The sequence below is a fragment of the Gamsiella multidivaricata genome (assembly GCF_025024155.1).
Source record: "Gamsiella multidivaricata strain RSA 2152 chromosome Unknown BC939scaffold_13, whole genome shotgun sequence".
NCBI lineage: Eukaryota > Fungi > Mortierellomycota > Mortierellomycetes > Mortierellales > Mortierellaceae > Gamsiella > Gamsiella multidivaricata.
Window position 1 is genome coordinate 1 of NW_026251721.1, and position 127598 is coordinate 127598.

A 127598-nucleotide genomic window follows, 5' to 3' on the forward strand; every position below is an offset into this window, starting at 1 on the left:
TCGAAACATCTCATAGATGTCATGCCCCATATCCTTACACTCTCCTGGAAGTCCATGAACGACAAGGACTTTTCCAGCACCAAAGGTACCAGCAACGATAGCGACCAAGGCGATGGCGCCATTTCCCACAGGCCCGACAAGATCCATCTCGAAACCAGAGCTCGCCTTGAGCGCTACAAAGCAATAGCTCAACAATGTCATGCCCTTCAAATTAAGGATCTGTTTGTCGGACATCATGCGGGGGATCAGGTTGAAACGGTCATCTTTCGTTTCTCCAGAGCGAGCGGAATTGATGGGTTAGCGGGTATCCAGGATATGACGTTACTGGGCGTCGTACATGTCGCAGAAGCCCTAGATATCAGAGTTATCCGGCCATTGCTCAATGTGTCAAAGGTATACAGCACCTTCTTTTTATGTCGTGTGTATCGATATGGGTTAATTGAGGGTGAGGGCGCAATGGTCTAATACATTGTCCACAAACATTTGATCATCAAGGAGCGATTACGGGCAACGTGCAAAGATGCGGGCATACAATGGGTCGAGGATCCTTCGAACCGATCGTTAGACTATCAGCGCAACGTGATCCGCCATTACCAACACGAACTTGATGCACAGGTCGCGCAGGATCCTCAGTCGCGATTGCGCCCGTTATCAACCAGTGCATTGTTGGCATTTCGGGAACGAATGGATCAGCATCGTCGATTTGTCTGGGATCAAGGTACTCAGCAGAACATGGCTACGTTCCGATACAGTGGTGTATGGAACTCATGACACCAAAATACGACTCCTCTTTCTACCTAGTGAAGCCATGGCTACGGGACATTTGGTTTGACTCTGATAACGGCGTCTGTCATATCAAATTGCAAACAGCGCCTGTGCCGAACAACATTGCAGCATCGACTAATATGGGGTGGCTGCAGGAATCTGAGACCCATGTTGCAACACGGATACTTTCCTTCTTGGTGCGCTGGGTGAATTGCAAGGATCATTCACCCCGTCTAGAGGACATCCAAACACTGCTCAACCATCTGAGACAGCCACCTGTGGAGTCATCATCTTCGATTCCTGGACCCCCTGTGCCTGCGATCGAGCATGAAGATGATGCTAGCTCTACGGTTTACAGGCGGAAGAAAACACGGGCGTCTAAGCATCGACTGGGCATGCGGCAGACAGCTCAATCCCAGGATCCTGGATACGTTATGAACGATCAGAGAGCGGAACTGTCCACGACATTGTTGACACGGCAGCCTGTTAATATTGCGGGCGTCTTGTTCACTCCACCTCGCAAGACCAAAGGTGTCCTCGATCACTGGACGCTCTCACGTCAGCCCATGTCCTCTGCAGAACAATTGGCGGCCTCGGTGTGTGCGGATCTGGACACGCAAGTGGACCTGGTTTGGGATCAACGTTTTTTTATCAGAATTGAACCTAGTCCTGGTTTACCAGGATCAGCCATGTCCCTGCGACAGAGCCATCTTCGTGTCCGACCATTGGCCGCAAGCGACGTCCCAACCATTCAGCGACTGCTTGAGACGGACCCGCAGCATGGAGAGGACTCGAACAAATTGAAGACCTGGATGTTCATTGTCTCAGGAAAGGTCAGGTTCACCATCCCTGTGATCTGTTACATGGAAGAGCACAGCCTCAGGACGGATGAATTGAATCCTAGCACGAATACAAAGTTCGGACGCAGAGGTTCGTTGTCGGAGAGGGTAGTTTCTCTGCCGACTCTGGGCATCAACATGTTTCCATCCGGACTCGTAACCAAGAGCTGGTTCAAATCCAATGCTCCTGCAGACGCTCGCGATATTCGCGATTACTTGTTATGCGAGACAAGAAAAGGGCAGTAAAATGCTTTATTAGATAATGGATTAATGGATTAAATGAATTTGTTTATGCTACTACGCAGTTGGGTATCGTGACTTTGAGATTTCCATCCTTGTCAAAGAGGCCCCAGTTAGGTTCAACAGGTACCGAAGGGTCGGTCTTCCAGGGCTCGTCCTTGAACTCAAACCAGTAATCTGTATGAACAAAACAGAAACAAACAAACAAAAAAAAAAAGGTTAATTGGCGATCTGATGAATAGTCCGGAACAGGGTGTGTGCATCGAACATTTGCGGCTACATATAACTTACATGGGATGCCCTGAGTGTTGGCCTGGCAGATAAAATCATTGATCATGATCTGGAGGTTATCGACACCGGGGACGGCCGAGGGCGAATCAATAGCAGTGGCAGGAGCGGATGGCCAGCCGACTTCGGAGATTGCGCCCTTGATGCCGGACTTGGTGGGGTTTCCGATGATCGTATAGTTGTACTGTGCAAAGGTCCAGTTGGCGCCCTCGGCGGCGGCGACCCCCGCAAAGTACGGATGCAAGTTACCGCTGAGCTCATCCGAGACCTCGGCCAGGGCCGAATTCAAATTGTTCCCGATCTCGGATGTGAAGACGGGGATGGACTTGTTGTAGCGGGTACGGATGTTCGTCCGGACCGTGGACATGAGACTCCCCAGAGCTGCGAGGGTCATATCCTTGCGGAAGAGGACCTCGTTACCGACACTGATGCCCTGGACCATATCTGTGCCGTAGGTGTCCAGGACCTTGAACAAGGTATCGTACTGACGCTGGACGGTCGTCTGGTTCGTGTCGACCCAGAGCGTCAGGACGACCTTCATGGTATTGTTGAGTTTGAGGGCTTGGATCGCCTGGAAGGTCAGTTCGGCCTGGTTGCAGTCCATGCCGTAGAGGCGGATGCGGTTCGTGAGCTGGGACATGATGATAACATCGTCGACGACGTTCTGGAGCGTGGCGCCGCACCAGGGCATGAGGGCATTGGCGGGGTTGTAGTCGAGTCCGTAGAAGGATTTGTGCAGGTTCGGGTTCGGTGTGAACTGCGTGATCAACGGAGTGTCCTTGGGCGGCGCGTCCGGGTTTCTATATCCAGGAAGTGGGGGGAGGAATGGAATGGAATGGATGCATGAAATTATGAAGGGTTAGACAATCGAAAATAGACTGGCACAGCATCGCAGCATTTTTAGAGACACAAAAAAAAATATTCAGGATTCAGGATTCAAAAAAGGAACGTACGGTAGTGGAGCAAGACCATCGATCTTGCCCTTGCGCGTGACAAAGCCCAAGACAATGCCGGCGATGACCCCCACCAGGGCAAGGATACCGACGACGCAGCAGATCCCGCGCCACTTGCGGCTCGTCCTGCTTTTGCGCTTCAACCATTCGCTCTTCTCCATGAGGATGCGACCGCCGAAATCCGAGTCGGAGGAATTATAGTTCTCCTTCTGATCCTTGGTCACCATCGCGGCCGAGACGAGCTCCATCCTCTTCGAGCCCTTGATCGACCCCTCCCTGTTGACCTTGGCCTGTACCGGCCGTGGCAGCGACGCCGCCAGGAGTCGTTCTCCCTTCGCGTTCAGCTCAATCCCACCACCCCCAGCACTCGACGAAGAATAGCTCGAGTTCGGACGCGACGATTTCGAAGATCGATGACCAGAGGAGATGAAACCCGGCCGGGGCTTCCCTAGACCCTCACTGTCACTGCCAAACACGTCGTCATCGTCGTCATCCCTGTTCAAGATGTCGTACAGATCCTCTTTGCTGGTGATGGATTCCGAGTTCTGCAAAACCGCGAGATGTGTTGTGACGGGCGCCAGACTAGAGGCTGGTGAGTTGGCATTGGACGAAATACTGTGTGTGGCTCCTAGGACCGCAGACCGTGGCCGTGGTGGGCGGGGAGAGGATGAAGAGGGCTGGGCAGCCAAGGCTCGCTGGCGTGAGGATTCTTTTAACCTGGCATCGACAGCTGCAAGGACATTTGGGGCCATCAATGGCGAGCTGTCGGGGAAGGAGCATACAGAGTCCGGCCGGAGGGCTGCGGGCGTTGCTGAGGGCCGGGTATAAGGAAGGTGTGTGCCGCCATTGGCCTGGTGATCCAGAGAAATATCCGATTCGGGCGTTGGATGTGACATTGCGAACCCTTGAGTGGTTGTCGAAGGGTTGGGCGAAGGCGAGCGTGATGGGAATCCTTGAGAATGGACAATGGACGCACGATTCGAGGGCATGGGAGAAGAATGGTGGATTGCTGGGATATGAATAGGTGTCGATCGAATCTGGCGTGGCAGACTTCCTGAATGATTCTGTTCCGCAGAGTTTTCTGGATCGGAACTGCTCCGGTCGATCGCCGGCACCTCAGGCAAGGGTGCGCTCCTGAGGGCATTCGTTGGGTCTGACCGTGTCGAAGGTTGGTGAGAAGCAAACAAAAGACCGCGATCGAAAACCATTTCCTCTCCAGGTGTCATTGGCAAATGTGCGGGGTTAAAATGATCATGCGCCAGCCGGGTGCTGAACTGTGGATAACCTGCGGTTTCGCCAGAGTTGAGAGAGTGCGCAAAAGGTGATACATGTGTCGGCCGGTCAGTCCCCCGTGAGCTGGATGCGGATGAGGTCGGTACGCTCGCTGAGGTGGATGCTACCGAAGCTGGAGGTGTGTTATCGACGCTGGCTGTGAGTCCATGGTGTGTAGGTACTGGCATGGCGAATGCGGACGCATGGTTGGGAACAAGGCCTGACGATGGCCGTGTCTTTGTTCCTGGTGTTGCTGTCGAGCTGTTTCCTGTGGTGTGTGATGATTCCATGCTGTGCAGTGAAGGTTCGCTGCAGAAAAAAAAAAATAAGGGTAGAAAAAAATCGCGCTACGTGCGAGTGTTGAAGAGATGCAAAGTGGAGAGCGCGAAATTACTCGACAGACGGGGCAAAAATGAAGAGAGGCGATAGAAAACACTGCAGGAAGAGTTGGGCGTTAGGAATGATGGGAGGACAGCGATGGGCGCTAGAGAAGAAGGCGAGGAACGAAAGGAATAAATAATTGGCAAAAAAAAAAAATGTGTAAAGAATAAGAGTGGGAACGATGACGGACGGGCGCTGTGAGGCGCTGGAAACGGGATTATTATATTCAGGCAAGCAGATAACAATTTAACGTTTTTGATTTTTGCTGCTCTCGTTCTCATGAATTTGGCACTCAGAACGGCTGCCAGGGGGCATATCATAGGGAAGACAGACCCAATAGAGTGAGATAACAAAGCGGGCGTGTAAGCTGTATCTCCATTTGCAGCCGCACTTCATCGGTCATCGTTTAAGCCCTTGTCTATGACGCCAATGGCGGGTGAAGAGGAGGTTCGTCGTTGACCCTGCTGGCGGTACCTGCTACAACGGACAGAGAAAATCGGTTTACGGACCGTCTGCAGGTACAGGACCTGTGTGCGGACGTTACAATGATCCAGTAGGATGATGTGATGTCCATGATAAGGGTTTCCAGGCACATCGCGGTTTAATCGTCCATCGATCCACTTCTGCTCTCATTTATTGTCCCCTTCAACGACATCCTTCTCATAGTCCTCTTTGTGGATTCCTCTTCATTTCGTAATTTCGTCATAGTTCTTCCTCTTGTTGCTGTGGGTAGTGCAAAACAAAATATATATATTTCGATTATGACATCCGAACATTGACCCTGGCGCAGGGTCGTCGTGTTACGGCGATGACATGTTGATTCGCGTGGATCCAGCTTGTTTGTCACAACGCGTAATTTTGAGAAGAGCTTCAAGGACGTGCTTGGTCTGTGTGAATGTGCTGTATATAGAGCTTGTTTATTGTTGGTTTTTTTTTTTTTGTTTATGAAATTTTTACATCGTTTGGATTCCTCACCTCTGCGCACAACAAAAGGCACACAAATAGTAGTGGGGAACTCAAACAGCAAACAATGCGGTAATGATGATATTGTCTATTGAAGGAAGCAAAGAAGAAATAAAGCTTCTCTAACATCAATGGGGCTCCTTTCTTGATTCCATGAGGAAGACGAGAGGTCTCTATTTCTCAACATCATGCTCCACCTGCGCGTGCGCCAAGGTATATATAAAAAAAAGTCTCTCGAGAGAGCAAACATAACGCTCAAGGATTTTTATCCGCAATGGCTGCCTTCCTATAGGCGCTGTCATCTAGATAAACCGTAGACTGGGCCCCATGTGCGCCTCAGGCATATGGATACAGATTCCTGTGCAACCATGGAAGATTGCTCGTAGAAAAAAGAAAAGAAAATATAAGATGAGAGCTTTCTCTCTTGAGCCAGAAGGATTACAAGAAAAAAGAACACCTTGCACTTTGCAATGCGCGCGTATACGCCATGGCCGTTGGCATAGCGGTGGATTATATACATGAATCGTAGACTTCTTGTCTTGCAAGCGAAAAGCTGTTGAGGGGAAGGAGAGAGAGGAAGACTGATCTTCACCTTTATTCCTAGTTGGATTTTCTCATCGTGTTATCTTGCATACGCCGAAGTGTCTCGCGGATACCACTCATGCATGCACGTTTTACTTTAATTTCTTGTGCTAAACCATGTAGAACACAAGTGCTGACTGGTGGGATGGAAGCATCAAAATAGCATGCAGACTAGGAGGCCCACACGACTCCCCTAGTCTACAAGCGATAAGGCCAGTCATCGAATGCGCACCTATCAAATCTTTGCGGCACCTCAAGCGCTATGCTTGGCTAAAAGACGCTTGCTTAGCTCGGGCCAGCTTCTCAGCACTCCTACTACTTATTAAATCAGTTGGGGGCGTCCTTAACTCTGTCATACATTAACTTTCATTTTTCAGATATCAAGGTATCATTGTGGAGTTGCTCACTCTCTCTTTAGAGACACAAAACGACAGCCAGAAAGCTCTCACAAGGTGATCGAATGGCGTCGAGTAGGCTTGATTAACGCCACGCCCCAATTGCTCTCCTTCACGAGTACCGGGATCAACTTGCACACTGAATATTACTATTTCTTTGTTGCCACATGAAATCTGTATGAGCATGAACCCGTTCAGTCCCCCGTTATTTGAGCATGATTTTCTAAGAAATGCCTTGTTCCCAGGGGTTGATTCCAAAAGACCCGATTATTGGCGGGTGAATGAAACATGCTCCACTAATTCAGTAGCGTGCCTGATTCAAACTCATTCTCGAGGGAAGAGAGAGGGGAATGAGGAGGTTTCGAGGGAACACACTCAACACAGCAATTTAGTTATGTAGCTAAAAGAGATTGAAAGGAACAGAAAACGCTTTTCTTTTCTTGGTTTATTCCATTCGATTCAAAGATCGATCTATCTTGGTTGGAATGCGAGGAGAGGAGCGGACCCTCTTCCAAGGACGGAGGAGGTATGGTGAAGGAAGGACGCAAGGATGCTTCTTTTACTTGCCGATTTGGATATCCTATATTCGACGCAAAGAGTAGATAACGCGTGTTTAGTGCATGGCCATATTTTGTACCAGGGATTTGCAGATAGAATGAGAGCAGAGACAGATATAAAGATACTTACAGCGCAGGAAGTGTACCACTCGCCCTTGTTCAACATCCATCTCCACTGGAGCAGGTAGACACCGGAGGCACGGGTAGGAACCTTGAAGCAGCCTCCGCAGGCGCGGCGGTCCTCGTTGCTTCCCTTCATGCAGTTCTTGTAGGGCAACTTGGCGATGGTGTTCTTGAGCAAATCAGCCTGGCTGATATCCTTGCCGTTGCGGACCTTCGACAAGTTGATCTGAACGGTGGTCTTGCTCTCGCCGCTCTTGCCGTGGTTCTTGGCGGGCCAGCGGACGCAAAGGGTATCACCAACGGAGGTGACGGTCATGCGACCAAACTTGCCACCATAAGCAGCAGAGACAGGGTTGGCGCGGGTCTCATCAGCACCCTTCTCCGCGCCGTGCTTGCGGTCAGAGCAGGCGACTGCATGGTTAGGGTCGGGGTTCTTGTGGGTCTGCTGGTAGTGGCGGGAAGGCCAGTCAGAGTCCAAGGAGCCGAAGGCCTTGCCGAGAGGGAAGCGACGGGCATAACCCTGGCACTTGCCTCCCTTGTCGGACCAGTCCTGGACCTTGGAGTTTTTGAACTTCCAGTCAACGCAGTCCATCCAGGAGTGAGCCTCAACCTGGGGGGTGTAGGTGGAGAGGACGGCCAAGGAGGCGACCACGAGAGCGGTGAAGGAGGTCTTGAAAAGCATGGTGATAGGGCTTCGGAGGTAGGGGTTGAGGTGAGAGCGGAAAGCGGGAAGGTTGAAGTGTGGGTAGGGGAGAGGGGGTTGCTAGGTAGTGTAGCGTGAAGGGCGTGTGGGTAACCGGATGGAAGGGGGAATTGACAAGGAGCAAGAAAAAAAAACCTCAGCAGGGGTCTTGGGCCCTTGGTATTTATACAACGCTAGCAGGGAAGTCCTGGAGAGGACGCAGATGCTCGAAGGTTGATGAAAGGCTGGCCCGTCAGCAATGGAATGTGGCCCGGTGCAGGGCTGAGGGTACTTACTGATTAGCTATGTAATTGAGTTCCATGGTATATTTACATCTCTCGCCAAGGCTCTGCTAGTATCGAAAAAAAAAAATAGCACTACTTCAAACCAAAAATGAGCAGAAATAATCCACAGACGGACCCGCACGACTCGATCGAGATAAAGGCTAGTGTAGATTTCATGCCCCATGCCTTCCAAAGTACACATTTGGGAGTGGGACCGATGAGCACTGGAGCCTTGGCTGACAAGGTACAGTACAGCGCAACCGTTGGAGTGGACTTTATTTTTACTTTATTGGTTGGTTCCCCCTCGACCCATGCGTCGAATTAAAAAAGAACCGCGTATCTTCATATTAGCAGAGCTTCTCGAACGACGACATACGAAAACCTACTCGGCGCATTATCTTACGCCCTCCACCACATTGTGTTCCCCTCTATGCAAGGCGGAAATGAAATCCGTCCTCTTCTAGCCTTGTCTACGCCCTTTCCCTCATTAGTGGCTCTTTGAACGTACGCACCGAACAATTCCCGGCTTTGCCAATTATTTATTTTTTCCTCCCCGGATTTTGAGGCAGACCAAATTATTTATTTTTTTTCTCCCCGGATTTTGAGGTATTGAGGTAGACCGACTCCCTGGCATTCAGAGAAATTTTTTGTGATACAAAAACAAAAGCACAAAAACATGAGCACTCTTTGGCGATAAGCTCAAACGAGAACTTGTTGGTCAGCCTCGTTGTCTCATCTCCTTGTCTTCTCTTCTGAGCGTCCACCGGCCCAGCACGCTGTTCATTTCATCTAGTCTACCTCGAAGAAGGACCACCTTCTAGTCCGTTCTTTCATGAAAAATACCCACACTTTGAGGCTCACGTAAAGAACTTTCCATCATCAGCCGCTGCTAGACTCCATTGCCACAATATGTCTGCATTCCGCCGGAGAGATTGAAGTGAAAGTGGGTGATAAATATAGAAAAATAAAATAAAATAAAAAAAACCGGGCCTAGCCATAGAAAAATCCTCGGTGGTCGAGTAACAATAACAGCAGTACCTGCTCAATTGGCTCTCACTTTCACTTTTGCTCACTACACATTTGGCATTTGGTCGGAAAGTGAGCATCATGATCTCCCCCCTCCTCCAATTTTCTTTTATAAGGTTCGTAATACTATACAGACAAATAGGCAAAAAAAAACATGGAGCGCGCACCTTTCGATTCTCTACTTCAGTAACCTGTACGCAACCGTCTGGGCAAGGGGGGGGGGCGCGTATATCCGTATTCAGCGGATGGAGAAAAATAAAGACAGTATGTCTCCGTTATTGAAGAAAGATAAAGGCGTCTGCGTTACACTGGCTTATGATGAGAAAAAAAAAAAAAGGAAACCTACCACTCCGTTGGAGCGACCTGACTGGCTATGCGCCGGGGTCTAAAAATAAAATCAGGCAATTTCCCGGTTCATTTCTTAAGCATTGGAGCTGCCGTTGCTCTCCACACATTGGATCTGCTTCCATGTCTTCGTAAATGAACGCCCGGATCTAGAACATCCAGGATGCAGACGCTCCGTCCCCCCCCCTCTCTCTCTCTCTCCCCACGCGACGCTCAGTTCCCAACAACACGTCCTTCATGTTTCTCATGGGTACGCGTAACGCGTTAGTGTGTTTTTTAATCGTGGTTAATCTAGAAAGGATGAGCTTCTACGGCTAAATGCAAAATCACAAGCCTCCAGTATATGTAATAACAAGCAGAAACAGTATAGTTAATTAGATAGATGGACGAACTGGAAAAAAAGAGGGTTTCGTCGGTTACTCGTGTTCTGCTACAGGGGTCAGAATAACCGGGCGATTCTTTAGTGACGACGAGCGGCAACGTTGTGCACGCCGACTGCGACGCCAGAATCTCCACCAATTTGAATATCCTAGTCACAAGGGAGCAAGATTACCCGTATTTAGTACTCTACGACCTTTTTTTTTTTTTTTTGGTATCTTTTCCAGGGCAAGAAGACAAAATATAGAAATGAAGGGAAAACTTACGGCGCAAGAGGTGTACCACTCGCCGGGGTTCAGCTGCAGATAACGGACAAAAAAAAAAAAAGAAAAGAAAATTGTATGTTAGCCCCATTCGTTTCTACTCCCCCTCATTTTCACCTTGCATCCTCCCGTTTTTTCCGCAACGCTACAATAGAACGTACCATCCACCTCCACTGCAACAGGTAGATACCACTAGCACGGACAGGAACTTTGAAGCATCCACCGCAGGGACGTTTATCGGGCGTAGAGGCAGATCCACAGTTCTTGTAGGGCAACCTAGCGATCGTGTTCTGGAGCAATTGCTGCTGGGTCGGATCCGCGCCGTTCTTGTTCTTGGACAGGTTAATCTGCACAACCGTGTTATCCTCGTTGTGCTCCGCATGGTTCTTGGCAGGCCAGCGAACGCACAGCGTGTCGCCGACCGAGGTCATGGTCATACGGCCCCACTTGCCGCCATAGGCTGCGCTAGGAATGCGGGCCAGTGTCTCGTCCGAGCCCACGTCCTTGCCGTGCTTGTGATCGGAGCAAGGCAGTGCTGTGTTCGGGTTACCCGCCTGTTGGTAATGACGCGAGGGATCTGCGCTGTCCAGGGAGGCGAAGGGCTTTCCGATTGGATAGCGGCGCGCGTAGCCCACGCACTTGCCTCCCTTGTCGGACCAGTCGGGCTTGGAGGGGTTGTTGAATTTCCAGTCGACGCAGTCCATCCAGGAGTGAGCCTCTGCCTGAGGGGTGTAGGAGGAGAACACGGCCAGGGCTGAGACCAGGATGGCGGTGTAGGTGGTAGTAGAGAAGATCATGGTCTGTGTGATGCCGAGGGGATACGCGTGAGGGATGTTGTCTGGGGGAGAAAGTCGATTGTATGATGCACAATAGAGGGTAAGTTTTACGTGTCAAGGGCTGTGGAGAACAAGAGAGCAGGAAGAGGAGGAGGGATGGGATGTTGGATGGATAGCCAGCTTTTATATATACACGTAGATGCACTGCTTTGGTACCACAGTTAACGAGGGGTAAAACGAACAAGGGGAATGGGGGAGGGGGGGACCTGACAGTTGGGGTTATTCGCTTGATTAGAACTCGACACTAGGATGAGTCTTGGCGAGTTCTTTATGAAGAGTGGTAGGCGGTCGCTGCAGCTGCTTGAAGCGAGAAAGTGTTGATCGAAAGGGCCGTAAAAAAAGAGTAACAGTGAGCGGATGCGGGATGCTTGCGAGCACTTTGTACTATGAGCCATTTGTGCATTTTTTTTAAAGATGTAAGGGGCAGGCAGGATTTGCTAGGCTGTTGATGAGCGATTCGACTACGATGCCAACACAGGTGGACCACACCCGCCCGAAGATCGCGTTTTAACTTTGTTTAATGAGCGAGGAAGGCGAATAGGCAGATAAAAATAAAGGGGATCAAGGAGTGAGGATTTTATTGAAAGGAGGGCCCGTCGCGTTCCCCAAGGTTCGTTACAAAGACGTGAAGCGCATTAATTAGGAGCACGCATGGACACCAAGGGGAAGGGGGGTCAGGAGAAATCGAGGGAGTGACAGAGACTCCCACCAGCTCTCCACTGGCGCCATCGTAATCACAGAGCGGGAGGAGCTCGTATCTCCTATTTCCTATTTTTTGGAATTCATTGCTCTGTTAAGCAGCATCTCCCGAGCATCCTTAGATTGCACCGCGTGCTTTCGATTCTTGGGGACGGAGACAGAGTCTCCTGGAGGCCGATAACAACTTACTGGAGCTGAGCACGTCTGAGCACGTCTGGGTCCAGACAGAATATCGCCGCAACCTGCATGCATACATGCTAAGATAATAAGCACCGGTGTGGATCCATGAGATCGGGAGTCACACCAGTAAATGTTTATGAAGGACGTCGAGAAAGAGATATGAAATGTGGTAGCTGTGCTATTGACGCCGGTGTAACAAACAATGACATGAGCGCACGGACATTTGGTCGCTACCACTGCATTCGTTTGTGCAACCAACCCTATGAATGCTGGTAGAACTAGGCACGACTCTATATGTGGCCATGACGGCTCTCGTGAAGAGAAACAGCAGTTTACGCGTGGTATAAGGTAGAATGCTCTGGCTCTATCTTGCTATATTACGCGCAAAAGGAAATTATCAGAGGGGGCAAGAAAGTGCATAAATGAATTAAACGGTGTCTGTACCTGCTGCTCTCCCTCTCTTTCAAGGCATTGCGCAAGCGCTGCGAAATATGCTGTTAAGGCAGTCTTTGCAAAAAAAAAAAAAAAAAAAAAAAAAACCGTTATCCAGGGTCAAAAGGTGATGCAAACATATCGTGCATGTAGTAAGAGCAGCTTTTTTCCTTTATTCTGGTATATTTATAAAAAACGCTCTAATAAATTAAAAGATAGCACTGAGTACGCGGCGGAAGATGTTGGGCTTGCGTTTGTTTTGGTTCATCTCAGATTCGTTGTCCATCACAGGCATGGCAGAGTGCATGAAGCTCCGTCCCGTGTCCAAATCCACATCGACCAACTTGAGGATCTTGGTCTTGCTCCAGTACTTCTTTCCAAAGTAAAGGAGGACGATGAATGGCAGCGTGATGTAGGCCGACAGGAAGGACTTGATGTCGAAGGGTGAAAAGGCTGTGTAGCCCTGGCCGATCAAGATGACCAAGCAGACCAGAATAGTGTAGATGGGTCCGAACGGGTACAGACGCGAGACGAAAGGAAGTTCGCTCAAAGACCGGCCCTGGGCCTTGTAAGCCATGCGGAAGCGGATGTGAGAGACCGCGATACCCAACCACGCAATAAAGCCAGTCGTGGAGGACAAAGACAGCAGCCAGTTGTAGGCTTCACCCTGACCGACCTGAGGGAGCGATACAATAAATGCCAAGCAGCCGACCAATGTCGTGGCAAGGACACAGTACACGGGCACACCCCAGCGATTGACGTAGCCAAGGAACTTGGGCGCGTTACCCTCCTTCGACAAAGTGTGAAGTGCACGCGAGGAGGCATACAGACCAGAGTTACCAGCGGAAAGAATGGCGACGAGGATGACGGCGTTCATGACATCGCCGCCGACCTTGATCCCAGCCTGGACAAACACACGGGTAAAGGGCGAAGCCTTGACGTCACCGTCAGGGTTGGCAAGCTCTCGGTCGTCGTAAGGGATGGTCATGCCGATGATCAAGATAGTGAGGACGTAGAACATCAGAATGCGCCAGAAAACCTGACGGATAGCGCGGGGAACGTTCTTGCGGGGGTTCTTTGTTTCACCAGCAGCGATTCCAACCAACTCTGCTCCCTGGAAGGAGAACCCAGCGTTCAAGAAGATGGAGAAGAGACCAATAAAACCACCATGGAAAGGGTCCATGTCAAAGACCTCGCGTCCGGGCTTGGGTGCTCCTTCGATGGGTGTGCCAATAGCGCCTCCAATGTAGAGGAAACCGACGATGATGAAGACTATGACTGCAAGGACCTTGGTCAAACTGAGCCAGTATTCGGTCTCACCATACGCCTTGACGGTCGTCAGGTTGAGCCCAGTGAGGATGACGATGAAGACCAAAGCCCAAACCCATCCTGGACAAGCTTCGGTCGAAATCCAATACGAGATGATGAGCGAGGATGCAACGAGTTCGGTAGCGAGGGTGATGGACCATGAGAACCAGTAGACCCAACCTGAGAGATTTTTAGCAGATGCGATATGAGAAAGTAGATGTGATTAACTTTTGAGTCTTAGAAGCCAAGCGGAGAAGAAAAAGCTGCATGGTCACATGCCCCAGATGAGGACCAAGACGGGACCCAGGGGATTGGGTCAAAAGTTCGGCCCTGGCCAGCCACCCAACAGATTTCATCCAGCTGGTAAAAAATATTTCCAAGGAGTACTTACCCAACATGAATCCAAGAGCAGGATCGAAGAAGCGGGTACCGTAGGCGTTGATCGATCCTGTGATGGGTAGGTAGGTGGCCATCTCACCGAGCGAAGACATGAAGCAGAAGACCATCGTTCCCACAAGGGTGTATGCGATCTGCGAATAACCTGGACCGCCTGTAGCAATGGACGATCCCGAGGCCAGGAAAAGACCTGTGCCAATGGTTCCTCCTGTGAAGCATGCACAGAAAAAGTTGTTTGTGAGTTATGCGAGTTATGTGAGTTATGTGAGCTATGTGAGATGAGATCATGGCTGTCCCTACAACAGCCGTGGGCGACTGGTCAAGTGTTTAAGGTTACAGCCGGTGAAGTGGTCTACTTTTTTGGCCGTTTTGAATTTTTGAGGCATTGGATTTTGTCGCCGGTCGAGAAATTCGATAAGGCCGTGCATGCGAAGACAAACAAACAAACGGCTGATCGCAACACGATTATGAGAGCAAACATAAAGCATACGCAACGATGATCCAAAGCAAGGATTCATACGACCAGTATGCTCCATTGCTTATGTACCAGACTGAAGATCGATGGCTGAATGCAGGCAACAAAGGACAGAGCTGCCGAAGGGAAGAAATGGGATTTGCTATGCCATGAAAAGGAGGGGACTAGATAAAGGTAGACTGTGTCTGATTATGCTTACCAAGAGAGATCATAGTCAAGTGTCGGGCTGCAAGGTTGCGCTGGAGTCCCTGGCCGACATCGCCTGTGGTGGGGTTGCTCAGATCGGTGTCATCGTGGAGCGAGACATCTGCCTTCTCGTCATAATGGTCGATGGGGGCTCCCTGGGAATAGGATTGCACCTCCATCTTATCCCCTGAACCGTGGGTGCCGATGTGATCCCCGTTCATGGTCAATGAGTTATGAGCAGATGAAGTGTATGTGGCTACGTAGAAGGGAGGAAAGGGGATTGATTTGTGGGAGATAGTTTCGGCGGTAATGTACAGGTGCGTGAAAGAAGGAAGGGGGAGGGGTATAGGGAGTCAAGCGTGCGAAGAAAGACTGAGAAGGGAAAAGCAAGAGGAGAAGAGGAACCGGGACACGGGGGCATAGTAAGTACCCTTTTATGAAGATCGAGAGCAGCAGTACTTGTTTGCATGGCACTCTTCGGGCTTGTACAATTCACTCGTATCCGTAGATGCCGTTTGTGCACACTTCATGTGTCTTTAGTCTAGACTTGGTCATTCCCGATTAGCGTTTCGGGCACAAAAAGAAGGGTAAAAGTGAAAAAACGGCAGCCCGCTTGCTACTGGAGTGAGTGGCCACTCACTGCCTTGGTTAAGTTTCCGCTCCACTCACTCAGACCAGACTGTTTCTTGTCGTGGCCGCTGGTTCCTTGCTGCTCGAGCGATTGATCAGGCCGGATTCATATCGCCCAACCCTAATTCGGGCCTGTTGGCGATAAGAAAACAATGGCAAGGAAAGAGGGGACAAGTCGCTCGTCTGTTCACGCATTGCATTTAGAGATCGCCCGTGTTTACTAGATGGAGAATAACTTACTAAGGTTAGGCATCATCAACAACAAAACAAACAAAAAGGACAATTTACCCAAACCAGAGCATGGTACACTGTCTATTGCTCCTACTGTCGATCCATTAGGTCGAGCAGGAAGATAGCAATACAGTCCTCTTCTTTTGTGCGGTGTGATGCTTCGCTGTCCCTCTGGTCGCCTCATCTCACATCATCATCTACCCCGCTTTCACACACTCCACCGCCATGAATCCCCGCTCCGCTTCTGTCTCAACCACAGTCAGTGCTCATTGCAACCCACAAATACTCCCGTCCCTACGGCCCTCATGTCACATGTATGCCCAGGCGTGGTGCCCAATCATAGTGGTTGCTATCCCTCAGTCCCCAAAGTCCGATCCATGGGCCAGTTCTTCCCACACAATAAAATGTCTACTTTAGGTTATCGATGTGCACTTATGAAATCTCCGCAATGGTATGTAGTCTACTAGTCTATATAAGTGCTCTCAACAAGTCCTTCGTAAAAAAAAAAATTGCAGAAAACTTTATTAAAGATGTCCCTCAGAGGACCAGAGTAAGGTCCACAACGGCTATATGGCAAACATATATAGGGTTCATCACTCGCTCTCACTCCTTCAAGAAATCTCACAAATTAGTGTAAGACCCTATTTGCCCTTTTGGCCACCTACGCCCTCTGACTTTGCATGCCGTCATGGTCTATAACTGTACGCCATAAAAGATATACGCCCAAAACCTCGACCCTCCTTGACGCGTATAGTCTACGGACCTAGGCGTCCTCCTTTAGCTTGCCAAAACAACATCGACACATCGACATCGAACATCTTCACCAGTAACAGCAACAAAGACAACTGAATGCTTCTTTTTTTCCCCCTCATTCTCGCATAAACGATCTTTGGACACCACGCGTTTGGTTATCTGCATGGATTTTCTAGTTACCCCATAAAAAATTCCTAGAACGGAGGACCTTTGCGCGTGTAACGTAAATCCAAGCATGGTTTAAACGCTCGCCTGCCCAAAAGCTTATGATTCCTTCACATCCAACTCTTTTTGTTCCCTGCACGTTGTTGTTTCGGTATAATAGCGCAGGACCAAGTTGTTGTTTGGTTGCCGTTTGTCGTTTGTCGTTTGTCGAGTGAATTGTTGACCATAAAGTACAAATATCACCCATCGTTCCTACATTCTCACCTGGTGGTAGCGTTCTTAAACCATCCTATTTATACATCTCTAACCCGTCATTCACTTTGTTTAGAGTGGGATAGAATCCGGAGGTCTAATGCAGTCAATTGCAACCAAAGAAAAGAAGGAAGCGTTTCTAACCATCACGCTCCTGTAGGACACGCAATGCACTATGGCGCATAGCGGTCTAACTACACATCGAGGTGCACAGCCGACGAGCGCGTTAATTGAATTCAAGGAACCCGTAGCAAGCTCCAGACAGATCATTCCAGCATAGCCTGCCAACTGAAATTTTTATTATCTTTATTAGATACGAGGGCCTGTTCTACTCGATCTTAAAGGACCATCATTCCAATGCCTCCTGCTAAAGCAGCAGCTCCAAGGGTCATCTTACTCAAATGTTTCCAGTCAGACGAAGCTCCGTTTCCGCTTCCAGAACCCGATCCAGATCCAGATCCAGATCCAGTACCGGTTCCGGCAATGGAAGCAGCAGTAGGTTGTTGGTTGTTCCATTTGACGTTGTTGAGCTCCGCGACGGTTTGCAACAAGTTGCCCTTTTCATAAAAGTCGACGGCAACAAAATTGGGGAGCTGGTTGAAAGTTTTCTGACAGTCCTTCGCATGGTTGGTCAGTTCCGCTCCATTGGTAACATTCGCTGCGCCTGGTTGGGGCATGTCCACTGTTAGACCTTGGAGTGGGAACTGTCCCGAAATAAAATGATTCAAGACATACATCTGTCGAAAAAAGATAAAAAAAAAAATAGACCATAATGAGAATTGGAATGCGCAATGTATGCAACACCAAAAGTTCGAACCAGAGCATGATATCGCGCATCATACCTGCTTGCGCTGGTTCTTGGGACGGTCCACCGTGCAAGGGTATGCGGAACCCTTTGGAATTTGCCAGGGTGTTTCGAACACGAACGAGTATTCGGCCATGAGCCATGGCACAGTAGCATCCGCACCGCCGTCAATAAAGTTAACCATCCGTTTTCCGCTCGAGATCATCTGAGCGAGTGTGGGCCATGTTTTAGCACTAGCTGTCTGCGTGTACGCGTACTTATCGAGCCCAGCAGCCGCATACGCCGCCTATCAATGAGGTTTGTTAGTTGTTAGTTGATTTTTTTTAAACCCCCTCCCCCTTTGGAGTTGGCGGTCAATGTGACACATGGCAGCATGGCTGAAAGCACTTTACCTGGAATTGCGCGGGCTTGAGGTTTCCGGCGTTCTCCCATAAAATCGTAATAATCTACAAACGAGGTCAGTGAGGGTTAAAAATACATTCGTACAAGATGGTGAGCTGTAGCACATTAATGCATGTTAAGAAAAAAAAATACATTATTGAAAGGGGTGATAGAAAACATACCTCGTTGGGGTTGGCATCCATGAAGGTCTTGATCTGTTGAAGAACCTTGGATAACGGGCCAGCATCGAGCAAAGTACCTTATGGAGGATTAGAGGGAGAGAGTCATTGACGGAATAAGTGCCAACGAAATGTAATTTGAGGAGGGTGTGTCCAAAGAGAATAGTTTACACCCTTACACATGCTGTGACACAGCTCAATGTCTTTTGCATTGCCCGATGGTGTGGGATAGGCATCGAGCATAAACGCCCTGATGCCGTCCTTCAATTGAGTCGGGATGTCGTTATTTTGGTTGGTGGCCAGCCCGCCAGGAGGAGTGTAGGCATAGGCATTATGGGTGGTGGCATACGACACCTTGTCGAACGTCTTGGAGCACAGCTCCGCATAGCCGTTGCACACTTGCTGGGCGTCAGAGTGCGCCGCCAAAGAGGAGAGCAGGATAGCGCCCACGGAAAGGATGAGTGAGGCGCGCATGAGGGATGAGTAGGTATGTGGGGTTGCGAAGGTGTGTAGGGATGTCTGACAAGACTTGGAAGGGGTTGATGTTAGGGACAAGGAAAGGATGCTGATGGTAGAGCAATGGAGGGATCGCTAGGCTGACATGGCACCAGGAACGCGCGATAATAATAGCGACATCACGTGTAGAGACCACAGGGCCTTTTCAAACCCGGGGACAATCTCATAGGACAGGGCCTGCGGACTGTGGAGGCACGCGTTCAGCCGTACAGGGGTAAAGTAATACGGTTGATACCCTCAAGTAGCACTCCCGGTAATCATCATGGCTGCGCCGAGGCAAATCGAACCTTTAATATTCTAGGAGAGAAGAATAAGACACATACTCGTTCTCTCTCTTTTGAGCGGGTGTCCATGGAAAACAATATGAAAGCACAGGGGGACCGGTTGGAAGCCAGCATCCATTATTAAGGAGATCTATTCAAATAATAATAATAAAAAGCTTTTCTGCAAACAATTAAATGCTCTCGCTGCATGGACTACGTTTAGTTCTAACCGTATTGTTCATTTGTATATACATGTACATGTACCAAAAGCTGATTAAGAGAATGAGAGCCAATCGCTCAATGGAAGCAAGTGGGGGAGCATGGGCTTTGAAGAGGAGTTAGTTTGCTGCAAGCTCTCATTTTAATAATGCTCCCTGCGTCTGGCTAACCTATCCTGCACATGTACTCCTGATCGATCCATGGGAACAGGACGGAACGGCGGTTGCTTGTAACGAACTATATCTACCCCTCTAATTCTTCTCCCCACTCCTTTGTTCACTCCTCCTGTCTCATCGTTACAACGCCGAACGAAGGAATGTTAAGAAGCAGGAAAATCACCTAGGACCACAAGGGGTGAGTCCGATTATTGCAGAAAAGTCGGTGATAGAAGGTCATATCACATTGGTGTGTGTCAGGTATGTAGAGTGACTAAACTGCATCCTGTGCTACCATTTGCCGAATGTCACTTGCCACTCAGAGGGATGCCAAGAGGAAAAATAGACGAGGGGGCAAGAAGTGATGATTTATTTTTTACTCTCAGTGTAGGATTGTCATTTGAGGATTAGTGCTGTGTAGGGGTTGTTAGCTTGCGATGGTGTAAGGTGCATAGGCAGTGCAATCGGTGGGACAAATGGACATCACCGCAACATCATAAGAAGGGCTGTAACCATAAAAATAAAGAAAGTTTAGGCTTTTGGTAATAGACTTGTGCTATGCAATCAAGGCATTCAGGCCCAAGGATCGCTAGCTGCACTATAAAAGGGTTCCTGTTCCGGTATTTTTACACCGCCTTCTTCCCCTTTCCCTCTAATACTTTAACTGCTTCGCTGCTTCGCTTCGATCACTTTAATTTCTTCTTTTTATTCTGGCTTACGGTAACTTGTGGCACCTCCATGGAATAGCCATTCTCTTTCGGCTTCGTCTTCCTAGCCCTTCTCGATTCTAACAAGACCGACTTTCTTTTTATTTTAGACTCTACTCTTCTCTTCTCGCTCCTTCTTCCTCAATTCCTCAATTTCTCAATCCATCACTCTCTATCTCTCATCTCCACATTGTACCAAGCAACGAAAATGTCATCAATATCACAACAAAGGAGTGCTTCCCCAATGATGCACTCCTCAATATCTTCACAGCACCTCAATCCGCATTCCCATTCACACTCCCATGCCGCCTGCACTTCCTACGCCTCCTCTATCTCACCCTCGCCCTGCTCAAGGCCATCTTCACCGGCCTCCATGATCGGCTCCACCTACACTGTCCCGACCCCGCCTCAATCGCCAACCTCCTTCCACCTAAAGAGCTTTGCATCTACGCCAGGGTCGCCTACAGCACCAAACAGCAACAGCGGTAGCACTAGCACAGTCATCACACTCGGTTCTCAACCTGTCGGATCTGCACCTTCGTCTGATCCCTCCAGCAACCCTTCCAGTGTCTTTAATCTCTCTGTTGGATCGCTTCTTTCTCAGCCTGTCACTCGCTTTGTCGTTCTGTTGACATTACTGCAGAGTCTTGTTGCACTGGGAGGCCATTTTCCTGATCATTGTACAGCACCATCGCATGTTCTGTATGCAGGACAGTATGCCGCCATGATTGCATCGCCCTTTGTGGTGCCATTGACGCCAGCCCTCTTGGTCTCCGCTCAACAAACTCTTGGAACCTCGCTCTTGCTCGCCATATCCAACATTATCTCGTTGGCACTCTTTGAGGAGCGACTGACGACTATCTTCAATGGCAACGGCTCGCGGATCTTCCGCAACCTGTTTCTGACGATTGTGGCTCTGGTCTTGGCGTCTCGCCAGCTCCTGGGCTTCATTTTTTCCAGATCACTGGGATGGCAGTTTCCTGCGCTGTTCTTCAGCGACTCGATGCATGAGTGCAATCTAGGTAAGGAAAAAGATTACGGTTATTTTTCAAACCAAAGGACTCGATCTGTATGCACAAAAATACACACATACACACACAAAAAAGGATCCGCTTTTCGTCTCTCATGGGGATGGCTCTCGCTCCTTTCATTCTTTGCGACAGAGTCGATTTGAATCGTTTCTGATTCGGTTTCAGGATCTCTCCTTTGAACGAATGCTCAACCATCCCAGCTTGCCAGTCGAGTTTGACATGCGTGATGCCAGCTTGGACGAACCTCGTGAAAGTGGACTTTCAGTCTTGTCAATGGCAATCAGGGCGCAGCCTGCATGATCAAACAGGCGATGCAAAAAACACAGAAAAAAAAACTTCTCCAGGGACATAGCGCCAATGGGGTGATGAAAGTGCTGGCGTTGGTGGTTTTCAATGAGAAATAGGTTGCCCGAATCGCCCACTCTCGCTCCTTCCAATGACATGTTTGTCGCTGGCACAGCCCTGTCCGTTTTTCCCATATGTTTTTACCACGCGGGTTATCTTTTCGCTATCAGCTGTCAGAATGAGATAATCTTATTTCCAGGCACAATCGTCAATGCAGTTTAAAACCTTAACTGGCGCGTCAAGGAATGACATCTGCTTACAACCACTATTTTCTATTATGTCATTGTCTTCACAGGCCTGGGTCCCTTTCTCTTCGCCTTGTTGGTCGTGCAGGCACTCTTCCCGGAGTCAACCCTGTCATCATCATCATCACCGAGTGACAACAACAGCAGCAGCAGCAGCAAGCCATGGACATCCTTCTGGATCTTCCGCAGGATCCATATTCAGATCATCCTCTGCCTGTTTAACGTCATCCCGAAAGCAATTGTCTGGTGGACTGGTACAGGTCTGGCTGTCGGTTTTTTCGTCGCGCTTGTTGTCTCATATCAGCGCAGGATGGGTCGCTGGGGTGGCAAGGTTAAAACGTCCGTATTTGAACGACAGCAGTGGGAGGATGCGGACCTATTTGTTTACGCCAGCGAGGAGGAGCAATTGGTGGCTGTTTCAAAGGAACTGGATAGCGAACACTTGGAGTCCTTGGCATCATCTCCAAAGTCGACACCAACGGCGCACTACCCGGACATCACCCTCACAGGATCAGCTTCAATCCGCGAAAGAAAGCTGTCGTTTACGCTCTGGAAGGCCATGACATACATCCTGCCTATGATCCTTGTGCTCCTCTTGGTACTCATCGGATGCAATCAGCTCCACACCTACAGGCCCAATATCTCCAACGATGTTCTCAACGAAGCCATTGAGCCACAAGCACCATTCTTGCTCACCCTCGTCTTGATGACTGCGCCCAGAAGGAACGGAGTTGCCTACATCAAACAGACGCTGACATCGTACCTAGACAACTTTCCGGACGAGACTGCCGATCCATTGTACTCACGTATCCAGATTGTTGTGTATACTCATTTCACGGACTTTGACGCGTTTGACGAGGCAAAGGCCTACTTCAGCACCATCCCCAAGGCCCGCAAGCACGTCAAGTGGGTCAGAGAGGAGGGGTCGGAAAAGAACCAGCGCAAGCACCTCATTAGTGCGATCCGCAAAGTTGGAACAGTAGAGGATACGGTCTACCTCGGCATCATGGAGGATGATTTCCCTTTCTGTGCAGGAGGATGGCAGGAAACGTTGAACACGATCTACGAGGCCAATCGACAGGTGCCTGACCATTGCGGCGTGTTTGTTGCGACTGGCGGCAGCGGATTGATTTTCAAGCGATCTGTGGCCTTGACTGCGACGTTCGTGCTCGAAAACGACGTCCTTGCCCATGAGCGCGGAGAGGTCGCGTCTCCACCCGACATTAGTCTCCAGAACTGCATGTTGGGCAAGCACGATTACTGCTCCAGCTGCGCAGGCACGATGGTCATCAGCAAGACACTTCTCCAGGGCCATCTCGGCTATAATACCTCGACAAGTGGCGATGGCTACCACCGGAGCCAGTTCCAGTGCGGCTGGAGACACCCCTTCGTAAGTGCTGTTTCTTGCTGACATGGCTGCCCCTAGCTTTCAATTCAGCTTACATTTGTTGCGGTGCACGGACTAACGTTTTTGTTATTGTTCGTTGAAATAGAATGGATCTCCTGCGGTGCACATTGCTTAATTCAAGGATTCAAGGCGTCCTTCCTGCGTTCGTCCGTCCATCATTATATATATATATTCCCATACTTCGCTAATTCTTCTCTTTTCCATCCTGTACTTTTACGCTTGTATATATTTTTTCTATCTCTATCATCATTGCTCGTTTTCTGCCTTTCAGCAGGGACATCAATGACAAACATCTAGATCGCCCTGTTACCATACCCTCGTTAGTTTTTTTTTTTAGACAGATAAGCCCTCTAGGGATCTTGAATCATGTAATATTATCATGCACATAAACTGAGCGGCGTGCCAACTGCTGCTTCTTTTCAAGAAGGCGCGATAGTAGACTAGATACATCTTCAATGCCGTTCCTTTCATACTGATCCTGGTCCAGTCTATGAAAATTCGGGCCGCACAGTCACTTTTTTTTTTTTTTTTGTGTGGTTCTCCACAGCGCACTCCACTACTTCACTTTCCCCTCCTTTCTTCTTTTTGAATACCTCCACACATTCCTCCATCTGTTCGTAAGTGGATCCCTCTCGCATGCTTGTCCACTCTCATAACGCTCCTTGCCATCAAGACAACTTCACTCCACCATTGCGTTCTTGAAATCAACTTTTGGGGAAAGTTTACCAGAGATTACAAAAGATTACCAGGGATTACCAGGGATTACCAAACGCAGGTGAACGGACCCATCGCGAAACACCACCAGCACCACCAGCACCACCAATTCCATCAAATTCCCTCAACTTGGGCAACCATTTTATTGATCAGTAAACCCCATCAGTGCTATGTCTGTATGTGTGGTGCTGCCCTTGTCTGATGGTATCTCTATTTTGACTTTGCATAGGAGAACAAAACAACAACGACAACAACACACTACAGCCATGTCAGTAGCAGCAGGATCCTCCCAACAACATATCCACACCCTGACGATGCCGACCTCATCGTCCGTACCGATCTTGCAGGCGACACCCGGCAAGCGCATCGCTTTGCCCGTCCGCGTGGAGCCCAAGGTCTTCTTCGCGAACGAACGCACGTTCCTCTCCTGGCTCAACTTCACAGTCCTCCTGGGATCCCTTGCCATTGGCCTGCTGAACTTTGGCGACCGTGTCGGGCGGATCTCTGCTGGCGTCTTCACGTTCGTGGCCATGGTCGTCATGATCTACGCCCTCGTCACCTTTCACTGGAGAGCAGATCGGATTCGGAAGAGACAGCCTGGCCCTTATGATGATCGTTTTGGTCCGACGGTGCTGTGTGTCTTCATCTTGGCGGCCATTATGATCAATTTCGGACTGAAGTTTACGGATAACGGCATCTAGTCGTGCGGAGGATATAATACAAGAGAGGATCGAAGAATTTGTTGCACTATAACTCGTTTCTTTTTTTGCAGATTTTCAAACTTCAGTAAATTATAATGCGTCGTCAGATGGCACCATTTGAAGAGTTCAAGATAAACGGCATTGAATATAACTATGAATGAAATGCGTTTTATTCTATGCAGAGTGTGATGAAAAGCGTGTTCCCTAGTCGTGCCCTTCCTTTCTTCCTTCCTTCGACAACTATACATCCATGGCCTCAAGGCCACTCAGCAGCTGCGTCAAGTTCGGCACGCAAACCATCCTCTTCTGCACAGATCCCATCACGAACGCCTGCTTGTTGTTCGAGTCCACGACAACCACGTCTTGCAAGAATGAGCATTCAGATCCAGAAGACACGTCCATGACAATGTCGCCAATCTGCATCTTGACTTTGCCAGACTTGTATACCAGTAGCCGTCCAATCTTGCCCTCCTGCTGCAGATGACTCTCCTCAGTCTCCTCCTTTTCCGCACCCTTGTTGTTAGTCGCATTCGCTCCTGCTGTTGCTGGGGCCTTGGGTTTCGCGCGCTGACCGACCGGCGCAGAGCTACCGGATCCAGCACCGTCCATCGCGGCGATTCCCAGTTTGACATCGTGCTGTTCTGCCTTGACCTGCGCTAAATTCCGGTCATGGTCTGGAATCAAAATCGGTCGATCCACATCAATGGGCTCGGATTTGACTGCCAACAATCCATCTTCAGAGTCTTCCGTCTTTTCTGTGCCGTCGGGTGTGCTGTAAAGGGAATTGTATGCTGGAGACGAAGATGAGGAGGAGATAACGGAGGACATGGGGATATCGGTGACAGGTCTGGGCTTGAACGAGGGCATGACACTAGGGAATTGGAAGAAGAACATTTGATCCTCAGCCCACTAATTGGCCATCATCAAAAAAGGACAAAGAGTGAGGTTATGGATCTAGCTTGTAGCAAATTGCGGACAAAATAAAAGAGCGGGCTGTATAATGCGACTTGATAAAAAAAAAAAAAAAAAAAAAAAAAAAAAACCTACAGAGGGCATCAGATCCTGCGCCGGTCCTTCCAGCTTTAGCTTGATATCTTCGTCGTCTCCCTCTGTACACATTCACAATAAAATAGCCATGAAGTGTCGGGTCGTTAGTTCGCTTGCCAATGCTCACTTGACAATCGACAGCCGATGGTCCATTTGAAACATACCATTTTCGTCCACTGTTGTGCCTTCGAATGATTTGATACCGTAATCCTTGATCTTTGGACCGCTACCAACAGCGACGTCTTCCATATCCTGCTCCTTCATCTTTTCAGTCTTAATCGAAGATCCAGCCCCGGGAGTTCCATTCTTGATATCGTCAGTTGGACCCTCGATTCCAGTAGGTACAGAGGCATCTGTGGCGACCGATCCAAACTTCATGTCAACAGCCAAGGCCCCATAGTAATCCCGATCCTCGCCTGACAAGCCCTCGCCGCCCTCGACCTTGATTGTCTCAATGCCCGTGTAGCTCGAATGTGCTCCACTAGCGCCTCCACCTGTCGCGACTTGCCTCGAGCGAGCTATATAAAGAAATAAAAATAAAATCGTAGCCTGGTCAGACCAAAGCACCATGAAAATAAAAATTAAAAAATAACCAACAGCAAAAAACCATGGCAATCATAGATAGTATAGCTGCATACCGAATGCTGCAGGTCCAAGTGAGAAGGGTCCAGAAGCTGTGGCCATGACTTCATCGGGACGACCCCTTCCCCGACCACGTCCCCTTGCGCCTCCACGCTCGCCACGTCCACGGTTCTATCCAGGAGATAAAAAAAAAGACGTTGTTGACAACGAGCGCAACTGTGAGTCATTCTGGTTCAAATTTGCTGGTGGCAAGCATGAGGGTGGTGAAAGCTTTCCCAGCGATAAAAGCAAATAAGGCCCTCCCCACTTTTCTTTACCAAACCGCGTCCAAAATCTGATCCAGCGCCAGCTCTAGCCTCTTCCAGTAGAGAGGGTGCACTATTGTTGAACACGCAAAAGAAAAAAAAAAGACACATCAGTTCAATCTCTCCAATACACATCCTGTAGTTTACTGCAGCTAGCCATAGCTATTGAGGGTACTTACGCATCCTTCTTGTTACGTTTACTTGGCACTGTTGGGGTGAATTTCATCTATTATAGCAGCAGCCAACAAAAAATAAAATAAAAATAACACCCATGGGTACTGTCAGCTCCACCGCAGTTGCTCTCGAAGCGCAATTTGTCCCTGAATGAAATCATACCTTGGAGGCACCACCGCGATTCGAAGCCAGGGCCGCACCTGCACCTCCACGTCCCCCACGGAGGGAGGTTAGCCGTCCTGCGGGCGTGCCAGTTGGGGTATGAAGAGAGCCAATGCTTCCTGATGCACTTCCTGTAGATGAACCTGTAGCAGCAGGCGTACCTGTGCGAGGGTTGGTGCTCGAGCTTCCTGCGTCCTCTGACATTGTCGATGATATTATATGAAGTAGGTGAGGGGACGCAAACTAGAGGGTCCCGTGGTGGTGGTGGTAGTCCTGAAAGGCGAAGAGGCACTGGTTCGAGGTAGGTTGAGGGTTTGAAGGTTGAACACCTTTTTTTTGTCAAGTTGCTGGTTTAGGTAAACAAAGTGACTGTGTATTACTATGCACTTTGGTCACAATTCAAGAAGACACGACGCGACCTAGTTCGTTCAGAACGCGTAGAAAAAGAAGCACAGCAATTGACCGATTAAACCCATCAAGCAGTTTGACAGGTAAGTGTTTCAAAAGAATACGACGAGCCCTTTGAAGAGTGATCCTTCCTAGTGAACATGGTTATTGTGTCGGCAGCACAGCATCGATAGACCGTGGGTACCAGTTGCAGCAGCTTTGTCCAATTTGGAGTCGTCTGCCTGGCAAAGTGCAAGAGCGCAGGAGGCCATTAAAAGTAAAGGCGTCTAAGAAGACTGCACGCCCCAAGCAGAAGACCTTTGCCCAACCATCTGACCGTTTCGTTGCACGCGGATAGGGGGGAAGATATGAAAATTAGGGGCCATTGAATAATTCGAATTGCGCCCACCCAACATGGGCTGCACTTTCTTCATTCTTTTATCTTCCCTCCTCCAGCCTTTTTCACGATGCTGCATCCTCTTCCACCAGTACTTGAAATACTCGCTTCATTATCGCTACCGAGGCCACCACAACCAGAAGAGTGTACATCAAGGCGTAACAGTTATGAGCTGACACTCTCGATATTGGTGCTCATAGGCATCATAGTCTCTTACTTGCCTCAGGTACATACTGTCATTATGAAATGACATTCAAGTCGTACAGCTGATGAATAACACCCAAAGCCGGATACTCGTAGCATTTCCGAATCATCCACAAGGGCAGCAGTGACGGCCTCAGTCCTTGGTTCCTACTCCTTGGATGCCTCTCAACAAGTTGGTCGTTTTTTAATATCCTCATCCTACAATGGAGGTCCATCCGATGTTGTGCAATCACAGTAAGTAGTTGTATATGATACAAATAGCATCTTTTAACAAAGAAGACTGAATTGACGATCGTTAAAAAATGATACTCACCCGTAACATGACCTTTGATTTCCACGGTAATAGAGCGCAGGACGCTGTCTAGAGAGCACACTGTCGATCGCACAGCTCTTTGTTCAGTCTGTGCTATTTACTTTAATGTAAGTTGCGCCTTGGGCACATGGATTTTCCGAATGGACCACATCCATTCAAACTCACCCCCTATTTCCACCTTTAGATTCGCCTTGTACCTGATCTACTTTCCACCCCACAAGAAGATCAACCCGCTTGTGCGGAAATGCCGCCTGTTCTGCTTGCCATCTCGCTCGTTCACCTGGGCAATCTCTCTCCTCTTCGCAAAGATCATTGCCGGAAACGTGGTCGTCTCGACCGTCATCACGACCATCCTCCTAGCGTCGGTCCATAACAGTATTGAGCGTCATAGTGCATGGACACTGGTTTGGGCCGGGTTCTTGGGGATCGCCAGTGTGCTCTTGACCATGATCCAGTATATTCCTCAGATCCTTGAAACGCGCTTTCGAAAGGTAAGGAGAGAAACCGTATCAGTACGTTTTGAAGGGCGGAATATTATTGCTTTGATATTTTTTGCCTTTTTAACAAGCGCTTTTTTTATTTTTTTGCTAGTCCGTAGGTGCGCTGAGTATTCCAATGATGTTGATGCAGACACCAGGAGCGATTATGCTGACAGTTTCGTTGGCGCTGAGCCCCGGGGCCAATTGGTCTACATGGCTTCCGTATGCTTTTGCGGCAGTCCTTCAGGCTGTGCTCTTGGGAATGTGCCTGTATTATCATTTCAGGACAAGGCGACTGGGCCTCACTTCATTCCATACTGCAGAAACGACACCATTACTGACAGTTCATGGGAAGCAGATGCATGACAGTGTGGGGAGAGACGAGGAGAGGCAAGAGCGAGTGAAGCCTGAAGGCAGGATTGGCAGTCCTTTGGTGGCGCATGTCGCGGTGCCAAACACAGGAATGGGATCAGGGTCTTAGGAAATAAAGTTACAAAAAGTCGCGTCTTGATGCGTTACTATGCGAAGTAGATGGAGCATCTCGTAAGTTTTATCAAGTCGAGATTGAATGTGCCCGACTCCTTGCTGGCCCCTTTATGGCGACCTAGGCTGACAAACCATCCGTCGGTCTGGTTTCATGAGCTGCACCGAGGAGAGGGATAGTCCTCCCTTCGTCCATCTATTCGGTTTGCACTACTTCCTCCAATTTAAATATCTCTTTGGGAATGTGCCAATGATACAGAGCTGTTCTTGGCTTACTTTTTCCTCTTGGTGAACAAAGAAAGGGACGAAGGAAGAAATAACCACTAAAATTTTTCGTGCATGCATGCAGGGGTGGATACATCCGATGTTGGTTATATTTTTGGTCAGGCACACTTCTTATCCATGCCTTTGGGAAAGACCATGATGAGCAGCGTGGTGGGTTCTACTTTTTTTCTTCATTTCTTTGTCTTTCACCCTTCCACTGCATTATTATACCCCTCGTTTTATCTTTATCCACCTCCCTTTTTCGCCCTTTTGTTCATATTCACTTGCTCTTTTGTCTTACGAAGCATCTATTGCCTCATCTTTGGCTGCACCCCTTGTTGCCCGTCCCTTCCTCTTACTCCTGCTCCTCTTTTTTTTTTTTTTTTTTTTTTTTTTGCACCACTATCCCTTGCTGCCCTTGTCTACCCCCTCTTGACTGGATATACTTTGCATCTTGACCTATTGGGCTGATGAGCCACGGGCCAGGATGAAGTGACTAGACAACTCCATACCACAATACATGTGGGAATCTCGACCAACTGTGTCTCCGATAGTGTTGCGTGTTGGAGGGGAAAGGGCGCGTTTGGCTACGTTAGTAAGGACGCGCTCGGTCGACCCGATCATGGTTAAACGATATGTCGCCCGGCGATTTTTTTTTTCGTTCCTGATTGTTGAGTGAGACTGGAAACTGGAGAGGAAGAGCTAAAGGATGTGGATCAACAAGACAGGAGCTAGAGATGAAGGTGAAGAACGGCTATCCGGAGCAGCAATATAACACAGGTTACATTGAGAAGGATCGATCGTGGAGAGAAAGAAACGGACGAGAGCAGGAAGACGGTAGGACGCGTGAAGGTTAAGATGATGAGAGGAGGGCCTTGTCACCTCCTCTTTCTACTCTGCTATAAAAAGTATACGTGGTTTCTACCTACTTCCCTCTTCTTCTTCTCTTTCTTTTGCTTCTTCGACTCTCTTCTGTTCAATTCATCCTTCCAATATCTTCTCTGTCCCTACAAGCACTAATCAATTGGAGATATTTAACCGCAGCAAGGATACCCCAACAGCGACAACAACGTTCACATCCGTCGCAGCACGACACTCAAACAAAGAGGGACCAGAGCCAGAACAAAACGCCAATAGTGTGCGGTCCTATCGTCATAAACGACCAAATGCTGGCGCTCCAACAGCCGGTCAATGGCTCAGCGGTCGTGCCCCGTCAGTCGCAGCAGACAGAGCTCCACTCCAACCACACGGCCCCTCGGCAAGACTTTTTAAAAGCGACTCAACCACAACCACCGCAACAGCAACCGCAACAACCAACGCCCGTTATACAGATTCAGTCGTTGAATGAGTCGTTGCATGGCTCATTCCAAATGCATTTGCAGGAACAGCAACAACTCCAGACTCAGCTTCAACTTCAGCAGCAGCTTCAACAGCAACAGCAGCAACAACAGCAACGGTCAATTGCTTCCCGTGACAAGGCTGGAAACCCCTGGGTGGTCAATGAATACTCACCGTTGCCGAGGTAAGGAGAGGGAAGAACAACAGAGGCCAACAAGGCGACAATGTTTGCCACGAACAGAGTGTCATTGGCTCTTTTGTGTGATGGTGGCTATGAGACTCCTGAATGAAAATGGGCGACACAGAAAAGAAAAAAAGAGGGTCCGGAGAGCCGTCTGCGGGGGTCACGGTCCATGCATGGGACTATCGAACACAATGAGCGAGCAGTCCATTCTCCACTCCACTTCCCACTGCATTCCTGCGCTTCCGCTCCGAGTTTACTCCCTTGCCTACATTGCTCGCCCAGAGAGAAGACAATGTATTCATAAAGAGCACTTCCAGGAAGGAAGGAAGCGAACAGGGCGCAACGAGTACTCAATCCGGACTGGGAGTACGCAATTAAAGGATTGGACAGCAAAGACGCCAACTATCCTATTCTATCCTGTCCTGTTTCCGCCTTGCATCCGCTCCTTCTTCTTGCCTGCTTACTCTACAAGGAGAGATGCTACTTTATTTTTTCTTTTATTTCATTTTTGCGTCCTCGACAAAGGAGCAGAGGATGCAGATAGCACATTGTTCTCTACTCTGACAGGACAGGATAGGACAGGACGTAAGATGCTGCCGGACAGACCAACCTGGAATCGCAATCTGCAAAAGTCGCTTGGTTCTTTCATTATATTTTATTATACTCTTCTTATTGTGTTGCCGGGCGTATCCTGTCTTCACTGTCCTCTTCCCCCTTTTTCTCACTTTGCATTATATATCATTTTATGTTTGATCGCCCCTGAAGAGTCGAGGCTAGAAGCCTATTGCAGGAGTGCGAACTGACACTAAAAAGAGCCATAGATGGGAACCACAAAGCAGCTGGTCCGACATGGATAACGAAAAATACCACATACTACATTGCCAATGCTAACCAACAAACATCCTCTGCATCATTTGATTGTTCAAGCAGTAGGTCTGGCCACTCTGTACTCAACCAGGGGCTGGTATCTCAGTCGTACGGATCTATCCATCCTCTGCAGCAACAACAAATCCCCAGGCCAGCGTCCGCTTCCAGCGCCTTTCAGCAACAGCAACAGCAACAGCAACAGCCGGCGCAGCAACAGCATCTCAACATGCAGAGTCAGATCCATTTTATGCAGCAGCAGCAGCAGCAGCAACAGCACCAGCTCTCTCATTTCCAAGGACTAGAAGCCGGACAAGTGATAGATTCACACATGAACTCACCAATGACTCCCTCGCTTTTGGATTCGCCCGCCAACACACACGCGCAACATTATCAGGGGTTGAATCAAGACTCCCCACTGAACTTCGATCCCAGCCGCTGGAACGATCCCACAAAAGGCCCACAAATCGACATGTTCCATATTGCTTCACCGCCCCTCACACCCTCGGGAGCCATGGCCCGTTCTCCCAGCAACTATAATAGCTTCGGAATGGGCCTCAACGTCAAGCGACCTCCTTTGTGGCCCATGGATCGGGCGCCTGTCATGCCCTTCCCCAGACAAACACCCACGCCTTCTCAGTCTTCGAAAGGTACAATCTCCGTTCGTCTTGTGAGCCAAGGGCCTTATTGGAGGCGAGCACAGGCCGTCATTTATGCAACTTATAGCTAACCATGTCCTTCTCGGTCCAATAACAGCGTCTAATCTCCAACACATCCCTTGCAAATTCTTCAAAAGCGGCGCGTGCACTGCCGGCAAGAACTGTCTTTTCTCGCACAGTAGAGATCCACCATCAGAAAACTTCGTCTGCAAATACTTTTTGAAGGGCAACTGCAAGTTTGGCGCGAAGTGTTCTTTGTCTCACTCGTTCCTGGGACCAGATCGCAAGACTTCTGCATTCTTACCTGGTGGCAACCTAGGCCGCACAAGGTTGGAGAGGCGGGCGTCCAGTGGTGCTATTCTTAGCAACAATATGTGGCCCTCAGAACCCTTGTCACCTCCTTATGGATCGACCTTGCCACAGCAGCAGACGTTGCATTTGAATAACAACAATGTTGAGTTTTCTATGGGCCAATCGGCAAGTCAGCAGGGATACTTGAGGCCGGTACTGAACAGGGCAACCTCAGAGAATCTAAGAAATGCGCTATACATGAACTCTTCAATGGACATTGGCGAACGCCGCTCACCATTCTCAGATGACGAGCCTGCAGGCACAGATCCCGGTCGCGCATCGCCTGCTCCATTGGGTTTACTGGATTACCGATCGCGTCAGCATTTGGCTGCCCCCTTGCCGATCCGGCAGCGGTCTTTGCCAGACATCTTTCGATTGACGCCTTTATCACATGAAGGAGGCGCTCTGCCTACATCGCCCTTTCACCAACCAGGCAACAAGGCCCTATTCCTGTCAGTTTCTTGTGAGGCCGACACCAACTCATCTTCACCTTTAAGGCTGCACTCGATCCCGGAGCTACACGACTTGTACAATAGTCAAAGTGGTGGTGGCGAGACTGTGCGTCGACGAAGTAGCTTTGCTGGGTACGATAATGGAATGCAGGAGAACGAACTTTCAGACTCAGACGACGACAGTAGCCTGGATCAAGGGTTCCTCCCCGCCTCTCTCAACGATCTTTTGACAGCCCACGAGCGACAGAGACGACAGAGCAAACAGGAAGACGCTGAATTCCGGCCCATCTTGCTTCCCTCGCCCGCCTCAGGATCTATGCGCGATGACAAAGATGAGGACGAGATCCTGCTCAGCATAAGCGGCTCTTGTACTGATCTGGCTGGTGAGTGCCTGGGTCGTTCTTGAAGGAATACTATATGCGGAATGTGCCATGACACTAATAGCAACGTTGCACCTTAACCATGTACAAGTAGGGACAGTGCAGGCGAACAGCAGATCTCAATTCCAGCGTTCGCTCACAGAGCTGGACCATGCGGACGGATCCATCTCGACGTTAGCCCTGGCTATTCCAGGCGGACAAATTTTGTCGTATACACAGCAGGATCGATCATTATTTGAGGACGAGAGCCAACACCATATGTCGCATAAAGAGGGATCGCATTACAAAGAGAGAAGCACAACACTCGATCCGTTCTGTCCGTTTCCACATAATGCAGAAGAAGTCCAGTTTGCTATGGATGACGATCTAGCGACTGGAGACGTATCAGCAGAAATGGCGCTGTCGCACAGGGCCAACAATAGTGACCGTCAGGGATACTCTGTGGATAGCTCGAAAGCAAACACTACAGTTGCAACGATCACCAAGGAGTTGAATCGCGCCGTCGGATCAAACTCCAGATTAGAGACGCAGCGGCAGCAGCACCTGTTGAAGCAGCATGGGACCATGACACCCATCAGTCTTTTCGCGTTGGATGAGGAGGGCGAAGGTCTAACCTCGTTGAACGGGATCGATTTTTCGTCACTGTCGATTGTAGATGTGGGAATGTTCAGCAACATCAGCAGCACTCGTCAGGAGGTTGGGGGATCCGCTCTGGCTGATCATATCAGCCGTAGTAATAGTCCTCTGAGCTATGCGGGGATTACCAAGACCCGCACAGGTGTCTCTGAAATGTAAACACCCAAGTAATAGCCCGGTCCACAGACAACCATCATGACACACATGTATACCGCAAAAACCACTTATAATCATCAAAAGTAACAAAAACGATGCCAAACAACCAAACAAAAGCTAAATTGATTACAAGCAGTAGTAAAAGTACCGAGTTCATTTCAATAAAAAAACCCCCGTTCTAAAAGAGTACATTCGTGCTTCGACTCAAAAGGCGGTTTGTCTTTGGGACTTTTTTGTTGTGGTTGTTGTTGAAGCGTTTATTGAAGTTCCTAATTCCTTGCGTCCTTTCCCTTGTCCGTGACGGAAATCCATGACCAGAATCGCTTCTCCCAAGTCGAGTCTTGACCGATCGATATAAGATTGTCGCCAAAAGAAAGAAAGAAACGAGACCAGCTCAAACCGCCAAGACATTTGTCCAGAATGTAAAAGAACGAAGATACAACACGAGTGCAATAACAGCAGGGGGGGCCAGCTGTATTCGATGTTGCATATCCTTTCTTTTACAAACGACGACCACGACGACCACCCTTCTTGCGGGTAGAGTCGGTGGGGGTGGGGGTGACATCCTCTATAAATTGAGAATTTATAGAGGAAGGAGGTGCATAAGTATTTTATTGCTCTTTCAAGAACGCTCGTGTCTCTCCAGCACACCTTCCTTAAGGTGGCAGAAGAAACAGGATTGCTCCGAAAAACACAACAAAACCACGAATGGACGTCCGACATGATTTGTAACACTTACCAATACGTCCGATCTTCATGCCGGCACGAGCCAAGGCACGGAGGGCAGACTGGGCACCGGGACCGGGAGTCTTGGAGCGGTTACCACCGGTGGCACGGAGCTTGATGTGGAGGGCAGTGACACCGACTTCCTTGCACTTGGCAGCGACATCCTGAGCAGCCAACATAGCAGCGTAGGGGGAGGCCTCATCACGATCGGCCTTGACCTTCATACCTCCGGTGACACGGGAGATGGTCTCACGGCCGGTCAAATCGGTAACGTGGACGAAGGTATCGTTGAAGGAGGCGAAGATGTGGGCAACACCAAAGACCTCCTCGTCACCGCGGACCTGGGGGCCGAGCGAGATGTTCTCCTGAACCTTAGGGGTGGACTTGACCTTCTTGGACTGTTGTGGATATAAAATGTGTCGATAATTTGTTGCAAGTGGTTAATTGAGGTTCATAGTTGGAAATGTGTGTGTGTGTATATGTGGGAGGAGGAGGGGGGGGAACGAGTGGTTGTCGGCTGGATTAACATATTGCGGTTGATAGGCGATATAGATCCTGTCCTGAACACGGCAGTGCCATCATGCGTTCCGCTTCTACAAGGTGCACCATAGCCGCCGTTGTATTGAGTTATGCAGCTTTGCTCCCAAGATTCTGTCTTCATCCTGTCTGCCTGAAGGTCTCCCACCAGGTCTCATCTCTTCTGCCTGCCTGAGAGGGCCGTCGAAGATCAATAAGATGTTGGAGTTGAAATGGTTCGATTGATGGATGTCGTTGGTCCTGTAGAGCAATTGGATGGATGCGTTTGGTGTATGATCGGTCGATGGATATCAGTCAACGCAGAATATTTTACCATTTTGGTGAGCTATAGGGAAAGAGGAGTTGCAACTGGCCACTCAGGCGCCAATTGCTTTATCCCCTTTATCCTCCCAAAAAAAAGTGACGACACATCTGCACGTGATGACCTTTTCACTTCTCTACTCCACGCTTAACAAAAGGAAACCTCTCTAGTCGGTTGTTTCGAGCCGTGAACTTTACCCCACTCCAGCTCTTCCCTTGTTTCCGCTTCAAAAAAGGACCATTGCCTTCCTCTCGCTCGTATGCGACGCATTCTGTCGCCTGCGCACCCATTCAGTCAACCTCAAAGCAATACCCACAACAGCAGCAATACTAAGTCCAGCACTCATTCCACGCCGCACCAGCACCAGCACCAGCAGCAACAGCAGCAGGCAATGCCGTCCAACCATGGCTCCTCTCAGAACCTTCACCAGCTGCAGCAGAGCGTTATAGGAAGTAGCAGTAGCAGTGCATACAACTTTCAGCCCCATACTGGAAGTATCAACACATCGATCGTCCCCCGACCCACTCAAGGCGACCGCATGACATGCATCGTTAATGCCTCTATCACCTGCATAAGCTCTGGTCCTAGCGTAGCTAGCTCCCGCCAGGACAGCTTCACCGCCAAGCGAGGGCTTCAGGAATCATTTTACGGTATCAGTAATGGCAGCAGCACCTCAGCTTCAGGACCTTCTTCCAAATTCAGAGCAGGCCGTCGGGAAGATACAGAGCGAGATAAGGGCCAGGACCGCCTGTGGCTTTATGTTTTCGGAGGGTTCCATCAATATACAGACGCGGTCAACAATGATCTCTACCGGCTCGATGTCGATACAATGGCCTGGGAAAAACTGATCTACACCAAGGGCGAACCGCCCTCGAAACGTAACGACCACTCGGCCAGTCTTTGGGGCGACGATCGCGTAGTCATCTTTGGCGGAAGCGACGAGCGGAACCAGTACTGCAACGATGTTCATGTCCTTCATGTGCGGACCCTGACCTGGGAGACGCCCGATGTGAGTGGTATCATTCCGACAGGGAGGGTGAAGCATGCAGCCACGATTGTAGACGACAAATTGTACGTTTCTGGTGGCTGCCTTGAGCAGGAGGCTGTCTCGCAGGAGCTGCTCTGCCTGAACTTGATAACCTGGGAGTGGGAGGAATCTATTGAATTCGTGCCCCGGTACACGCACACGCTGTTTATATATCGCGACAAGCTGTTTGCCTACGGCGGCTATAACGAGGAGATGGATCGTACAGGGGTGATCGCCTACATGGACATGGACTCATACCAAGTCACAAAAATCAATGTGTCGAACGATATTGCGCCCAACGTCGCTGCACAGCAATTCTCACAGGTCTGTGGACATCACCTTGTCGTGGTCATTTCCCAAGGTGTCCGCTACGAGCTGCAAAAGTTTACGGGTGGTATCTGGACCCTCGACCTAGATTGTTTCCAGTGGATAAAGCACGACGACTGGAAGGTCCTGGGCGAAGACTGCACATGGCACTATTTTTCTATGGAGAGGGACGGTGAACAATTCCATTTGATCGGTGACGTCCACGAGTCGGACGAGTACTTCAAACAGCTGCTCACGATCGACTTACGAGAGTACGGGACCTTCCAGGAGCCACCCGTGACGATAGGATATGAGCTTGGAAGATTGCTGCAGGATCAGATGTCGCTGGCCGATTTTCAAATTCTGTGCACAGGAGTGGACGCTCAGGCTACTTCATTGCAGGGGATGGCACCTTTCAGCGGATATTATGCGCCTTCGGACAGTAGTGGTGATCACGATATGATGATCGACAGTCATCCGATGATCATGAGCCGGAGGATCCGATCACAGCGACAGACACCGTCCTCCAGCCGCGCTCACAGTCCTCAACAAGATCCTATCTTGTGTCACAAGTTGATCCTAATGGCGCGGTGGCCACATTTCGCCAACATGGTTCAGTCTGGAATGCTCGAAGCCCAAACGAACACCCTTACGGTGCCCGAGTCATACGAGACCGTCAAGGCGTTTGTCGATTACTTGTACACGGACACAATTGAGGGGATGTTAACGGATACAATTGCAGATCTGCTTGTCATGGGTAGCATGTATGTGATGCAGAGACTGGTCCAGCTCTGCAGCTCGGTGCTCCACCAGCAGATCGATATTGAAACTGTCGCAAGGATTTACCATAGCGCAGGGCTGAGTGGACAAACTGGCCTGCGCCACAGGGCGCTCAAGTTCATGTTCAGGAATTATGGTCCGGTCAGCAAGACTGTAGGTTTCCGATCACTGCCCAAGGAAGCACTCTTTGATTTCTGGGACTCGACGCCTGAAGGTGCCGTCATCAATATCGCGGTCTGATTTTGATTTTGCTTTCGCTACACGATTTTTGTTCTATAATCTCTTTTTGCTGATCGCGCAAAACTGTTCATATTTAAAGTTTTTTTTTTTTTTTTTTTTTTTTTTTGGCACTCAAGCAACTTGCGGTAGTATTATATCGAAACAGCAGCACAACAATAATAAAGTAACAATTGAGGAATGGCAAGTCCTCTATGCATTATGCGATGTATGAATGTCCCGAACTGGTCCTTGTGCAGCAATGGCTTTTCTGCCGTGTGTGTGTGTGTGTGCAGCCAAGGAAATAGTCATGGAAGGGCATGGAAAAAAAATACACGCGCACTGCGGGAAGGCACAGCCGAGTGTCGAAACCTAATTGGGGTGCAAAATGCCGTCGCCACCGATCCGTTTTGTGCGGAGTTCACAGAACCGAACAAAAGGAAAGCAAGCAGTTTTGTCTCTCTTTTTCTCATCTCTCGCACTCTCTTCGCTCCTTCATCGCCATCCAATCTTCGCCATCACTTCCATCAACATAAAAAGGTAAGAGTAATGCATCGCCGCGAGCTTTCTTTCGTACTTGTTTTTAAAGACGACAGACTCCTCACTGACAAACCAACTAAAACCACACACTTTTTTTTCCCACCAGAAGGAATCCCACACACACATACACACACATACACACACACATTCGACGCGATATCCACAGAATGACGAGTGTCCAAGACTTGTTCGCGCAGGGCAGCCACTCCTTTGCAGATGAGGACTATGAAGAGGCCCTGAGCTATTATTCCAAAGCCATTGAGATCAACGCGACTCATGCGGAGATCTTCTTGAAGCGGTAAGCCAGCCAGCTGGTTTGTGATGGGGGGAACACTCACTGTCCAAGTCGTTGAACGTTTATGCTGAACTGAGATAGCATAACACTCAAAACTGAGAAACTTACCCTGTTTCCTTCATATTCATAGCTCTGCCACGTATCAAAAACTTGGAAAGGACAAGGAGGCCTACGAGGATGCTGTTCGGGCTTTGTCACTTATCAAGGAAAAGCCTGGTGTGGATGTTGAAGTTGAGGCCAAGGCCCAGCTTCGTAAGGGGTGAGGACAAACAAACAAAAAAACGCTGTTTTGTTGATAATCCACTTCGTTTTGGCTACTCTCTCCCCCGCCCCTCTCATATCAAGTATTTTTCATTGCCACTAAAACGTTTGAAAAAAAAATCCTCCCTTGCTTGATATTTAGAGTGGCGGCATTCCATCTCCAAGACTATCAGACAGCCAAGCTCGCATTGGAGGCATGTCAGGTTTTGAGCCCTGAACAGCGCACGTTGGCGAGCTGGATCCGTAAGAACGAGCAGGAGTTGGCGAAGCTACCCAAGCCTGCACCTGCAGCAGCTCCAGCTTCAGAGGCTACCCCAGTTGCATCGCCGACCGTGTCTCTTTCACCCGCCACGACTCCAGTCCCTGCTCCCCTGACTCCTGCGGCCCACCGTGTCAGGTACGGGGTTAACTCTTGCTGGTCTTTCGCTTCTGAAACGTGACACGTAATGACCAGATAGAGAAGGAGGGAGAGAGAGGATCTTACTAACATAATTCCGGTTGCTCGGACTACTAGACACGAGTGGTATCAGAACGACACTTTCGTCACCATCAGCGTGTTTATCAAGAACACGAAGAAGGAAGCTGTCGACATCAACATTACTGAAAAGGCTCTATCGGTGTCTGTGAAGATGCCGACCGGATCAGACTACAATCTGGAGCTAGACCCACTAAGCCACGAGGTGATCCCCTCGGAGAGCAAATACGAGGTCCTTTCCACCAAGATCGAGATTCAGCTCAAGAAGCAGGTCTTTGGTATCAAGTGGGGCGCTCTCGAGGGCAACGATGCTAATGCAGGCTCCATGGCCACTGTTTCAGGTGGGTCTTTTATCCGTGCGCCCATTTCCCTTTTTTTTTATATATTTTTTATAATGGGCTGAATATGCATTACGCTAAGAGAGAAGTTGCAATCTTTATTAACGTATTGTGATACTATTTCGTTATTCCTTATTTGTTTTTCTCTCTTGTCTGCTTGACTTGACGATGAACAAACAATAGCGAGTGCTACGCCAGCATACCCGACATCCTCTAAGAAGGCCAAGAATTGGGACGCTTTGGAGAAGGAGGTAGCGAAGGATGAGGAGAAGGCAGACGGGGACAAGGCACTGAACCAGTTGTTCGCACAGATCTACAAGGATGCTGATGATAATGCGAAGCGGGCTATGATGAAGAGCTTTACGGAGAGCAATGGCACATGCTTGTCGACTAACTGGGATGAGGTCGGCAAGGGAACTGTTGAGACGCGTCCTCCAGAGGGAATGATCGCCAAGAAGTATAACCCGTAAAGAGATCATGGCAAATGCTATCCATTCACACACACCACATACACACGATCAAGGAATTGATTATTTCCTATATACAAATGCAAAGGAAGAGGGAGGGAAAAAACAATGCTATTTGTATACAGCATAGCACACAAATATGTCAATGCTAGTCGCCCACCAAATAATAAAACCAAAGCTGTTTGGCGGCAATTGTTCGTGCACTTTGAGGGCTGTTCACTTGTTCACTGATATTTGGAGAGCCTGACTCTGAAGTGGAGAAAAACGCCAGTGCTCCAAAAAAAAAAAGGGAGCCTTTGCAAGTAATATACATCCCAGCTGGACAGTGAAACCAATCGAGGTATGAAGGGCACTATGGATCTATTGGCACGCTAGATATCGGCACGCTGCATGTGGCATTGCTGTAGTGCCTACATGGACTAGTATGTGGGCTAGAGAAACACTTTTAAGCCTCCGTGATCTGGACCATCATGGTCGCATTGGTCGTTGCTGCGTCTTTTGATTATGAAGTTGATTGCTCTTTTCTTTTTTTCTTTTTCTTGAGAGCAAACAAACAGAAATACGAGTCGGGTACAAACAGTCGAACATGATTTGTCCATCCCCTTCTTCGTAACAGCCTTTATTTGTCGTAGCGGATAAATAGCATTGAGTTGCGAAGACAGGGTGACAGGGATGTGTATAAAGTATATAGTGAGGCTGGACGAGCTTGCATGGCTGAGCTGAGGAATGGCAGGTGGAGCATATGAGCTTTGTCCCAGCTCCCAGGATCTTCACGCAGCAAGGGCTGCACAGCTGTGCTATGGATCCAACCTGGATGGAGTGTGCTTTCGGACATGCCAGGACATGCCAGCAAAGTGCCATCGTCGTCTCCTTCGCCCTTGCCTCCGTCGCCGGCTTACAAGGAATGTGTATCGATCGATGAGGAGGAAGAGATGCTGACGATACCGATGCCCGATATTGAAACTGATACCCAGCCATAGTCTTTTTCCCCTTCTCCTACAGCCTGCTCTCTTGTTTCTCTTCTTCTCTCTTTACTCTTCGAGCCCTCTTCCTCCTCTTGCCAGTCCATCCCCTCCTTCTCGCCTCCTCTCCCCCTGCCTTCTTCCCATCCCCTGCCCTTCCGCCTCCAGCCCGGCACCCTCTGACGATCACCCCCTTCGCCCAAGTCCTCCATCGCCTCGAACTTCCTTCATCCCACCTCATCTCGCAAGACCCCTCCTGTCTCATCCCTTCCTCTCATCCTTCTTCACCCTCCTCCCTGCTTTGCCCGCCCTTCCAAGAGAAACCCCTAACATGAAGCTATCAAGGGCCACCCAGTTTCTGGCCTTGTGTGCAGCCTCGCTGCTGGTCACCCTCCCGTCTCTTACCCACGCACAGGGCCTCACTCATGGCCCTCTACTACCCGGTGCGACCGAACACGCGACCGAAACCGCGACCGAACCCGCGACCGGGGCGCCTCATCCTTCAGCTGCAACACCTACTCCCACCACGACTACGACCACCACGACCGCGGCCGCCCCTCCAGTTGCCACGACCACTGCACCTGCTGTAACAACAACAGCAAGTGTCACCACGACCGCTGTCCATACCTTGACCACCTCGAGGACCACCGTAGCCGTGGTCACTACACTCACAGGCACAATAGCTCCAACAACAACCGCCCCTGTGCTTCCGACCGATGGCTCATGTCTGAACTCCTTGACCTGCACAGGAGGGCAGATCTGTGGTCTCGCTGGCAACTCTACCACTGGCATGTGTATGAAGGTCGCCAATGTCTGTGCTGCCCAGCCGCTTCAACCCTGTGTCACCAGCGCAGACTGTCTTAACGTTGCGTTCTCGTATTGCGCTGTATTCAATGGTTCAAATGTCTGCACCGGAACTGGAATCCCTGGAACGGACAACGAGTGCCAACAACCGGCTGACAACAGCTCCGTCATGTCCACGCTCAAGTTTGCCGGTATTGCTGTTGGATCTGTCGCAGCGCTGGGTGTCGCCTTTGCTCTCGTTCGCTGGCAACGTCGTCGTCAGCGCTCAAAGATGCCCGCGGAGATGTTCGGAGAGATGGACTATGGTGCACCCAAGGCTGTCGAGAGCTATCCGTTCTCGAGCCGTCCCAATGCTCATGGAAACGACCATGCTCCCTCACCACCCGGTTTCAACGACGGATACGACAACCACAACCAGTACTACGAAGAACCTGTTGGGTATACTAACAACATGCACGCGGGCAAGATGCACCAGGATCAGTACCATGGCCATGACCAATACGACAACAACCAGTACTATGGCAATGGCCAGAAGGACGATGGTTATGGCTACAGTCAGCATGGCGGCCAAACTAACGATGGCTACTATGACAACACTGGATACGATGAGTATCCCCAGCATCCGATTGCGTCTCCTGCAGCTGCCAGGGCTGCGTCACCGCGCCATCAGAACTTCAATGCCATGGATGGCTATGGTGCCGAGCCTTCAGAGCTGGACTTTGGTGGGCATGGGCATGGTCAAGTTGCCGGACACGGTGGATATGGCGGTGGTCGCTATTAAAACACAGGTAGAAAGGCAGTTGTTTTGTCTTCTGTCCTCCCATCTCCTCATGTACTTTTCTCACTTTTGTTTATCTTGGTATTGAAATAAACGGAAAACGAAGCATATTCTCTTCCAATTGCTCCTGTTGTTCTCAAGGCTTCATGGCCCTAAATTGCGGAATTGGGAGTTTGGATTTTTTTTATGGTCACGTGCATGATCTGAGACTTGAGACTTGCAAAAACGAGTAAGCTTAGGGCGTTGGCATCGGCTTCCCATTGCTTCACATTGACCACCGACCTTTTTTTATTTTTGCAATGACGATCCTTCCTCTGAACTCGACGCCAGGGAGGAGCACACCGAACCAGAGCTCAAATGCATCCTACTTTCCTGCACAGGGCGGGCTGACCATCGGTCTTCCCAGCGACGGATTCGGTCGGAGGAAATCAGATGGCGGCAGTAGACGAGTTCATGGAAACCTGCATGGGTCCAGCGGCGGGATAACAAGCTTTATGCCCTTGTTTCTGAGGCGACTATTCAGGTTCCCCCACATGGATTTCCAGGTACGCGGAATGGAGGAGAATTCCTTGCAACCAAAAAAGAGAATATATATATTTATATATCGATGAATGCTGCTGTGGAGAGAGCAAAGCAACGTGCACGACAGGATTCAGTGCGAAATTGACAGGATGTGGACTTTCCTACTTTGCCTTCCTTGCTTAACCCTGGATGACAACCACTTTACCGACTTTTAGTTTGCATTATGGCAGATGGCTTATCTCTGCATATCGCCAAGGATAGTGTAAGTCGATCGTAGACAGAAACTGTTTGAAGTACACTTTTGGTTTGCGATTTGTTATGGTCAGAGCTAATTGATACTTTGAAAAAAAATATAAAAAAAAAATGCTTCGTTGCTGTCTAATAGATATCGGAACATTCATTACCACAAACGTAAGGGAGGATTGCAGTCGACAGGGATCATGGGAGTGTTCCTTTTCCAGCATATGGAAACGATTTGGACATCAATGGCATCAGGACTGACTGACTAACTGAATGTATCGCACGTTCGTCATTACAGAGACCAAGAATCAATGGGCACGAGACGATCCAGCATTCATGGTGATTCTATCAGGGATTTTGAGTTGTAAGTACAATGACGCGACTTTGGTTCTTGTACCTATGACAGTGGCAAGGGATCTCATATACGATTATTTTTTTTTTTACGTTGCGATAGGCTCGGCGATCGCTTGGGGATTGGTATATGGACATGGAATGACGGGCATCCTTCGGATGATGCTATATATGGTCTTTGTCGACTTCGTGGTTATTGGAGTGATTGTTGCGACGGTCTGCTGGTAAGAGCGCGAAGTCTTGACTTGCGGTTGAGGGCGCTTTTTTTTGTGTGTGTGTGTGTGTGTGTCAAAAAGCAACGACCATGGTTCTCATAAGTTTTTTTTTGCCGACCCATCTCGATCAGGACTATCGCAAACAGATTTCTTGCAAGGGCAAGCGTCTACTCAACAGATCAGTCGGTCGAATGGCAGTACGCATTCGACATCCATTGCAACGCGTTCATGCCGGTGATCGCGCTGCTGTATATCATCCAGATGGTGTTTATGAAGATCCTGGCCAAGGACTTTTGGATTTGCGCGATGCTCGGTAACACGTTGTACATGACTGCGATCGTTTATTACTGCTACATCACCTTCTTGGGGTACAATGGTAAGTCCAAAGTGCAACACTGGAACTGTTGGTGTTCTAGTTAACGATCTTATTTGTGGTTGATGCAAGATATAAAAATATTGACCCCTTCGAATCTTTTTTTTTTCTCGCATCGTTCTTTTAGCATTGCCATTCCTGAGGCATCCAGAGATGTTCTTATATCCGATTACGATCTTTGTTATCCTCTATGTTCTGGCTTTGATCTTTGGAGTGAACATCAGCTCCAAGGTTCTTGCATTGTATTTTGGATGAGATCAATTGAAAAAGAAGGAAAAAAATAGGACAGCTGGTAGACGTCCCTTGTCGGCTTTCTTCGATAGGCAGGACACGCTTGAAGATCCATGAGAAGACAAAATAAAGCTGTAACATTAATTGAGAAAAATATAAAGAGCTTAGACTCATAACTATGCAAGTTGATCGGCTGAGACGTAAACCACATTGGTGCTGCTGCCGATATTGGATTCCTATAGTTGATACTTGTCGTCTATCTGCGCGTCATCATGCGGACCGAGTTGCTTTACGGACCCTTTGAGACGCGAAGATCGGGCCCAAGGGAATCGATGTTGTCTACCTGCGATTGGGTATCATCAACCGATCCTTCCGCAAGGAGTGAGGTAGAAATCGTCGCAAGATAAACCGTCAGTCTTTGACGCGTCGCAGTCCACACATTTCGATTTTTTTATAAGACGCTGGGCCGCGTTGGACCTGATCAGCACACTGGATCCGGTTAAGGTTATGAAGAATGTTCTCAAGCCTGCAATGTACGTTAGAGGTATAAGGGTTGGGAAGGGCTGGTTGAGCCGTATCTTAGTTTGCAGCGGATTGGTGTATTAGGAATAACCCGTGAAAATTCACTCGATGCCTTTGATTACAATGGTTTGGTCGAGCGTACTAATTCTGCTGGCGCGATACTACGCGAGGAGTAAGTAATAAGGAGGTCAGGAGAGAGACGGATCAGGTACGAATACCTTGGATTCGGGACCACACGACAGGTTGTGAAAGGCAATTGGGCGGTGATACTACTATACCCCTAGCAATGACCTGAAGGCTAAATTTGGATCGACCCTTTCAGTAGGAACTTTCATCATATCTACCTCCTACCGCAGGTAAAAAAAAAAAACCTGGTCGTATCACTCCCTTGAACGACCTCTGCTTTTTCCCGCAATTGATAAAGCAAGCACCGTCAACAACGTATGCTAAGTACGTCGCTCAGAGAGAACTGTAAGGAGAGTTTACATGGAGCCAAGGGGCCACGCGCTACACAATGATTTACTCCATTCCCAGAGTTAGGAGGTTATCAAGGGGGTATTCGGTACCGCGGTTCTCCCCTGATTATTAAGATGCCTGTTGTCCTCTGGAGGTCGATATGTTGGCGAAAGGACATCTGAACATCCAAAAGGTATTAGAAGTGACCAAAAGCCGGAGGCGAGGTATAAACAGGTTGAAAGCTCTTTTCCCTTCGCTTCGCACATTTGTAACGCAACAGTGTTACATTAGCACCTCAACATTCCCACAATGGACAATTCAGCTGCGAACTGTGAGCAAAAGTCTTTGGCAGGCTTATCACCCACTGATCCCGGTCTCTTTGCCTCTGGGATTGCCTTGCAGGTGAGTAACTTGACTGTATCACTCGCGTCTCGACCAGGCCCAATGCGGCGACTATGGAATCGAGCTCTTGAGCAGTATAGTGCAAGGCGCAATACGACATCTGACGACAAGAGCACAGATTCATCAATCCTGCGGAACGTCAGCTTTACTGTTGGTCCTGGCCAAGGTACATAGGACCGTTACATCGGGGGCCTTCATTTCAAAATGCATGCGACAGTTTGCAATCTTCTTACAACCAATACTAATGTCAATGATAGTGTGCCTCATTTTGGGAGAGTCTGGCTCCGGGAAATCGACGCTGTTGAATATGATTGCAGGAAGGGTGAATAAAAGACAGATCAAGATCTCTGGAGACATTCTTTTTAATGGTGGAAGCCCAAAAACGCACAGGAAGTTTGGTCAGGTCGGGTACCTCCAACAGGAAGACCATCTATTGCCTTTCATCACGTATGTCTAGTATTATTTCTGCCTTAAAGGCGGTGTGGAGACGAGTTCATCTTTAACTGTTATTAATATTCTCTTGTCTTTGTGACATTTCTTCAGGGTACGAGAGACACTGCGATTTGCAGCAGACCTGAGGATACTCTCCATGTCGAAAGAAGAGAGAGCGCAGCTAGTTGAGTCGATCATTACTGAACTCGGATTGAACAAGTGCGCTGATACCAGAGTAGGGGATGCGCAGGGGTACGAGGAGGGTCAAGGAGGGACGCGAGGTATCAGTGGGGGAGAGCGGCGACGCGTCTCGACTGCGATTCAGTTGCTGACCCGTCCAAGCATGCTCATCTGCGATGAGGTCACCTCAGGTGCGTTATGATCGCGTTGCGCACCTGCTTCATGTAACAGAGCAACTATGGACTGACACTAATTATTTCCCCCCTCCCCCCTCCCCCATATGCGTAGGGCTGGACGCGTTCACGGCACTCGAGATTGTCAAGACGCTTGACTCGTACGCCAAATCCTCCAACAAGACAATCCTTCTTTCGATCCATCAGCCGCGCTCCGAGATCTTTCATTTGCTTTCGGCATCAGGATGTCAACTCTTGCTACTCTCGCACGGCAATGTAGTGTACGCAGGCCCTATCAATCGGCTCCTGTCGTGGTTTGTGTCGGCTGGGGTCGAGCCCTGTCCAGAGTATATGAATCCACTAGATTATGCATTGGATATTTGCAGCTCGATATCATCAGGGATATCGCCAAGTTTCGACCGTATGGACGATCCAGATTGTTGTAGATTACCTTTTGATACAGAGAATCCGGCCTCGAACTCAATGTTCTCGGTTTTAGATCCACCGAACCTTGCTACAACCACTCAATCGCAAATCTCAACCGCTAATTGTGGGACGACGCAGGATCAGACATATGGACCACAAAACACGGATCTGGGACGACAAATTCTGGTCCTCTGCAAACGGAACTGGCTAAACACACGAAGGGACGCGCTCATGTACTGGGGTTCGCTTGCAGTTCACATATTGCTCGCTTTTTCGGTCGCGGCTGTATTTTGGAGGCTGGATGGAGATCAAGCAGGGATTCGGGCGCGTGGGAGCGTGTGTTATCTGTTGTGTGCGTTTCAGCCATATCTCAGTATGATCTTGGCGATATACAAGGGGGTTGCGGACATGAGGGTATTTGAGAGGGAGAGGAGGGAGCGGTTGTATGGTCCGACGGCTTTCATAGTGAGCCATATGATTTGTAGCTTGCCGGTGGTTGTCGTTTATACTTCAGGTAACGGACGTAGTAATACGACATATATTTTTTTGTAGGAAAGGATAGGTTGTTGTTGCTCGAGACTGACACGAATGTTGCTGTGCTTTGTGCAGTGTATTCTCTGATCATATATATGACAGTAGGGTTTCGGACAGATGCGAGCGCGTACTTGCAATGGTATATGCTGGTCAACATTCTCTTCCAATTGATTATGTAAAGTACTAGAACGGATGCTTGACTTTTCAAGGTACAACATTTGTGTTCTTCATTAAACCCTCTTCCTCCCTCTCCTCCCGACCGTTAGATCCGCGTTGGCATTGCTATGTACAGCTCTGGAACGTAACTTTGACCGAGCGACACTTATCGGAAGCGCGTTCTTTTTACCATTTGGTAATAACTTGAATAGTGAATTGTCCTTATGGTAGTTGTTGACACGAACTCTTGTTTAACGCGCTTTAATTCTCTTGCTTCAAGCCCTATCAGCAGGATTCATTGTTTCTTCAAGTCAAATCCCACTATTACTCCGTTGGTTCAAGTACATATCCTTCCATCGTCTCACATACCAAATCCTTATCAGTCTGGAATTCTCGGACCGTAGTTTCGATTGCCCCTACAAGGTATTGGCAGCCAATGGTCTTGATGAGCTACCGGACCCATCAAAATGTGCTTCATGGAACGGAAATACGATTCTGCAGAGCGAATTTGAAGGTCTTGTTCGTTTCTTCCCAGGCCCGATCGCGTTACTTTTGATCCACTTCTGTGTCTATACTGTGGCGGCGTGGGCGGTTTTGTTGGCGAGACCTGTGGATCAAGTGTATGAGGCGGCTAATGGGTCTCCGATCGAGCATGCGTTCCGAGTTCTGATGAGTTTAATTTACAGCGAGAGGCGCCATATAACCAAAGCGAGTCTTAGTAACAAGCGCACTCTTGACGAGAGTAAACTGCCCGCTGGGGAAGCGCATTACGCAATGACAGAGCTGGATGAGTTGCGATTTGACGCGCTTGATGATAACAAGCATCAGGGGCAAACGCCGTCGGTGGCTATTCGAGTCGAGAATTTATCATTATCTCTGGTGCGATCAAACTGGGCAGGATACATCAGTGGGTGGTGGCCGGAGACGCGGCGATCTCAGGCTATGCAGAAGCCCCTGCTGCAGGACATCAGCCTCGAAATCCCACCAGCACAGCTCACTGCTATCTTAGGAGGAAGCGGCTCAGGAAAGGTGAGTGTTTTTTTTTTATGGTTGCACGCCCGCATACATGCCAACGCCACCAATTTCTGCTGACCTCTTGTTCCCGCTCCAGACGACACTGCTCAACACCCTCCTCAATAGAAACTATTCCAACATGCATGTGTCTGGCAACTTGTATTTTAACGGAATCAAGAATCCGACCATGGCCCAGACCAACGCTATGTGCGGCTATGTCCGACAAGACAATGGATTTTTGATGCCACATCTCACTGTCAGAGAGACCCTTCGGTATGCTGCAGAACTTGGAATGAGCCGCTCATTGTCGAAAGCTGAAAAGTGGGTCAAGGTTGAGGAGATCGTTGACGTGCTTGGACTACGAGGATGCGCCGATGTGATGATCGGAGGATACGGCACTATGGGATGTTCTGGAGGTCAGAAACGACGCGTGTCTATTGGTATGCAGATGGTCACAGATCCTGCATGCTTGTTCCTGGACGAACCCACCAGCGGTCTGGATGCGTTGACCGGTAAGCGATGAACAGTGGAGCATAGGATTCCAATTGGATATGATGTCGTGATGCCAGACTATTGGCGTACAAAAACAACTCACCAATTTTTTTACTGATAGCACTTTCTTTGGTACAGCTGCTGAAGCGGATAGCAGCAAGTGGAAGAACTATTGTGTGTACAATTCACCAACCGCGAGGGGATATCTGGGATGAGTTCGATAATGTCATTTTGCTGATGGAAGGCGGAAGACCAGCTTTTGCAGGAAAAGCAACCGAGGCAGTGAATTTCTTTGAGCGAGCAGGGCATGTCATGCCCAAACACACGAATCCTCCAGGTACGACTTTTCTCAGTGTGATCTGTATCGCGTCCGATGCACCTCGAATTGCGCCCCTCGCTTCAACTCACTCCTACCTGCACTGTCTTATTTTCGCTAGATTTTATAGTTGACACAATATCTGTCAACTCGCGTTCTGCAGAGCTTTATGCATCATCCAGAGCGACAACGGACGCGCTCTTTGCCTTGTATCGCGAGGAGAGCGAGAAGGAAATACAACAAACGATGGATGGCGCCAGCTTTCTGATTTCCCAGAATCAGATCCAAACGCCCGGTCGTGCTCGCGCTAGCCTTTCCAGTTCAATCAGCATCTTGACACGTCGTTCGTTCAAGAACGCGATCAGGCAACCGGGCTCCTATCTGAACCGGATTTTACAGCCCGTTCTCATTGTGCTCCTGACGGTGATCTTCTTCTGGAGGTTGGAATCGACCTCCGTGGGCCTGCTCAACCGCTTGGGACTTTTTCACCAATTGATGGGAGCCACACTGGCGGGGCTCATGGTTCACATCGAGGTGTTTCCGAGAGAAGTATGTTCATTGTCAGCTTGCAACTTTTCAACTGTACGAGGAAATATTGTCCCTAACATTCAGGCGTGAATTTTTTTTTCTTTGAAATCTTAGAGAGACATTGCTTTTCGCGAGGTCTCTGACGGACGATATGACGCTACTGCATTCTTAGTTTCGTACATGATCAACGAGTTGCCGTTGTCCCTACTCAGCGCGTGCCTCTCCGCAGGGATTATCTTTCAAGTCACAGGGCTCCAGACGAACGTCAAAAGTGTTTCTTCCATGGTGTTGGTCATGTTTGCATACATCACCACCGGAGAAAGCCTCGGTATTGCTTATTCATCCTGGTTCGTATCGAATGGAGGCCTTGGTGTGGCGTTTATGAACTCAACGGTACGAATCATCATCCCTGAAAAGATACAGCAAGAATGAGCGTGGCTGCCTCGAGAACTCCGAACAAAAAAAGCAGCATTGTGACACAGGGATGGAAGGAGGATGTTCCGCGGCACTCCCGCCTTCTTTTCGTCTTGGACTATGTGCCTACATCCCGCTGAAACGAGGTAGTCTAACATCTCCAACTAACTGCTAATGTCTTTTTATTTCGCATCTAATAGGTGCTGTGGATGTCCTTTATGGCAGGATTTCTGACACCGAAACTGCCATGGATCCTTTGTCAGATGAACTTCGCCTCCATCTTTCGGTATTCTGCGCGAGTACTGTCTTTAAACGAGTTTCGAGGCCTGGCTATGATGACGGTATCGACATCGGCATCAGCATCGGCATCGATCGTTCCTTCAGATATAGGTTTAATATCGAACGCATCTTTGACACAGACACCACCATCGTCGACCCCTTTTCAGAAGGGTGAGGCTGTGTTAGAATTTTTAGATTTTGCGGACCAGAGTTTGGAGCGCTGTATTGGAATAGTCTTTGGGCTGATGATGCTGTACAGGGTGATGGCCTGGGGTACCCTTGTTGCCAGGGCAAGGTCCTTGTGCTCGAGGTGATATACGAACAGGTGTTATTGCTATAAAGGCGAAGCACATGATACTGATGATCATGGCGATCCCGGGAATCAAAGATGCTTACTGCTTGAGGATAATAATGGGAAAGGGGGCATTGCTCGAGTGCATCTTCTCACGAGGGAAGGTCGCAATGGACCTCAGCACCTCAGCCCACATGGCACAAGGTCCGAATCCAAATAAAGAATGCAAAAATACCTTGCCAAGTCTGTGGTCAGTACATCCATCCATCCCTCTGAAACGCTTAAAGGAACACCTCTCCCCCTCACCTCTTCTCTTGACTTTCTTCACTCTTCCTTCTTCATCCTTCCCCCCTGGCTTATTCTTCATTCATTCCTCTCTGCAGAAATCCCAGAGCTCTTAAAGGTTCGTGTTTTTTTTTTTTTTTTTTTTTTTTTTTCAAAGGGCTCAATTGGTCGCCTGTACAACCCGTGTTAGGATTGCACCAGCCGGGAGTGGGCAGGAAAAACAACGTTTCAAAAAAAGTCAGTTAAAAGATTCATAAAGCAGCAAAATGATATTCACTCATCTTTTCTTTTTGTTTTTTTGTTCATCAGGCACCATCCCTCATCTTTCGAACTTGAACAACCTGTCCTTTTCACGAATCTGATTCAACAGCAAACTCGGTCGACCTTTATAACTTTTTTTATATTTTTTTCGGTATAAACACAAAGGTGAGCTCAGCAAGGAATTAAGTGAGACCGAGAAGGTCTCCTTCGAGGAAACTTTTCAAGCTCTGGCAAGGAGAATGGCCTAAACCTCGCGAATTCTTCGTGCTTGCTGGCAACCCACCTCAACATCACGCCTTTTGAATAGCTCAACTAAACGTCGCCCGGTTTTTCTTGCATTTCATAGGCATCCTGAATCAACTGCCTTACGCCAGTCAAACGCAGCACTCGACACCTTTTTTTTTTTTTCCCTTTTTCTTTCACTCAACACACATTTCTTCAAGATGATGAAAATCCTGGACAAGATCAAGAACCATGCCCACATCGGTCACGATCACGACGATGAACGCGCAGCAGAGGAAGCCGCACAGCAGGAGGCGAAGCTTGCCGCAGCCGCAGCGGCCGCAGAAAAAAAGAGGGAGAAGGAGCATGGACCGAAGGTCCATCCGGAACTGCTGGAGCTCTATACTGTCACAGACCATGTCCTCGGTGTGGGCACGTTTGCGACCGTCAAGGAGATTATCCTCAAATCGACTGGTACGTTCGAATGTCATGGGATTATCAGTCTGCGCGTGAACAAAGAAACAAAGAAAGAACGCAGCATGCAAAATGGGAGTTTTCTATTTGAGGATGGTCTGAGCGCCTTTTTTTTTGAGGTACAGATATGCATGGTGTACTAAATGTCCCACTACACGCATCTGATGAATGATAGGCAAGTCGTACGCACTCAAGATCATTCTCAAAAAAACCCTCCAAGGAAAAGGCACTATGCTCGACACTGAGATCTCAATCCTGTCCAAAGTCCGTCACCCGAACTGCGTATCATTGCTGGAGATGTTCGAGACCGAGGATGCCGTCTATCTGATCACGGACCTCGCCAAGGGCGGAGAGCTTTTTGATCAACTCCTGAACAAAGGTTTCTACACTGAGGGGGATGCCGCTCGTTTGGTCCACGAGATCCTGTTGGGTGTCGAATACCTCCACAGCATGGGCATCGTCCACCGCGACTTGAAGCCGGAGAATCTGTTGTTTGAGGACAAGTCTGAGAACTCACGGCTGATGATCACGGACTTTGGGCTGAGCAAGGTCCTTACGGGCGGAAACGATGTGCTCATGACCGCCTGCGGTACCCCTGGATATGTCGCGCCCGAAGTCCTGGAGCAGATTGGACACGGCAAGCCTGTGGATATGTGGAGCGTCGGAGTCATCGCTTACACCCTTCTTTGCGGATACACGCCATTCTGGGGCGAAGGTAAGCAAAAAAATGAAGACGTCTTTGCCACACTGCTTTTTGAATATGGTGTGGAACTGTGGACCTTATTACTTACAACGGACTATTATTATTATTATTATTATTATTATTATTATTATTTGTTGTTATTGTTGTATCTCTCTGCATATAGACCAACCTTCGTTGTTCGAGAGCATCATCTCGGGAGAATACGAGTATGAGGAAGAGTACTGGAAGGATATCTCTCAGCTCGCCAAATCATTCATCGACTCACTTCTTCGTCCTGCCAATCAAAGACCCACTGCTACCCAAGCTCTGGCCCACCCCTGGTTCCGTGCCATGTTGGAGCAAGACATGGTCACACCTGTTTCTCCCGCCGACAGCGTCAACTTGTTGCCTGGGATGCGCAAGAACTTCAATGCTCGCCAGGCCTTCAAGAAGGCCGTCCGCGCAGTCGGTCTTATCAAGAAGATGCAGGCCAACTCATCAGGATCGTCCTTTGGGTCTGGAGAAGAGAATGACGAGGTCGTTGGGGGCGGCAAGGGCCGTCCAACAAGCACGCTCAGCTTCCATGATATCGTCAGTGCTGCTCTCATAAGCAAGAAGGGCCTCAACCTGAGCGGTACCGAGGAGACTCACGAGGAAGATGTGGAAAAGGTCAACACTGCCTTGGACGAGTTGGCCATTAAGGACGTCTAGATAGGGCAGCAACAGAAAGCGATTTGGTCCGCAGAGGAATATACCCCCCCCCCCGTATATGGTCGACAGAGCTCGAGTATTTGGATACCATTGGCAAATTGGACGTGTCTAGGCAGAAGAGATGACGGATGAAAGATGTTTTGAATATTTCCAGTTTAATGAATAAAAAAAACCTATGTGGTCCTAATGGTCTCTAGTCTCCATCTCTCCATCTCTCCATCTTTCTTTCTGTTCCCGTCTCTTTCAAACACACAGCACATTTCCCCCCACCTCTTGACCTCCTGATTGCGTGCTTGCATGAAAATATACATGGACTCCAGCCTGCTTGTTCTCTCTTCCGGGAAAGAGAGAGAGGGATCGCCCTCTTATTGCGCGGTGATGAGCGCCTTTTGAGAGAAGAAGCGGACATCGTTGTCAGAGTCCTCACTCAGCTTGACAAGGGCTGGTCTAAGCTGCTGCTCAATGAGTGGTTTCGTGTCTGGGTTCTGCGACAGCACAGGGATCAGGGCTTCTATCGACTTGGCAACATTGAAGCGGATATTGGGGATCGGGTCTGAGACTAGGTTCGTGACAGTCGGCAGGATGTAGTCGCGGATCACTTCTGGTGTCACCGCTGATGCCATCGCCTATGAATACAAAGAACAGAAGAGTATGATTAGTGAGTTAGTGAGTTAGTGACATGAAAGTGTAAAAATTGAACATCAAATTCCCCAACGACAATAGCGACATCAGGGTCCGTACCGTGATTGCAAAAATGGTAGTCATTCTGTACAGGTAGTTAGGATGTGTCCCCATGGCGAGGACCTTGGGAATAATGGTCTGCTTGGCCCACTCGACGCCAAAGACCTCTGTCAGCTTTCGGAGGTTGACCGTGGCAGCATCACGGATTGAAAACACGCTGTCGCCCAACCATGACATGCAAAGGGCTCCCAACTTCTCGTCAAAGAACTGGACTCCGAGCTGGGTTGCCAACAAGGGGATGTAATCAATGATCGCCAGTCGCACACGCCACTGCTTATCCTCTGCCAACTCGACAATTGCAGGCAACAGAGATTGCGAGAGGAGCTCAATACCAATCACTTGGTTCACAGTCTCAAGCTTTGAGATAATGTTAAGGCGCACATCCGGGAACTCGTCCTTGAGCAGCTGCAGGAACAGGGGCAAAAGATGCTCCGTCGTAGCCTCCTTTCCGAGGATGGGCGCCAGTCCGCTGATCTGCATTGCCAATGCCGCACGAACGTGTTGCGAGGTATCCGTGACCAAATCCTTGACACAGGGCAAGATGTAGTTGAGAATCGTCTCCTGATCCACCAACTTCGCGAAACCTACAAGAAAGATAAGGATGGAGTTGATTAGCGCCCTCGTGTCAAAAAAAAAAAAAAAAAAAAAAGGAAGAGAGAGAGGGGGAGGGGGGAGGGGGGGAGGAAAAGGAAGGGTAATAATCAAAGAGTAATCTGACTTACCAGGAACTTGTCCAGAAGCAGCTGTGCGAACCTCGGCTTCGTTATCCTTCAGTAGACGAACAAAGGCAACCACAAGATCCTCTCGTGTAATTTCCTGGCCGACAGCAGTACTCAACTATGTTACATGTCCCAATACCATACAAATTCTGTAAGCAATAGCTAAAAATCAAAACCAGCATGGCGTCATCGGTAATGTATACTGTGGCGATAGCATTGCAATAGTGCGGATTGCTATCCATACCTTGACAAAGTTATCTGCAATCATGTAACGAACTCTCCAGGATTTATCGGCGACCATAACCTTGAGTGTCTGCAAAAAGTAGACCTTGCTCTCCTCAGGCGAGAGCTGCTCTGCAATGGCAACAAGATCGGTCACGGTCAGCAGACGCACAGAGTCCTGCTCGTCCTGGGCCAGTTTGTTGAATAGAGGGATGATATCGGAGATGAGGTGCTCCTTGCTGAGTTTTTTGGCAAAGGTCTATTTGACAAGTATAAGCACGATGGATTTGAGTTAGTGCATCGCTCAAAGATGCCAAGGTCCACGACAGAAAGATACGTATCCAAGTACGAGTGAATTATGTCTTACTCCAAGATGCGTGGCGGCTGCACGACGAACCATGGGGGTGTCATCCATACACAACTGTCCGAAGGCCCTATTGATGTGGTTATGAGAAGACATCGAGGCAACAAAAGAATGAGTATCTGATCCTGTACATCTGATAGACCCATGATCCTGGCATTCAAGCGATCGCGCGTAACAACGAATGCTGTTAATGACTCTTCTTACTTGCGCATATCTTCCTGATGTGCTGGCGAGACCAAAGCATAGCCGCAGGCATAGAGACCCGTGGCTGAAGTGCGACTCGTGAACCAATCTCCCAGGGTGAGGCGCTTAAGCAGAGGGATATAGTATTGCTCCAGCTGGGACTGACTTAACAATGGGCAGATCTTGTTCAAGGACTCGACGGCCTATGGAACAAAAACGATACGCTTATTGTTAGTTATGATACCTATACATGAAGAAGGATGAAGTACATCGACTCTTGCAGCGTAAACACTGGTGGTAAGAGCGCGTCTTGGGCACGGTACCTTATCGCGAACCATGGTCTCCTCGACAGCAGCGAGGTTTTCCAGGGGCTGCAGCAGAATATGGGCATACTGCGCGCCTCCAATGTACTCTACAAAGTCGCCGAGCTCTCCAGCAAGGGCCAACAAAACCTCGTCTTCATCGTCGATCGATTCTAGCAGAAAGACAGGATGGATTTAGTTTTGTGCCGCTCACATCATGTATATGCTCCCAATGTAACGGAAACGGTTGTTTGGGGTTTGGTATGTTACCATCGAGAAAGGGAATCAGCTCGTCTCGGGCACGCTGTGGGCCCAGAGCCAGGGCGATGGTATTCAGTCTCTTGATGGCGTTGAGGCGGAGACTGACATCGTCGTGACGCAGCTCATCTATCAGGATCGCGATAGGGTACAGCTCCTCACTTTCGGGATTCATGACAGGCAGGCTGGATGGATGGATGAATGGATGGATGGATGGATGAATAAGCTTGATGGCAAAGGGAGAGAGAGAAAGAGAGAAAGAAAGAAAGAGATTTGTGTGTTTGAAATCTGCTTGTCTGCCGAGAATATGTACTGTACGTGAATATAGCGGTAGCGGTGGCGGTGGTAGTGATGGTGGTGCAAAGGGGCGGTTGAAGAGGATGAAGATGTCGTGATGAGAAGCGAGGCGAGTGTATTTGCATGCAGCACAACCACTTCCCCTCTTTCCCCCACCCATCCACTCTCTCACCCTCTCTCTCTCTCTCTCTTTCTCTCAACTCAACGCGCGCGCTGGAACGTGACGACAGCAATTTTTTTTTCTGGTTGTTTGTTTGCAATTAGAAAGGGGGGGAGGCCCTTGCTTTTCAGTTTATGCACCCTCCTGTCCTGCTGTCTGCTGGGGGGAATCAAAACAGACACCATTCCAGTCTCTTTTTTTTTATCTCATTCTTGCAACAAGATTTCAGCACTATGTCAGGCTACAATCCATATCTGGCGCCCTTGTTGGATAAGACACACGAACCCGTTTCTGGATTTAAATGGTATCTTTACAAGGGCTCGTGCGTGCACAGACCAATGACGTCAAGGTATCGATTCCACCAAGACTACTGGACTTTCCGGGTTATTCCTGAGCCAATTGGCAATTGGCTGCTATGGGGTGGGCATCCATGCAAGGTGCATTATCTTTCAGACAAGTGAGCTTGCACATGGCACCACAATGCATCAAACCATGGGCATGGCTGGAATACAAAGCAAGAAGGAAAAGATGCTCTAGGGTTACATGTGAACACAGATGCGCAACCACAAAGACGCATGTGTGCGTGTGCGTGCGCTTGTGCGTATTTCTGCTGCGTGCTTGTGTGTGTTTGGGTGTCCCAGGCACGGTATGGTACAAGGGCGTTGTTCCTTTTGACTTGACAAGAATGAATACATACCATCGGACTGGGCTAGGTGTCTTTTCTATCGCTGTCACTTCGTTGAGATACATGACATGTACCCGGAAGAGGAGCATGAAGATGGAGTGAAGAATGCCTGTTTTTTATTATATTTCGGGATTTTTTTCCTTTTGAGCTGGGCGTAAGCAGAAAAGCCAAAAAAAAAAAAAAAAAGAGAAAAAAGTGTGTTGACCTTGGTCTGATCGAGTTTCTTCATCTCTCTTTTCGTTCTTCTTTCTCCCGTCGACAAAAGGCAACCCTCCTCACCTCTCTCTCGTTCGCACTTAATATCCTCCATGACTTGCGCCTTCCTCTCGTCCTCATCGCTCTGCTCCACCCTCTCTTGCCTTCACTCGTTTCTCCACTCGCAATCCTATTCAGATTCAAAGTGAACAACAGCATTCTTCCTGTCTTTTGTTGACACCTCCCATTGCTCCTGAATCTCGTCTTCCCGCGTGTCGGATCGCATTCAACTCTCACAGGATACTCGCACCACCACTATGGCAGATCCAGTCATCTCTGTACGAGCCTACAACAGCGGCTCAGAGGGATCGGATCATCCTCATGACGAAGAACATGAGCGAAACTACTCTCCATTCTGTAAGTGTCCACTTTAAACTGCTTTGTTTGGTCATGTCCCGCACGAGCAACTGGCACACTCATACCCTTTGTCGCCATTTCCTAGCTGAGTACGTTGATCATTCTAAACACGATCCTGAAAAGGTCGTCGAAGTGAGTCCGAACGGGAGATACGCCAAGGTAAGCAGCAAAAAACAGGCAGTTGGCAAGCGGCATTTACAGGGACAAAGAAAGGATAAGAAAAGGGGAGGAAATGAAGGTGCGTGGTTTGAGCGTGCACGAGTATATGGTGGGAAAACGTCCTTTTTATACACAGCACTCGTGAATGCGAAGGTCATCGTTTAGTTTATCCTCAATATTCCCTCAGCGCAACCTTTTCTGTCACTCTCGGCTTCGTTTTCAATGGATTGAGCGAAGAAGAAAAAAATCGCGCACATGTTATTACCCTCATTCCCTTTAGCTATCGCCCTCCAGTTGTTGTTATCAAGGGATCATCTTACAAGGAAGGAATAAAAAAAATGCCTCATATGCAAAAAGTCCAAGTTACACCAGCACGATTCTGTAACGCGGTAGAAGAAATAAGGGCAACCTAAATCCAACGTTCTAATTTGTCTGTCCTCAATATCAAAACAATAGCTCAACAGCGTCCTGGGTAAGGGGGCCTATAAGATTGTGTACAAGGGCATCGACCACGAGGAGGGCTATGAAGTTGCTTGGAACTGTTTCCAGACCACAAGGCAGGAATATGCAGAACTCTCGCAGGAGGTCGAGATCCTGAAGCGTGTCCGCCACCCCAACATCATCAATTTTCACGACTGTTGGTACAGCAATACCGAGTTCATCTTCATCACCGAGCTCATGACATCTGGCACTCTCAGAGAGTAAGTATATCCTTCTCCGCACCAGCACTACCACCGCATAACCTGGAAAGAACATGTCACCTCTCTTTTTGCGGCAGTGTGGCAGGGCATTAACCTCCTCAGAACTGTTCTCTTTTAGATATATCCGCAAGCTGCAACATCCAAATGTCAAAGTCGTCAAGCGATGGTGTAGGCAAATTCTCAAAGGCCTCATCTACCTCCACTCATACGACCCTCCAATCATCCACCGCGACATCAAATGCGATAACATCTTCATCAACGGGGCGCACGGTGAAGTCAAGATTGGAGATATGGGAACGGCAAAGATGACGATTGGCAAGAAGTACACAGTCATTGGTATGTTAAAGGCAACATCTCTCCGGGGACATTGTATTCGTCAATTTACCCCTCATATTAATGTACCTCAATGGTAATGATGCTCATTTCATAGGCACTCCTGAGTTTATGGCCCCAGAAATGTACGAGGAAAAAGGGTATAGCGAAAAGGTCGACATCTACGCCTTTGGAATGTGCTTATTGGAGATGGTCACGGGCGAATATCCCTACAGCGAATGCAAGAACGCTGCCCAAATTTACAAGAAAGTGTCGCAGGTAGGTTATGGTTCAGCAAGATATTTATTCTATGTTTAACATGCAATTCACAAGTTGCTAATGCCGATGCTCTTTAATGTTTGCACAGGGACATAAACCAGACTGTCTTGCCAAGGTAACCGATCAAGAGGTCCTTAGCTTGATCAACCACTGCATTGCTCCTGAGCATGAAAGGTATCTTTCCTCAGCCACAAGTTGCCATATCCCTTCATTGTTTTTGAGATGGTCAAGTTCAGAGTCTTACATATTATACTGCTCATTTTAGATACTCGGCACAAGAGGCAATCGAGGACTCGTTCCTGGCATTAGAACCAGAGGTCGTAGTACGGGCGGCGAACGAGGCCCTGGACCACTTGACGCTACAGGTTGTGTTCAAGGGCATGGACAGGTTGTCGGTTAAGTTCGAGTTCAATACCAACACTGACACAGCCGAGGAGGTGGTCAACGAGATGGTGAGCACTTCGCACGAAATGGGTTTTGTGGTACAAAGATGGTGTTGGCGTCTGCTGTGTCTTACATGACCGTCTAATCTGACATCTACGATGGAAATGCGTTCGGGGGGAATTTCTTTAGATTGAAGAACAGGTGCTTCCGCAGAAGTACAAGAGATTCATCACCCACGACATCAACCGGATATTACGCGAGTTGGCAGGAACCAGCGACAAGAAGGATATTGCTGGAAGCCATCCTCCGTCATCACCCATGATGCAAAACAACCATCCCTATGGCGCCGTATCTCCCATGGCCTTGGATGTGTCCAGCCCAATGACACAAACTGCAAGCACGACAAATCTGACCCGCAGGAATTCGAATCCGGATTACGCCGGCGATGTTGAGCTTCCTTTCAAAGGTAAGGAAGGAGGTCCGAAGCGATTGGTTTGTGTTTCTGAATCTCCGCGATGGCATGGCCTCGCTGACCTTTCCTTTTGAACGTTATAGAATATACACCTAATACGCCGATCGAGGAGCTAGTCAGCGACACTGCGATGGCGTACCATCGTGGGCCTGACAAAGTCGAGGAATGGCTGCTGAAGCTGAAGGACCAGGACATCATGACAGTCGGAGATCTCAAGGACCTTCAGGATTCAGATTGGGCAGGCTTTGGCTTGACAGTCTTTGCATCAAGAGCGCTCAGGAACCGACTCTTTGGCAAGAACATCAAACGACCTAGTCCTATGACAAGATCTCCCAGCGGAACGGATGATGGCAACTAAGAGAATACTAGCCTACTTAGTAGTCGGTTCATGTACATAAGGCCGTTCACTCATCACTTCTCAACGTCTTTTCGTCGTAATATGCATATTTCATTGGTCCTTGCTGCTCGTCCTTTTTTTCTTCTTTTTTTGCTTCACCAGAACGAGATGTATAATCATCATGAGTCCTTTTGAAGTGGCAGAAGAAGGCGTCTTATCCATCTCTACTCTACCTGCACTTACAACTTCTAGACCTTTTTTTTTTTTCTTTTTCTTTTTCTTTTTCTTTTTCCTCTTTTAATCTGACAATGTACAAATGAAAGCACAATAAAAAGAAACAGGGTTTTGATATCCTTTTTATTTGCTCAATCGTCTGATGGTACAACTTCAATGCTCGATCGACTGAGGTCATGTAACAACTGGCGAATTTGTTTTGTCCGGGGTGTGTTTCCGGCCCAAGGGAGATGAAGCTGTTGTAGGCAATTCCATGACTTGGCCATCCACCGCACCGCATCCAACTGCTCGGTCTGCAACCCTGTGTTGTTATCCCATCTTGGGATCATGAACGACTGCAGAACTTGCAACGAGGCCAGCAATCCCAAGCTTGACCTAGACTTGCAAGTTGGCCCGTCTTTGAGGATCGTGAGCTTCCGCATCTTCGTCAGACGACTTAGCTGTTGGTAAACGATGTCGTCGTCTTTGATATCTTTCATGCTACTGTTGCAAGGATCATCGCTATTCTGAAACCGGAACCCGATGATGAGCGTCTCTAGATGGGTACAAGCCCAAGGCCGGAGCGCGCCAGTGTCCTGCAGGACCATATCCTCAACGTCAATCATCTGCTCGTTCCCACAAAAGCGCAACAGCTCAGGGGATCGCTCGAAGGAGGTCTGTAGCATCGCATTCGATAATCTATTCCCCTTGATATGCGTCAAATCCAGGCTCGTCAGTGCACTGTAGTACAGCGATCCGTCCACAGGCCGTGGTGGCTCCTGCAGCGGTAGGTAACCGGACCCTGTTGACGAGGGTAGCATTAGGGGCGGCAATGCCTGTGTGGGTCGCGTCCTTGTCCCTGTCCTTGTCCGCAAGATCTCCAGCATCGTCTGATCACCAAACTTCGAAAACGGCACCCCTAATCCACGCAATCTCGGAAACGCATCCAAAACCTTGAGCAAAACCTCCTCCGGCAGAGACTGGAAACACCCGGGACTGAGGTGAATGCGGACCAAATTCGGACAAGACTTTGCCAAGTCCGTGACGAACTCTGTGGACCAGTTCCATGAATGATGATGGGCCAATAAGGAGGAGCTTGCAGCGGAGGTGTAGCCTGAGATGCTCGATACTGCAGAAACAGAATGTTGGCCTCCTGTGGGGGCTGTGCCTGGGTCTTGATGAAGGTAGAGTTCTTGGAGTTGAGGGCATTCCTGGACAAGGCGAAGGAGCTCTTGATCAGTGAGACTTGTCTTGTGCAGACGCAAAATCCGGAGATGTTGTGCGGGTAAATCCAGACGCTGCTGTGTCGACTCAGATGTCGATAAGGAACCTGATGTTGGCGTTGGCGCTGGTAGTACGGATCCAGTTCCCTGAGCCTGATGGACGTTGCCATGTTTGTTGGAGTCCTCACATTCGTCGTTACTTGCGTTACTGTTGTTGTTGTTGTTGTCACCATGACCAGCCGCTGCCGTTTCGTCCTTGGATATCGTACCCTGCTGGTGAAAGGCGTCATCGAATTGCAAGGCCACAGAACTATCACAGTCTAGACTCAATAAAGACTGGCATGCGTACAAGATCTCCCTGATATGAATCTTTTGCCACGAAAAGCTATCCTCGATCCGAAGACAGGTCAGCCTCGGTAGCCGTGGCAAGATCGTCCTCAGAAACCGCCGGAGCTCCATCTCTCCTTGGACGACGAGTAGGCGCAGTCGTGGGGTCGTTGTTGATGTCAGAATCGATGTCAGATCATCCAGACAGATGTTTTCCAGCGAAGGTAGGAGCGGCTCCGCTGAAGGTGATTCCAATGCTTCTTCCCATCCTTCCTGCTTCTGCTGCTGCTGCTGCTGCTCCTGATGCTGCATCAACAACTCCAGATAGCGTCGCCTGGCCGCAGTCCTCGACCTTTTCCATTCTAGTGTCACGACCTGCGAAACGTTCTTTCGGAATAGAGCCGCAAAGGATGGGCGACTCCAGTCCTGAGACCGAATCTCGCGGAACAGCATCGGTGTGAAGAGCTTTGACCAAGTTCGACAGACCAAGGATGCTTGCAGAATCGATGTCCGATCAAGAAACTGGACTAGACTGTACAGGATCTCGGGCAGGTCAAGTGGTGAGGATGGCTAGCTTCTATGGTCTAAATACAGTCATCACCTTGAGTCTCCCTGTCAGCTTTACGGGGGTCCGTCCGGTTTTGGTATTCTTCCATCGATACTTGGCTGGGTACGTGCTATGCTGGGTCGGTTAGGTTGTTGGAAAGAAGCCGAATAAAATTGCACAGACCATGGTGTGAAATGTTAAGGGGAGCATACTTCCTCCACGATCCCAGATTGGCCACCAATAACCCAACAATGCCTCCTATTTGGCGCTATGGCATGATGGGTCACTCGGTAACATTAGTCCAAGGGCGTACATTGGAGGAGGGGATGAACGACAAGGATGTCATTTTCAAACAAGAAGGCACAAAAAAAATAGGGGTATTTCTTGTAGAGCCGCTGGTCACGACAGTTGGTCACATCCACTGGATAGGAGCAGGAGCGCAACTGCACATCATCCATCGCCTGGGTCTCTCTCCCTTTACTCGTTTCCCACTCCTCCCTTTCTCTTCCCTCCACAATCTTGCACCATCCTTATACCAGGGCAGCGTTCATAGCCAGAAGCCCGATTACTACCAAGAAGAAATCAGCATTTAATTTATCGACCACCAGACAGCCAACATCGAGAACAATGGTCGCCCTCCGGAAACTGTTCCTGAGCGGAAGCCAGCGCCAGGTCGAGGAAGAGGCGCGCACCGTTGGATTAGCCCACGCCATCCGCGACCTCATCACCGGTACCCACAAGAGCATTCGAAGGCTGTATGGCTGCATGTATTTACGGTTTATATTTTTAACACGCTCCTCCTGTCAATGGAACTACATAGGTGCGAACCATGAGGCACATCTGGACACCTACAAGAAGAAACAGGCTGTCAAGGCCCTCCAAAAAGCAGACTCAGCCCAAGTCAATGACCTCATCGCGATTCTTAAGGCCATGCCTGATCCTACGGTCGTAGAGTTCAAGACCGTTCATAACCGGGAAGCCAGCAAGCATCAGGACCATCATTCAGACCCTGCACCAGAACCACCGACACCTGGAGGGGATCATAGTAACGATGAAGGACATGCAGAGAATAGCAATCAAAAGGATGAGGGTGGGAAAATGAACGCGGAGCCGGAAGTGGACGCGGAGTCGGAAGTGGTCAAGGCACCGTCATCTTGGTGGGCGATTTCATTCTCGTCTTTAATGGCATCCATCACATCTGCGCCGTCGACTCAACAGCCCTCGGTGACTACCATCACGACGACAGTAACAACTGTCACCATGACTGAGGACGATACAGAGGACGCAACGACGAAGTCAGGAGGGTCCGAGGAAGAAACCGTCTTGGTCCGACCCGCCTCCAGCACCGACCCAATAACTCCCCCATCAGATACAAAATCCGAAAAGGGAGTAGGGACAGAGAAGCGAAAAGGAACCATCACCATGACCACGACATCATCTACAACGACCTCCGAAATCAATGCTGCGGACCAGACCATCCTCAACTCGACCCTGAACTCGATCAAGAAACAGATCGCAGCCCTTGGCAAGGCGCCGCCCACGAATGTGATTAGCGCATACACATACTGGTGGGGGTATGAGATCTACGTGCCCCACAAATGTATGTCGAAACTCCAACGGGTCACCAACACCAGTCAGATCTTTTTTGGATTCTTGAGTGGTGCTGTTGCGGGCATGCCAGGTTTGGCAGCCTTGGTTCCACTCTCGAGGATCATCTCTGCATGGGTCGGGTTCCAGTGGGCCGTTATCCAAGCGCAGGACTTGGGTAAGGGCGTTGTCCTATCGGCTACATGGTAAGGATGAATCCCTTGCTGTTCACCTTTTTTTTTTTTCTACTATGTTTTCAAGTTGAATACACAAGCTTCGTTCATTAACTGGATGTTGAATGAAATGGTAGGGTACTGCCGGTGGCATTGGCACCGAGGTCATGGGACCATCCTGGAACTGAAGAGGATCCAGCGCCCGTCGCCTGTCCGAATCCAAAGCAGAAAAAGATCAAGTCCGCGTAAACAACGCGTTCATACAACCTACCGAATACTAATAATAATAAATTCGATCTTTCTACTCTCCACATGGCTCCGGAGCGCTAATGGTATTCAGCATGAACTGAGTTGACCGAGTATAGTTTGGAGGAATTGTCTGCTTTTGCAAGGCATTAGCATAGCCTCAATATGCATGAAAATAATCCCTGTTTGGAATATGGAATACCGACAATAGTTTCGTGGCTATGAGGGCCAGCTTTGGGCTGTGCGAATGAAACGTGGATAGCCCTGACATGAAACCCAATTGTGTCCACAGCCTTATCTCTGCCTGTCTGCACTGCACTTCCTCATCACGCTGCTCCAGGACCGTTGCGCTTATCATCTGCATCCTGCATCCTGCATCCTCATTCTCTTTTTTTTTCATGTCCCTTTGCATCTCTTGATCCCAGCAGTTAAAGGTCCAGGTACCATTACATGAGCAACGACTTTCACTATGATACTGGACCTGTAGGTCATAGATCATCAGAAGAAGCACCATTGACCTCAACATCAACCCTCACGACTGAGGCCACGCGAGACATTCACTACTCAAACCCTATCCATGTTGTCACACCCCATTCCCCGCTCGGAGGCCGCGTACGGTGGGCAATCCTCGCCGCGGCCTGCCTCGTAATGTTTGGCAATTACTACGCCTTTGACAATCCGGCCTCGCTCAACCAACCTCTACAGGAATACATGCAGATGTCAGACGAGACCTACGCCTACTTCCTCAACATTCTCTATACATCCTACTCACTGCCAAATATTGTCCTGCCCTGGCTTGGTGGGTACGCTTCGGACAAGTTTGGCCATCGGAAGCTGCTCCTGTTCCTGTCGGCCATGGTCGCCTTTGGACATCTGGTCGTCTGTCTTGGAGTCGAGAGGCGTCACGTCCCAGCCATGATCCTTGGAAGGGTGCTCTTTGGGGCCGGAGAGAGTCTTGCCGTTGCCCAGTCTGCGATCACAGTCAAGTACTTTCGGGGAAAAGAACTTGCAATGGCCTTGGGAATCAATCTCTGGTAAAGCAATTGCGCGCCATTGCTTTTTACGCAAAGATGCTTAATCTCTTCGATATATATATATATGCCTAACGTCTTCATTTTGCACCCCCCAATAGTATCTCTCGATTGGGGAGTGTTCTGAACGATGTGCTCACGCCTTATATCTGGTCACAGTCGTCTGTTCCCACCGCCTTCTGGGGTGGCTTTGTGTCCTGCGTTCTCTCCTTCATGACCGCATGCGCCTTGGTGTGGATGGATCGTCGCTACGGATCGACTGTTGCGTCAGGGTTCTCTCGCCTACCTTCGCATCACGGTGGTACAAGGTTCTCGATCGATACGCCTCGACATTCATTCGACCACAGTGCAGTTGACGTAGCTGTGGTAGGACGTTATGACCCTCCTTCATTAGGCAAGACGCGTAAGTCATATGCGGACGAGGAGATCGACATGGAAGTCCTGCATGATACCGGCAATGCCCTTGGGTCCAGCGCCCGGGTCTTGAGTCGGGAACGTAAAAGAACCATGGGAGACTCGGATTTTATTACAGCCAATGGGGAACTGAACAGGACCTCTCGCCAAGGTGATGACGATAGTCAGGATGACAGTGATGGAGATGGGGATGATTTGGTCGTGTACAAAGACATGACAGCCAGCAGTTCGCCGTTTGGACAATGTCTCGCGCTTGCATTGGCTGTATTCGACTACTCGCAGTCGTTCTGGGTGCTCTTCGTCATGACTTTCCTTCTCATCGGAGTCCAAGTGCCGTTCAACAGCATCCACGCGGGATTTCTACAGATGAGGTGGTACCACAATGACCCTCAAAAAGGTATGCTGTACTCTTTGCGCTTTCAACTTTATGATTCTCTGCATAGAATTGCTTTATCCCAATTGACCCCAACCTTTATTAAAATTGCATGCTTGTTGTAGCTGCCCAGATTATGACGGTTCCTGATTTGCTCTCTGCGGTCCTGGTGCTTCCGGTCGGCTATTTTGTGGATCACTATGGTCAAAAGTCATGGCTCTTCATGTTGTGTGGACTCATCATCGGATTCTCGCACTTTGTTCTGGGTCTGATTCCTATCTCGAGCCCAGTCCCTGCGCTCATGGCCTTGGGTATATCCTCCGCCATCGGCGCTATCATTACGAGTGCCATTCCAATTCTGGTCAAAAGCCATCAGATTGCGACAGCGTAGTAAGTGTTTGAGGGGGGGGGGGAAGGGGTTTAACCAACGCTTTCTCCCTTCAATGCCACTGCGTAGGAAATATTAATTCTGACATATTTTTTTTTTGGCTGTCATCTTACATTGATATCTAGTGGAATATCCTCCTCTGCGATGAATCTCGCGTTCACAGTCTTCCCGCTAGTTGTGGCGAAACTGATGACCGTGGATCCATCCGTCTATACCTACGTCGAGGTTTTCTTTTCATGCTGTGGGTTCTGCGGCTTCCTTCTGGCGGTGCGGTTACGATGCCTAGACGTTTCTGGGGATCTGGATCGTCGGGAGATCGATAACAAGACGGAGGATTGAGGGCTTTTAAATTCACTGATGGGGACTGTGGTCGTTATAGGCAGCATTTGCATTCACACCCATGTATCGGAACAAAATTTCAGCATAGAGAACAAACAACGCGGACTGGGCTGAGGATGAAAAAATAAAAATAAAAATAAAGTGCAGAGTTCACACACAGCTATGACGATATACCCCTGAGTGGCGCCGTCTTTTCTCCACAACAATGTCCTAGTGGATGGCCGGTACGTTTGCCACGAGCGTTCAATTATCGATATTCCTGGTTTAGTGATTGTACGATTAAGAGATAATGATGATTGATACGCGTACTGGGAAGAAAGATACATAGGGCAGCAAAAAAATAAATCACGGTGCCGAAAACGAACGTGGCCATCGAAATAATAAAAAATGACGACAAAGAGGTCTTGCGCAGGACCGAAAGATGAAACAGGGATATCTTGCTGTTCAATGGTGTCGCTTGGGTTAGGTTGGGTTAGGGGAGGGGGAGGGGTTCCAGAACCACACTTTGACCTCAAAAGTTATTTGTGAGATCTCATCAATCTCCTTCCTTGCTCATCTCATGAAGAGATAACCATGATTGGGCGACATCTACTCTTCGTTCCCTTGAAACAACGATGCAATGCGTAAATACATGTGTATGTACATGTCTAGTCTAGGAAGTTTCTTTTTTCTTTTTTACCTGTTCTCTTTTCCGCGGAGAAATGCCGGATTTTTTGCGCCCGGGACTTTTTTAGAGTTTAAAGTTCTGCACACCGTCCATTCAGTTTTTTATTTTATTTTCAATCACAGCTGCATGCGGACGGATGGATACCTTTTTAATTTTACAAGGAGCGCTGTTCGAACTCAATACGTTGCTTTGTTTGAAAGTGAAATTAGAACCATAAAAGGTGCGGTGAGCTACATAGACTTGACTATAGACTAACGATCCGTTAAACAGAAAAGGAGCGCGATGGCAAAGCGGAGATGTTAAAAGCTAATCTTTGCGATAAACCCCTGCCGATCTGATTCAGTTCTCTGTCATTGATGTAAAAAGTTATTCCTGGAAGCGAACCCAGAACAGAACTGGGCGAGTCGTCTCAGTGCCTGTTCAGAAACCTCAGATGTATACCACATGTAACGTATTAGCAGTAACAACTCATCGACTGCAATTTGCTAGAGGGCACTGTCCGCTAACAGAGGATAGGATGGTGTGCTCGAGTTCTTCACCAGCGTCAAACAAGGTGGGAACGATCTAAATCGACAAGGGGGAGAGCAGACAAGGGCGAGCAATGGAGTATATTTGGGTTACATCTCCACGTTGTAGGATGTGAGTGCCGAAAGAACCATCCAGCGAGCCTTGATTGGTGCATCTCCGCACGGTATGGCCACTGAAAGAAATTCTATGGTTGTGCGCCTCAACAGTGGAGATTGAAGCGCTCAGCTCCGCCAGATCCATGAAGTCAATAACAACAACAACAACAACAAAAAACGTGGACTGATCTGTGCCATCATTGTTCATCTGATTGGGGCAATTGAGGGCAACTGTAGGTCAACTGTAGGTCAACTGAGCCCCTTTTCCCCTATTTTTTTTTTTGGTTGTTTGCAGTTCCAACCCCGCAGAGCGGGAAGGCGGGGGACAGACAAGGCAGGGGATACATCAGTTGAGAGCCCTATTTGTAAGGTTTTAATATAACTCTTTAAGTTATGCAATTGTGCATTGTCCCCTCCATGTTGTTTTGGTGCTCTCAACATCCAATCCGATCGTTGTCCGACCACAATAGGCCATTTGGCCGACCTTTTTGTTTGTCTATTTGGTGTTACCATCAAAAGGGCATGCATCTCATGTGTGGATAAACCATTGGGAGGACAGGCATAACGTAAGTCCGGCAGATGGTTCCTTGAACACCAAACACGAAGGAACAACCGAACGGCACTTAAGGAAGGCTCCACCGGTAGCCTTTCTATGCACTAGGCTGTTCTGGGTTGGAAGTTGCATCTGCGGAACGGCACTCTGAGGTTTTTGTCTGGGCCTTAGTTCTTGCATGTCGCTTTGGACTGAAACGCTCATTCCTCGCAAGCAGTTTTATCGTACATGATACCGTACAGAACAGAAAATGTGCGCGCTTGTCAGAGGAGGAGGCGTTGCCAGCTAGCGGCCAACGTTCTGAAAATGAAAAGAAAGAGCATATCAGTAACCAACAAGGCACGTCTCCTGCCTATTCATCCCGATTTCTCTAGAAAGGAGGGACTGGGGGGTGCTTTTATACTTTTCCTACCCTCCTCACGTTACCAATTGCTCGGCTCAAGAGATGTCGTAATGTTGTGCCTGAAAATCAATTGACCTCAGCCCGTTCTTGTATCTGCCTCAAATGCTTACGAGACTGGCTAAACAATGCATATCTGTTGTTTATGTGGTCTTCCACTGTCCTGGGCACGCCCACAGAGAGAGACAGCTCAATACTCTCAATACTGATTGAATATAGCTCTCATTATCAAGGCACAGCAGCAACTATTGCTCAGTCCGAACATTCCTCGTCGATCCACTCCCATAGCTCACGACCTACGCAAAAAGGAAATGAGCACACCGTAACAGGCATCTCACTCGTTGAACCCTATTGTCCTGCCTCTACATGTACGCTGGTTATACAGATCCTCCCTCTTGCTCTTCTCTAACAGCCTGTCTTGAGCACTCCAATTGCATCTCTATACATACTGCTGTAAGGGAGAAGAAAACCGTTTGACAACGCTTCTTGGTCAATGCCGTCATTTTTTTTTTTTTACGGTTGAATCGCCATATCAACCTCTTCATCATCCTTACATTCAAATCCCTTAAAATGATGTACGCACCAGCCAGGAGTGTCTGCAGCCAAAGCAACGTCGTCATTGTCCGAACCTTTAAGGAGGTGCTTTAAGATCATGCGAATATTTGCGTATACCATCTCGCTGCCCTTGTTTCCAATCCAAAATTCAAAGCGCCTCCTGGAGGGCTCTCTATTAACCATCAGGGTTCATTCGTACCATGCGCGGTTAAGTATGATGACATCGTTCGTTTTAAGAGCTCCATAATGATGCGTTAAAGGGTCCACGCATGGCTCAGCGTTACTGTGTTCTGATGTCACCTGGAGAACGAAATCGTGTTCGCGCGCAAAGCTACGCAGATAGATTCAGATCGGCTCCTGTAGTGTAGCCTAATTTGATATAGAGAGATGGTGAGGGGGGATGTGGGAGAGAATACAAAGTGTAAGAATGCAAGAGGGAAAACATCCGTCTACTCGCGCCGTTTTTTATGAAGAGTGGTTTTTTTTCCTTCGCTTTGAAAGAGATGGCCTGTCTGTGGATCCAGGCAATTGGGCGGAATTGGTAGCCATTGCTGCATGGATGTCTGCCGGAGCGCGATGCCACCTAGACTAGCCTTGTGGTTTGGGGGACAAATTTTTTTTTTACAATACATGGCTGGGCTGGCATTGAATTGAGGGGAGGGGTCAAAGCATAAACTCAATTTTCCGTCCTTCCCGTCCAGTCCAGTACTCCAAAGAAAATTTTTCTCTTACTGCATGACACAGCAAATGGAAACAAACAAACATCCCAGTGCGGATAGCGTGGGCCGAAATGCCTCCCTATTTTTAGGGGACACACCGCCCTCCGCGCCTTGGTATTAAGATACCGACGTCATGGACGGCTTCATGCATGTGCGCTAACCCATTATGGAAATGACAATTGCAGCAAGAAGCAGCTGAGCGTCTGAAGAACACAAAGAGCCAAGCGAGCCAGGCCAATTGCTGGAAGGGTGCACACAGATCTCCTTTGCAGCTTACAAATTTCGCTCTCAATAGCCCTGCACCCGTTAGAGTAACGGGGGGTGTGCATTCCACCCTCTATTTACTGTCTCTTTCTTAAGCGTATTATTGACTCTGCATTTGTCCACACAGACCCATTGAAGGACGAAAACTCCGAGGATCTGTTCCCGCAGCTGTTTCCCTTGACTCTTGGTTCCACCGAGGAAAAAACGTTTACCCTCATACAGCCCGATCTATAAAGATCACATCCGATTAAGCAAAAGGAGGAGAAACACAGACTGAAACGCAGAACGAAGGAAAAACAGGTTGCGGACAAAACTGTACCAAGGAGAACTCGACATGTTCACGAGCTAGTCGCTGTTTGTCTTGACGACAGTAGGGTCCTCGTTTTGCTGTCGCTCATCGGGCTAAAAGTAACCAGAAGACCCTGCTCTTGGTATTAGCACGAGGGGGGAAGGACCACTGCGATATGGCGATCGAGTCTAGGCAACTAATAGAAAAAGAGATGTGAGATGGAAAGGAGAGTATGAAAAATTTTGATCTAGGCGATTCTTGGTAAAGCACGTTTTTTTGGTTCGTTGTTGTAGACTTTTGCGGAAGACCTGGAGCTGTGCGACCTGGGGAGGGAGGGAGCTTGTTTTCAGCCACACCCGAAACGAAACGGCGATTCATACTGTGATTCGTCCTAATTTAGCGGCAAACCCACTGACACGAGGTCTAGCTTAAAACTAGCTTTCTTTACCGTCTGCACCGAAAGTCCAAAACTATGAAAAGGTCGAGCCACTGTAAGCCGGGGGAACAGTGGGCGAGTAATCACGCAGACATATATAAACATACCGCAGGCGCGGTAGACTAAAATAACAACCGATCGAGTTGCAAGAGTGAAGAAAGGGAGGCGTAATTGGCATCAACAAACGGATCCGCTTCTAAAAGAACCACCCATGGTCGGACCGCAAAAAAAAAATTTTTGCCGGATTTGCATCGGCATTTCGCTACATTACTGTTTTCTATTTGTACGACGTACCTCAAACGGAACAAACAATGTGGAAGAGTTGGTGGTACGAAAAAGAATGAATAGTGAGGAATGTATCGAAACCATCAAACAAACCAGATGCATGCAAGACCACAAACACAACAGAAGGCCATTTCCCCTCTCCCAGAGTCTGAATAATTATTAAGGCAATGGTCAGTGGGTCCTCTCTCGGTAAGAAAAAAAAGTGCGCGCCTCAGTTCCTTCTTTCCTCGCATTGACAGAACGATCTCCTCCGCGGGACTTTTTTTTCTTTTCTCCTCTTCCACCATTCTAGCCGCCATTTTGTTTGCGGTTCGCCATTGGCTGCTTCAAATTAGACCTGGTAGTTCATTCACTAGTCGTTGTCCATCGTGATCCATTCACGCGCTCCAGTTGCAGTATCCATCTCTGTCTCTCGGAGATGTTGTTCACCAGGGTCCAATCATTCGTTCGCGCAAAAGTCCATGTCGTTCCACGACGTCAAGTACATATGCACCATTTGTCGCCATGTGTGAGGCTTCTGCGAGCTGCACATACTTCGACTAGGCCGTATGACTAGATCTGGTAATCAATCAAAGCTACAGACAACACCTCACGCTATTCCTTCCGCGGATCGAGGGTGGCTCTGGTCAAATGTCTTTCCCTCCTTTTGATCTCAAGGCGTACTCATGTCGGCGGCAGTAAGATCATCCATACCCCACTCTCTGTTATGCAAGGAGATGGGAGGAGAAGAAAAGAAAACGTGGTAAGCACGACAGCCGTCCGCTGTTGAGGTTTATGCAGAAATCGACCATGTCGATGTTTCTTACTAGTCCACCTGGCATAATTCTCAGAAACATACAAGGCTTCATGGTAGAGAAATGAAAAAGGACAGACAGGAGGTTGCATGAACGGGATCAAGTCGTTGTTCTCTTACTACGCTTTCTCTCCCTGGAAAATGCCCGTTGGCATCCCCATCCTTTAGCTCGTTTCTTCTTTCTCCTCCCCTGTCTCCCTCTCTCCTTTTGATTTTTTTTTTCCTGATCGTAGTGTGCTACTCTCTCTCTCTCTCTTCATCTTCCTTTCCGTCCTCGATTCCTGCATCAAGATTCCAGGACAATTAAGGGACAGCCACAACAGCAGACGGAATCCTTTGTGGTGCCTTCTATCATCGCTATGAAACATGAACTGCGCATTGACCAGTAGAACTGAAGGATGTGTAAAGGAAGTACACAGCGAGTATTGCCGTCGCTTCTGATTGGTCCATTTCTGACGTTCTAGGGTAAGTAGTAATGGATCTGCATGTGAGGATTTGCCCGCCTCCTTCCCGTATAATTCATTGCATGGAGGAAGGAATGGAGGGAGAACGAAATCGGGGAGAAGGAAGGCCAAAGATGCTAATTTGGCTGCTTTGGGCTATTGGAATAACTTAAAAAAGATGTCCAATTCGCTGCGGCCATCTTGAGGCACTCTTCATGCACCTGAACGTCTTGGCATTCATTGTCTGCATGTGCAGAATTATGGGTGCATAGGCACATGCAACGGACAGGCACTTTGCTCGTCAGCGAGGTTGGAATCCTAGTGAAGAGTGGGAATGAGGTCTTTAACACGACGAGGACTAGGAAGGATTCTTGACTGCCCCCTCGGGCTTGGTTACTCCCTACATGGAACATGATGCTGTGCCTGTGTGCGACATGGTAGGGGAGGGGGGAGGGGGAAGCTAATGGACGTTCAACTGTAAAAGGATCATGGGCTGACAAAACGAGTGCACCACAACTACAAAGGCGAAGGGATAGGATCTGTGTTACGAGAGGGATGCGCATGGTTGATCGAGTATTGCCTCGGAGATTTCGATCTGCAGACACAAACACAGCTCGTGTTCCAGGAGACGGTGAGGACGTGGACGAGGACGAGGGCGATCAGTTGGTATGGCCACAGCGGCCCTGTATTTCCTTTGGTTTTCAGGACCTGGAATGCACATGTAGGGGGCGGAACAGACGAGACTGGCTGGCTGAGTGCCTTGCATTGCCCTGTGATCGATCCGTTCAAATCGGCTCTAGGCAGATGGACAATGCAATGCAGCCACCGAGGGGCAGGTGCAGATGGTGGGCCCAATGTCCATAGGCGGAATATGCGGACGATACATCGCAGAGACGAACATATTTTTTTGAGAGTTGAGTGCGAATAAGGTTGTCCCGATTCGACTGAATTGAACTCAATTTTGAAGTGGGAGAGCACAAGGAACGAATGAATAGGAGGGGTATTGAGAAAAATTTTTGGACTGCAATACAGTGGTCGGGTTTCTACACCAATCGACTCGCTTTCTTTCCTATGTGCGTCATTTTATTGTATCTCCTTGTCTATAATTACTTTATTCCTTGTCAGAAGTGTATTCAGCGATTGAATAGCTGCATATGCATTCTGACATCTTGCACTAAACAGCAAAAACAAACAAGAAGAAAAAAGCATTACAGCGAGCAGACCACAGAAAATATAAATTCAAGGCCCTTGCCGTTCAATGCCCGTTGTTTTTTTCGACTTCCCTCTCATCCTCACTCAACCTCTCAGTTTTTCATACCTCAGCAAACATTCCTTGCCCAAGCAACGAAGCCAGAAACAGAACATCCGAACGCACTCCCTCACTCTCACAAACCCCCGCCAACTCCAGTTAATCAAGCTAACCAAGTCAAGGTACGCACTCGGCGGCCTCCCACTCTGCCGGACCCTCTGTACCCTGAACAGTCTCATTTCCCCACACTTCCTCCAATCAGTCACCCAATAGCGGGACATGTAACCAGCACAGCTGTGCACACTTCTCTGCACACTCCTAATCGCCTACTCACCCGCCCCTTCCCCCGCTCCTTCCTTCACTCTTCTAGCCAATACCCACGTCTTCAACCATACCCGGCCTGAAAAAGAATCAGAAAACCATGCTGCAGAGCCTAATGGTGTTCCCAAACAGCAACGACTTCTTCAACGTCGCACCGGCGATGCTCGACGACCATAATATGCCCAAGCTCATTAGTTCAGACCAAATGGAGTCCTACATCGGCTCCGCATCAACGTCGCCCGTCCAGGACTACATCATGGCACCGTCCTATCACCCACAGCAACAGCACCACAACCAGCGCCAGCACCAGCTCCAGTTCCCAGTCGCCACATCCATGCCCACAATGACAACCCATAGCGCACCGTCCTCACCACCATACCCCATCATCAAGAGCGAGGAGGTCCAATCGCAGAACACACTGGACTACCTTCTTTTCCCCTCTTCCTTTGATATCCCAGCACAAGACCAACAACAGCACCACATCTTCCCCTCTCAACGGTCTCCCTACACAGATGTCTCGCTCATCCAGCAGCGCCAGCAACATAATCAGCAGCAACAGCAGCACGCCCAACAACTCAGACTGCATTTCCAGCAGCAACAGCAAATGATGTACGACACCACACCCAGTCATTCGACTGTCACATCCATGTCTATTCCCGCTACCTCCTCAATGATGTCCACAATGGGCTCTGCGACCTCGAGCTCCAGTCTCTTTGCCCCCTCCGCCATCGCGACCTCCGCACCGTTCTTCCACCCCTCCTCCCTTGTACAGGATGATATCCATAATGTCCCCTCCCATTCCTTCCAACGACTCAACACCTACTCGCCCGCAGCACACCCAGCAGCGCCTAAGCGCAAGCGTGAGGAATCAGGACAGCAGATCCCAAGACAGACTTCCCCACAGCTCACCCTCGAGCCGGTCCCGTCCTCGTCCGCGTCGACTTCGGCATCCACCGCCGCTGTTGCAGTCCCTGAGAATGCCCTTGTGACACCCCCTCCCACAAAGAAATCCTCCGCGGCAGCATCGAGCAGGCTCTCGACCAGCTCACGCCTGGATAAAGTCAAGGCCACCCGATCGACCAAGGTCACCAAATCCACTCTTTCTTCTTCCTCTTCCTCCATCTCCTCGACCCCTTCCGCTGCCGACATGATTTCCTCCGCCACCACCGAGACCAAAACCGCCACTACCGCCACCACCACTCGCGCCATTCGCAAGACGATCAAGAAGTCCACTGCCCCTGAATCTCGCGAATCTTCCGAACAGCCCGAAACCTCGACCACGACTGAATCCCAAGCGTCTCGTGCATCCGGACAAACCGGTAACATCACTCACCCCCGCCGTGCTGCCCAGAACCGTGCTGCCCAACGCACGTTCCGCAACCGTCGCAAGGCCTACATCAAGGAGCTCGAGCAGAAGGTTCAGGAGATCGACCAGACACGCGAGCTCATGAAGTCCATCCACAACGAGAACCAGGAAGTATGGCGACGACTCCAGATCCTCGAGACATTGGCGGCTCAGAGTGGAGTGCAAATGCCGACGTTCTCGCCCTTGGTGCCCTTTGTTGCCTCAGGCAACGAGTTTGCCAGTGGAAACAGTAACGGAGCCATGGGCGGTAATATGATGATGAGCCAGGGCAACAACAGTAACACAATGGGCAGCAGCAACGAGGAGGATGAGGACGATGAGGACATGAGCGACTCGTTTTCGTCGCACCAACAACACTTCCAGCAGCACATCCAGCACCTTTGAATACTCCTCGCACATACACATATACATACACATACTCTCTCTCTTTCTTTCTTTTTCTCTTTTCCTTGTGATCTTTATTCTTCTCCTTGGATGTGTGATCCCTTTCTTGGCAGATACTGTATATATAGACAAACGAATAACTCTCCAATATACCATCCCCACTCCACTCCACCCCAGTTACAAAGAGAAAAAAAAAACAAAAACGTCTTTGTTCTTCTTTGGTTTTCCCGCACTTTTTTTTTTTTTTTTTTTTTTTTTTTTTTTTACAGTTTAGTCAAACTAGCCCATTTGTACATACAAACCGTTGCTCCTCGGACGCATCCGATCATAATAAATGAGATTAAACAAAGAAAGTCTTTTTTACATGTGCCTTTCCTAATCTTGAAAGCAATTTAGCAAAAAAACTCTTCCCCGAAGCCCCCCCCCCCCCCCTCCCCATCTCTGACTGACATGATGCCGTCGAACAACGATAGAGAAAAAACAACAATGTGAGAGAGGGTTTTCCAAGTTCATTTATTACGCACATATTGTCGTCGTCGTTGATGTTGTTGTAATTGTCGTTGTAATCACCGTTTTTTTTAAAAAAGCAGTGCTTGTTTATGTATATTGCTAAAAGCTATGATGCTAGTCTAATGGAGCCACTAGTTTTTTTTTTAATATATTTATTTTTATTTTGGCTTGCGAGGCAGCTGTTGTCGTAAAAAGGGGGAGGTCATTATAGTCAGGGGCAGTAGAGGTTTCTATATACATATTAGGTTTTTGTTTCTTTGCTAGTAAGTGCTAATGGTGATAGTGGTAGTGGTGGTGGTAGTGGTAATAGTAATGGTAGTAGTAGTAGCAGTAGTAGTGCTGTGGATATTGGTATGTTAAAAGTCATACTGCTGGTTGCAGTGTATGTGTGTGGATGTTGGATGTTGGATGTTTTTGTTTTTTTCTGTTGTTGCTGTTGTTGCTGTTGTTTGTGTGTGTTTCTGTTCATTAGTTAACTCTCCAGACAAAGCACCTGATAAAACTCTCCGAAAGAACGCGTCTCGGGGTGAGTAGGGGTGTAAGATCGTGGAGAAAAGATAAAGTCCGGTAGCTTGGCCGTCTTTGACAACCCCGCCGCACCTGTACTGATCATCGGGAGCGAAGGTGTCGTCGATGTCGATGTTGGAACCGCAGTCGCGACAGTAGTCGTCGTGGTTTTGGTCTTAGTCTCTGCCGATTTCCCCGCCAGTGGTTCGGTCACGGCCTGGAGGGCCTTGAGTCCGGACCAGAGAGGATTGGGCCTCTTCTTCTTCTTTGAGTCTGACTGCTCACAATGTCCTTGCTGCTGCTGATGATGATGACTTGGCTCATGGTCTTCATGGTTCACAACCACGGCGGCCTCGGACGAGGACAACATCAAAGTCGATGGCAGGAGCGACCATGTTCCAGAATTACGAGGTGAAGAAATTGCAGTGCCGTTTGTCACCAACCCATCCTCATCGTCACAGGCCGTAAAGTATGACGAAGATGAGGACGATGTGGAAGAGATCGATGGCCGGGAGCAGCCCTCGAACGAAGACACGGACGAGGCAGAGGACGAGGACGAGGACGACGACAGAGGCGGGATCGTGAAGGAGGACTGAAACAAGGGCGTCGGAGGTACCATCTCCACGTCGTACGACGACATGTCCAGGCGGAGGGACGCAAAACTCTCCGCCGTTGGTGTCTTGGGCGACATGGATTCTTCCGTCGGCGTCAGGGACTCGGTGCTGGCGGAGGCGGCCAGAGGGGAGCGTTGATAGGTCGATCGAGACAGGTCCATGGGAGACCGCGGTGCGGGTCTGGAGCCCTGGTTTCGTCGCTGAGACAGGAACGACCTTGGATTGGCCAGCCTGCTCGAGCTCTGGAAGGGCTTTGTGTTGGGATGGTCCACACCATTTTCTGGAGTCAGAGGTCGTTTGCAGAACTCTTGTCGGACTGGTGTCGATGGCGGTATGCAGTCGTCGAACATGGGCAGCGACCTCGATGGGCTTGGACTGGGTGGGAAGGATGCGGTATCGGAGAACGCAGCCAAGAATGGGTATGGTGGTTCGTCGTCGTCCAGCTGGGAGCTCCACGAGTTCCTGCTCCGTGCTGATGTAGAGTCCGATGGTGAACCGGGCGTCGTTACTGTGACGACTCCAGGGTTCTTGAGACTCTTCTCGTATTCAGCCAGCTGGTACATAAGGCTCATGTTGGGCGAGATCACTCCCGACCGCTGCTTCACAAAGTCGTATGCCTCAGTCAGACCCATGCCTAGCGACCTCATCACATAGGCAATGACCAGACTGGCCGAACGCGACACTCCCAGCTGACAGTGAACCAGCGCCTTGCCCTTGCCATTGTTGCAGGCAATTGCTTCATCAATGAGTGCGAACGCTGCCGGAAAGTCGCGCAGCAGGCTTTTTTGATGATGTGTCCAGGCAAGACTCTTGAAATGCACACTACCGCGTACAGCTCCGTCCTCGCTAATCTTTGACGTTGTTGAGTAAGGCTTCGACTCTGAGTTCTCCTGTGCGATTTCGATTGCCACATTCAGGACAAAGGTGATGCCCAGCCGCTGAAGTGTCCTGATATCTGTGGCATTGTGTTCTGCGCCGAGATAGAGGTTTGGGAGTACACAAACGGGTTCTGATGTGTAGGGTGAGGCAGCACCGCACTCCAGACTGTAGTCGGAGAAATAGGCTGAAATGGAGCGATGGCTGGTTGTGGTTGGCAGCGGTAGCCTTGGAGTGGGAAGGGCATTGTCGAGCAAGAGTTGACTCTTTCTTTTTGATGTTGATGCCGAGACGGAGACTGACGAAGAAGATGAAGGGGTGTGCAAGGATGCGGATGCCAGCGGTGCTGGTGTGAAACGGCGTCGAGAAGATAATGAGGTGGACGAGGGAGGAAATGAAGGCGACGGGGCGATGTTCATGGGGAAATTAGCGCTCTTGCTGGTGCTGTCGTCGATGGTGATGTTGCCAGGGGAAGGCGACATCTTCAAGGAAAGCTGTTTCGAATTCCTAGTCTTTTTCATTTCCTTTACAAGCATCTGCCGGTGTAGTGGTGAAGGTGTTGAGGATGATGAGGATGATGTGGAGGAGAGGAGATATGAGGTCTGGAGTGGTTCATTTGAGGGTGCATAGAGGCTGTGGGACGGCATGGTTGCGGATGTGAGTGTGTGAGGAAGGGTGGAGGATGAGTGTGCGGTGCCTGAGAAACAACACTGGTGTGAGTGGTGCTACGGTAAACTACCCTGTGTAGACAAGACAGACGAAACAAAGCAGCAGATTGTTAGAAATGTCTGAGTGAGAGATAGATAGAGAAAGAGAGAAGACAAAAGGACGCGCTGAGAGGGAAAGGCTGTCCTGGATCTTTTATATGGGGCTGAGATGCACCACTGCGATCAGGGACAAACTCGTTACAAATGCAAAGCAAAAAGACAGCGAAGTATAAAAAAAAAACAATAAGCAATATAAACAATCAAACAAATCAAACAATAACATTAAAGCAATCAAACACGACAGGAGGTCGAAGGGATCGAGCTTTTAGTTCGATCTTGTTATTATTATTGTTATTATTATTATTATTATTTGCTGATGCCAGTGCTGTGAGTCTGTGTGCCGGCTGTTACATGCACGCTCTCCTCACCCTGCTCTTCAGCCCCACAGCGTGTCAGAGATGATCTGCTGAGGGCTTTGAGGAGAAGCTGGGCAGTTTGGGTAGCGAATTCATGAATTGGGCTTATACTTTATACAGATACCATGCAAGGGCAGAGCCATCCATCCCCACCCCCATCCTATCCATCGTACCCATCCCATCGATAACAAATGATGATCATTCTGTTGTATTAAAAATACCGTATTGTGCGCTGCTCCACGCTCAGGATTCAGTATCCAAATTAAAAAAAAATGAGAGCCCCCGAAGACACGACAAAATGACAAGTAACAACTGCAAGGAAAAATGCAGGACGGAGTAGAAAGCAATTAACCAGCATCCAAAGTAAGATAATTCCGCTCGGCCCACGCTGCCGTGTTTGAAAGCATATTTTAACCACTGGTGAAAGGAAAATGAGGTGGTCGAAAAGAACAAAAAGAGGGGCGTTTGACGATTGGCCATAGTAAGCAATCGCAGGCAGCGCTTATGGGGAGGGTTCAAGTGTCAGGTAAGCCAGACAATTGAGGATACAAGAGACAATGGGGCGATGCAACCAAATAGAGGCAAGGAGGGCGCGAGTAATGAATCGAATATCAGACTAGGCGTGCCTGCCCAACCCCAGCGCGACGGATAAGCACACCCAACGACCTCCCGCGTTTCATGTCTGTGCGACAGAAGTCGCCCTTGTGATTTATTTATTTTTCCAGGAGAAAAAGTAAAATAAAAGAAGGGCCATACTCATATTCAAATGGGTCTTCTATGCTTCGACTTCAGGAGCGACAATGATAGTCAAACGCAGGCCCAATGCAGATATCAGAAAAAAAAAAGGAAAAGTAACGGTCGAGACCTGGTATGCTCGTGCGTCAAATCGGCCAAGAATAGATCAACGAAAGAGAGAAAAGAAAGACTGACGAAAGCAGGGACCGGTGCTGTATCATCGAGAATAAACGGGATCCGAAAAAGGGTGCAATAATGGTAAGGAACATCACGAGGACACGAAACTGTATGAGTGGAATTGCGAGAGGGAATAGAGGGAGGGAACGTCATGTAGGATTGCATGAGGCAGCGGTGATCCGCCCTGGCGCCTGCATGTGTCTGGTGTAGATGGTTTTTGGTGGGATAGGCAGGGGCGATGACAAAGTGATGGGAAAGGGTATCTGCATCTGCAGGTCAATAAATGAAGAAGCCTTAGCGTGAAATTGGTGTTCAGAGTAATATATTGTGGCCCATGAAAATAAATCACCGAAAATTAAATGCAGCCGGTCGAGGAGGGGAGCAAAGCGCATTATCATGATGTCTGACGCATCTCATGCCAGGGGTAAACAAATAATTATCGGAGATGAAAGAAAATGGGCCATGTGCATGGCGCTTTCAATTGCTTTCCAACCATCACCATGACCCTCTGTTTAGTGGTGTCCCTGTGGTCATAATGCTTATACTGGCAGCGGGTAGCAAGAGGAGGAGGAGGAGGAGGAGGGAGGGGGAGGGGAGTTATGATCGTACGATGGGTAAATTACTGGGATTATTGGGTGATTTGAAATAGACTAAGAGACGAATTGGTATGGCGACTTACCAAGAAAGAGCCCCGTCAGCCTCAGTTCCTTTTCTTATTGTTGCGAATGAAGGAGGAGTGTAGGCCAGGTCAAAGAATGCAAAGGATCGAGTGGGAGTCAGAAGAGCCTGTGAGAGATCTGAAGCGATGGAGGAAAAAAGCGAGGTATACTCTGTGGAATGAGGAGGTGTGAGTCGAATTTCGTTTGGCGTCGAGGTAGGGTGTTGGCAAGAGGGCGAGGTGCGGGGTAGAAGTGGAGGGGCTCGAATAGGATGCGAATGAGTGAATGAGAAAAGGCGTCCGATGGAATGTCAAGCAAGAGGGAGGAAGGATTCAGTTGGCAGTAGAGACAAGATCTGCGAGAGTTAGAACATGAACCGGAACCAGAACCAGGGCATTTGGCGGGGGGACCGCAATATGACGCTCGATAGATTGGCGCCAAAAAAAAAAAAAAAAACTTAATGAGTGAGAAACATGGCCAATCAAAGAGACAACAGCCTGAACTATGGGAAGACTACCTGGCTCGACTGGCTAGTGAAAGTGGGCCACCGAAATGAGGTCAAATATTAGCCAAAGTGACGGCTTATTGACTGGCTCCCATAATTATAAAAAATTAAAAATTTTTATTATAAATAAATGTTATATAACAAATGTTCTCTTGAGTACAGTGTGCTCGTTGTTGGTTGTGAGATTCCTAGCGGCATTTCTAGACCAGATCGATGCTCTTCTTACTCGGTATATGATTGTGTGATGTCTTTTTTCTATATCGAGAGGTAGCCAAGCCTTTCTCACACGCCTTTTTTTTTTTTTTTTTCTATCAATTAATATATTGGTATTTACGGATTATGTACAATAAACGGCAGCCAGTACTGGCTGGCCTTAATGAAGGAAGCAAATGATTCAAGAGAAGCTGGAGGCGATACGCTGAAGCGATGAATATGCTGCGCTATAGACAACACCCTCTCGGCCTGCATCCTTGTAACCAACCGCATTGGGAAAAGGCCTCTGATCAGCCTCAGGTACGGCCATTGGTTCGATGATGTATCCCTCCCCTCCACTATGCACAAAGACACCACTGTCCTTGCGGTCGTGGCGAGACTCGCCCCCTTGCTCCTCGAGAGGGTTTCTCAGCATTCCATAGACAGGATGAATCACGGCTGTGTTCCAGTCCTTCCTTTCCAGCTCGTCCTCTTCCTCTTCGTCTTCCTCTCCGTTTCCGTCTTCTGCTTGACCAACCCCTGCACCCAAAATGTCCATGAGATCGAGAAAGGACATGGATGGCAGAATATCCTCAGTTTGCATAGGAGGCTCTATCTCGCAGCTAACCTCACCTAGATGTAGCATGAGTACTCCGTCCTCCTCTTCCACGTCGTACTCCTCCTGTTCATCTTCCAATACATCTCGATCGAGGCAGTAATCCTTACTTGATGAGGCAAAAGACGATCGGGATTCGCCCCGAGCAAAGTACAAGGGAGAGCAGGGCTCAAGCAGGTTGTTGGACATCATATCTGGGATTTCGCCGAGCTCAAGCTGGATCTCCCAAAGATTTGCGTAGTTTAGAGGACTGGTGTTGGGTTCATTAACTAGGTCGGGGAAGGAATTGCATGACCCGGCATGAGGGAGAGCTGCAGTCGATTGAAAGCATCCCCATTTAGGTCTTGAAGAATCGTCCCCTGAGGACAGTGTATGCAAGAAATAAATAAATCTGTAAGCGTAGTGCGATAATGCAGGCTTCTTTTTTGGAGGAGTGCGCAACTAGTTGTACCTGTCGTGATTATGGTTGCCATATTTCCCGATGAATTCTGCTCGAGAAAGTCCATGCTGCAAGATTCTGGCTACGATGGGTGTTCTGGGGGATCGGTTGCTACTGAGTCGCGAACAAAGACGACGGGACAAATGAGCGCAGTGAGGTCTTTTATGACAAGGGAATTCGGCGGTATGAACTCTTATTGTTTGAAAAATGTGAAGAAAGTGTTCGCCAGCGAGTAGAATCAGATCATAAAGATCAGGAATGCCGGTGTGCAGCAGAAAAACATGGGAGAACAAAAGGCAGAGAATTAAAGAAGAAAACGTGGTGCTGGCTCCTGCCTGTTGGCAGCAAAGCAAGTTATACCCACAGGCTGCAGTCGTGATCACGACTCTTCAATTCGTGGTCAACACCCCCCTTTTCTAATTAATTATTTTTTTCTTTAATCAAAGTAAAAAAACCAGGCAGGCCGAGGCAAAGCGGATGACCAACAAAGATGTGGTTTCCATATTCTTTAGTAACTCCACCGATTGACTCCTCGGTCCATTGACAGCCACCAGTGCTATCTGCATTGTTTGCACATGCAGAGGCGAGTAGAACAGAGACCAAAGCAGCTCACGCATGAACGACACACAAAACACGCACGTTTAAGACACAGGCGACATGAAAGAGCACGGATGGTCGATCACACGGCCAACACCTACATGCACTCCACATCAACAATGTACGCCTTGCTTTTTTTATTTCTATTTCTTTTATTTGGATAGACAAAATTGTGGTTCCTCTCAGGCTGATTACTGCTGAAATCTCTGGGAGCTTGCTTACTGCAGCTACGCCTACGAAGGCGGACTGGGTGGTGATTCCGTGGAGACAAATCCTTTGATCTATTGGATTATCCAAAGGTGGACAACATGCGTACTACCGTTCGATCCATAAGGTCGTATTTTCATCCGTCCTCGTGTACGGACTCAGCCTATAACAGGCCAGTTTTTGGCGTTCAAATTGGTAGCAGGTAACCACACAAGCTACAATAATCATGAGCGGAACTCACCCGTTGCAGAGGCAGCAGCGGAGTTGAAACGCGACTTGAGAGACGCGACAAACACGACACGTCCTAAATTCGTAGACTGCAGTGGCCCTTAATAAATCGAGAAATGCTTCTTCTCTGTTCCTTGGAAACTCAGCTTGCAAGACGTTCGTTCACGGTCCGCAACCATCCCCATCCTCCTTCATTCTCTCACTCCTTCTTCTCCATCCAACACACCCCCGTCCACTCTACAGACTCGCCACCAATGTATACTTCACAGCAGAGCACCAGCCTGTTTCTGGGAGGAGAGCGCACCAGCGGACAGAACATCAGGGATCAGAATGGTACGCACTCTACGACAGAACCAGACGAATTTGCAATTGATGGACCTGAGGCGCATCGCCAAAAAAAAAAAAAGGCCTTCGCTATGCTATAAGAATCATGCAAGGAACGAATCAAATCGCTGAAGATACGTCTCGTCTACTTGAAACTAGTCCTTGCGGCATCCTCGATCGCCAACATCGTCAAGTCATCTCTGGGACCTGTTGGTCTTGACAAGATGATCGTCAACGAAATTGGAGTAAGCATCTCCCTACAATGTCTGCGGATCAGTTGTCCTCAGGAATATCGGTGGTCAGAGTACTGAATATACTCTCCGCGTCTATTTCTTTGTTCCTGTGCTCACGTACGCGTTCCATCTCATCTTAGGATGTTACAATCACCAACGACGGCGCCACCATCCTTAACATGTTGGAGGTCGAGCACCCGGCAGGAAAGATCCTTGTGGAACTGGCCCAGCAGCAGGACAAGGAAGTCGGTGATGGAACGACCTCAGTTGTCATTATCGCCGCAGAGCTCTTGAAGCGTGCCAACGAGCTCGTCAAGAACAAGATCCATCCCACCACCATCATCACCGGATACAGACTCGCCTCAAAGGAAGCCTGCAAGTTCATTGCGGATCAGATGTCGATCAAGGTTGAGGCACTCGGACGTGATTGCCTTATTAACGCAGCTAAGACTAGCATGTCTAGCAAGATTATTGGATCGTAAGTTTAGTGTCGACAACTGGATGGACAGGATTCGCATGCAGCGCTTTCCATGGCTACATATGGAGAATTTGACGATAAGGAACAGGGAGTGAATCACTTCAGCACATTGATTGTACTCGCTCTACTGCGCCTCGCAATGAACGATTTTGTTTAGGTACGATGAGTTCTTTTCGAACATGGCTGTTGATGCCATGCTCGCTGTCAAGTCGACTAACAGCCGTGGCGAACATAAATATCCCGTCAAGGCTGTCAACATCTTGAAGGCTCATGGACGCAGCGCCACCGAGTCGATGCTCGTCAAGGGATACGCTCTCAACTGTACGGTCGCCAGTCAGGCTATGAAAACCAAGATCACGAACGCCAAGATCGCATGCTTGGATATCAACCTCCAGAAGGTCCGCATGAACCTGGGAGTACACATCATGGTCGACGACCCAGACAAGCTGGAGGATATCCGCAAGAGGTAACCAATGTTGGAATATTCGACTCTTGATAATCAACCATGATTAGATTGTTTTGGGAATGGACATTAATAAGTTTTCATAACACCATGAAAATGGCACATAGGGAAAGCGACATCACTACGGAGCGCATCAAAAAAATTCTCGCCACTGGAGCCAACGTGATTTTGACGACCAAGGGAATCGACGACATGTGCTTGAAGCTGTTTGTTGAGGCTGGTGCTATGGCTGTTCGTCGCTGCAAAAAGGAAGATCTTCGTCGCATTGCCAAGGCAACGGGCGCTACCCTGATCTCGACCTTGGCCAACCTGGAAGGCGAGGAGACCTATGATGCCTCATACCTGGGAAATGCAGAGGAGGTTGTCCAGGAGAGGATCTCTGACGATGAATGCATCTTGGTCAAGGGCACCAAGGCTCAGTCTTCGGCGTCGATCATTCTCCGCGGAGCCAACGATTTCATGCTGGATGAAATGGAGCGTTCGTTGCACGATTCGCTTTGCGTGATCAAGAGGACCCTTGAGAGTGGAAGTGTTGTTCCTGGAGGCGGTGCTGTAGAGACGGCATTGAACATTTACCTTGAGAACTTTGCCACCACCTTGGTATGCTGGCGTTGCGCTTTTTTTTATATTTTTATTTGGCATCTTTTGTCGCACAAGTGTTGCGTAGACTGACACCCTTCCATTTCTCTGCGTCTTTTTTTTTTTTTTTTTTTTTTTTTTACGGATTCATTAGGGTTCTCGTGAGCAATTGGCGATTGCCGAGTTTGCCAGTGCTCTGCTTGTGATTCCCAAGACCCTGGCTGTCAATGCTGCCAAGGACTCGACCGACCTTGTTGCAACACTTCGTGTCTACCACAACGCATCGCAGAACGACAAGGCACGCCAGGGCTTGAAATGGTACGGTCTGGATCTGATCAAGGGCGAGGTCCGCGATAACATCCACGCCGGTGTTCTTGAGCCGGCCATGTCAAAGATCCGTGCACTGCGCTCAGCAACAGAGACGGCGCTGTCGATCTTGCGTATCGATGATATGATCACGGTGGCACCTGAGCAGCGGGAGCAGGACGATGGTCATGGTCACTAAAAAAAAAAGAAAAAGAAAAAAAAAGGCGTACATGTTGAAGAATAGATAGACGCATCAGGATTGTTATGTTTTGAATTGAAACGAGGCTTTCGATATTTACATGGTTGTTACTGTCATCATTATAAAGAGCAAAAAAAAAAAAAGAAAAAAAAAAAGCTAGCAAGACCATTGAGAAGCGAAAGTGCGTTTTAGCAATATATAGTGTATAGTCTTTGCGCGTTTACTTGAAACGAGGTTTATGAGATCTACTAGGTTTATGTCGTGGGCGAGACGGGTAGATGGGGACAAAGTGGCCATCTGGTGAGTGGACTTGGTACTCGTAAGGAACATGTCGTTGGATCCAATCACATCGTGATGTTTCCACATCATTGAGGACCGTGCTGTTATCCAGTTCAATCTGGAGGACAGGATCCGACTTTGCGTATGTTGGCCACTGGACACCCATGAGGTCTGGGTTTTCGACCGCGAGACCGGGCTGGCCCTTCTTGGGGTTCGGATCGTCATATCTTGCAAATGTCGTGAACCTGTCGATGACCTGGCGTGCGAACCGGGCATCGTCTCCAGTCTGCTCGCTGAGAGGCAAGACATCTCCGGACCCAAAGGAGGGGATAACATCATCAAAATGACAGACGCGGCCGCTACAGAATAGTGGATAGTTCCGGACTAAAGGTATGCCGTGCTTCATCTTGTAGACGTACAGTCCGGATCGATGGGTGATGATGCCCTGGCTCATGACCTGGAGTGGGCAGTTGAAATAGAAATCCGACGACGCATTCGAGAGCACGTTGCGGACCGTGTCGGGATCTGAGGTGTTCAACTGGTAATAGGGCGACTGCAGAAGCGCATGCGTACGTTCCTCCCGTAGCGCCTTGCCTATGACCTTGTCGAGATCCGAAACAGGGACTGGGAGTGGAATGTAAGTCGGAATAAACGAGGCGCTTTCATCGCGAGTGGTGCCCCAGAGGATATTGGCCTTGGTGTTGTATTGACCGGACCGGACCAGATCTGCGAAATCAGCGGAGAACAAGTCACCGTCGACCGTGGGCCTGAAGAGGGCGCCGTCGGGTAACCATGCAGTTGATGTGCTGTTCAGGAGGACGGAGATGGTCTTGATCTGTGCAGATTTAACTTCAGCGGCGGTCTTGCTCAGGGCACAGTCCAAATCCGGGGATTGACAGTTTAGGAAATGCATGGTGAGGTTCCCCATTCTTGAGGAATCCGCCACGTTCGAGAATGGGCTAAGTCGTTTTCGATTTGACAGAGTAATTATTATTAGCCTTCGTACCACAATATCACATTACCACATTCCAGACAATTATGAAAAAAAAAAGAGAATAGGAGAATAGGATGCGATTGCCCCTACATGCCCATTTGGTCTGACTGGGAGATGGCGTTTCGATAGAGATCAAACGCCGACGGGACCGAAAGTAGAGCGCGCATGGAGTAAGCACCGGAACTCTCACCAAAGATGGTGACCTGGCTCGGATCGCCTCCAAAGGCCGCAATGTTCCTTTGGACCCACTCTAGTGCGGCGATTTGATCACGAAAATTCAGGTTCCCGGGCGCTTTCGATCGAGGGATCTCCGGTGTGTTCTCGAACGAGCCGAAAATACCCAAGCGATAATCTACGTAGCGAATAATAATAATAGCAAAAAAGACGTGGAAAAAGGTCAACAGCGATATCCTCCCCCATCCTCGATTTGCAGAGAGCCAGCAGAGCATCTGAACTTACTGATAATTACCACCACAACGCCCGCCCGCGAGACCAGATTCCCAGGCTCGAATATGGACGTTGATCCAGATAAAAACACAAACCCCCAGGATGGACATAGACCATCACCGGGAGCCCTTTGCCGACCTTGCCATCCTTCAAACTTGGCGTGTACACATTCAGATACAGACAATCCTCTGATTCTTCCGCACCCGTGATCAGACTCACCGGCGACATGCTCCTGACCAGTTGGCTGAACGTCAGCTGCATGCACGCATGACTAAACTTCGTGGCATCGTTCACCTGTCCCTCAAACTTTCCCAGATCCCTGATGGCCTCCGGCCCCATAAACCTCAGACCCTTGACGGGCGGCTCTGCAAAGGGGATTCCCTGGAACCGGAACTGATCGCGATCGCGGTAGCCCTGCCACGTGCCCATGTTCGGTATCTCGACTTTGATCTGCTGGGACTTGTCCCAAGTGAGGAAAGTCGTCCGTGGGAGTGAATTGGTGCAGAGCGCAGGGAGTTGAACTGAGGTACAGGGAAACTGTCGGGTCTCGCCCGATCGGCGGTCCAGGGCCGTACATTCCACGTCGGCGTTGATCCAGAAGTAGCGGGCTCCTTTGAGCTCGCTCTGCGCCACAGGGGTGATGTCTAGTAGTCGTGGCAGGTTTCCGTACGTCGCATCCACCAAAGCTAATATTCGAGCATTGCGAAGCATAGGTTCGTTAAAATGATAGGATATTTCTCAGTTTCATACGATAGAGACTTTTTCTTTTTTTTTCTTTCTTTCCTTTTTTTCATTAGCAAGCACACGTACGCTCTCCAAGGCTCGCACACGCAGCTTCTGCATCTTTATAAGCTCTCGGCTTGGACAGTAGGATGACAGGGTATTTGGGTGTGCTGCTGTCAACGTCGTTTTCCATCAAGAGGTGAACCCCACCAAGTTCCTTGGCTGAAGGAGCATCGCTGTCAAGATTCGCGGCGCTCACAGTGCCCTGAGGTGAGGATGGAAGGGCATCGATACAGCTCGAAGGTATGGTGAGCACGGCCACTAAAGCCGTTGCTACTCTGAGGATCAGCATGGTTGCTGTCGTTTGATAAGGATGGTATGTCGTGATCCTGGATATATGAAGAAGGCGAGGCAGGAGGAAGGGGGGAAAGCAAGCAAGGAACAGTGAAAGGGGGGGGGGAGATCGGCCGATCTTTTTTATTCCATTCGCATCAAGAGTATTCTTCTTTCCCCGATTGACATTCCACAAAAGACTTGACTTGCGACTTCGCATTTCGCTTTCCTCCTTTCTGTGTTCTTCTTTAATAAATATGATACAATAGTCGCGCAAGAACCCGGGGAGGGAGGGTCTGTTAATCTTCTAAGCATTGTCCCAGTCGTGCACCTTGGGATTCAATGCCTGCCCAGCTTTCATCTTTTGCCCATCCTCCCTCGCAATCCTATCGATTCCCACATACCCATTCGCCAAATCCTTCTCCCGCTGCGTTAGCGAATTGACCTTGGCTCCCGCGAGACAACTCTCGCCAAAGTCCCACTCGGCGTCCTTGGGCTCCAGCTGCAGTTGGTCCTGCGAATTCAGTCCAAGTCCCCGCAAGACCTCCTTCATACCTTCGGGATCTCTCGTGAACCTCTCGCGGTGCTTCTGATGTCCGCCACCCGACATCCAGTAATCGAATGTCAGATACCGGTTATTACCCGCGTTCTTGTTACGGTACAATCCACCGTTCCACCACAGAGGCTGCCCGCGATAGTCCTCATGCAGTTGCGCACCGCACACAGACTGATCATTGTCAGGTCGAAGTTCGCCAATCACACCACCATAGTTGCGCATGAACACATAGGGCTCCTGAATCATCTCGAATCCTGTCCAGAACGTCTCCTTATCGCCATGGAAGACCTCGTAGCTGACCAGATCACGCTCCCACTTGCCGTTGCTCTTACAGGTCGCTAGTATGCCCAAGAAGCGCGTTCTTTTGTTGACTAGTACCACCCCGGATTCCTGCTCATGGGCCGAAACCCGTCTAAACATGCGGGAGATTGGGGGAAAGGACGAGAGGATGGGCGTCACCGACTTGAGCCAGTCCGATCCTTTAGACCCACCGGCGAACAGTGTTCGATCATAAAAGAATAACGCTCCAGTTGCCAGGTACCCTGGGTCCTCGAAAAGCACAGCGGGGTCCTGATCACATCCATGACAATCCAATCAAGGCATTTCTGGTTAGAACACATTTATACGGGATTAAAGTGCGCACCAATCGAGTAGCATCTGCCTGATTCGAACACTGTATTACCTGCAAAAAGTAAGCGTCGGCATCGATAAACATGACCTCCTCAAAGCTCGAGGCCAGCATCGCAAATGGTTTGATGGACCATCCTCCGAGTTGCATATAGTCGTTGTCCAGGATCTGGGTCACATCAATGATCTCAATGTCCGACGCCATGTCTCTCAGGTACTTCTGCCTTTCCCTCGACAGGTCGTTATCGCCCATGTGGAAGACCTGAATAGGCAATTTCGACTTGAGACGATTGCGAACCGCCTGGATCGAGGTCACCACGAATTCAAACTGTCCGTTGCCTGCGCAGAAGACCAGCCCACGACCCTTGTATGAGCGATAGAGAGAAAAGGACGACTGGCGCGCATAGTGAACCCAGGGGAACAATCTCTTTTCCAAACGGAGGAAGAAATCAATCTCAGGGCGGGTTTTGGCCATCTCGACCAAAGCCTTCTCACGCTCACGCTCACGTCCCGCAAGTCCCTGGTAGATGGGGAGGACGTGGTTCCAGAGAGCTTTATAGAGTCGTTCTGCCCGGGACAGCGCTGCAAAGTTGATCTTTTCTGGGTGGCCCGCCAAGTTGTCGTTCTTCCCGTAGTCCTCCTTCAGCATCTCGGTCTTTAGGTTGAAGCCGATGGTTGTATCCAGCAGCTCTGTGTCCTCACGAGTCCAGGCCGGGACGTCATGCGGGATGGCGACGTCATGGGTGAGGTGCAGGGACTCGGGAACCTAGGAGGACCAGTGGAAAGACGTGTTAGCACCGAATACTCAGACCAAAGATGTCTCCCCCCCTGATTCCAATACAGAGCTTCAAAATAAAGCTAGCGGGAAGGTTGTTATCGTGATGATGATGGTGTGGCAGGGCAGAAAAAAATCCAGGGCCACCATCATTATCGATGCCGACAAGATTGTGCAACTGCCTTGACTGTGAAAATGCTTTATCCACAGTGTCCAATTGGTCTGTCCAATGTCTAATGGATAGTGTCTTGGACAAGGAGGCAAGCAAGTAGGTATGGAGGTCTTTATCGCCCGCGTACCTTGAAAGAGCTGAGGGGGGCTCTCTCCTTGGGCTTCTCGACCTGGGAATGGTCCTGGCCCTGGCGGGACCGCCCTGGGTTGGTCCAGTTTTCCCTGTCAAAGGAGGGCTGGTATCTGAAGCCGAAGGCGAACAGGCAGAAGATGACGACCAGGCCAATGAACAGCTTGACCACGGGTGAGCGCGGTAAGGAGATCATTGTTCAGGAGCAGAGGGGAAGGGGATGCGACGGACACAATAACGATGAGGATGGGAATGGGGATGGGGATGAGGAGAAAAGAGGGAATGGTCGTCGGAGGGGCGATGGGACGATGTGATGAGAAAAGGAAGGGAGGAAAGGCGAGAGGCTTCTTCGTGGGCTTTGTTGTCTGCGATGCTGACTACAACTACAACTCATTTGATGTCTCACACTCATATCCGTCTATTCCTCTCTACGTCTTCATTGTTGATCGTGCATGCGCCCCCTCCCTCCCTTCTTCACCGCTGTGGATCGGAATGTCAATCCTGGGACCTAGAGAGATCATCAGTATGTCTGATACCATGGGCAAACCCTCTTAACCGGCATTACCAACACCCAGCCAGCTCCAGTCAATCCAGGCAGCGTCAGTCCATCGGACCTCCTCGCCCATGCACACGCACACAATACATGGCTGCAGCTCGCAACCGATACCCAATACATCATCGTAGATTAACTGATTTATTTCACGATCGCTATACGCTCATGAAGCCCTACATGTCTACATATACGATTGAGGCATCTGGGTGACATTCGAGACACGGAACCAGGCATTGTTCATCACACCTCTGTAGTTCCAGATCGGGAACTCTGGCTGCATGTTTCCACTCGAATCATCTAGCATCCAACAAACGCAATCCATGTTAACAAAGGGCCTTTGTCAACACTACGAGCATCATTGACCGAAATGACACCTGCAACTTACATGCTCGAACAACCAACTGGGACGTCGTCGAGATCTTTGGCACCTTCTTCTCCCACAGCGCCCATGCCCAGTACATTCCGCTGACCTTATCCGGGGTCTGTTCGATCTTGTCGACGGGCTCCCATGTTGCACCGCCATCGACGGACAACTCGACTCTGTAGATGGCCCGGCCACCACCCGAGATGGCGTATCCCTTGACAGTAATGGGTTTGGACGATAGGATGACTTCCTTGTCCATCGGAGTGCAGATCACGCACTGCACGTTCATCTCTCCCAGCGACGGCGCAGAGTCCCATGCAGAGTCCACATTAGAGGCATCAATCTAAAATAAAGGTACTCGTGTGTTAGAGTCCGCTGCTGTGCTTGTGCAATACAGAAAAAAACAAATGCAGTTAAAAAAAAAAAAGGTTTACCCATGGAGGAAGGATCTTGTAGTCGAGTTTCTACATATTTACACCACGTCGAGTTGTCAGCCTTTTTTTGCATTATGCTTTCATCCTTTCCTGCGCAGAAAGGAAGGATTTCTATTTCACTTGGCATGTATACCTGGAAGAACGAATTGGACTCCTGTGGCTGAACGACAATCTTTTGCAAAAACTTGACAGATCGAGCGCCGATATAGCCAGGAACGATCACTCGGAGCGGATATCCGTGGTCGCGCGTCAGGAGCTTGCCATTCATCTGTCGTGGAAAGTGAATACAACATCTGGTTTAGGCGAATCGACACTTGCAGCAGGAAAAATAAAAAAATAAGAAAAAAAAGTGCAGCATTGCAACAGGCACTGCCTGCGTTGAAATATGCCATACCTCATAGGCCAGAATGACATCGCCAAGTGGATCCCTAGAGTGAATAGGATAAGGAACGCAAAAAGGAGCGTTCAATACGCACGACCATCTCCAGAGTATCGCTGAAATGGAAAGCAACAAAGAGTTCCACACAGACAAGGAACCCATTCTTACATAGCCTTTCGAAGAGGGATCGAGCTACCATAGCATGCATCCTCCTTGACGTGGTCATCAGCCTCGAACGAGACATGAAAATTGCGGATCATTCCATGGTGCAGATCCCCCGGCACACCAGCAACGCTTTGGAGGATGTCGCAGAGCCGAGGACCAGACCAGACCGCCTATGAGACGCAATTGGAAACAGGGGTTAGTAGCTGGCTCATTGACCAACAGAGGATAAATATAGCAAAAGGAGGCTGTAAACAGTGGTGGGAAGAAAACACAAAAGTGCCAGATGTACAAAGGAAGGGGGGAAAGTAGTGGATGTCGGCGGTCATGCGAGGGAAATAAAGTTATGGCGTCAGATGGCGACAGCACTAGAAAATATGAAGACCACTTCTTCTCATGGCCATGCCCCAAGGTTGTATATACTCCTTCCACCGTGGAACACAACAATGAAGGATACACAATAGAATGGAACAATGGACGTAAACTGCGTGCGAAAGAAACGGCATAGCTCAATACTTACATTGGAGATGGTACCCGCCTTCCAGATAACTCCCTTCACTTCCTTGACCTGTGCCAATCCCTCTCTTCTATTGCCAGCGCACTAACAATTATCGCAATGAGGAAAAGAAAAAAAAAAAGGCAGGGAGCAGTGAGCAGCAAGCTAAAGAAAAGAAGCCTTTCTTCTTTTCGTGTCACCTCTGGTTAAAAACGAACACAACGATAGACTAGCATGAAAGTAATCCTTTTACCTGCAGAGAAGCAGCGATGGTGGCCTTGGGCCACTTTGTCATGATGTCGTTCATGTTCAGCACCTTCCACTCGACAGGGCCGAGTTGGCCTTGACTGGCCTGGGTGTATTGCTGGATACCAATGTACAATCTGTGGTCCTCCAACCGGATGTCTGGAATGGGGCCATGGTTGCGTTTGAAGAACACGTCTGTGGGTGTGATGTGTCCTGCGTTGATGAGCAGAGGGAGATGGGGCTCGGCATTGAAGGGCTTTGGCGCGTGGACCAGGTAGTTGGAGAGGATCCGGGGAGGGTCCTGGGAGTAGTCGTGGTCGCATAGCTCTTTTTTAGAGTGCTGTGGGGGCGCTACACATGGCTTGGTGTTAATAGAGTTGGTGGCGGTATGGGGCAGCTCCATGCTTGAAGATATAAGGGAGGGAATGGATGGATATATTTGGAGGTTACCAACAGGTCTAAGCAGAGTTGGGAAGGGGTCTTGTGAATGAGGAATGAGCGAAGGATGGAATGAGTTGAATGTGGAATTCAATGAGAGAAAGAGAAGAGAAGCGTCCCTGTCGTAGGCGTCTGCTGCACTCTCAGGACCACCCCCGCTCCATGGCCGTAGCCTCTTCTTCACACCTTTGGTATTATTCTTCTTAAGGCATTAAAGCAGGTCTAGCCAGGCGAGTAGGACTCGTGGGGCTGGAGGAGCATAGGCCAAGGCACGCTCTATGCAGGCATGCCAGCCGCCTGCCGGTGCTGCTTGGCTATGTGGGCTGCATAGGCTGCTGGAGGCACCATTCCAGAGGCAGCCAATGCGTCTTCCGGCAGTGTGGATGCCCCTTCATGCCTCCCGCCTTATTTGGACTCCTCCTGCAGCCAATCAAGTCGCGTAGCCCACACATCCTGCTTTTGAGGGGCGGACGTCTCTCTCTCCCCTCCTTAGAAGTCACGGGAATTTTTTTTTTCTTTCTTCCCTTTCGCTGTCACTCCCTCTCCCCATTCACCTCAACCCTGCGCATTTGCTCAACGTCGCAGACTCGACACGCTGCAGAGGGAAACGACCCCCCTCGACCCACTCCAAAAAGCACACGCTGTAAGTGCGCCTGATCCATGCAGTGTCCACGTCCGTGGGGAGGACCTGCATCATTCCTGTTTCCTCCATCTACAACCAGCGGACGCGTCATCGACTTCAGGGACAGATTGCTGCAAAGCGCGCGCCATGTCGACACTCTAGATTCTAACTCTCGGCACATGTGTGTGTGTGTGTGTGTGCTTTTTTTGGCTGTCTAGATACCCCAGTTTTGAAAAACACCAGAGTCCGAGCGATAGACAGGAGCGATAGAGAGGCAGAGGATCACGATCATAATGGCAACCGACCAGGACGTCAACAAGGAGGTACAGGAGGCCCTCAACACGCTGGTAAGGAATGCCGCCTGCCAGGAGAGAAAAAGAGAAAAAGAGAGAAAAAGAGAGAGAGAGCTCTTGACCTTTGACCCCAACGCACGCCCATAACCAATTTGTCTATAGACCAAATCAATATCTGCAGGATCAGCGAGCGACAAGGCCTTTGCAGAATCTTTCCAGGCCGCATTCGCCCAACATAATGCTGACACCGCCGCTCAGCGAGCCGCCGCGGTTGCCGCTGCTGCCGCTGCCGTCGCTGCCTCTGTAACTGAGGCCTCTACAGCAGCCTCCACTTCCGCCGTCACCTCCGCAACGGATGACCCCGCCTCAATCGCCACACCTACATCCGCAGCAGGACCTACTACTGTCGAGTCCACACACTTTAGTGTACAGGGCCAAAGCACCCATGAGCAGCTGGAGCGTCTTGCGGAGCAGCACCGCCAGGAGCTCGAGAAGGAAAAGCAAGCAAAGCAGGGACAGGAACAGGAACAGGAACAGCCACAGGAACAGGATGATCAACACCAACAGGTTTTGAAACATATTGCCGCGGCAGCAGCAGCAGCAGCAGAGGCCAGCAGTACCCTTGCTACCGTCCCCATCGCAGCGGCATCAACGTAAGCAGCTGTGTATTTTTTCTCTTTATAATGACAGGCGGTGCTGCGTCAATGAGCTCGCTGTTCTAAAAAAGAAAAAAAGAAAAAAGAAAAAAAGAAAAAAGAAAAAGAAAAGAATTTGGCAGCCGTTCCTCTCTAAGACCTCATCTTCTCCGAACCTAGTTCTCCACCATCAACATCAACATCAGCACCGGCAGCGGCAGCGGGACCAGCACTGGCCAAACCCGTGACAGGATCAGAAGAATGGCACAAACAACGACGCGACAACCACAAGGAAGTCGAGCGCCGACGACGCGAAACCATCAATGCCGGGATCAACGACCTGGCCCAGATGATTCCCAATTCGGACAAGAACAAAGGCTCGATCCTCCGACAGGCGGTCAAATACATCCAGGAGCTCATGGCCGACAAGGAGCGGTTCTCGGGCGATGCTGACCATTTGGTCACTGCAAAGTTCGAGCTCGAGAAGTACCGGCTGGAGAAGAGCGTGGCCGAGGCAACCTACAACAATCTGAGTCTCCAGCACGAGCAATTGAAACAGGAACATGAGGAACTCAAAAAGAAGATGTCTGAGATCGGGACGGAAGAACATACAAGCAAAAAACAACGGACTGAATGAGGTACTCTTCCTACTAGAGGACAGTCATTGACGGTGCATAGGATCACATTTACAGTAAAAAATACAACGTTTTTCTTTTTTTTTTTTTTTATTGCCTTCAAGGCGGAGCAAACTAGATCCACTAGGATTGCTTGAATGAATCAAGGTAGATAATGGGATATATAATACTATATAAATATATAGATATAGAAAAAGATAAAGAAGGCGGTGTCTCGTGTTTAAGGCGAGTTACCCGGGACCTGACGCCAGAACTCGTACAGGAACACGGTATCGATCCATGTGCAGACGTCGTTTTCGACATTGCTCGACATCGAGCTCTGGACGTTCAGCTCCAGGATCGGGTTCGTGTCGTCGTAAGCCAGCCAGTTCACGCCCGCTACGTCCGGATTGGACAATTCCACACCGACTTGACCGGCCTGGGGATTCGGGTTCGCAGTCTTGGCAAAGGTCGTGAACCGATCGACGACCTGGCGTGCGAATCGGGCGTCGTCGCCGATCTGCTTGAAGGTGGGCACCGCAGCACCACTGGCAAAGACCGATTGGATATCGGCTGAGTGGCACACACGTCCAGTGCTGGAGGAGCAATAGTTATCGCCAACCAGGGGTGTGTCTCGACCGCGGTTGAAGCGGAAGTTGTACACCTTCTTGACCTTGGTCATCTGACGACTGAGGTAGCGAAGTGGGCAGAGGAAGTAATACTCCGTGCCAGCAAGGGTGAAGAGATTGCGGACAGCATCAGAATCATTAGGGCTCATCTGGAAGAACTGGGATCCCAAGATCATAGCAGTACGGTTGGCATCAAAGAAGAGCTGGAGTGCCTGTGAGGCATTGGACACTGGCACAGGGTTGGGGAAGTACTGAGGGACGAAGAGACCAGCTTCGTCATGGACGGTTCCCCACATGATGTTAGCCTTGGTGTTGTACTTGCCTGACTTGACCAGTGCCGAGAACTCTGCAGGGATCAAGTCGCCGTCGATGGTGGGTCTCTCGACAAGGGCCCAAGTAGTCCACTTGTCATCAGCAAGAGCCTTGTCGTTGGCGGTCTTCTGGGCTTCCAAGACCTGAGCGATAGGACGAGAGCGAGCACAGGCCAGGTCGTTAGTAGCGCAGTTCAATGCCTGCAAGAAGTAGCTGGCGATCGACGCAGCCTTGTCGGTTGTCTTGAAAGGGATGTTGATTGGGTCACTCTCTCCGATAACGCTCTGGTAGAGGCCAAAGGTTGAGGGAGCAGAGAGGAAGGCACGAATACTGGTGGCGCCGGCACTCTCACCAAAGATGGTAACGCGGTTGGGGTCACCGCCGAACGAGGCAATGTTCTTCTTGACCCATTGCATGGCAAGGATCTGATCGCGGAAGGCCTGGTTTCCAGGAACGGTCGAGCGTCCCCATGCGGCGGTGTTCTCGAACCATCCGAGCATTCCGAGACGGTAGTTGATGGTGACAACGACAACGCCGCCGCGAGAGACCATGTTACCAGGCTCGAAGATGATGACAGAGCCAGAATACCTATTTCGAAATTAAAAAATGTCTGTCAGCTTAGGATTACCAACACAAATGTTTACGCGGAAGAAGTATCGATCCGACAGCTGCTGTAAAACACATACGTTGTGAATCCGCCTCCATGGATATAAACCATAACCGGTAATCCAGCTTGTCCAGCTCCCTTCAGACTGGGGGTATAGACGTTCAGGTTCAAGCAATCTTCCTGTTCACTAGCACCGTTCTCGAGGTAGCTGAGGACCAAAGGAATAAATCCTGCAGACTGGGCCGTCTGTGGACAGATACCCTTGTAGTGCAGGCCATCCCAGGTTCCAGAGAAGGGCGCCTTCGCGACTGGTGCAGCAAAGCGCAGATTACCCACGGGCGCCTCAGCATAGGGGATGCCCAAGAAGCGGAAGGCGTTCTGATCACGCCAGCCCTGAATCTGGCCGACAGGGGTATTGACCTTGACCTGACGCGAGGTATCGTCAAAGAGCAGGACACGGCGCATGACGCTGTTGAAGCAGACCGTGGGCAGCTGGGTGCTGCAAGGGATCCAGTTGGTCTTGCCATTGTTCTTGTTGACCGCCAGACAGTTGTTCAAAATTCCGGGAACACCTAGGAGGAGGGGGTATAGATATTAGCCGAGAAGACCGGTTTCAGAAGGAGAGATAGAGAGAGAGAGCAGCGGGAATGACAGACACAACTATGACAACATACCGTTATAGACCCAGAATTGGGAATATCCAGAGACCTCGGCCTGCGCGGGCGCGTTGTTGTTCAGGAGCTTGACCAGGTCCGAGGCTCCTGCCGTACCAGAAATGTAGATGTATCCACCTGTGGTGTGACAAGAAAAGAAACAAACGGCTTAGAAAACGTAGAAGAAACATATGGGGGAAGGGGGGCACACAAGTGCTCACAAAGTAATACATCGCCATTTCGGCGCACACGATCCGCTGATGTTCTTCTTCTCCACAACAACAACAATAGCAACAACACACAAGTACACAAGCACACATGCACACAAGCACACATGCACACATGTACGCAACACGCACATACCATCGGCCATGGTATTGCAGGCACTCATGCCGTCATAGTACCCCCTGGGCTTCGACAGCAGCAGGAACGCGTTCTTGGCCGTCGAGGAATCGACATCGTTCAGGAGCAGGAGATGTGCACCGTCGATATCGCTTGCCAGGGGCGCGGATGCATTCAGGTCACGCTTCTTGATCGGCGCAGCATTCGAGACTCCGAGGGTAAGTAGGACCGACAGTACCGTGAAAATCGGCTTGAAATGGACCATGTTGAAAAGGTTTTTCTTCTGAGCCAAGGACTGTAGATGAGAGAGAGAGAAGTAGGAGGTTTGCTGGCGCAACGGCAAGGAGGAGAGAGGAGAGAGGTGGGATGAACAGGAGGAGTGGAAGGGAAGCGTCCGTGAGTGAGCTGAGGAATGGCACTGAGGAGAAAAAGAAGAAAAAAAAAGGGTAAGGTGCGCGGGTATTTCGCGTGTTTTATAGAGAACTGGTTGAAGGACAAGAAGAGTTCGTGAGGCATGAAGCTCGTTAACCGCATATGGCACGTCTCTCAGACGAGGATCATGATGCGAGACAGCGGGGTTATTTGTGGAGTGCCAATCCTGTTTATTGTCAGGGAAAGAGAACGGGTAGCAGGAGGCTGCATGTGTGTTGCACCCGAAGACGCATTGGACTGGCCCCAAATGGCGCGCGCGTTTTTTGCTTTTCTTTCGAATGGTGGAATCAGGAGTCTGATCGGTGAACAGGGTCCGCTCGTCTCAGGGGTGTGTGGAGTCGGACGACAGAGATAATTCACATTCCATAGACAACAAAAAGTCTTCGGGAGAAAAAAACAACAATGTAAAAACCTTTCCTCATGTCAGAATGCCTTTCTCGATGCGTATCTTTTTTGGAGAAGCTAATCCACGGATGGGCGTGTGCGAAAGATGCTGCTGACCTTGTTGTTGATGCTGTTGTTATCGTTTGTTGTCCCTATTGTTGTTCATGCTTCTCTAGACCGCTTACAAACAGTTTTCGCCGGTCCATCTGCTCCAATGTGGGGACGGCGTCCTTTTTCAGGTACCAGAAAGGGTTCATCCCCCACACTCACTCGTACTCGGAAAGTCCTCGGTCTGAAACAGGATATTTAACGCCACCAATAATGATCTGAATCTACCCTCAAAAAACTCGATCGCGCTCTGCGATCAGACACCACCCTCTGGAGGATGTACCATTGGAAGCCAGGGCGCCGTATGATAGGATGGGAGAAGGGAGTCCACATGGACCCAGAGGTCCGTTTCCAGGCGAAGACTCATATGCCAGCATTCATTTTTGTGATTTCTTTGCATTGCTTTTTGAATATCGCCTTTGTCATCACGGCCCGGACGTACACATCGTTGCGGGTGAATGCTGACAGGACGGGGGCTAGAACTTGGACAAGTAGCTGCCGGATCGGATTTTGTCCAAACAGAGATGAGGCTCCTCCCGATGACATCGCCGATGTTAAAGCTGAGGTACCAATGCTCGAGAGAGGCAGAGAAGGAGGAGGTGGAGAGAGGGCGCGTGGAGGGGGGTTTCTGTGTTACATGAGGGTAGCGTGTCATTGCCTTCTCGATCACTTTTTTTTTTTGCTTTGTCTTTAACCATCTTCACCGCAAACAACACGTTTGCATGCATGCGTGAACGCGTGAATGCATTGGTCAAACCGTCGACCTGCATCCCTTGAGCCCTCCCCCGTCCTTTTAGGCCCAACTAGCTAGACTGAGCATGCCGTTCCTGAGTCATTCGGTCTTAATGCATGTCTTCTTTCATATAAACAATCCCCGGATGATCCGCCGTTTGTTATTATGCATGGAATGGAGCGCGTCTTGTTGTTGTTGTTATTGTTGTTATTGTTGCTGTTGTTGTTTTTCTTCTTTTTTCTCTTCGCTTCACCACTGGCGTATCGATTAAATGTTTACACAAGACGGAATGACCTTTGAATTCCTCGTTCGCATTCGCATTCCATAGCTATTGTTTGTTTTTGTTTTTTTCGCTGCGCGCGCCCACTAAAGAGAAGAAGGAGGGGGGCAATGAAAGGAACAGACGAGAACACGGTTTGTTCAATGCAAACATCCCATTGATCGTGGCATGTTCCCATTAAGGTCGGTTATTTGTTTTGTCATCAAGGGCGCCCAGCCGGCTTTTTACTTTCTTTTTTTCTTCTTCCCCTCTCGCGCGCGCCTATCCCCACACCCCCAATGCCGAATGCTCTGCTAGATAGCGTGTCCTTTGCGTGAATTCATAGACGATAAGATAAGCTGCAATCCACACGGGGTCAGCTGTCATAATCTATTCCCACACGCATACATCAAAGCAACGAGGCAACAGTCTACTTCCACCCACCAAGAAGAAAAAAAAACGACGGCATATGAAGTTGGTTGCATAATGTCCCCCATCGCTCAATGGCTTTGTCATTGTTCATGCGACGCAAAAGTTGGCCAAGTATGGGGAACAAACCTTAGGAGCATGCATTCCTCAAAGTTACTGCCACAGAGCGCGCCTTTTAGACAAAGAGAAGCACATGTTCATTTGACTTGGTTTTTTTTTATTATTATCCCACAAAATGCGTGAATAATTGAAGTGCTGCAAGTGCTACACTCGAAAAGGAGGAGGGTATGTATGTACATGGCTAAATAATGAATTAAGTAGTAGGAAAGCAATAGGACCAATTGCCCTCAGGAACAAGACGAAGCAATGTTTCAAGGCAAATTATTAGGGACCTGACGCCAGAACTCGTACAGAAACTCGGTATCGATCCATGTGCAGGGATCGTTCTCGGCATTCTTCGACATCGAGCTCTGGACGTTCAGCTCCAGGATCGGGTTCGTGTCATCGTAAGCCAGCCAGTTCACACCCGTTACATCCGCGTTCGACAGCTCAAAACCGGGTTGGCCAGCCTTAGGGTTGGGATTGCCGGATTTCGCGAACGTAGTGAATCGATCGACAATCTGGCGTGCGAATCGGGCGTCGTCGCCGGTCTGCTTGAAGCCAGGCACCGCAGCACCACTGGCAAAGACCGGTTGGATATCAGCCGAGTGGCATACACGTCCAGTGCTGGAGGAGCAGTAGTTATCGCCAACCAGGGGTGTGTCTCGACCGCGGTTGAAGCGGAAGTTGTACACCTTCTTGACCTTGGTCATCTGACGACTGAGGTAGCGAAGTGGGCAGAGGAAGTAATACTCCGTGCCAGCAAGGGTGAAGAGATTGCGGACAGCATCAGAGTCATTAGGGTTGATCTGGAAGTACTGGGATCCCAAGATCATAGCAGTACGGTTGGCATCAAAGAAGAGCTGGAGTGCCTGTGAGGCATTGGACACTGGCACAGGGTTGGGGAAGTACTGAGGGACGAAGAGACCAGCTTCGTCATGGACGGTTCCCCACATGATGTTAGCCTTGGTGTTGTACTTGCCTGACTTGACCAGTGCCGAGAACTCTGCAGGGATCAAGTCGCCGTCGATGGTGGGTCTCTCGACAAGGGCCCAAGTAGTCCACTTGTCATCAGCAAGAGCCTTGTCGTTGGCGGTCTTCTGGGCTTCCAAGACCTGATCGATAGGGCGAGAGCGAGCACAGTCCAAGTCATTGGAGGGACAGTTCAATGCCTGCATGAAATACTGAGCGATTGAAGCGGCCTTGTCGGTTGTCTTGAAAGGGATGTTGATTGGGTCACTCTCTCCGATAACGCTCTGGTAGAGGTCAAAGGTCGAAGGAGCAGAGAGCAAGGCGCGGATGCTGGTGGCTCCAGCGCTTTCACCAAAGACGGTGACACGGTTAGGATCTCCACCAAACGAAGCGATGTTCTTCTTGACCCACTGGAGAGCGAGAATCTGATCGCGGAAGGCCTGGTTTCCAGGAACGGCCGAACGGCCCCATTTAGAGATGTCCTCGAACCATCCGAGCATTCCGAGACGGTAGTTGATGGTGACAACAACAACACCGCCGCGAGAGACCATATTACCAGGCTCAAAGATGATGACAGAGCCCGAGTAACTATCGGAAGATAGATGTGACAATGATTTACAGCATATGTTAGTATCAAGGCCGTTTCAAATTAACGAAAGAAAACAAGATAGAGACCTACGTTGTGAATCCTCCTCCGTGCAAATAGAACATGACTGGAAGCAACTCATCGCCCTGGCCCTTCAAACTGGGGGTATAGACGTTCAGGTTCAAACAGTCCTCCTGCTCGGTAGCGCCGTTCTCGAGGTAGCTAAGCACCAAAGGAATAAATCCTGCAGACTGGGCCGTCTGTGGGCAGACTCCTTTGTAATGGATGGCATCCCAGGTTTTCGTGAATGGGGCTTTAGCGACTGGGGCAGCAAAGCGAAGCTGTTGGACTGGAGCTTCAGCGTAGGGGATACCCAAGAAGCGGAAAGCGTTCTGATCACGCCAGCCCTGGATCTGGCCGACAGGGGTATTGACCTTGACCTGACGCGAGGTATCGTCAAAGAGCAGGACACGACGCATGACGCTGTTGAAGCAGACCGTTGGCAGCTGAGTTTTGCAGGGGATCCAATCGGTCTTGCCATTGTTCTTGTTGACCGCTAGACAGTTGCTTAGGATTCCAGGGACGCCTGTGCATGTCGGGAAGGGGGGTTGAATTTGATTTGACGCGAATATGGGGATTAGCTCGTAAATGGCCGATATTTCAATTTTATAAATCCCCCGGATATATAAAAAAAAAAAAAAAAAAAAAAAGAGGGTCCATCCACACTTACCATTATAAACCCAAAACTGCGCGAAGCGAGAGACCTCCTTCTGTGCAGGAGCATTGTTGTTCAGGAGCGAGACGAGCTCTGTTGCTCCAGAAGTTCCAGGAATGTAGATGTATCCACCTATGACGACGCAAGCGGCAGGAACGGACGCTTGTAAGTACGATTTGGACATACACCACAAACGGCAGAAGGCACAATGTCGATCAGTGCTCACCATCACCCATGGAAGTACACGCTGCCATTCCATCGTAGTAACCCCTGGGCTTGCTCAGGAGTATATAGGCGTTCTTGATAATCTTGCTCGAGTCCACGTCGTTTTGGAGAAGCAGGTGGGCACCGTCAATGTCGCTGGCAAGGGGAGCCGTTGGCAGAAGGACGCGCTTCTCGATCTTTGCAGGGGCAGCATCAACGTGGATTTGGGTGGCAATGCCAAGGACGGCAAAAGCCGACAAGATCTTCTTGAAAAGGACCATTCTTGTGCGCGTTTAAGGACGTTTCTTTTGATGTGTAGTTCGTTCACTGAACACTCTTGGCGAGAAAAGAAAAGAAAGAAAAAAAAACGAGGGGGCAGATGGTAAGAGGCGTGAAGGATGATGGGACCGGAGCAAAGGTCAAGGGTGGGGGTTTGAGTTGCTTGAGAGGATGGCACTACCGGTTCCAAAAAAAAAAAGTGCGAAGATTCGAGTCTTATATATTGCTGACCTGATCGACCCCGATGAATGGCGATCGCACCAAACGGAAATATACAGAACCCCTTGGTGTATCACTCTCGGTAAGGATGTTGCTCGCGTTGCTTTGGGCGCTTGTTGCCCACCAGCGGCTCCGGTCGAGCGGCGCTAGAGGGGGTGAGCGCGGAGGGGAGAAAGGGAAAGCATGACCGAGTGGGATGGATAGAAAAAACAAGTCGGGTTGGACAGAAGAGAACAAACAAAGCTGCATCTGCACACATTATAAACATGCCAATGCAGAAATGCATATAATGTATTTGACTTAGTCGCTGCTAGCGTGCTTGATAATTCAGGAACAGGATTCATTGCTGAGATATGGCACTAAAATGTAAGAATATCCAAGTTTGATAGCTAGGACCGAGATGGAGTTGCGTACTATACACACACAGTCGTTCACCGGGAGCATCCAGTTCTGACACCAAGAGAGGGACAAAAGAAACAGCCATCCTATGCCCAGGATGTAACTTATGGCACATGGCCGCTATACCCACGTAAGCACCACCATCGACTGCATGCAGCCGCATTGCTGTATCATTAATTGCATCGCAAGGACTCAATTTTTTAAATTCGCCTATCTTGATGTTCCTGAATCTCAAGGAACTAGGGCACTTGGAGCCCTCGAGATCTGTAGATACTGTATCGGGGACTCTAGGCAGGGGTTCCTTTGACGAATAGTGTTGAATGTCCGCAACATGGTCTCAATTAACAAAAGCGCCGATGTATGCCTGCTGCAGACATCTGGCTCGTTTCATCTCGTACTCAAATTCCTGAAAACCGGTTTAGCCATATCTCGCATGGGCGCGACATCGAAGGGTTCAAGCATTTGTGGAAAAACCTTAAATAAGATCTGGGCCTTAACGACAGAGGAATTTTCCCAGACGCATCCTTTCTTCTTTGACAACAACAAATAGAGGCTGCTGATGCTATCGATGTGTTTGTCGGGCCATTTCTTGCTGCCATCATCCGAGTGTCCGGTTATTTTTTTTGTCATCATGCAGCGCAGCGGCGTTCCTTCCCGGGTGAAGGCCGTTTATTTTGACTAAGAGGTTTCCACACCCACAGCAAGTCCAAGCTCAGTATTCAGCCAGTGGACCTCGCCAGCGAGCGCTTGTTTTTCACTCTTCCCTCGGCGCACGCTACTGTCTACTGAAGAACAACTACGTGGCTGGATACAGGACATCCTATAAGCTTGATATCCTATAAGCTTGACATCCTATAAGCTTGATGCGATCAATGAGGAACCCACAAACGTGGTGCATGCACGCATGTGGAGAGGAGCTCACTCTTGTCCATCCTCTTGCATGACCTCGCCAGAAGGACAAATGTCGGATGAGAGCAATGACACATGTACGACTGTCGTCATCTCCTCTTAGTTGGCGTACATCTGCATTCTCTACCCCACATTCCCTAGCCTGTCTGAGAGCCCACCACTGTGGATACCGGATATCACCTCTGGTGCCACTGAGGTCATGTCCTCCTTGGCTGTACTAAAGACACAGGATGCGGCTCGCCTTACATATCTCCTGAACTATCCTCCTAACGCCCTCTCCCCCTCACACGTCCTCCTTCTTGGATTCAACAGCGCCGACCGCGCGTGGCCAATGGCATAATGCGTCGTACAGAACAGATGTCGCACGCTCCTGCCGCGCCTTTGACGAACCGAACCTTCGACCCTACTCCTGATCCTTGATCACGCTCCTCCTACAGGACACGGCGCAGGCGCCGATCGTCAACAAACTGGCGCTTTTTCCTCTTCTTCTGGGTTGTTTGTTTGCTTTGCGTAAGAAGGTGGCACAAGGGTCACGTCCGTCCAAAGAGCAGGGCCAGCACTCGACAGCACACCGTAGGGATGGTCCGTGTGCGATACATTTCACACCCTACCCACACCCAGTTGTTTATTTGTTTAGTCTCGCTCTCTCCACATGCCCATACTATCCATACCGCACAACTGCGGGATAAACAGCAAGGACATAAAAAAAAAAACATGGATCCATCGGACAAGGTTGGATAGGTGGGCCAAAGGGCGAGAACTATTCTACCTACACGCAGATATATAACCAGGCCCCTGCTTGGTAAGTATTCTGCCGACAACATCCACCCGTTGTAGCGATATACAAAAAAAAACGGATGCCCCCCATACCCTGCTTTTTTTTTTTGGACTGATAGTTGGATCCGGAAACGTTGTATTCGGTACGTACTGCGTTCTAATGTTTTATCCGGAGCCATTGTCCTATAAACGCCTTTCACGTCAATGACCCAACGAAACACGCAACGCGCTCACGCGTCAAGGGCAGGTTCTTTTGCGGTGGGCGCAGCCATCAACTCGAAGGACGACCTAATCGAGAGGATAGAGCGGTTGCGGAACAGTTACAGCACAGCGGTTACAGCCATGTGTATCCACGCAATCTCTCTCTTTTTTTTTTTTTTTTTTTTTTGCGACATCGTACGATCTCAATGCCATGGCCCCCATTGGGCAGTCCTTCCTTTGTACACCGTGAGAACCTTATATCTTTAGGCTTGCCGTGTGCGTTCCTTCATATAAAGGAGGCAGCACAGCGTTCCTTACTTCTCATCCATCGCCTCAATCATTCCAACAGCCATAAACACGGCCAGCCCTAATCGTTCTCACCTTTTTATTATTATTATTATTTTTTTTTGCGACTTGAATACTGTTTACAGGTGTATTGGCTGGTATATGCTATGTTACAGAGATGCCTCACATCGCCGAAAGTGGGATATTATCTAGAAAGAGCAAAAGCAAAAGATTATTTTTTTTGATGATGTTGTTGTTGTTCAACGATCAGTGCCACGATTAACGGCAGTCTTCATCAGCGCCCTATCTCCAAATCCTTCATGCTCCCCCCGGGTCGTCGTGCGCCATTATCGTCAACGATCTCCGCCTCGCGATCGTCCCCCACAACGCTCCCATACCCCTTCCGCCCCTGGAACAGAACCATCAACCCCTTGTGCTCACCCTGATTCTCCTCGACCATCGCCACGGGCGCATATCGATCCTCGCGGTTCCGGTATAGGACATAGTGTTGCGTCATAAACACCAGATCAAACAAGGTGCTCAAGAGGCCCAGCCCCAACTTGACAGGGTCGCCCGAGATCCCGGACCAGTCATCCGAGATCGCCGCGTCCAGGATCAGTTGTGCGATACTGAGCACGCCGCCTGTAAAGTCCAGCAGGATGTTGTGGATGCTCCAGCCGACGGTCGATCGGGAGGTGTAGTTGAGATAGACCTGAGGACAGTATTTGAGAAAGCTGATGCCGAGTTTGATGTAGCTCAAATAATAAAGCAAGTCGATCCATTGCGACGATGGCGACGACGAGAAGATCGTTCTTGAGGCGAGAATAATCCCGGCCCCCGAAACCGTGATTAGCATAAAGAGCTTGGTGGGATTCGAGACCCTTTGATCATGGTCGCGCTAATAAGGAGCGTTAGCGTTCAGCAGGGAAAGAAGGGAGACTATTAGACACATGTTCTCACTAACGAGCGTGCCATTGCGTGATGCAAGAAGAGGACGGGGGTTCGGGTTACCTTGTAGATCAAGGTCTGGGAGAGCGTAAAGGTCGAGAGGATGAGGGCGTGGACGGCAAAAAGGACATCATTGGCACGCACAAGATTATCCTGACCAGCGTTGCGTCTCCGGTACTCTTTCTGAATCTCTGGGCTGTAATAAAACGAGAGGTTGAAGATCTATCCACCGCAAATTGAAAAGACACACACAACGGACGTGTGAGGTCAAAAGTCATACTTTAACATGCAATTCGCTAAAAGTAGTCCTTGGCCCTACCGAGTAACAGAGAAACCCGAGGACGTTCAGGTAAATAAAGTCCATCGAGAGTCCTCGGACCGATTTGCGTCTCCAATTGAGGATCGCTTGTGGGTAGAAGGAGGCCGACCATGCAATAAAATAGGTCCAGCCAATAACGTGGGAAAGGAGCGCGCCAAAACCTTGCGGCGAAGCGGTGTTTGCAGGGTCCATGGCTGTGTTGACCAAGTCTTGTTGGGTATAGTGGAAGCGAATAACAAAGGACGATATGGGAGCTGAGGGCAATGGAAGAGAGGGTAAGGGTGGTCAAAGGTAAAAGAAAAAGCATGTCTCTTCTATTTTATGGTCTGTGGATGCAATTTGTCATGAGCACGCCATTTTGCAAATGTGTTTGCATCGCAGGAAATAACGGATGTTCAGCGTGGTTATAAGCTTGAGAGCAAATGCATTTATTTTATTTGAATACCCCCACATGGGCGCAGCACAAGGCTAAGAGTGTTTGTGAATGAAGAGGAAAGGATTTGTGCCGACACGGCGGTGAATATTTTTAAAGCGCTGTTGTTCCAAACCCATTGTTGACCCCCAACAGCTGGACCCTGAGTTCCCAGTTTTCACTCTCCAGTGTATCCAGGTACTCGGATACTTGAGCATGCTGAATCCTCAGAGCCTGGAACTTGGACAGCAACTTCGGATGCTCCACCGCCAGGTTATAGCCAACGCTGTTGACAGCACCTTGGTCGCTTTGGACTGCACTGGGTGCAGTGCTATCGCTCGTAGCGATGCTGTTGTCGGAGTCAGAATCGGATAGATCTCGAAGGTGAGAGGTAGGGTTGTGAGTGGGCGAATTCGGGGTTGTCGCAGCAATAATCACTGCCGCCGTGATAGGCACTAGATCTTTCAATGTCGAAGAGGACGCAGCGTCCGCTGATGAACTGGCGCTCTTGTGTGCAGGGGCGGTGGGGGCTGTGTCGACGGGTGGGGTAGGTGGCCTCTCCAGATAGGCCTTCTCACGTTCAAGTTTAAGGATCGCAGTGCCTAGACAGTCAACTTTCTCGAGTAGCGCATGAATCTGAGCATCTTTGCGCGCATTCTCGTTCAGAAGCACCTCGACTCGACCGTACCCGCCCTCTGCATTCGTATTATTTGTCCCCTGTCCCATAGCCCTATGACCCCCTCCCAGACTTTGCAGCAGATCCTCGCACTCCAAAATCTTGAGACCCAGTTCGTATTCGCATTTCTGGATATGATCGTTCAGTTCTTCGATCTCTTCTGTCTTGTGCTCCTCTGCAGCTTTGAATTCAGCCCTTTGCGCATGGATTTGGCGGCGGGCTAGGATTAGCTCCTCCTTGAGCCCTTTCACGTATCGTTCCAACTCGATGACCTTGGCCTTAAGCATCGTGTTTTCAATAGTCAATTTTTTGTTGCTGCCAATGCTCGGAAATTTGCGCAGGCCACTGTTCGAGTTGTAATTGTTGTTATGGCGAGGCTGGTTGTGGAGGTGATGGTTACTGGCAGAGCTGTTGGGCCGAGAAATATCTCCGCTGCTGATGCTCCATGATGGCTTCTGGTCCGTTAAAGAGATGTGCAAGAGGCCTGTCGCGGCTAAGTTTGTGTTGCCGCCAGCATATGGAATAGCCGCAACATCACCATCAGGTGGAATGGCGGGCATGGTTGGCAGTTGTTGGGTTCCTGGGACTGGGATGGGTGCGGAGATGGACTGCATGATAAATTCCGTTGGCGGCATCAATTGGGGTTTCCAGAGGAGGAGCTTCACACGCTACGGCAATGAATTGCGGACAGCAAAGGTGATAACGGCGGCAGTGGCGGTGGCGGAAGCAACAGCGTGGACGTGTAAAAGACCTGTTCTTGTAGGGGCCAGGACCTAGAGTGGGGTTTAGTTCTAAAATATGAGTGTTGCTTGCAGGTATCCTGATGACGAGAGGCGGGTTTCTCAAGTCAAAACATCGGTGAGGGAACAGAAATGACAGAGGTGACGAGTCGGAATTAAGGTAAGGAGAGCCAAAGGAGGGAAGGAAGGAAGGGTGGACGACAAGGTGAGGCAACGGTTGTAGGTAAGGGGAGCAAAAAGGCGTGATGAAGTACAATGAATCAACCCAGAGAGACTGAGGTAAAGGCGTAAGGGCTGCCCGGACAGGAGCTGCGGGCGGAGGGCTAAGAATGGCTCAAGGCAATTCGGTGTCAGTTTGTCCCAGTTCATTTTCCCGGGGGAGGGAGTGGACGGAGGGGGTTTTCTGGTCCAAAAAGGAGACAGACCCTTGCAGGGCAGGTAGGCATTCAGCAATTTGGCAAGGGAAAGGAGCCTGAGACTTCATTTCTTTTCTTCAAAGGAGTTGTTGCAAAGGGGGGGCTGTTTTGGAGTCCAGTGTAGTGCGTAGGAAAAAAAAAAAAAAAAAAAAAGCAAGGATGGCCATAAGCGTCCAGTAAGAGTCCTGTGGGTCTTGTCGCCATCCCATTGAGGGTGTCATAAAGGAGTCGGGCTCAAAATGCGTCCATGCGCAAGAGCCATACATTGAGGGGGCGTTTTTCGCAAAGGTGTACATTTAAATAACATGGTAGCACTGGTGCCTGGGCCTGGAAGCGATTAAGGTCACTGAACCCATTTCATATCAAAGACATCGCTTCGTTCCACAGTTAAATCGCAAAATGACACATCGGCGACCAACGCAACACGGGCAAACAACACTTTCGACGAGCAAAGATGACTTCTTCACATTGTGCCATCAAGTTCTATGAGGCCATCGTTTATCTGTCGAAGCAGATAGCAAGATGGATGACTGGACTAATGACTCCCTCCGCCAAAAAGACCTCCTAAAACCTTAGACGACGCCGAGGTCTGAATTGTCTTTTTCCGCAAAGAAGCAACTTCGGCAGGCGAAAGCTGTAAGACTGTTGTCAGAACCGGGAGAAGTGGCTCTCGATCAGGTGTCTCGAGGTACTTCAGGACAATGTTCTTGAGATAATCCACGCTCAGGTTCTGCCGCCTCTCCGCTCGATCCAGATTTCGAATTTCTTCTTTCAGAACCTTTAAAGACGACGAGAGAAACAGCATATTAGCTAAAATATAACGTCCACTCAAGCAGCACTGTGGTCGATATTCAATGTGCGCGACTTACCTTCTCTTGATCAAGCAGGCGCTGGTGGTTCGCCTCGCTCTCATTCAGCAACTCCGTCAAATGCTGCAGCTTGATTTGGTACTCTCGTTCTTTGGCAGAAGCCAATGCTGTTGTTACTCCAAGACCAACGTTAGTGTCGCCAAAAGGAGATCTTTCCACCAATGGTTTAGCTGCCAGGAGATCAGATAGTGTTGCTAATCAAATAAGTATAGCACGCGTCAGTATCATAATACTGCAATATCGTAAAAGCATCATGATGCCCATTAGCTGCTTACAGTATACAGGAGGTCGCTCTGCTGGAAGAGACAAGGATGACGATGCGCGTGAAATAGGCGACTCCTGGTCATATGGCGAGAAGGAAGACCTTGGACCAAGTGTCGTTGAGATGTTGAGCTGGCCTTGGTGTTTATTGTCCTGTTCATTGCTCGGTGATGCGGAGCCTGATGTAACTACCGCCGTACTGGGCGTTTCATTGCTCGCCTCAAAGTTACTGATAAGATCCCTGAGGTTCTGGATCTCCTGCTTTGCGGCTGCAAGTTCGTCACTCACTCGATCCAGGATCTTTTGCAGTTCAGCGTTTTCTTCCTCTTTCTTGGCAAGCCGATCTTCAATGTACTTGGTATTGCCACCAAGTTCCTGCATCAGACTCTGGGCCTCCACGGCCCTCAGCTCTTGCAGGGAAGCGATGCGTGTTTCGGCAGCTTCACGCTCTCGCTGAGCGTCCTTGAGCGACCGTTCCAAATCCTTTAATTGACGTGTATGTTGTCGTTCCTGGCGACGACTAATCTCATGGCTCGATTCTAGGCTGGCAATCTGATCCATTGCCAACTGCAACTCTCCTTCCAATGCTGATTTCTTGGACTCTGCTTCCTGAAGATCACTGACAATCGATCTGAGTGAACGAAGAGTATAAACATATGAGTACTACTTCTTCCAGGTATGTGCTTGGGTTTTACACGCATTGTGGATGCAGTTGAATGATCTTGCCTGTTCTCTTTCGTGAGGACCTCCAGTTGGTTTTGCAATTCTTTCAGTTTATTGTCGTCGTCAGACTGTACTGCCTCGCGCTGCTGTTGTAGTAATGCACTGGCACGCTGCTTATATTGCTGGTACTCCACTTTGAGTTTCTCGAGTTGTGTGTTTGTTTGCCGGTACTTGCTTTCCTGTGGAATCAAGAAGATCGTAACAGTTAATGAGACGTGGGGAGTCGAGATCGGCATATGAAGTATATCAGTGACAGCAGCTTCCATTTGGCGTACCATCTGCTGAAGTTTTGAACCGGCCAATTCGGATTGGGTTCGGAGCTCCGTTTCCAGCTCCTGGATTGCCTCTATTGACGAGACGGATGATAAAACAGCTTGTCAGTCAAAAGCTCATCAAGCAGAAATATTTTGACAATTTGTTGCGCCTATGTCTTGCAACGTACGGTTCTGGTCGGCTTTTTGTTCTTCCGACAGCTGCGGGTTATCCAATCGATTCTTGAGCTCCGCGATCTCTTCGTCCTTTGCTGCGATCGATTGACGATATTCGTTCAAGTTCTTGTTGGCGGCTGCGAATATCGCCTTCATCTTCTTCATCTTCTCGTCATGATCTGACTTTTGTTTTCCCAGCTCACTTGTCTTTTGAGTGAGAGTATCCTCCAATTGATGACACTCTCCCGTTCTGGCCGACAGCTGCTGTGTCAAGTCCTTAAGTTTTGATTCCAGTGCATTGGTATCGGGAGAAGTTGTCGATGTTGCAGGTACCGGCTCCACCGACGCTGCACTTGCTGAGGACGGAGCTATGTCCGGCTTTTCGGATTCTTTGACTGGCATTGCGCCAAGTGGATCCTCTGATGCTGTTACGATGTTAGGCATGCGATCACCTTGCACATCCTGAGATCCTTTCTCTGCTGTCAATTTCGGCGACAAAAACTCGTCCGTTGCCTTGTCTTCCAGAGTTGCCCTCATCGCCTTGATAACAGCTCTCGCTTCCTGTAGTTCCTCATTCAAAGATTCATTCTCTTCCCGGAGCTGATCTGCGTCCTTGCTGATCTGTGTTGTATGATAAAAAATATAGTTGTCGTTAATCTCTATCATCAACCAATTGATGCCAGGTAAGCCCATCCCCTGCAGCGGACAACCATCGACGAGGTACTTGCCTCTGATTTTTCCTGAGCAGCTTTCTGAAGCATCTTTTGAAAGGCTTCGATATCAGTATAGGCCTCGTCCAGCTGCGACGAGAGTTGGGCATTGGTAGAGTGTGGACTGGAAATAGGCGAAGAAAGTTATTAGTACCTCTCGCGTATAAAATCCATCAGCTGTAGGATCAAGCAAGTAGTATCCATCATTACTTGGAAGCGCTTGCCCTCGCATTAGGATTCCTTGGCTACAAAGGAACAAGGAAGTAAAAGGTTAAAGTCCTGATACTAGATATTGATGCCAGTGTTGATGGCCATAGGTTGTACACATGCCTTTCGAGCAGGGCTATTCGCGCCGTTTTGCTGCTGCCCTGCAAGCGGCGAACCAGGAGGGCGCTTGGGCGCAGGCGATCCCGGCCTGGAGTCCAGAGCCTCGCTGGCCAAGGCAGCAAAGGAGGACTCAGACGCCTTTTTGAGGAGGGTGTTGAACATGGGTAGATGGAAGGCCAAGTCCAGCTATGACCGGGCCAGATGCGAGACGGATGAGGGATGGTGGAATGCGTTTCAGGCTTGGGATGATGAGTGATGAAGGGCATCGGGCGTTGAGCGACAACTTGGGCAAGGGCCGTCACATGAGAAGAACACGTCCGCTGGGGCTGGAGACATCTCGACTTCGGAGGTCTGTTCCTGCGCCTACTATGGCATCTGCGGCTGCAGAGAAGAAGAAGAGTAGGAGGGGATCGAAGGACCGGCCAAGTTTGGCGGAGTTGTCGTTGTCTTGGCCTTCTTCGGCTTTGTATATACGGGCACAGAGATGAATCTTGATCCGCTTGCAACGAAGTCTCTAGCAATACAGATAATATTATGGGCACTCGGTGGAAGGCCCAGTCGCACTCCTTGCAAGTGGCGTCGCGATTTCTCATAGAAATCATTGAACCGCAGCGTAGATACACGCTGCTCGAATAGGATTTATCGCTACAACTGGCGCGCAACGTTGTTGGTTGAAAAAACAGCACAAAGTAGCGACAAAGACAACGGCGAGAATAGCTTATCTAGAGCATTGTGTAGCGAAACGCGGCCTCTGGATTCAAAGGCGGCAAGGAAAGGGGCCTCATCGGAGAGAGTGAGACTCGGACCAAAGCCCGGCCCTATCAACAACACCAAGGTACTAGCAGACACATTTAGGGAGCTATGGGGCATGTTGCAGCATGGTAGGGTCGTGTCAGACTTTGCTCAATGGCAACAAAGCATCTCTGTTGTGTAAAACAAACTCTTTCTGTCTAGGTTCGGAGGCGACACGATGTCTGTGAGCCGCCCTGCGGAGGACATACAGATCAAGCCCAAGACTGTCGAGAAGGAGTCTCAGGGTGAGAGGAAGCAGAAACCTTCCTCCTAAGTACTAGGCTACCACCTCAAAAGGCAGAGGGGTTCGCAAGAGCGCCATCACCAGCAGCATGCAGGCTCTCACGAGTTTCGCCGCCTCCGTAAACTGCAACAGCAGAGAAAAAAGGAAGCACGACGCCGATTCTACTGATGACATTGTAAGCGCAGGAGACGGCTAATGCCATACCTTGCACGTAGACATCAAGTACGATAAGGAAGATATTTGAGTATGCAAATCAGGAGGTAGCTTCTTCCACAAACGCGCCAGGAAATCCATCATGATAATGGACGAGAAGATCGAGAGTTTCCAGTCCGGTTGCAACACTCCCAACTGCCCTTTAGGGTGAAGGCGAGATGGGCCAGGGTCATCGACCTGAAAACCACAATTACACGAGCAAGCGCCTTCAGGCGCCCCAGAAGTATGTCGCCAAAATTCCCGAGCCATCGTTCCTGAACTGCCTCACAAAGCCTATGGTTCTCCCGCTGACATTTTTTGTCTTGTCTTGTACACTACCTGTATTGCTGAGCTGAGCTGGAGAAGATTATCCATACGTCTCGAGGCAATTGATACTGCTGATGTTGCTGTTATGATGCCTAGTCTTTAAAACATCATAGACGGAGTGTGGTACCTACTGTCAATGTAGAAAAGTCCATTGTGCCTGCTGCATTGGGCGCAGTCGCTGAATTTGGCTTCACATGCGACAAGGACGGGTAGTTTTGATTGGGACGAAAGCATTCCTCCTTTTTTATTTTGATTTTGTTCGCCTTGTCCATGAGGTATTTCATAAAGTACTTTCTGTGTTTCTGTGTTCTATGATTGCTTGTCATCAATGGTCATAAAGATTGTCATGTTTTCATCTGCCAAGCTGTCCAGCACGACAAACAAAGAGGTCCATCATCACTGCATAGCTTGACCGAGTCTCGCACAATCCTCATGATGTTAAAATGGGAGCTAGAAACGACAAGTCTGTGATGGGCAACAGAGACAAAAAGACAATGATGGACCTATAGACGGGAATTTAGCGTCCTCCAAGATAGGCCAGAGGAGGAGGCGACGACGAGGGGGGCATGGCACCGTTGAGAGAGTTGTTGCCAGAGAAGGTGCCCGATCGACGTGACAGTTGGCTGCGTTGGCTATTCTGGGACCGAGTACTACCCTGGCGGGAAAGATCATGGCTGATGCTTACAGGACCAGCGCCAGCGCTGGCGACTGCAACAGCAGTAGACGCTCCAACCGCTTTTGTGGGGTCCTCTGTACCTGGCGCATAGAATCCTTGCGCCGCATCCTTGACCAATGCCATAAAGGACTCGTGCCTGAAAGCCGTTCGGGGCGCCTCATCCATCTCCACGTTGGGTGCCGCGTACTCCTCAGTTGCTCGCCTCCTTTCCCGACGGCGGTAGACGCCCAGAGCAACGAGGCCCACCAATGCAACAGAGCCGACGACAACTCCTAAGACGGTCGCCAGCGCGGAGTTGGAGCCTCCAGACATCTTGGTCGTTGTTCCCGGGCCGGAGACCATTCCAGATGTGGGCTGGGAGCTGGATAAAGGTTCGTTTGCGCCATTGGATGGATCACCCTGAACATTGCCAGGGACGCTGATGGTCACGGGCACTACAGGGGTTGCAGTTGTGGTCGAGACATTAGTGGTTGTAGGAACAATGGCGGGTGCCTCCGTGGTGGTAGGAACAATGGCGGGTGCCTCCGTGGTGGTAGGAACAATGGCGGGTACATCCGTGGTGGTCGTTACGGATGGTGCCTTCGTTGCTGTTGGCCTGGGCTTGTGATTCGTGGGCTTGGGGGGGTGCTTCGTGGACTTGGAGGGGTGGTTGGTAGGCTTGCTGTGGGTCTTGGAGGGTTTTGGCTTTGGCTTTGGCTTATGGCTGGGAGGCTTGCCATGATGAGGATCCTTACCGTGATGAGGATCTTTGCCGTGGTGAGGGTCCTTGCCATGATGAGGGACCTTGCCACGGTGGGGATCTTTACCGTGGGAAGGGTGGTGGGGTCCTTTTGTGGGCTTGGTGTCATGATGGCTTTTTGTTGGCTTTCCACCATGGTCGGAAGTTGGTCGTTTGTGTCTGGGCTCATGTGTAGGATCCGGATGGTGACCAGGCGTATCAGGGGTGTGGGAACGGGAGGGTCCAGGGCGAGAGCGGGGACGGTCATGCTCGGCGCTGTTATCGTCGCGGGCGAGATCTTCGCCCACAGCAGCAGCTCGCTTGTAGAAGTAAACATCTGGACGTTCACGGACGCCCTGGATGGGCTCCAGACTCAACTCATGCTCGTTGAGACCGCCGTCAGCTAGGACTGGGAGGAGATACCGGGAAAAAAATTAACGCAAAAGAGTCACGGTTGAGTTAGCAACAGAATAATTGGTGACAAAATGGCAGCGATCCAAGATGAATGATAAAAGATACGCGACGAGATTGCGCCTTCTCCGCGACCCGTGGATTCTTTCGCACTCCATTGAGCGGGCCCATGCTGTGCGCTCAATCACGTCTACGCACACAGCCTCCGTATATTCCGTTGCTCCTTTCATCCTTGTGTTGCGACGGTCTGTCCGAGCGCAGAGGAGTCGGTGTTTCCGAAAGGAGTCACGGACGTCCTCCTCCTTGGTTTCAAAGCTGCTGCTGAAGGTGCACATCAGATACTAAACTTCATTCCCGACCCAAACGAGTGACATGGTTGAAACGGCTATTTGTTGCCTGGTCCTTTCTTTCCTGGGACATGATAGGCTGATGTAGCGATTCAAGGATTGTCGTGCTCTTTTTCATTTTTTGTGTGTGTATGGATGTTGAGGGTGTAAGGGAAAGAGAGGGAAATGGGGTGCAGTAGTATCATGTTGGGCTTGGTTACCTGGATGGGCTGCAACCAGACAGAAGACGGCCACAGTTTGTAAAGCCCAAGAGATTCTCATTGTTCTCGGGCGGGATTCCTTGCGTCGAGTTGGTTTCTTTTGTTTGGTTAAGATATTACCGTTCCTTATTAAGTCGATGGTCGGGCAGCTGGTGGTATATATTATCTAATCATGTAGCGGAGTCATCATCATGGTCAGGTTCAGGGGTATTTGTTTGTTTCTTGGGAAATATTGTCTTTCTTTCAAACAAAAAGTCGTTGGACCAAATAACTGGTTCAGTGTGGCAAGAATGAAGCTGAAAGGACAACGAAGTTGAAAGGACAAGGTGGGCGCTAATTGCCGTCGGCTCGAGGGGGTTGCTTACAATTTAGTGATGTGAATTGTGCAAATTCCTTTCTCTCTTTTTTTAAAGTGCTTTGTATACTAGAGATGGCTTGCGAGCGTGAGGAGGTTGTCGTGGAAGGCAAGTGTCTGATACATTGGGCGGGGGATAAATGGTAGGAGAGGAGGAGGAGTGGAAGGTAGGAAGAGGCGGGATGAAGGATGGAGGTTGGAGGATGGAGGATGGAGGATGGTGGGCGAGGGATGGGAGTGCAGGTTCACAAGGGCTGCTCGGGTCGAATGAAGGAAAGGGGAACCAGAAAAGAGAGAAGGCACAAAGAAGCGAAATCAGATTCAGAAGCGGGATCCTATAAGCACCCTTTCCCTCCTTCATCACTTCATCACCTCACGCCTCATCACTTCATCACTTCCTTTAGGGCACCACCTTTTTTCGAGAAAACAACAGTGAAAATGCTCTCGTATTTGTATCCTGTATGCCCATCCATCATTCCACCCTGCTGGCCATCTTTAGCTCCTATTGGCAGCCTCTCACATATTTTCACATTTCACATTTTTAATTTAGTGCAATGCATTTATTTATATTTTTTTGAGCCCAACTCTCTTGCAAAAAACAACATGAGGCACAAATATGTAGACTATCCTCAAGAGCGGTTTGGTTTGTCTTCAAACAAACGACACGTCCACGAACCGTAGCCATGAAATTACATTTCTGGGTCAACTATCCAATGCACTGCTTTTAAATACAATTGAGGGTGGTGAGAATCCTTTGACATCCCCTAATAAAGACTGCCTGACGCGTATCTTCTTGAAGGACCAGAACCACACACAATCGGTCTCCGGGTCAAACTTCCCAACAGCCCTCGACAATCATCTTTTGGCTTAATTATCAGAGGCCTGCGCACCCTTTCTTTTATATTCAACGCGCTCCTTCGTCTTCAGGAAACGCGCTACGAACTATATAGGCGTCAAAATGGTTCATGGTCTTAGTCTTAGCTCAAGAATATACGAGGGCCGTCCTAAACCGGACCTATGCGTGCCATCAATTCTGAGCAGCACAGGTGCAATTGGGATAGAGGCATACACACCGCGCAACCCCAGTATATTTAAAGAAAAATCCATCATTCTCAAAGAAATGAGAAAAACACTTTTAAAGACAGCATATCGATGCCCAGATATGATTGACGATCGCTTTGTGTATCTTGTGCTCCATTTCATTTCCTCCGCAAAGAGCCCTCTCGCATTTATTTCCTCGTGTGATGGGAAATAACACTATTTGGTCTTCTCGCGTGATATCTATAGGCTAGACTGGCTCTTGGTGCTACCTGCCGTGCAGGGGGAAGGCCGTGCTCCCTACTCTGTTCGAGCTGGATCCTGCCAAAGGCACTCTTTCAGATCATATGCGATGCTTCACGGGACAGAATGATGTATCTGATAACTATATCATTCACGACTCCAAACAGACATGCTGGTCTACATTTCGTAAAAAAAAAAAAAAAAAAAAAGACGGTAGAAGATACATGAGGGAAAACGGTGAGAGAAAACAAGTACATTGCGGCCATTGATTGCTATCTAACTCGACAATCAGCGCTTGCGAAAGAGGGTCGCCCGCCAGAGTATCTTGGCGACCATTTTCACAATCTGATGTACAATAATAGAACGGGTATCAAAGGAAAGAGTCTTAAGAAAGTGCAGAGGAAATGCCTAGTCGACTGTAGACTGCACCCTGCCTCAGAAGTAGTCGGCGGCAGAGTGTCCAAGGGGGCGATAGCAGTTGTTTGGTCCCTGTGCCCCTCTTTCCTTATCTCTGCCGGGGTGTAATTCAAACCCAGAGGTGTGAAAAAAGAGCCATTTCGAATTCAGGAACCGTACGTTCAGGTATTTGGGGTGGATTACGATATTCTCCACGTTTTCTTGTTTATGGTTTGCAAGAGAAAACATAAGAACATGGGCTGAGTGATGCAAAAGCAGGTTTTCTTCAGGACAAGCATCTGTAGGATGGCCAAAGGCACTGGACCTAAAGTCTTCGCCAGATGCCTGCATCGTATGCTTAACGCAATGTCAAGTGCTTTGTTTACAAGCAAAGGTGCCTGCGAACAATTGTGGTTGTCGTGTATCGAAGAAGCGGCCAATTTATTTTTGGCGGGCAAGTTTATGTGGACAGGTGCGCAATAAAGCAAGTGGAGCACGACCTCGTTCCGTCTTTTCCCCTTTTCGACAGTCGCTTAAACGAGGGCGAAAGCATCATTACGGATTTTTCCATCACATTACGGATAGAAGCCTTCCTCAAACACTGCCCGAAGCCTTGGTCGATGCGTTTTCTGCAGTGGATTTGTGGGATGAGATCCAATTCTATGCGAGAGTTTACGGCGACTAAGGGTTGTTTAGGACAAATATTTATACATGTCTCGTCCTCATTTCCGGAGGCTGCTGTTGTTTCGCGTAAAGCATGGACCCTTATTGCCAGTAAAGGGATCTTTCCTCTTGGTTAAGGACCATTGGTTTGAATACCCCAGCATCCGTCCACAGAGGAGTTACCTCTTTTAGAGATGATATTATGTGGGGAATGCTATTGAATGCAAATCTCGCGTGGCAGACGGATCTACACAATGTTTTGCTGAAATATTGTTGCTGCTGTGTGCTGCAGCGTGTAAATGCGGGGTAGTAGCACACGTTTACCGCACCCATGAGGGACTGTGAGGTACGGTCGATCAATCGCATGCTAATGCTTCTTCTCTGTTGCCAGCCAACGTGTGCCTGTATACTTCCATTACACTCTCCGGTCGTGTATCGGGTTGAGCGTGCAAAATCGCATGCATTGGACAACCGCAGCATCATATCTAATGCCCTTAGAGCACTAAAATAGACTCAACAAAAAGAAAATGACGGAGTATGGCTGGGGATGAGTGCAGCGAGATATTTTTTTACTGCTGCTGAGGATGTAGTCGAACAACTGCAGGACAAAGTGCTCGCTTGACTTGATCTTGTTTGCAATAGCACTCATACAAGGGTAATAGGGCATGGCAGTAGTGAGATTCAATGGCTGGGTATGAATACTTTCCCCTGATCTTCCCGGCGAGCGATCAAAAGTGGAGTAGAGAGCACCGAACAAGGTGGGCAAAGGAGACTAAAAGAACCCCGCCCGCGAGTCGCGAGTACGACTGCCACAAGACTGAAGCCTATTGTTCGTATGATTTGTGTATCGGTGCAAAATACATTCAATCGAAGGTTCAACTCAGTTGCTGAGAAGTTTTTGTTATCTCCCAAACAGGGACAAAATAAATACTTGCTCCACATTTTATATCTCTCTTCTCTTTCTTTTCACTTGCACACGCACTCCTCTCTCACTCTCCCCACTGCTATCTCTTTTCTCTCCCACAGTCATATCTTTTCTCTTCTGGGATAAGATCGATCCATCCTTGCTTCCCTCGCTCCGCTTAACCCTCCTTCGCCCCTATTCACACCTCGTTCATAATGTTGAGAAATCCAGCTCTCAAGACGGTGCACGCTGCTGCACAACGATATGTTACCAGCCAGGTCAGGAGCTACAGCAGGCGTGCCCTGACCACCCTGGCCGCCTTTCCAGACTTGCGCATGGAGACCATGGTGCAAACAACGACAAAACACGGAATGGATGTCATCCATGATCCACTGCTCTCCAAAGGAACCGCCTTCTCGCTCTCTGAACGCGAGCGTCTCGGCATTCGCGGACTGGTTCCTCCACGAACTCAAGAGATGGATAAGCAGCTTCAGCGCATCATCCGTAACCTTCGCGAGTGCCGGACACCCCTCGAAAAGTTCATTTTCATGACCGCTCTCCAGGTATGCGTTTGAGAACGGATCAAGGATTCAAAGCGAAATCTCGAAAGAGTCATTTCACTATGTAGTCATGCTAAGGTGCTGCAATTGGTCACTCAATTTTTTTTTCCTTTGCTTACTTGCCTCACCATCGTTCTAGGATCGGAATGAGACTCTCTACTACCGCCTCTTGATCGACAATCTAGAGGAGCTCTCGCAGATTATTTATACACCAACAGGTAATAGGATGGACAGTTAAAAGGGCAATTTACATTGGACTATTAATCGCGCATTATTTACACTTGATCTACTGCGATATGTTGGGGATTTAGAGTGGAGGGCAAAAAAAAAATCGATGGATGGCGAGTCGTCCTTTAGGCTGCTATTCATTGATTTTTAATGCCGCATCTCATTGACCCTTTTGTTTTCGACCTTCGTCATGCTCTGAGCGTTATCATCGCCCTCTTTATTTACGCTCTCGCCCTTTATCATTTTTACTTACATTTTTCCATCTCCGTCTTCATAAAGATTCGATATCAATGAGGCTGAAGCATCATCTCTAACACAACCTGCTCCGTTTGTTTGAATGTGATAAAAATAGTCGGTGAGGCCTGTCAGCGATTTCATTCCATCTACCGCCGCTCAAGAGGAATGTACTTCAGCTCAATTGATCGCGGACAGATGGCGGCTATGGTCCATAACTGGCCCCATGATCAGGTATGCATAGGCGGCGATCAGTCGACAACATTTCCCTTGTGTGCTGTTTATATTTGTGTTTGTGTGCCCTGTGCTCCACGTTGCTGAAAGAATGAAATTTGAGCACTAAACAGGTGCACTTTCTGTCGCATGCTCCCATCTTTGGTAATCATAGGTCGATGTCATTGTTGTCACAGACGGCTCCCGCGTCTTGGGCCTGGGCGACTTGGGAGCCAACGGCATGCAGATCCCCATCGGAAAACTCTCCCTGGTATGATGCTTAACAGCATGCCTATGGCTCTGCTCAATGGATCACACTACGTAAGCCTTGATGTGCTGGTAATCAATATTAACCTATAAAGCTTGGATTCGTTTCGTATAGTACGTCGCTGGCGGTGGAATCCGTCCCACATCAATCTTGCCCGTCGTCCTCGATGTCGGCACAAATAATGAGCAGCTCTTGAACGATCCACTTTACCTCGGAATGGGCCACCGTCGCCTAGAAGGAGAGGAATACTACTCATTTGTGGATGAGTGGGTTCACGCCATTCAAAACAGATATCCCAACGCACTTATTCAGTTCGAGGATTTCAAATATCCTCATGCGTACAACCTTCTCCACAAGTACCGGGATTCGATCTGCTGTTTCAACGATGACATTCAGTCAACTTCTGCTGTCGCCCTGGCAGGTGTCTTGGCCGCATTGAAGGCCCGCGGCAAGCCAATTGACCACTTGAATGAGGAGCGCATCATCTGTGTGGGCGCCGGCAGCGCCGGCGTCGGTGTCTGTGAGGGTATTATTGACTGCATGGTCGAACAGGGCAAGGTGAAGTCTCGTGAGGAGGCCTACAGCAAAATCTGGATGTTAGACCAGTACGGCCTTATCGGTAACCCTCATGTCGGCTCCACTGACGGCACTAAGCCTCCACCTGTTGGCCTGGGCGATCGCGCCAATTTGGATGAACGTCAGCTGTGTTACCTCAAGAAGGATATGAAAGACCGCATGAACTTGGAGGATGTCGTCAAGGCTATCAAGCCCACCGTTATTCTGGGTCTCAGTGGATCACCTGGAGTTTTCACCGAGGGTGCCATCCGTGCTATGGCCGAAGGCGTCGAGAAGCCTGTCGTCTTCCCTCTGTCTAATCCTACCCATCAGTCAGAGTGCTCCGCTGAACAGGCATTCCAATGGACCGATGGACGCGCCATTTTTGCCAGTGGAAGCCCATTCAAGGATGTTGAGTACAAAGGCAAGATTTGCAAGGTTAACCAGATCAACAACGCTATGTCATTCCCCGGTCTCGGTCTCGGCATCACTGTCTCGCGTGCCACTCATGTCACCAGCAAAATGTTCATGGAGACGGCTATCACGATTGCCAACATGGCTTCCGAGGAGCAACTCAAGAACGGAACCCTTTTCCCCGGTGTGGGATCTCTTCGTGAAGTCTCCAAGGAGGTCGCTGCCAGGGTCTGCGAAGTCGCATACGAGCAGGGGCTGGCTCGTGCCCAGCTACGCCAGGGTGTCAGTCTGAAGGGCATCATCGAGGAGTCGATGTGGGACCCTGAATACGTTCCCACCATTCGTATTGACGGCCACATGTAGAACACACATCTATTTCAATCGCATAATCATCATCACTATTAAAACTGAACATCGCAAGCGAAGAAATCGAGCACAAGCAGATCAGTGGTAAAAGGGGTGAACCAAACAATGGCACTAACGCATGCCCCCTTTGTGCTCATAGCAAGCAGAAGTTCCTCTCATTTGCTATCTTTCCATCGTGCCCTGATTATGAACACTAAAACTTCGTTTCTGCTCGGAATATTGCGTTGCAGAGGAACCGTTGAAGTCCATCGATCTACGAAATGAGAATCGGCCTCGAACAAATTTGATCCGCACCTACAATAAAGCAGGATATATGCGCCGGCGTGATTGCTCATAGGCAACATCGGTTACATGGTCAGGGACTTTCCACGGCCCTATTCTCGCCAGTATTATTTTTGAATCATGATTTTACACTGATAACTTCGACCTCATCTTCCAAACCGCGCTAAACGCGTACGCATACTAATGAGTACTTTCAATGGCCTATTTCAGCCTCTTGGGCATACCCTCGCTGCCATTTTTTTTTGGAACTTCGCCGACTCGATTACATCACGTGTAAAATGCTATTTTATATGCCTCTCAGTTGTGTAAAATGTGGTTTCCCTCTTCAAATTCTTATAAAGGTGCGCGCGCCTACATTGCATATGTCGCTGGAATGAATAGCCCAGGAGTATTCTATATTGGACGCCAGCAACATAATCAGCCAATCACACATCACACAACAGGATATACATCCAATACAAGGCTATTGCCCATCCATTGTACATATCCTGACATCCATCGCCAGTTCGGACCCCATCCATCTATACCACTGGCAGCACTTGGTCACCATTGATGGTCATCTGCCTACGGGATTTTTAATATCATTGGGTTATTTTGGATTCAAGGAGCTGATATGGAAGCAGCAGGAGTTGTATCCAGGGACTGAATCAGCACAGGGGCACCGACTGGGATGAACAAAGTGAATTAACCTCGATGTCCTTGGCACCCGCTCGCTGCGACTCTTCTATCGAACAGGCAATGGCGTCTACAAATATCTTTGACCTCCTCAACGACGACGCTCAGGATCAGGAGATCCAGATCCCTGTTGTCAAGAAGGAAGCCAAGCCCGCGGCCAAGCCCGCTGCCGCTGCCTCCAAGCCCGTCGACAACAAGGCTCCCCGTAAGGATGGCGCCCGCAACAACAAGCCCAGAGACGGTGACGACCGTGGTAAGCGCTCCAAAATATTCAGGGACCTGTTTTTCAGCATCAGGACAGCTTCTATTCAGGACAGGCGCAGAGGGAGTTCAGGACTAAG

General features: G+C 49.3%; 45 protein-coding genes across 45 annotated transcripts in view; 23 read left to right on the top strand and 22 right to left on the bottom strand.

Annotated features, from left to right (window-relative positions):
• Positions 1–21: 21 nt before the first annotated feature.
• BC939DRAFT_474548 (PP-loop family-domain-containing protein) lies at positions 22–1850 on the top strand (the record flags this gene model as incomplete). The annotated part of the gene is made up of 2 exons (XM_051558429.1): positions 22–393; positions 753–1850. 2 exons carry the CDS (start codon positions 22–24, stop codon positions 1848–1850), a joined length of 1470 nt encoding a protein of 489 aa, XP_051415040.1.
• Positions 1851–1874: 24 nt separating this feature from the next.
• On the bottom strand, positions 1875–3078 carry BC939DRAFT_442607 (glycoside hydrolase superfamily; the record flags this gene model as incomplete). The annotated part of the gene is made up of 2 exons (XM_051554413.1): positions 2136–3078; positions 1875–2021 (listed from the first exon to the last, which is right to left on the bottom strand). Coding segments are annotated over exons 1-2 (811 nt in total), but the record flags the coding sequence as incomplete, so codon positions are not given.
• BC939DRAFT_47270 (uncharacterized protein) lies at positions 2939–5092 on the bottom strand. The gene has a single exon (XM_051558292.1). It carries the CDS (start codon positions 4645–4647, stop codon positions 3055–3057), a length of 1593 nt encoding a protein of 530 aa, XP_051415042.1. The 5' UTR covers positions 4648–5092; the 3' UTR covers positions 2939–3054.
• A 2145-nt stretch (positions 5093–7237) lies between these two features.
• On the bottom strand, positions 7238–8040 carry BC939DRAFT_500481 (uncharacterized protein; the record flags this gene model as incomplete). The annotated part of the gene is made up of 2 exons (XM_051560053.1): positions 7238–7258; positions 7366–8040. 2 exons carry the CDS (start codon positions 8038–8040, stop codon positions 7238–7240), a joined length of 696 nt encoding a protein of 231 aa, XP_051415043.1.
• A 1898-nt stretch (positions 8041–9938) lies between these two features.
• Positions 9939–11503, bottom strand: BC939DRAFT_442612 (uncharacterized protein). Its single transcript, XM_051554414.1, has 3 exons — positions 10498–11503; positions 10340–10372; positions 9939–10224 (listed from the first exon to the last, which is right to left on the bottom strand). Exons 1-3 carry the CDS (start codon positions 11131–11133, stop codon positions 10156–10158), a joined length of 738 nt encoding a protein of 245 aa, XP_051415044.1. The 5' UTR covers positions 11134–11503; the 3' UTR covers positions 9939–10155.
• A 1133-nt stretch (positions 11504–12636) lies between these two features.
• BC939DRAFT_442614 (lysine-specific permease) lies at positions 12637–15233 on the bottom strand. The gene is made up of 3 exons (XM_051554415.1): positions 14862–15233; positions 14183–14395; positions 12637–13971 (listed from the first exon to the last, which is right to left on the bottom strand). The coding sequence occupies exons 1-3, from the start codon at positions 15067–15069 to the stop codon at positions 12692–12694; spliced, it is 1701 nt and encodes a 566-aa protein (XP_051415045.1). The 5' UTR covers positions 15070–15233; the 3' UTR covers positions 12637–12691.
• A 1907-nt stretch (positions 15234–17140) lies between these two features.
• On the bottom strand, positions 17141–18918 carry BC939DRAFT_442618 (PLC-like phosphodiesterase). Its single transcript, XM_051554416.1, has 5 exons — positions 18424–18918; positions 18248–18324; positions 18077–18130; positions 17722–17970; positions 17141–17616 (listed from the first exon to the last, which is right to left on the bottom strand). Exons 1-5 carry the CDS (start codon positions 18716–18718, stop codon positions 17218–17220), a joined length of 1074 nt encoding a protein of 357 aa, XP_051415046.1. The 5' UTR covers positions 18719–18918; the 3' UTR covers positions 17141–17217.
• Positions 18919–20035: 1117 nt separating this feature from the next.
• Positions 20036–21884, top strand: BC939DRAFT_442622 (uncharacterized protein). The gene is made up of 2 exons (XM_051554417.1): positions 20036–21126; positions 21336–21884. Exons 1-2 carry the CDS (start codon positions 20313–20315, stop codon positions 21485–21487), a joined length of 966 nt encoding a protein of 321 aa, XP_051415047.1. The 5' UTR covers positions 20036–20312; the 3' UTR covers positions 21488–21884.
• Positions 21885–22731: 847 nt separating this feature from the next.
• Positions 22732–23248, top strand: BC939DRAFT_483363 (uncharacterized protein; the record flags this gene model as incomplete). The annotated part of the gene is made up of 2 exons (XM_051559175.1): positions 22732–23115; positions 23219–23248. 2 exons carry the CDS (start codon positions 22732–22734, stop codon positions 23246–23248), a joined length of 414 nt encoding a protein of 137 aa, XP_051415048.1.
• Positions 23249–23687: 439 nt separating this feature from the next.
• On the top strand, positions 23688–24709 carry BC939DRAFT_442628 (vacuolar transporter chaperone 1). Its single transcript, XM_051554418.1, has 2 exons — positions 23688–23750; positions 24077–24709. Exon 2 carries the CDS (start codon positions 24114–24116, stop codon positions 24546–24548), a length of 435 nt encoding a protein of 144 aa, XP_051415049.1. The 5' UTR covers positions 23688–23750; positions 24077–24113; the 3' UTR covers positions 24549–24709.
• A 2-nt stretch (positions 24710–24711) lies between these two features.
• Positions 24712–27192, bottom strand: BC939DRAFT_442632 (RNA polymerase III RPC4-domain-containing protein). Its single transcript, XM_051554419.1, has 7 exons — positions 26819–27192; positions 26662–26708; positions 26495–26555; positions 26234–26348; positions 25760–26113; positions 25596–25657; positions 24712–25457 (listed from the first exon to the last, which is right to left on the bottom strand). Exons 1-7 carry the CDS (start codon positions 27020–27022, stop codon positions 24789–24791), a joined length of 1512 nt encoding a protein of 503 aa, XP_051415050.1. The 5' UTR covers positions 27023–27192; the 3' UTR covers positions 24712–24788.
• A 391-nt stretch (positions 27193–27583) lies between these two features.
• BC939DRAFT_442634 (uncharacterized protein) lies at positions 27584–29329 on the top strand. Its single transcript, XM_051554420.1, has 5 exons — positions 27584–27828; positions 27903–28040; positions 28153–28226; positions 28304–28610; positions 28711–29329. Exons 1-5 carry the CDS (start codon positions 27673–27675, stop codon positions 29077–29079), a joined length of 1044 nt encoding a protein of 347 aa, XP_051415051.1. The 5' UTR covers positions 27584–27672; the 3' UTR covers positions 29080–29329.
• Positions 29330–30704: 1375 nt separating this feature from the next.
• BC939DRAFT_442643 (uncharacterized protein) lies at positions 30705–32026 on the bottom strand (the record flags this gene model as incomplete). Its single annotated transcript, XM_051554421.1, has 2 exons — positions 30705–30867; positions 31795–32026. The coding sequence occupies 2 exons, from the start codon at positions 32021–32023 to the stop codon at positions 30854–30856; spliced, it is 243 nt and encodes an 80-aa protein (XP_051415052.1). The 3' UTR covers positions 30705–30853.
• Positions 32027–32326: 300 nt separating this feature from the next.
• BC939DRAFT_47479 (uncharacterized protein) lies at positions 32327–34469 on the top strand. The gene is made up of 3 exons (XM_051558445.1): positions 32327–32381; positions 32528–33576; positions 33668–34469. Exons 2-3 carry the CDS (start codon positions 32763–32765, stop codon positions 34366–34368), a joined length of 1515 nt encoding a protein of 504 aa, XP_051415053.1. The 5' UTR covers positions 32327–32381; positions 32528–32762; the 3' UTR covers positions 34369–34469.
• Positions 34470–34865: 396 nt separating this feature from the next.
• BC939DRAFT_474559 (40S ribosomal protein S14) lies at positions 34866–35944 on the bottom strand (the record flags this gene model as incomplete). Its single annotated transcript, XM_051558430.1, has 3 exons — positions 34866–34933; positions 35105–35489; positions 35942–35944. 3 exons carry the CDS (start codon positions 35942–35944, stop codon positions 34866–34868), a joined length of 456 nt encoding a protein of 151 aa, XP_051415054.1.
• A 146-nt stretch (positions 35945–36090) lies between these two features.
• BC939DRAFT_442650 (uncharacterized protein) lies at positions 36091–38384 on the top strand. The gene has a single exon (XM_051554422.1). It carries the CDS (start codon positions 36189–36191, stop codon positions 38280–38282), a length of 2094 nt encoding a protein of 697 aa, XP_051415055.1. The 5' UTR covers positions 36091–36188; the 3' UTR covers positions 38283–38384.
• Positions 38385–38733: 349 nt separating this feature from the next.
• BC939DRAFT_442652 (SGS domain-containing protein) lies at positions 38734–40823 on the top strand. Its single transcript, XM_051554423.1, has 5 exons — positions 38734–39096; positions 39224–39352; positions 39497–39751; positions 39869–40170; positions 40351–40823. Exons 1-5 carry the CDS (start codon positions 38966–38968, stop codon positions 40635–40637), a joined length of 1104 nt encoding a protein of 367 aa, XP_051415056.1. The 5' UTR covers positions 38734–38965; the 3' UTR covers positions 40638–40823.
• Positions 40824–41645: 822 nt separating this feature from the next.
• BC939DRAFT_442656 (uncharacterized protein) lies at positions 41646–43285 on the top strand. Its single transcript, XM_051554424.1, has one exon. It carries the CDS (start codon positions 41928–41930, stop codon positions 43179–43181), a length of 1254 nt encoding a protein of 417 aa, XP_051415057.1. The 5' UTR covers positions 41646–41927; the 3' UTR covers positions 43182–43285.
• Positions 43286–43429: 144 nt separating this feature from the next.
• BC939DRAFT_47564 (UNC-50 family-domain-containing protein) lies at positions 43430–45259 on the top strand. Its single transcript, XM_051558518.1, has 7 exons — positions 43430–43723; positions 43916–43962; positions 44086–44111; positions 44239–44304; positions 44395–44515; positions 44638–44882; positions 45007–45259. Exons 1-7 carry the CDS (start codon positions 43478–43480, stop codon positions 45132–45134), a joined length of 879 nt encoding a protein of 292 aa, XP_051415058.1. The 5' UTR covers positions 43430–43477; the 3' UTR covers positions 45135–45259.
• Positions 45260–46260: 1001 nt separating this feature from the next.
• BC939DRAFT_526488 (P-loop containing nucleoside triphosphate hydrolase protein) lies at positions 46261–51953 on the top strand. The gene is made up of 12 exons (XM_051561367.1): positions 46261–46656; positions 46748–46937; positions 47034–47293; positions 47391–48215; positions 48311–48410; positions 48502–48587; positions 48672–49420; positions 49503–49917; positions 50019–50234; positions 50335–50762; positions 50856–51134; positions 51356–51953. The coding sequence occupies exons 1-12, from the start codon at positions 46398–46400 to the stop codon at positions 51746–51748; spliced, it is 4200 nt and encodes a 1399-aa protein (XP_051415059.1). The 5' UTR covers positions 46261–46397; the 3' UTR covers positions 51749–51953.
• Positions 51954–52841: 888 nt separating this feature from the next.
• On the top strand, positions 52842–54139 carry BC939DRAFT_390025 (kinase-like domain-containing protein; the record flags this gene model as incomplete). Its single annotated transcript, XM_051551899.1, has 3 exons — positions 52842–52968; positions 53144–53683; positions 53835–54139. Coding segments are annotated over 3 exons (972 nt in total), but the record flags the coding sequence as incomplete, so codon positions are not given.
• Positions 54140–54726: 587 nt separating this feature from the next.
• BC939DRAFT_394145 (armadillo-type protein) lies at positions 54727–57325 on the bottom strand (the record flags this gene model as incomplete). The annotated part of the gene is made up of 8 exons (XM_051552132.1): positions 54727–54987; positions 55103–55686; positions 55825–55939; positions 56066–56302; positions 56411–56477; positions 56612–56793; positions 56914–57065; positions 57163–57325. The coding sequence occupies 8 exons, from the start codon at positions 57323–57325 to the stop codon at positions 54727–54729; spliced, it is 1761 nt and encodes a 586-aa protein (XP_051415061.1).
• A 1098-nt stretch (positions 57326–58423) lies between these two features.
• BC939DRAFT_442672 (kinase-like domain-containing protein) lies at positions 58424–61839 on the top strand. The gene is made up of 9 exons (XM_051554425.1): positions 58424–58904; positions 58990–59063; positions 59520–59764; positions 59883–60100; positions 60195–60355; positions 60444–60529; positions 60621–60807; positions 60929–61205; positions 61295–61839. The coding sequence occupies exons 1-9, from the start codon at positions 58805–58807 to the stop codon at positions 61567–61569; spliced, it is 1623 nt and encodes a 540-aa protein (XP_051415062.1). The 5' UTR covers positions 58424–58804; the 3' UTR covers positions 61570–61839.
• A 49-nt stretch (positions 61840–61888) lies between these two features.
• BC939DRAFT_442676 (uncharacterized protein) lies at positions 61889–63612 on the bottom strand. Its single transcript, XM_051554426.1, has one exon. The coding sequence runs from the start codon at positions 63441–63443 to the stop codon at positions 61914–61916; it is 1530 nt and encodes a 509-aa protein (XP_051415063.1). The 5' UTR covers positions 63444–63612; the 3' UTR covers positions 61889–61913.
• Positions 63613–64773: 1161 nt separating this feature from the next.
• On the top strand, positions 64774–65914 carry BC939DRAFT_442680 (uncharacterized protein). Its single transcript, XM_051554427.1, has 2 exons — positions 64774–65651; positions 65756–65914. Exons 1-2 carry the CDS (start codon positions 64789–64791, stop codon positions 65865–65867), a joined length of 975 nt encoding a protein of 324 aa, XP_051415064.1. The 5' UTR covers positions 64774–64788; the 3' UTR covers positions 65868–65914.
• A 219-nt stretch (positions 65915–66133) lies between these two features.
• BC939DRAFT_442682 (major facilitator superfamily domain-containing protein) lies at positions 66134–68218 on the top strand. The gene is made up of 3 exons (XM_051554428.1): positions 66134–66898; positions 66997–67706; positions 67808–68218. The coding sequence occupies exons 1-3, from the start codon at positions 66315–66317 to the stop codon at positions 68071–68073; spliced, it is 1560 nt and encodes a 519-aa protein (XP_051415065.1). The 5' UTR covers positions 66134–66314; the 3' UTR covers positions 68074–68218.
• A 7419-nt stretch (positions 68219–75637) lies between these two features.
• Positions 75638–77989, top strand: BC939DRAFT_442707 (uncharacterized protein). The gene is made up of 2 exons (XM_051554429.1): positions 75638–75867; positions 76056–77989. The coding sequence occupies exon 2, from the start codon at positions 76107–76109 to the stop codon at positions 77754–77756; it is 1650 nt and encodes a 549-aa protein (XP_051415066.1). The 5' UTR covers positions 75638–75867; positions 76056–76106; the 3' UTR covers positions 77757–77989.
• A 1868-nt stretch (positions 77990–79857) lies between these two features.
• Positions 79858–80406, bottom strand: BC939DRAFT_390436 (protein-tyrosine phosphatase-like protein; the record flags this gene model as incomplete). Its single annotated transcript, XM_051551907.1, has 2 exons — positions 79858–80209; positions 80267–80406. Coding segments are annotated over 2 exons (492 nt in total), but the record flags the coding sequence as incomplete, so codon positions are not given.
• A 636-nt stretch (positions 80407–81042) lies between these two features.
• On the top strand, positions 81043–81530 carry BC939DRAFT_48532 (uncharacterized protein). The gene has a single exon (XM_051559306.1). It carries the CDS (start codon positions 81175–81177, stop codon positions 81430–81432), a length of 258 nt encoding a protein of 85 aa, XP_051415068.1. The 5' UTR covers positions 81043–81174; the 3' UTR covers positions 81433–81530.
• Positions 81531–82009: 479 nt separating this feature from the next.
• BC939DRAFT_48530 (uncharacterized protein) lies at positions 82010–82412 on the top strand. Its single transcript, XM_051559304.1, has one exon. The coding sequence runs from the start codon at positions 82153–82155 to the stop codon at positions 82375–82377; it is 225 nt and encodes a 74-aa protein (XP_051415069.1). The 5' UTR covers positions 82010–82152; the 3' UTR covers positions 82378–82412.
• Positions 82413–83784: 1372 nt separating this feature from the next.
• On the bottom strand, positions 83785–85165 carry BC939DRAFT_442711 (uncharacterized protein). The gene is made up of 2 exons (XM_051554430.1): positions 84722–85165; positions 83785–84629 (listed from the first exon to the last, which is right to left on the bottom strand). The coding sequence occupies exons 1-2, from the start codon at positions 84774–84776 to the stop codon at positions 83857–83859; spliced, it is 828 nt and encodes a 275-aa protein (XP_051415070.1). The 5' UTR covers positions 84777–85165; the 3' UTR covers positions 83785–83856.
• Positions 85166–85901: 736 nt separating this feature from the next.
• On the top strand, positions 85902–88458 carry BC939DRAFT_442712 (T-complex protein 1 subunit alpha). The gene is made up of 6 exons (XM_051554431.1): positions 85902–86074; positions 86225–86310; positions 86439–86776; positions 86934–87242; positions 87347–87839; positions 87973–88458. Exons 1-6 carry the CDS (start codon positions 85996–85998, stop codon positions 88321–88323), a joined length of 1656 nt encoding a protein of 551 aa, XP_051415071.1. The 5' UTR covers positions 85902–85995; the 3' UTR covers positions 88324–88458.
• An 85-nt stretch (positions 88459–88543) lies between these two features.
• Positions 88544–91118, bottom strand: BC939DRAFT_500506 (Alpha/Beta hydrolase protein; the record flags this gene model as incomplete). The annotated part of the gene is made up of 5 exons (XM_051560054.1): positions 88544–89561; positions 89687–89948; positions 90056–90101; positions 90182–90729; positions 90854–91118. 5 exons carry the CDS (start codon positions 91116–91118, stop codon positions 88544–88546), a joined length of 2139 nt encoding a protein of 712 aa, XP_051415072.1.
• Positions 91119–91700: 582 nt separating this feature from the next.
• BC939DRAFT_390728 (mannosyltransferase putative-domain-containing protein) lies at positions 91701–92742 on the bottom strand (the record flags this gene model as incomplete). Its single annotated transcript, XM_051551911.1, has 2 exons — positions 91701–92225; positions 92338–92742. Coding segments are annotated over 2 exons (930 nt in total), but the record flags the coding sequence as incomplete, so codon positions are not given.
• A 1295-nt stretch (positions 92743–94037) lies between these two features.
• On the bottom strand, positions 94038–96564 carry BC939DRAFT_442728 (Oxidoreductase, molybdopterin-binding domain-containing protein). Its single transcript, XM_051554432.1, has 8 exons — positions 96000–96564; positions 95771–95851; positions 95257–95423; positions 95104–95137; positions 94843–94977; positions 94710–94739; positions 94297–94618; positions 94038–94208 (listed from the first exon to the last, which is right to left on the bottom strand). Exons 1-8 carry the CDS (start codon positions 96393–96395, stop codon positions 94093–94095), a joined length of 1281 nt encoding a protein of 426 aa, XP_051415074.1. The 5' UTR covers positions 96396–96564; the 3' UTR covers positions 94038–94092.
• Positions 96565–98230: 1666 nt separating this feature from the next.
• Positions 98231–98398, top strand: BC939DRAFT_380747 (uncharacterized protein; the record flags this gene model as incomplete). Its single annotated transcript, XM_051551745.1, has 1 exon — positions 98231–98398. A coding segment is annotated over one exon (168 nt), but the record flags the coding sequence as incomplete, so codon positions are not given.
• Positions 98399–98716: 318 nt separating this feature from the next.
• On the bottom strand, positions 98717–101548 carry BC939DRAFT_48738 (Carboxylesterase family-domain-containing protein). Its single transcript, XM_051559350.1, has 4 exons — positions 101159–101548; positions 100817–100933; positions 100222–100714; positions 98717–100123 (listed from the first exon to the last, which is right to left on the bottom strand). Exons 1-4 carry the CDS (start codon positions 101400–101402, stop codon positions 98836–98838), a joined length of 2142 nt encoding a protein of 713 aa, XP_051415076.1. The 5' UTR covers positions 101403–101548; the 3' UTR covers positions 98717–98835.
• Positions 101549–103682: 2134 nt separating this feature from the next.
• On the bottom strand, positions 103683–106539 carry BC939DRAFT_48759 (Carboxylesterase family-domain-containing protein). Its single transcript, XM_051559358.1, has 4 exons — positions 106081–106539; positions 105870–105986; positions 105233–105725; positions 103683–105141 (listed from the first exon to the last, which is right to left on the bottom strand). The coding sequence occupies exons 1-4, from the start codon at positions 106337–106339 to the stop codon at positions 103854–103856; spliced, it is 2157 nt and encodes a 718-aa protein (XP_051415077.1). The 5' UTR covers positions 106340–106539; the 3' UTR covers positions 103683–103853.
• A 2713-nt stretch (positions 106540–109252) lies between these two features.
• On the bottom strand, positions 109253–110679 carry BC939DRAFT_486308 (PQ loop repeat-domain-containing protein). The gene is made up of 3 exons (XM_051559329.1): positions 110395–110679; positions 110139–110297; positions 109253–110025 (listed from the first exon to the last, which is right to left on the bottom strand). Exons 1-3 carry the CDS (start codon positions 110584–110586, stop codon positions 109423–109425), a joined length of 954 nt encoding a protein of 317 aa, XP_051415078.1. The 5' UTR covers positions 110587–110679; the 3' UTR covers positions 109253–109422.
• Positions 110680–110793: 114 nt separating this feature from the next.
• On the bottom strand, positions 110794–112220 carry BC939DRAFT_48777 (uncharacterized protein). The gene has a single exon (XM_051559364.1). The coding sequence runs from the start codon at positions 112115–112117 to the stop codon at positions 110921–110923; it is 1197 nt and encodes a 398-aa protein (XP_051415079.1). The 5' UTR covers positions 112118–112220; the 3' UTR covers positions 110794–110920.
• Positions 112221–114266: 2046 nt separating this feature from the next.
• BC939DRAFT_48793 (uncharacterized protein) lies at positions 114267–116356 on the bottom strand. Its single transcript, XM_051559367.1, has 5 exons — positions 115960–116356; positions 115840–115874; positions 115648–115753; positions 114934–115540; positions 114267–114837 (listed from the first exon to the last, which is right to left on the bottom strand). The coding sequence occupies exons 1-5, from the start codon at positions 116116–116118 to the stop codon at positions 114308–114310; spliced, it is 1437 nt and encodes a 478-aa protein (XP_051415080.1). The 5' UTR covers positions 116119–116356; the 3' UTR covers positions 114267–114307.
• Positions 116357–117932: 1576 nt separating this feature from the next.
• Positions 117933–120032, bottom strand: BC939DRAFT_48825 (uncharacterized protein). Its single transcript, XM_051559373.1, has 2 exons — positions 119864–120032; positions 117933–119314 (listed from the first exon to the last, which is right to left on the bottom strand). The coding sequence occupies exons 1-2, from the start codon at positions 119922–119924 to the stop codon at positions 118029–118031; spliced, it is 1347 nt and encodes a 448-aa protein (XP_051415081.1). The 5' UTR covers positions 119925–120032; the 3' UTR covers positions 117933–118028.
• Position 120033: 1 nt separating this feature from the next.
• On the top strand, positions 120034–120993 carry BC939DRAFT_48813 (uncharacterized protein). Its single transcript, XM_051559370.1, has one exon. It carries the CDS (start codon positions 120408–120410, stop codon positions 120897–120899), a length of 492 nt encoding a protein of 163 aa, XP_051415082.1. The 5' UTR covers positions 120034–120407; the 3' UTR covers positions 120900–120993.
• A 2436-nt stretch (positions 120994–123429) lies between these two features.
• Positions 123430–126592, top strand: BC939DRAFT_442746 (uncharacterized protein). Its single transcript, XM_051554433.1, has 5 exons — positions 123430–124025; positions 124162–124240; positions 124603–124718; positions 124873–124968; positions 125080–126592. Exons 1-5 carry the CDS (start codon positions 123678–123680, stop codon positions 126295–126297), a joined length of 1857 nt encoding a protein of 618 aa, XP_051415083.1. The 5' UTR covers positions 123430–123677; the 3' UTR covers positions 126298–126592.
• A 319-nt stretch (positions 126593–126911) lies between these two features.
• BC939DRAFT_442747 (uncharacterized protein) overlaps positions 126912–127598 on the top strand; it is a 2207-nt gene continuing 1520 nt past the window's right edge. The window contains exon 1 of the mRNA XM_051554434.1: positions 126912–127510. Coding sequence (XP_051415084.1) covers positions 127276–127510 — 235 coding nt within the window. The 5' untranslated portion in view covers positions 126912–127275. The remainder of the gene's footprint in view (positions 127511–127598) is intronic.

Coding starts and splice junctions, on each gene's coding strand:
- BC939DRAFT_442707 (XM_051554429.1), top strand. CDS start 76,107: ATGCTGCAGAGCCTAATGGTGTTCCCAAACAGCAACGACTTCTTCAAC.
- BC939DRAFT_442634 (XM_051554420.1), top strand. CDS start 27,673: ATGCTGCATCCTCTTCCACCAGTACTTGAAATACTCGCTTCATTATCG. Junction 28,041..28,152: donor TCCGATGTTGTGCAATCACA/GTAAGTAGTTGT, acceptor CCACGGTAATAG/AGCGCAGGACGCTGTCTAGA. Junction 28,227..28,303: donor TCTGTGCTATTTACTTTAAT/GTAAGTTGCGCC, acceptor TTCCACCTTTAG/ATTCGCCTTGTACCTGATCT.
- BC939DRAFT_48813 (XM_051559370.1), top strand. CDS start 120,408: ATGGAGGTTGGAGGATGGAGGATGGAGGATGGTGGGCGAGGGATGGGA.
- BC939DRAFT_442711 (XM_051554430.1), bottom strand. CDS start 84,776: ATGGACTTTCTCGAGCAGAATTCATCGGGAAATATGGCAACCATAATC. Junction 84,630..84,721: donor GGCAACCATAATCACGACAG/GTACAACTAGTT, acceptor CACTGTCCTCAG/GGGACGATTCTTCAAGACCT.
- BC939DRAFT_442656 (XM_051554424.1), top strand. CDS start 41,928: ATGAAGCTATCAAGGGCCACCCAGTTTCTGGCCTTGTGTGCAGCCTCG.
- BC939DRAFT_442712 (XM_051554431.1), top strand. CDS start 85,996: ATGTATACTTCACAGCAGAGCACCAGCCTGTTTCTGGGAGGAGAGCGC. Junction 86,777..86,933: donor TCTAGCAAGATTATTGGATC/GTAAGTTTAGTG, acceptor GATTTTGTTTAG/GTACGATGAGTTCTTTTCGA. Junction 87,840..87,972: donor AGAACTTTGCCACCACCTTG/GTATGCTGGCGT, acceptor CGGATTCATTAG/GGTTCTCGTGAGCAATTGGC.
- BC939DRAFT_442650 (XM_051554422.1), top strand. CDS start 36,189: ATGCGACGCATTCTGTCGCCTGCGCACCCATTCAGTCAACCTCAAAGC.
- BC939DRAFT_48759 (XM_051559358.1), bottom strand. CDS start 106,339: ATGGTCCTTTTCAAGAAGATCTTGTCGGCTTTTGCCGTCCTTGGCATT. Junction 105,987..106,080: donor GTGTACTTCCATGGGTGATG/GTGAGCACTGAT, acceptor GCGTCGTCATAG/GTGGATACATCTACATTCCT. Junction 105,726..105,869: donor GCAGTTTTGGGTTTATAATG/GTAAGTGTGGAT, acceptor CGACATGCACAG/GCGTCCCTGGAATCCTAAGC.
- BC939DRAFT_486308 (XM_051559329.1), bottom strand. CDS start 110,586: ATGGACCCTGCAAACACCGCTTCGCCGCAAGGTTTTGGCGCGCTCCTT. Junction 110,298..110,394: donor TCGGGTTTCTCTGTTACTCG/GTAGGGCCAAGG, acceptor TGCGGTGGATAG/ATCTTCAACCTCTCGTTTTA. Junction 110,026..110,138: donor CCCAGACCTTGATCTACAAG/GTAACCCGAACC, acceptor GCTCCTTATTAG/CGCGACCATGATCAAAGGGT.
- BC939DRAFT_442682 (XM_051554428.1), top strand. CDS start 66,315: ATGAGCAACGACTTTCACTATGATACTGGACCTGTAGGTCATAGATCA. Junction 66,899..66,996: donor GCCTTGGGAATCAATCTCTG/GTAAAGCAATTG, acceptor ACCCCCCAATAG/TATCTCTCGATTGGGGAGTG. Junction 67,707..67,807: donor CCACAATGACCCTCAAAAAG/GTATGCTGTACT, acceptor TGCTTGTTGTAG/CTGCCCAGATTATGACGGTT.
- BC939DRAFT_442612 (XM_051554414.1), bottom strand. CDS start 11,133: ATGATCTTCTCTACTACCACCTACACCGCCATCCTGGTCTCAGCCCTG. Junction 10,373..10,497: donor TGTTGCAGTGGAGGTGGATG/GTACGTTCTATT, acceptor CGTTATCTGCAG/CTGAACCCCGGCGAGTGGTA. Junction 10,225..10,339: donor AGTGGTACACCTCTTGCGCC/GTAAGTTTTCCC, acceptor CCTTGTGACTAG/GATATTCAAATTGGTGGAGA.
- BC939DRAFT_442618 (XM_051554416.1), bottom strand. CDS start 18,718: ATGCGCGCCTCACTCATCCTTTCCGTGGGCGCTATCCTGCTCTCCTCT. Junction 18,131..18,247: donor TGGATGCCAACCCCAACGAG/GTATGTTTTCTA, acceptor CCTCGTTTGTAG/ATTATTACGATTTTATGGGA. Junction 17,617..17,721: donor CCAAGAACCAGCGCAAGCAG/GTATGATGCGCG, acceptor TTTTTTCGACAG/ATGTATGTCTTGAATCATTT.
- BC939DRAFT_48825 (XM_051559373.1), bottom strand. CDS start 119,924: ATGAGAATCTCTTGGGCTTTACAAACTGTGGCCGTCTTCTGTCTGGTT. Junction 119,315..119,863: donor TCTGGTTGCAGCCCATCCAG/GTAACCAAGCCC, acceptor ATCTCCTCCCAG/TCCTAGCTGACGGCGGTCTC.
- BC939DRAFT_48530 (XM_051559304.1), top strand. CDS start 82,153: ATGGGTCTTCTATGCTTCGACTTCAGGAGCGACAATGATAGTCAAACG.
- BC939DRAFT_442672 (XM_051554425.1), top strand. CDS start 58,805: ATGGCAGATCCAGTCATCTCTGTACGAGCCTACAACAGCGGCTCAGAG. Junction 59,765..59,882: donor ACATCTGGCACTCTCAGAGA/GTAAGTATATCC, acceptor GTTCTCTTTTAG/ATATATCCGCAAGCTGCAAC. Junction 60,356..60,443: donor TTTACAAGAAAGTGTCGCAG/GTAGGTTATGGT, acceptor ATGTTTGCACAG/GGACATAAACCAGACTGTCT.
- BC939DRAFT_48793 (XM_051559367.1), bottom strand. CDS start 116,118: ATGTTCAACACCCTCCTCAAAAAGGCGTCTGAGTCCTCCTTTGCTGCC. Junction 115,541..115,647: donor CTGCTCAGGAAAAATCAGAG/GCAAGTACCTCG, acceptor CATACAACACAG/ATCAGCAAGGACGCAGATCA. Junction 114,838..114,933: donor ACAAAAAGCCGACCAGAACC/GTACGTTGCAAG, acceptor TCTCGTCAATAG/AGGCAATCCAGGAGCTGGAA.
- BC939DRAFT_442632 (XM_051554419.1), bottom strand. CDS start 27,022: ATGTCAGAGGACGCAGGAAGCTCGAGCACCAACCCTCGCACAGGTACG. Junction 26,114..26,233: donor ACTTGGACCTGCAGCATTCG/GTATGCAGCTAT, acceptor TTCTTTATATAG/CTCGCTCGAGGCAAGTCGCG. Junction 25,658..25,759: donor CACAACAGTGGACGAAAATG/GTATGTTTCAAA, acceptor GAATGTGTACAG/AGGGAGACGACGAAGATATC.
- BC939DRAFT_47479 (XM_051558445.1), top strand. CDS start 32,763: ATGTGGCCCTCAGAACCCTTGTCACCTCCTTATGGATCGACCTTGCCA. Junction 33,577..33,667: donor CTCTTGTACTGATCTGGCTG/GTGAGTGCCTGG, acceptor ATGTACAAGTAG/GGACAGTGCAGGCGAACAGC.
- BC939DRAFT_47270 (XM_051558292.1), bottom strand. CDS start 4,647: ATGGAATCATCACACACCACAGGAAACAGCTCGACAGCAACACCAGGA.
- BC939DRAFT_48532 (XM_051559306.1), top strand. CDS start 81,175: ATGCAAAGCAAAAAGACAGCGAAGTATAAAAAAAAAACAATAAGCAAT.
- BC939DRAFT_442652 (XM_051554423.1), top strand. CDS start 38,966: ATGACGAGTGTCCAAGACTTGTTCGCGCAGGGCAGCCACTCCTTTGCA. Junction 39,097..39,223: donor GCGGAGATCTTCTTGAAGCG/GTAAGCCAGCCA, acceptor TCATATTCATAG/CTCTGCCACGTATCAAAAAC. Junction 39,752..39,868: donor CCTGCGGCCCACCGTGTCAG/GTACGGGGTTAA, acceptor TCGGACTACTAG/ACACGAGTGGTATCAGAACG.
- BC939DRAFT_442728 (XM_051554432.1), bottom strand. CDS start 96,395: ATGGAGCTGCCCCATACCGCCACCAACTCTATTAACACCAAGCCATGT. Junction 95,424..95,770: donor AGGCGGGTACCATCTCCAAT/GTAAGTATTGAG, acceptor TGCGTCTCATAG/GCGGTCTGGTCTGGTCCTCG. Junction 94,978..95,103: donor ATGTCATTCTGGCCTATGAG/GTATGGCATATT, acceptor TTTCCACGACAG/ATGAATGGCAAGCTCCTGAC.
- BC939DRAFT_442746 (XM_051554433.1), top strand. CDS start 123,678: ATGTTGAGAAATCCAGCTCTCAAGACGGTGCACGCTGCTGCACAACGA. Junction 124,241..124,602: donor GATTATTTATACACCAACAG/GTAATAGGATGG, acceptor TGATAAAAATAG/TCGGTGAGGCCTGTCAGCGA. Junction 124,719..124,872: donor ATAACTGGCCCCATGATCAG/GTATGCATAGGC, acceptor TGGTAATCATAG/GTCGATGTCATTGTTGTCAC.
- BC939DRAFT_47564 (XM_051558518.1), top strand. CDS start 43,478: ATGACGATCCTTCCTCTGAACTCGACGCCAGGGAGGAGCACACCGAAC. Junction 44,112..44,238: donor GAACATTCATTACCACAAAC/GTAAGGGAGGAT, acceptor TCGTCATTACAG/AGACCAAGAATCAATGGGCA. Junction 44,305..44,394: donor TCTATCAGGGATTTTGAGTT/GTAAGTACAATG, acceptor ACGTTGCGATAG/GCTCGGCGATCGCTTGGGGA.
- BC939DRAFT_442622 (XM_051554417.1), top strand. CDS start 20,313: ATGTCATCAATATCACAACAAAGGAGTGCTTCCCCAATGATGCACTCC. Junction 21,127..21,335: donor GATGCATGAGTGCAATCTAG/GTAAGGAAAAAG, acceptor CAACCATCCCAG/CTTGCCAGTCGAGTTTGACA.
- BC939DRAFT_442676 (XM_051554426.1), bottom strand. CDS start 63,443: ATGGAGCTCCGGCGGTTTCTGAGGACGATCTTGCCACGGCTACCGAGG.
- BC939DRAFT_442628 (XM_051554418.1), top strand. CDS start 24,114: ATGTCAGTAGCAGCAGGATCCTCCCAACAACATATCCACACCCTGACG.
- BC939DRAFT_48777 (XM_051559364.1), bottom strand. CDS start 112,117: ATGCCGCCAACGGAATTTATCATGCAGTCCATCTCCGCACCCATCCCA.
- BC939DRAFT_48738 (XM_051559350.1), bottom strand. CDS start 101,402: ATGGTCCATTTCAAGCCGATTTTCACGGTACTGTCGGTCCTACTTACC. Junction 100,715..100,816: donor CCAATTCTGGGTCTATAACG/GTATGTTGTCAT, acceptor CCCTCCTCCTAG/GTGTTCCCGGAATTTTGAAC. Junction 100,124..100,221: donor CATGGAGGCGGATTCACAAC/GTATGTGTTTTA, acceptor ATTTCGAAATAG/GTATTCTGGCTCTGTCATCA.
- BC939DRAFT_526488 (XM_051561367.1), top strand. CDS start 46,398: ATGGACAATTCAGCTGCGAACTGTGAGCAAAAGTCTTTGGCAGGCTTA. Junction 49,421..49,502: donor GAGGAAGCGGCTCAGGAAAG/GTGAGTGTTTTT, acceptor TTCCCGCTCCAG/ACGACACTGCTCAACACCCT. Junction 51,135..51,355: donor TGGCGTTTATGAACTCAACG/GTACGAATCATC, acceptor CGCATCTAATAG/GTGCTGTGGATGTCCTTTAT.
- BC939DRAFT_442614 (XM_051554415.1), bottom strand. CDS start 15,069: ATGAACGGGGATCACATCGGCACCCACGGTTCAGGGGATAAGATGGAG. Junction 14,396..14,861: donor CTTGACTATGATCTCTCTTG/GTAAGCATAATC, acceptor CATGCTTCACAG/GAGGAACCATTGGCACAGGT. Junction 13,972..14,182: donor TGCTCTTGGATTCATGTTGG/GTAAGTACTCCT, acceptor AAAATCTCTCAG/GTTGGGTCTACTGGTTCTCA.
- BC939DRAFT_442680 (XM_051554427.1), top strand. CDS start 64,789: ATGCCTGATCCTACGGTCGTAGAGTTCAAGACCGTTCATAACCGGGAA. Junction 65,652..65,755: donor GTTGTCCTATCGGCTACATG/GTAAGGATGAAT, acceptor ATGAAATGGTAG/GGTACTGCCGGTGGCATTGG.